Raw genomic sequence first — 144,179 nt, forward strand, 5'->3', positions numbered from 1 at the left:
TTTATAAACAACTAAACTTTATTTTGAAATGTTAAGAACTATACAAAAAAAAAAAAAATCAAACCCAGATGCTACTTGGGCATAGTTTGCTAACCCCTGGATTAAATAATCAACAAAACAGTAAACAAAGGCCTGAATTGTAATGTTTGCTGATTTCCAAGGTGTAAGTAAATGGTCACTATGGAAATGAAATATTTCTCAAAAGTCTGTTAGAGCTGGATCCAGTACACTCCTGAGTTTCCGTACCAGGGAATTGAATTCCTTGGAAATACAATCTCTTGTCCAAGGTCACACAGGGAGAGAACAGAACTGTGACTCTGGTCAGGGATTCTGATTCTCAGAGGTTCAGAGTTCTTTTGACTATACCATATTGCATTCCCTAAGTGGTTCTGGGTAAAATATTTATATGCCTGAGTGAAGAGTAAGATTTTAGAGATGTATTTTACCAACAAGGACTTCTCAACACTTTGATATTTTCAGAACTATGGCTAGAAATGCCACTACAAGAGAATCTCCTAATCAATAGGAATCATTCATTCATTCATGCAGCAAATATTTATTGATCTCCTACATTGTGAAAACCACTGTTAATTGCTTAAGGGGATCTAAATATGAGTAACACTGAGCTCCTGCTCTCTGAGAACTTATACTCTAGTAGAGGAAATAAGGCAGTTACACAGTAAATGGGTATAATACAAAGCAAAATATATTGCTTATTTTAAGGAAGTACAAAAAAGTGATAATAGGCATTCAGAGGAGAGAGAGAGAAGTAATATGGTATAGCAAAAATGCCATTGTGGGCACTGACTTGCACTGTGACTATGAACAAATCATATAACTTTCCTGTAGCTACATTTCATAATCTACAAAATAGGAAGAAAGAATAAGCAACAAAAGGAATTTGGCAAAGCAAGGTTGATCCCTTCTTTAAAAAATGATTTCAGAATCTAATTTCCATCTGGTTGACCACTTTGTGTACTGGATAACAGCAATAAACAACAACAATAGTCAGCATTTATATAAGACCCACTATGTGCCAACCACTGTACTTAAGTACTTTATAAATATTGTCATTTAATGTGAGATGATGAGATAAAACAACGTGGTCACCTTATCCACTCTATCAGACTGGTGCCTGGTTTGATTATTTTTTTTCATTTGATTAGACTTGACCAAAGTTAAAATTCTATTTAGAATTGTGTGCCTAGCATATAGTAAATGCTTAGTGGCACAGTTGATAGAGTGCTTGACCTGAAGTCAGAAAATTCCTCTTTCTAAGTTCAAATCTGACCTCAGACATTTACTAGCTGTGTGACCCTGGGCAAGTCACTTAGCCTTATTTGCCTAAATTTTCTCATCTGTAAAATGAACTGGAGAAGGAATTGGCAAACCATTCCAATATCTTTTCTCAAGTAGGGCAGTTAGGTGGTACAGTGGATAGAGTTCTGGCCCTTGAGTCAGGAAGACCTGAGTTCTAATTTGGCCTCAGACACTCACTAGTTGTGTGACCCTAGGCAAATCACTTAAACCTGTTTGCCTTAGTTTTCTCATCTTTAAAATGAGCTGGAGAAGGAAATGAAAAATAACTCTAGTATCTTTGCCAAGAAAACCCCAAATGGGATTAAAGCATGCTTGTAGATTGATTATTAATCTCAATGGAAATGCTACTTTATTTTGAGGGTACAAGAATATTTTTCTGTAAGGCTAAATTAGGTTTATTCAGTAATATATCTACCAATTTCTGATTTCAAAATATTCATGCAAATAATTGGTTCTTAGTAAAAGTCTTTTGAATTAAATAGTAATATTTCTTATACTTATAAAACTGTGAGCAAATCTGCTTTATGGCAAATATTTACTTTTCTTTTTATTAAATATTTTTTAAAAATATTCTTAAATATCTAGCTTATTAAAAACTCAAACTTTAGATTTTTTATTACTGAAGCTTTATTTAAAATAAACTATTTGCATAACTTGTATAATAATATATAATTAGTTTCAGTAATTCCATTTGGTGGTCTATGAAAAGGAGGAATATTAATACATATGAACCTGAAATTTAATTCTAATGACAGTTTACAAGATTTCTACAATGAAACTCTGCTAGCGAAATGGTTATAGAATATTCTGGATTCCATTCTTTTTTTTTTTTTTTTTTGGTAGTCTGTAAGATGTTCACCTTTGGACATGTGATTTCTTTAGTGTGGGAAACTCGCACTGGAGTAGAATTCAGAATGTTCTATAACCATTTTGATGGAAGAGGTTCAGTGTAGGTGTCTATAGACTAGGTGTTTAACCAGCATTAGAATTAACAAGGAGGCTTGGATTGAATGGCCTCTGATGTTCCTTCCATCTTTAGAGTCATGATTCTAAATTACAACCTCTCTGGACCTCTGTTTCCTCCTCTGTAATTGAGGAGGTTGAACTTTGAGGGATTCTTAACCATTTTTTGTGTCACAGTTCCCTTTTGAAGTCTCTTTAAGTCTGTGGACCCTTTCTTACAATAATGTTTTTAAATACATACAGTAAAATACATAGGATTACAAAGGAAACCAATTATATAAAAATACATGTATTTTTAAAAAAAAGCTCAGACCTCAGGTTAAGAACCCCTATAGTAGATGATCTCTGAGTTGTCTTGCATCTCTAAATTTGTGATCCTATGTCTGTAAACTATGTTCTTGTGAATTTCTTAAGCTGTGTAGAGGTTAAACCCCAGAGTACACAACTACAAAGTGTCAGAAATAAAATCTGAACTCAGGTCTTCTTGACCCTATACTTCCCTGTCTTTCTTACCTACCTGCATGAATGATTTCACTATAATATTACAGTGATCCCTGGGGATACACATAGAAAAAAATACTTTCAATAAGGAAGAGAGGGACAATATATAAAGAGGCATTCAGCTACAGAGGGAATGGAAGGGCGCATGGCTGAAAATATCAGACCCAGCAAAGTTAAGCATAATACCGAATGAAAAATAAATGGATACTTAATGAATTGTCAGACTTTCAGGATTTTGTTGCAAAAAGACCTGAAATTGATAGAAAATCTGACATAAAAGATCCAAGAGAAATTTAAGGTAGACATCAAAGACTAATTGTAAGGAACTCAGTAAGGACAGATTGTTAACTTTTTATATGAGGAAATGTAAATTTTATGTGTAAGATTGTTATTGTTATTAGTAATTGGGTAATTTGGAAGAAAGATTGGGGTAGAACATAGCATGATGTGACACCAAAAAGTAAACCATCTAGGAAAAGGTAAAAAGCAGAATTATCTTACACAAATGAGGTGCTTGAGGGAGCGCTGACACAGAGGAATTAGATGGGGAAGAAGGACTGATAGTTCTAGAACCCTCTGTGTGTGTGTGTGTGTGTGTGTGTGTTCATCCTTCATTGCCAAAGAAGACCATGCCATCAGAGAAATAATGACATGACTTGCACTTGACTTTGTTTTGAGTGAGGGTGGGCTGTGCAGGTCACCAGCCTCACTTCTCCTTCAGAGCCATCTGAATCCAGTGACCAGATATTCATCAGGATGACTGGAGATGACCCAGGATGAGGCAATGGGGGTTAAGTGACTTGCCCAAGGTCACACAGTTAGTGAGTCAAGTGTCTGAGGTGAGATTTGAACTCAGGTCCTCCTGACTCCTGCACTGGTGCTCTATCCACTATACCACCTAGCTGACCTCTGGAGCCCTATTCCCACTGAGAACGGGGTAAAGAGGGAACACTACACATATATTTAGAAGGGCTTAAAAGTCTTCTAAACTCAGAAAGAAATGAAAGGCTAAGGGGATAGGGAGGGGGAAAAGGATAGGTGAGGGATTAGGGGGGCCTAGATTAAGTAATAAGAAGGCAAGTAGAGGGAAGTGAGGTAGAGGAGTCAGGAGGAATAGGGAATATGAGATACACACAAACATAAAATAAGAATCAGGAGTAGAATTTATTAGGGAGAAAAGCAGGGGTATTAATCATAGTCTCAGACAAAGTTAAAGCTAAAATAGATTTCATCAGAAGAGGAAAATAGGGAAACTACATTAAATGTCAGTCATAACAATAAATTAATTTTAATATTTAAATTTTAATACTTAAGATATCTAGAAAGTAAGGTTAGAATATTGCTTATGGCATGGGAAATGATGAGTTGGTGGACCTAGAAAAATATGGAAAGACTTGGACCCACAAAGGAAGAAACAGGACAAACTAGGATAGTATGGTCTTACTTAGATGCATTTGAATGTAAATATATGAGCATGATTATAGATATGTAAGTATATGTATGTGTATGTAAGTGTATGCATGTGCATGTGATGTGTATATATGTTTGTGCGTATGTATACGTGCATGCATGTATGGATGTGTATGCACACACATACATGTTACATACACACATACATGTACATATATACACATGCATGCATACACACAAATGCTTAATTGTAGCTTTCTTGCAAGAGGGTGGGAGGAAGGGAGAAAAAAGAACAATGTAAAAAGTACACAGAAGAGGACAAAAGAAAACTTACAAAAGGGCAAAGGAAAGGTGGACAGTTGTAAAGAAAATGTATAGTATCTATTCTATAGGTTTTCTTGAAATGGAAATTTATTGCTGTATATTTTGACTCCTCTCTTATGTTCTGCTGTGCACATGTCCATGCTTTTTTTCTTTTCTTATTTTTTTAATTTAAGTTTTAGCATTTCAGTTTATAATGTTCCTTTTCCTTTTGTAATACATATTTAAGTTTTAATAGTTAAGTTTAAAATAAATTAAGAAAAGACAGGCCAAGGCTTCTTAAGTATGTCTGCCCTTCAAGAAAAGGCTTTTTCAATGGAGGAGAAGACAGGGAAGGTGAGAGAGAAAGAGTGAACCTTATTCTCATCACATTTTGTGTAAGGAGGGAATAACATGCACACTCATTTGGTATGAAAATCTATCTTACACTACAGGAAAGTGGAGAGGAAGGGATAAGTGGGAGGGATGATAGAAGGGAGGGCAAATGGGAGGAGGGGGTAATTAGAAGTAAACACTTTTGGGGAGGGACAAGGTCAAAAGAGAGAATAGAAGAAATGCGGGGCAGGATTGGATGGAGGGAAATGTAGTCTTTCACAGCATGACTGTTATGGAGGTATTTTGCATGACTACACATGTATAACCTATATGGAACTGCTTGCCTTATCAATGGGGATAGGTAGCGAGGGAGGAAGGGAGAGAAATTGGAACTCAAAGTTTTAAAAATGAATGTTAAAAAGTGTTTTTACATGCAACTGAGAAATAAGACATACAGGCCATGGTGTATAGAAATCTATCTTTCCCTACAAGAAAATAGAGGAGAAGGAGATAAGAGAAGGGAGGGGTGTGATAGAAGGGAGGGCAGATTGGGGGAAGTGGTAATCAGAATGCATGCTGTCTCAAGGTGGGTGGAGGGGAGAGATGGGGAGAAAATTTGGAACTCAAAATCTTGTGGAAGTGAGTGTTGAAAACTAAAAATTAATAAATAATTTTTTTAAAAAAAGTATGTCTGCCTTTAAGGGCTAGGAGCCAGGAGGGGACTGGTCTACAGTCACTGAGAAGGGGGAGTGTGCCTAAGGGGCCCCACTTGGTGCCAGGGAGGTGAACTTTTCATATTCAGTTCTAAATCTTCCCTATAAAAACCTCCATTATCTTAGATCCTAGCTATTGTTTATGCCTCAGAAGATTTTACAGTTTTATTAATCTAAAAAGCTTACTAAAAATGGGTTAAGCACAAAAGTGCTCCTATAAAGAGAAGAGTAATAAACAGGTTTTAAATAACATAGACAGGAGACCCACCTATTTGGCTTCTGTCATTACAAAAGAGAAGATGAATGCATTGCTCAGTGAGAAGTTCAAGTGTGTAAAATTAAACCACATAACTATTATCCATCTCCATTGATAGGCATCCAACTTACAGAACTCAACAATACATAAAAAATACATGATGTTATTAGGTGGGAGAAGCTGGCAGTATATTGTCCATAACTTATTTATATAAGGCTGCCCTGAAAGGTATTGTTTAACTCTGCTGGTGAAACAAGACATAAGCTGTGACCTGAGTTGTTATTTACTGACTTCTAAAAAAGTGAAAAAAATAAATCCTCCCTTTCAGAAGTAGAAAACTTAGACTATTCTTCCATCTGCTTTGTTGTTTTCTGGATCTGTTCTGAGCTTCTTCCCAACGTGGGCTGAACCCGTAAAAGAATGCAATTCTCGTTGATTTCACATGAAGCCCTTGTCTGAGATCTTCTCACTAGTGGATTGTAAGAACTAGTTGATAAAGGTGAAAACTGCAAATTGACCCCTAGATTAAAAAAAAAAAAACAACAAAAAACAACAGAGCCAAGTGAAAGAGAGTGAGACATCCATTCTTCCAGCTCATAAACTCACCTATCACATTTAGAACTTGCAAAATTACGATTCTCTGAAAGGATGAGGGCAATCAGATGAGATAGTGGCTAGAGCGCCAGGTCTGGAGTCAGTAAGATCTGAATTATAATTCAGTCTCAGTTACTTTGTAGCTGTGTGACCCTGGGCAAGTCATTTAAGCCTGTTTGCCTCAGTTCCTGATCTGTAAAGTGAGCTGGAGGAGGAAATGGCAAACCTCTCCAGCATCTTTGCCAAGAAAACCCCAAAAGGGATCACAAAGAGTCAGATAAGACTGAAAACGACTAAACAACAAAACAACGAAAGGATGAGAATTAAATGTATAGTGAGGGATCCGAGTAGAAACCTGCATGTAGTATTTCCTTGTTTTGGGGGTTAACAAGGTTTTTATTTTGGGGGGGATGTGAAGAAGCTATCAGATCCTCCTGTCCACTTTCCCCACCATTTTGTAGCAAATGATTTCTACATGGGTGATCTTGTGGTGAACTGGAGGATGCATCAGAGAAGTGAAAGGCATCCAATAAAAAACTTGTGTTTCTAGCTGACTTTACTGAAAGAAATCTGTAGTCACAAATGACTGAGCCAAGGATTATTAGGTTAAGATTGTTTGCTGCTGGTCTCTCAGTTTGGATAAAATGTAGTCTTATCTGATTAGCAGAGTTTCCAAGTCTTATGCCAGGTGGGGAGATACAGCTACTATGAAGCATAGTATGTGGGCCCAGTTCGTTGGATGACAGTGGCAAAATGGTTTCTTATATTTCCCATTTTACATTGAGACACTTCCATCTCTGATACAGCTTGGTGATTCTTTATCAGTTTTGTTTATTTCACAGACATCTTAGACAAATGAATAGTGGGGGAACAAGGGTTAGCTGGTGCCTTAGTTTATGCTTTGGGAACTTCAAGCACTATATTGACTGAGGGCAAAGAGCAGAGAAAAGGAAGGTGAAGGTGTCTGACTCACCCCATGGCTGACCTTGCAAATTTATTCTTCCCTTCTTAGACTTGGAGACCTTTTCTTATGGCCTTGGTGGGCGTGGGGTTTGTGAGACGGTTCTAATCTATACAATCCCATAACTGAGGGTAACATACAGTGACAGAGAAGAACAAAGACACCATTGTTTGTCTATTACTTGATTTTCTGCGTGTTTAACTATGAACTCTCCTGAACCATTTCTAAACTTGATAGCATGCAATTTGCATATATGTAGAGGAAAGGTTGACATTGATGCAGGACTTGTTCAGGACTTCATATGCTGGTGCATCATGCATCTATGAGAAAGATTAGTAGGCAACTAAAATGTAAAAAAGAATACAGCAATGAAACTTAAAAGAAAAAAAATAAATTACTTTTCCCATAGCCAGGATCTCACACAACAGCAAGGATGAAACAAGGAATACAGGAAGGAAAATCCTGACATACAAAGCTGTTGTAAGCTTCTTGGAATCCAACCTGACTGTTTGAGCCTAGACTTTCCTATGGCTAGCACTGTGAATCATACAAAAGATGTTCTGGTTCAATACTGGTACCTAAGAAATGAAAGTAGTACAAAATAAGATTAAAAACTTTCTCTTTCCCTAAACCAACTCCTGAAAGTCATCTCTAGTACACATCCCAATAATGTTTTTCAGATTCTATGCTAGTGATAATATTTTTAAAAATGTTAAGAAATAATCCCTGCTCTTAAGTATATTGCAAATTAGAGGAGCAAGACATGAGCTGTACACAAATAACTATAATACAAAAAAGACCGTGATAAACACAAAGGGGAAATCCAAGCAGAAATGTTACAAGAAGTTCAAGTAAGATGATATCCTTCCAATTTTAAAATCTTAGGATTCCAAGAAACACATGTAAAGATATCTGTAATATGGCCATGTTGCTTTGCACACAGTGGGGCCTCAATTCATGCTATTGAATAAATGCCTGAATTTCTTCTTGGAAATGGTAGATATAAATGCCAAGCATTATGATGATTATAGGAGAAAACTTCTTCCAAACAAATTCAATTTTATTTTTATCACAGTGAATGTACAAAATGTATATTTTCTTCTACTGCTACATTAAAACATTTTAATTGACCACTTCAACAACTGCAAATATCTTGTCTAGAGAATCCTGTCAGAAAGGATCCAAGATGCATGAACTAATTCAATTTGCAAATAATACATGCTGTATCCTATGTGAGCACCATGTGAAAAATCTAGCCCCATTTACAGTAACTATTTAAATGCAGCAGTGTACTCTGTGGGGTTTATTGGACTATTAATTAAAGTGATCTTTTTTACATTGATGAATGAAGATGAATTTTTATAGAGCTGCTTGAATTAGCTGCAGTAACACTATGCTTTGATAACATTAGCATTCGTCATGTGATTGGAGAAGAGTCCAGAGACATTGAATGGTGAAGGAAATAGATCCTTGATAGCTTTGGTCTTTTTTTTTTTCCATAGTGGCTTAGAGTCATTTCTTCCAGAGTTTTGTGAAGTTAAAAAGCACATTGTATTTTCAGATTACTCTAAAGTCAAGCATCTGTTTTCTGATGAATTTTAAAAAATTCTATATTTTGTGTGGTCTTGGTCTCCGTTGATGGAAATGTATTGTTCAGAAAAATAGGAAACTATAGAACCATGGATCAGACTACTTATGAAAGACATCGATAAGCTACAGTGTTTTCTAGGAGAGGGTGATGAGGTTAGAGACAGAACTCTAAACCATTTCATTACATATCACTTGAAGAAAATGGAGGCATTATTTCTGGATAAGAGAAGAATTAAATGAGATACAATTGCTATTTAAAACTATTTGAAGATTGGTCACATGGATTGGGATTAGGATTTGTTCTACATATTTCTAGAAGATAGAACTAAGATTAATGACAAGATGGAAGAAGATTTTAGTTTATCAATGGTATCTTTTACTCTTTCTAATCCTTTACCCTACATATTCAATCAAAATTGCTTTTCCTTATTTCTACTGCTATAACACCTTTCCCAATTGGGCTTCCCTCTTCTTTGCTCCGAATGCAACCCTGCTAGTTCAAGACCTCATCTCTTTTTACTTTGACTCCTGTAGCAAGCTGACTTTCTATTTCTAGTTTATTCCCCCCAAACAACATCTCCCACACTTTTGTGTGAGTATGCTTTTTAATACACCACTATGATCATGTTACTATTGCCTTACTCAACAATCTTATAGTTCAATGGCTATCCAGCCTAGCTCTCTAGCCTTATCTCCTTAAATACTCTATGTTTTTACACAACTGGACTGTTCTGTTTCTTCTTTTTATCCTGTTCTCTTCTATCCTCTGCCTTTGCTTACATTGTCTCAGTGACTGAATTGGACTCTCTTGTCATCTTTGGCTACTAGAATGAGCTTATTCCTTCAAGGCACAACCCTTTCCTCCTATGTGAGATTTATTATTGTCTGATGACAATTATTTTTCCCTCATCCAATATTTCATGAATTTTATATTACCCTAATATGTTCTAGCATCTTTCATACTTATTGGTTTGTATATTATATCCTTTCTATTGACTGTAACCTCCATGAGGGCAGCATTATTTTTTTTATAAAAATCTTCATATCTCTAGTCCCCAAGTTATAGTGCCTTACACATAGAAGGAACTTAATAAATATCTATTTAGTTGAATTGAATAATTGACCCTATCCCAAAATGAAATGAGCTTCTTGCGAGGTATTGTTGAGTGATTTCTGATTCTTCATGACTGCATTTGGGATTTTCTTAGCAAAGATACTAGAGCGATTTGCCATTTCCTCCTCCAGCTCATTTTACAGATGAAGAAACTGAGGCAAACAAGGTTAAGTGACTTGCTTGGGATCACACAGCTAGTATGTGTCTGATGCCAAATTTGAGCTCAGGTCCTCTCTGCTCCAGGGCTGGCGCTCTATCCATTGTGTCACTTAGTTGTCTTTTCCCATGAGGCAGCAAGGTACTGAGTTTCTTGTCACTGGAGGTATTCAAAGGCTGGATATTTATTCATCAAGAATATTATGCACTGCCTCAGAGGGTAGTTAGATGACTTCTAAGCTCCATTCCAAGTCTGAAATGCTGTGATTCTGTGATTTAATAAAATAATCAACTCAAACAAAACCTCTCTTTAATCATAAATACAGTAATTTAATTTTTTGCCAGCCAGTAAGTGATTGTACATAAAGTGAAGGTGCATTTTAATAAGAGACATACTGAAAGATGCAACAGGTCAACCAATCTATGAACCTCTGGAGGGTAACAAGACACTAAACTTGACATTGCCTAGTATTTGACATACTGTGGTATTTGACGTACAGTGAATCATTATTTACATTTTATCCAAAAACATTTACCTGAGAAAAGGTCATGACGTTAAATTTGGAGACATTTACAGCAATTGCCAAATGTTTACTATCTCCATGAATGTCATGCTTCTCAGTCAAAAGCAGCTTGATGTGCTAAATGTCAATTATTGCAGCTTGTTTGATGGTAGTGCAGATTGCCAAGCAACATAAAAAGAGGTTTAATAAATATTATATACACTGCTAACCATTAATCTTACCCAGCAGAAGCTGGAGTTTTACATATAGAGGATTTATGACAAACAACAGCACAGGACATTAAAACTCCATTATGGCTGTCCTGGATGGCAGCATCATCATTAGCTTCTCGAAAGCTGCACCTTGTTTCTTCTCCTGCTGCTGTCACTTTGGGGAAGCCATCTGGGAGAACAGAATTGTTTCAGGAAATAACACTTGGATGTTTCTTTTGTATTTTTCAGTCCTTTTATAAATTAGCAGCAAAAGAGGATTAGTCCAAGTTGTATTTGCAGAAAATTGAATTGTTGTTGGTTTCAATGATTACAGTGTTCCCTGAGATTCTACAAACTCCCAGGTTTTTAAAAGAGGAAAGGTCCATTTGGGGCAGAAGGAGACAAGAGAGAATCTGAGAGAGGCAATGATGAATGAGGTATAAAATGATTTCAAACACTCCCTTCACTAGAAAGTTGATGACATCATTAGATAGGAAAGCAACATGGCAGGCGTTATTATTCTCATTAAAAAAAACACACAGAAGCAACTATTAGAATTATTACAACTTTTAGAACTATGAGAATTAACCAATTGATCAATAATCAACAAGCATTTATTAAATGCTTGCTACATACCAGAAACTTGCTAGGTACTGGAAATATATAGGCAAAAAAATGAAAGTGCTAGAGGGAAAGAACACACTCAGAGATAAATATACACAAATATATACAAAGGTAGGGAGAAATAGCTCATAGGTATATTTCACTTCAAGTTTTGACCTTTACATCTCATTTGATGTCAACTTCTATTCTCTCTCTCTCTCTCCCTCCCATTCTCCTCTCTCTCTCCTCCTTTCTCTATCTCTTTCTCTCTGTCTCTGTCTCTCACTCCCTAAAGTAGATATGTTAGACATTATTATTCTGATTTTAAAGATTCAGTTCAATTCACCAAACATTTAAGTACAAACTATGCATGTCACTGTGCTCTTGGAAATATAAAACAACAATAACAACAACAAAAAAACAGTCCATGCCCTCAAGGAAGATTATATTCTGGGGCAATGAGGAAACTGACACTCAAATGATTTATCCATGGTCACACATTTAGGGAGTGTAGCAGTAAGCACTCCAACATACACAGGGGTGCCTGCCATCACAGATACTTAGATCTGTATTCATAAAGGGAAAGGCAACTTTTGGGGAAAGGCAACTTTAATTAGTCACATATATCATTCACCTAATTCAGGGCAGTCAGCACCCTGAACTTCAAAGAGAATATAGAGAAATCAAAAAGTCAACAGAAATGGCTTCCTCTGCCTCAATTTAACAGACAATTGGACCCCAACTGTCTGACCATAGTTACCAGCAATGGAAGCATGACACCTGGGTTCTCAAAGGTGGGGGGGGGGCGAGCACCCCTTAGCCAATCCCCAGAGCCCTCATCTGGCCAAACAAACACTTCCAGTCAGTAAGTCCCAAAGTAATCAACAGATATGGCTTCCTCTGCCTGACCATAATTCAATAGACAGGTACAGCTATCTGACCATCATTACCAGAGAGAGAAGCACAACATCTGGGTTCTCAAAGCCTAGGGGCTCCTTAGTGGCTTCCCAAAGTTCTTATCTGTCACTCAAACCTTACAAAAATTAAGCCCCAAAGTAAAACTTCAACTCAGAGTATTTATACATTTTTAGAGACAGAGGGCATCACAACCCTTTGACCTAGTGCCTATAGAAAAAAACAAAAAGTACTTGGGATCCTCCTACAAAACAACCCCCCTAATTAATATTCCCACAATGGGCAGGCCCATCAATGGGCGGGAAAGATCTTTAATCAAATTAAATAATTAACAAAATGAATATACACTGTTTCTAGTTAAAGAAACTCTTGTTTCTGTACTTTATTCCTTGTAAACTCTCTTGATTCAAGGCAAGATTCAAGCAGAGGCACTTGATTATACTAAAACAAAAAAAGCAAAAGATACTATTTTGATTGCCATTACAGGGCATGAGAAGAAGCACCACGTTGTAGTGTAGGGTGCTGGACTTAGAGTCAGAAAAACTTGGTTTTGACTCACCTTAGATATTTATTACCTATTAGGCAAGTCATTTAAGCTTTCTGGGCCTCAGTTCCCTCATTTATAAAAGGAGTGGTCCGGATTTGATGACCACTAATGTCCTTTCTAGTTTTCAAAGCCCTAAAAGTGTTGGAACTGGAATTCAAACCTGTTTCTTTTCTGATCATGTCTCCTGTTCTTTGCCCTACATGATGCTATCTGAAAGGAATCCTTAGTTCATGACCTGAGGTAAATGACGTGAGAAGCTGGTTGCTCGTATAATTCGATAATTCATATGCTCTGTCTCTCTTTTTAAAATTCCTTTTGGATTTCTTTTCATGGCTATTTATGAGCATACAAATATATATCCTATTTGATATCTAAAGTCCCTTACAATCTGATCCCAAAATACCTTTCCATCCTGATTACACAGTGATCCCCTTCTTGTCCTTTATGGTCCAGTTAGATTGCTCTTCTCACCGTTCTTCATGTATGGTCCTGTCTTGTCTTTGCACTGGCCATCTTTTATAATCCCTAGTTTCTGTCAGGACAGTTCAAATATCACTTTCTACATAAAGATTTTCCTAATTTCTGTATATTAGAACCCTCCCGTACCCCAGTCATCTATTTCTTTTAAACATATTTTGTATATATCTATATTTGTATATGTTTCTTCCTACAGGAAATATTTCATTTTTTTTCTTTGTAGACCCAAAGGTTAGCACAGTACATGGCATGTGGAGAGCTTAAGAAATGCCTTTTGATTGATTCTGATGAATGATTATTTTCTTGCTTTATTGATACTTATAAGAGCAAAAAAAAAAAAAAAAAAAAAGAGCCCCAACAAGGCAGAGACTGTTGTGGTAAGGGGAAGATAATCCAAGCGTTGTTTTGTAGGTAATAATGGGGAGTTGTGGATACTCCAAGTTCTTGTTTTTTCGGGAACACAATCAGAATAGATTATGATAAGTTAGTAATGGCTCAAGTAATTTCCTCAGTGGATACAAAGACACAATGACTTTCAATCCATAAGTTTTTATGATTTTTGGAGATCAATGTGATTGGACAGCAAAGAATTTTTTCAAATTATGTGTGTGAATAATTTCAGAAGGATTCTTTTGAGAAAATTCATATGTATCAGATACGAAGCTGAATTGAATTGAATATAAATGTTGAGTCATATCCAAATATGTTCTTACCCTTTGATGGTCCCTATTAAATTATTAAGAAACAATGTTGGCTTGAAACTAGATAAATATAACCACAAAAGAAACAAGAAAAAAGTTAAAGAGGTGAGTAGAATTTTAGAAAAGTGAGATATGGTAGACCTAAGGAGAAAATTGAATAGGGATAGAAAGGAATACACCTTTTTCTCAACAGTTTATGGCACCTACACAAAAATTGGTCATGTATTAGGGCATAAAAAACTCACAATAATGTGGAAAGGCAGAAATATTAAATTCATCCTTTTCAGATAGTGATGCAATAAAAATTACATGTAGTAAAGGGCTATGGAAAGATAGACTGAAAATTAATTGGAAACTAAATAACCTAATCCCAAAAAATGAGTGGGTCAAGTAGCAAATTATAGAAACAATCAATAATTTAATCCAAGAGGATGACAATGAGACAATGTACCAAAATTTATGGGATGCAGCGAAAGCAGTTTTATATCTGTCAATGCTTACATGAATAAGATAGAGAAGAAAATCAATTAATTGGGCATGCAACTAAAAAAGACAGAAAAAGAACAAATTAAAAATCACCAACTAAATACAAGATTAGAAATTCTGAAAATGAAAGGAGAGATTAATAAAATTTAAATTAAGAAAACTATTGAACTAATAAATAAAATTAAGAACTGGTTTTTAAAGAGCTATTTTCTTCAGTGAGCTTCTGAATCTCCTTTTCCATTTCACTGTTTCTGCTTTTTAGGGCATTCTTCTCTTCATTGGCTTTTTGGACCTCTTTTGCCATTTGGGTTGGCCTATTTTTAAAGGTATTATTTTCTTCAGCATTTTTTTGGCAAGCTGTTGACTCACTTTTCATGATTTTCTTGCATCACTCTCATTTCTCCTCCCAATTTTTCCTCCACCTCTCTTACTTGATTTTCAAAATTCTTTTTGAGCTCTTCCATGACCTGAGAACACTGCATATTATTTTTGGAGATTTTGGATGCAGAAGCCTTGACTTTTATGTCTTCCTCTGGTGGTATGCTTTGTTCTTCCTCATCTGAAAGGATGGAAGAAAATATCTGTTCTCCAAAAAAGTAACCTTCTATAGTCTTATTTTCCCCCTTTTTTGGGGGCAGTTTCCCAGCCAGTTATTTGACGTTTGAGTCCTTTGTCAAGTGGAGGGTATACTTTAGGGACCTGTAAGTTCTCAGTCCCTCCAAGGTGGCACAATCAAAGGAGAGAAGTTTACTCCTCTCCTGTCCTGCACTCTGGTCTGGGAGCAATCGCAAGCTTTTCTGCCCAGGATCTGTGAGTACAGTTCCTTCTCCAGAACCTCCACCAGCTCTACCATGTCTGTGCTCCTCCTCACCCTACAACCACTACTCAGAACTGAGATGCATATTGGTAGCTAGATTCCCCCAGGATCTTTAGGCCAAAGGTTCCAAAAATGGACACTGTTGTGTCATTGACTGCTGCCGCCCTGGGGCCAAGGCTAGTGCTGGACCCTGCTCCCTTTTCACCCAGGTGAAAGAGCTTTCTCACTGACCTTTGAAGCTGTCTTTGGCATTTGTGGGTTGAGAAATCTGGAAATGGCAGCTGCTACCCGTGATTCCACACCCTGAAGTGTGCTCCAGTCCTGTCTGTGCCATGGCACACAGCCAAGGCTGGACTATGCTCTTTTCTGAGTTCAGTGTGATAAACCTTTCCTGTTGGCCTTCCAGGCTGTGTTAGGTTGGAAATCTCTTTCACTCTGTCATTTTGTGGCTTATGCTACTCTAGAATTTGTTTAGAGTCATTTTGTACAGGTATTTTATGGGCTATGGGGGTAAAGCTACAGCAAATTAGTGTTTCTACTCAGCCATCTTGGCTCTACTCCCCAAGAGCTGGTTTAAAAAAAAACAACAACAAAACAACAAAATAGATAAACCTTTGGTTAATTTTATTAAAAAAAGAAAGAAGAAAATCAAATTGTTAGTATCAAAAATGAAAAGGATGAATTCATCAGCAATGAAAAGGAAATTAAAACAATAACTAGGAGCTATTTTGCCCAACTGCATGTCAATAAATTTGACAATCTCAGTGAAATGGATGAATATTTAAAAAAATATAATTTTCTCAGATTAACAGAAGAGGAAATAAAATGCTTAAATAACCCTATCTCAGAAAAAGAAATTCAACAAGGCTTCAATGAACTCCCTTAGAAAAAATCTCCAGGACCAGATGGATTTACAAGTGAATTCTAGCAAACATTTAAAGAACAATTAATTCCAATACTATATAAACTATTTGGGAAAATAGATGGAGTCTTATCAAATCTTATGATACAAATACGGTGCTGATACCTCAACTCGAAAAAGCCAAAATGGAGAAAGAAAATTATAGACAAATTTCCCTAATGAATATAGACGCAAGAATTTTAAATAAAATATTGGAAAGGAGATTACAGCAACTTATCATGAGGATAATACATTTTGACCAGGTAGGATTTATAACAGGAATGCAGGCAGGACTGGTTCAATATTAGGAAAACTATCAGCACAATTGACCATATCAACATCAAAACTAACAGAAAGCATATAGTTATCTCAATAGATGCAGAAAAAGCTTTTGACAAAATACAGTACCTATTCCTATTAAAAAAACACTAGAGAGCATAGAAATAAATGTAATTTCCCTTAAATGGATAAGTAGCATCTTTTAAAAACCATCAACAAGCAACATATGTAATGGGGACAAGCTAGAAAATTCCAATAGGATTGGAAGTGAAACAAGGATGTCCATTGTCACCACTATTATTCAATATTGTACTAGAAATGTTAACTTCAGCAATAAGAAAAGATAAAGAAATCAAAGGAATTAGAATAGGAAAAGAAGAAATAAAGTTATCACTCTTTGCAGATGATATGATGGTATACTTAGAGAATTCTAGAGAATCAAGTAAAAAACTACTAGAAATCATAAACAACTTTAGCAAAGTTGCAGGATATAAAATAAACCCACATAAATCACTGACATTTCTATATAGCAACAACAGCAAGACCAACAGCAAGAGAGAGAAACAGAAATTCCATTTAAGGTTACTGCAAACATTATAAATATTTGGGAGTCTACCTGTTAAGACAAACCCGGGAACTATATGAACACAATTACAAAAAAAGCTTTTCACACAGATAAAGTCAGAACTAAATAATTGGAAAAACATCAGTTGTTCATAGGTAGGCTGAGTTAATATGATAAAAATGATGATTCTACCTAAATTAATTTACGTATTCAGTGCCATACCAATCAAACTACCAAAATTAATTTATAGAGCTAGAAAAAATAATAAAATTCATATGGAAGAACAAAAACTCAAGGATACCAAGAGCATTAATGAAAAGAAAAAAGAAGATAAAAATCTTATACCCTATATCAAGATAAAGTCAAAATGGGCACATGATTTAAATATAAAAGTTGATATTATAAGCAAACTTATAAAGGACACCAAAGAATAGTTTACCTATCAGACTTATGGAGAATAGAAGAATTTATGAAGTGTAAAATGGATAATTTTGATTACATCAAATTGAAAAGTTTTTGCACAAAGGCAATACAACTGAAATTAGAAGGGAAACAGAAAGCCGAAAACCATTTTTCCAACCAGTGTCTCTGATAAAGGGCTCATTTCTAAAATATAGAGAGAGCCAAGTCAAATTTGTAAGAATACAAGATATTTTCAGGGCTGATAAATTGTCAAAAGACATGAACAGACAATTTTCAGAAGAAGAAATTGAAGCTATCTATAGTCATGAAAAGGTCTAAATCACTATTGATTAGAGAAATGCAAATCTAAACAACTCCGAGGTTTCACATCACACCTATCAGATTGGATAACATGACAAAACTGGAAAATGATAAATGTTGGTGAACAGGAGGGAAAATTAGAATACCAATGCATTGTTGGTGAAATTGTGAACTGATCCAACTATTCTGGAGAATAATTTGTTACTGTACCTAAAGGGCTATAAAACTATGAATACCCCTTGATCCAGCAATACCACTTCTATATCTGTATCCCAAAGAGATCATACAAATGGAGAAAGGACCCACATGTATGAAAATATTTATAGCAGTTTTTTTTGCAAGGCAAAAATTGGAAATTGAGGGGATGCTCAATGGATGCTGGAGGAATGGCTGAACAAGTTGGGGTATATGAACGTAATGGAATACTACTGTTCCATAAGAATTGATGAATAGGAAGACTTCAGGAAAACCTGGCAATACTTACATGAACTGATGCTAAGTGAAATGGGCAAAACCAGGAGAATGTTGTATACAGTAACAGCCACATTGTGTGATGACTATCTTTGATAGACACCTCTTCTTAGCAATGCAAGGATCTAAGACAACTCCAAAAGACTCAACTGCAAAAGACGTCCGCATTCAGAAAAATAATCATGAAGTGTGAATGCAGATTGAAGCATACTATTTGTTTTCATTTTTGTTTGTTTCTTCTTTCTCGTGGCTCCTCCCATTCATTCTACTTCTTTTTTACAGCATTACTAATGTGAAAATATGTTTTATATACATATATATGTAGAACCTATATCAAATTGCATGCTGTCTTAGGGTGGGAAGAGGGAAGGGAGGGAGAGAAAATTTGGAACTCAAAATCTTATGGAAGTGAATGTTGAAAACTAAATTTAATATATTTTTTTTAAAAAATAGAAATAATCCTGTAAGGATAGCAGATTAAACTTGTATCATCTGCTAAAATCTTAACTCATTAGTTTGTTAGAGTAGATACTCAGTCACCTAGCAAAAGTTGAACCAGGGGCATATTGGAGCCAGTTTAAACTGGCTCTGCTGGATTGCTAAATTTTCTGATAGAGCCTTTACAATTTGGAAATCAGCACCATTTTATTGATTATGTAGATTTAAGAAAGTGATGGAAGGTGTAAATAATGCAGATTAAACTTAAAGGTGTGTCATGTACATTTTTTCCCCCTAGAGATCTGCTTGTTAAAGATTTATCAGCACACCACAGCTAAGTACATCAAGATAAACTGATCACCTGTAATCTCATCATGGAGATTAATTCATCTTTAATACTCATCATCTCCTCAGCCTTCTCAGCTGACTCTCTCCTCTGAAGAAGGGCTGAAAGGGCTGGAGGGAAAAGCAATAAACTATTCCCAAAGCTCAAAGTCTCTGTTACAGAGGGTTCAGAATTTTCTAGATGAATTTCATTTGTCATTAGCTGCTTTGCATGGTGTTAGCTTCATTGACATCATGCCCCTACTAGGTACCTTCTGGTCTCTGCCCCACCCCCTTCAATTTTCTTTCGTATGTTGTCTTTTCCTTATAAATTGTAAGTTTGTTGAGGGCAAGATCTGTTTCTTTTTCTTATTTCTTTCTCCAGCATTTAGCACAATGCCTAGAACCTAGTAAATACTCAATAAATGTTTATTACCATTATTATTGACTATGTTTTAAGGTAATGGAACATGGAGCAGGTGAGTTTCCACAAAAACAAACAATTTCAGAGTTGTAAAAAAATCTCAATGCTTAACACAAACTTGAACAAGAATCCTTTTTAAGATGTATGTGACAAATAGTCTTCTAGTCATTACTTGGAAGATCCAGTAAGAGAAAACCTCTCTCTCGAGGCAGCCAATCCCAAATTTAAGTAGTTCCAATTTTTTTGTAATAATTTTTCTTACATCTTGCTTTCTTGTACCTTCTAAGCCTTTTATTCTCCAGGCTAAGTATCTCTAGGTTTTTCAGCCGATACCCGTTGTGGCATGGTCTTAAGACCATTCTTTGGATGGTCTCCAGTTTATCAGTATTCTTTCTAAAATATGGTACTTATTAATGAACATAATACTGTTCAATGTTCATATGACATACCATATAACAAGCACTTCAAAAACTCTAGGTGATACAGTAAATAGAGTACTGGCCAGGAGTCAGGAAGACTTTTTTTCATGAGAATAAGCCTCCAAATCTGAAGTTTTACAAAGAAATTTATTAGTTTGGTCTTAGAGGGAGATCAGGGAAAGGAGGTATGTGTCCCTCTCATCCAGACTCTGGAAGGTTTGCATTGTATAGAATTTAGCTAAACATATCCACAATGGAACCACACAAACAATTTTGCCAAGATGACAATTTGAAAGCAGGATCCAGATAGACAGGAGTAAATATAAACATTTAATAAAATTTTTGGGAAGCTGAAACAGAAGCCAAAACCAAAGCGTGGGTGGACCCAAAATAATACCTGGGTGTAGAGACTCAAAACAAGAATGTTTTAGATGGATGCAGGACCTGGGAGAACCCAAAATTCCTATTAGCCATCTCTGGTTTTCTGGCAGAGTTTTAAGGTCAAGATGATATTCTGGTACAAACAATCTTTAGTCAAATAAAGTTAGGTTCAAACAATATTAATAAATGATAAATAATAATCCTTGATACTTGCTAGCTGTAACTAACTTACTAGCTGAGACCCTGGGTAATTCATTTGATAGCAGCCTGCTTTGGTTATAAAATGAAGATAATAATAGCTCCTACCTCATAGAGTTGTTGTGAGGATCGATTGTGAAAATATTTGTAAAACTTTTTGTACAGTGCCTAGCAGGAGCTATTTAAATCCTATTCCCTTCCTTTCCCCATAATTGACTGCAGTAGAATGTCATGTGAAAATGTACAGACCTGGAATTATACCAAATGAACTCGGTTTTATAATTTAATTTCCCTGGGTCTCAGTTTCTTCATCTGTAAAATGAAAGGGTGTAGAGAGCCTCTGAAATCTCTTCTGCTCCAGAGGTATGGTCCTAAGAAATATGAGCAGCACTAGGCACAGTGGCTAGAGCAGTGAGCCTGGAGTCAAAGATCTGAGTTCAAATGTGACTTTCGATGCTTTTTTAGCTGTGTGACCCTGGGAAAGTCTCTTAACCTCTCTTTACCTCAGTTTCTTTATCTGTAAAGTGGAAAGAATAATTGTGTCTACCTCCCAGAGTTGTGAAGATCAAATATTTCTAAAGCTCTTAGCATAGTGTCTGGCACATTGTAGGTACTACATAAATGTTAGTTATTTTTATCCATAAAGCAAGGTAGGATCATGGCAGGAAGTCTAGGTAATGTGGAGGAGAGAATAAAGATGAGAGGGGACTAGAAAGAAGGTGAAAATAACCTTCATCTATTTCATTTTTTTCCTTGTATATGCCCTATTACCAGGTGGAGCTTTGAAGACATTTAAGCCAGAAAAGTGGGGGGAGATGTTGGGAACACAGAAATGATTCACTCTAAGGACTAAAGTCTAGAGGACCTGGCTAAAATAACTAAATATTCTCAATAAGTCTTGACTCAGTGATGAATTGGGGAAGATGTAATAACCCTTTATAGCCATCTGAAGGGTAAGAGGGAGGGCAGGGTTATATATAGCTTCACAAGGGAGTATAACTAGAAATAATACCATGAAATTTACTAAAGGAAACTTAGGCTCTGTATTAGAAACATTTTTCAAATTCGAGTACTGAGATCTAATATACTCTAGCACTGTCTCCCACAGGTAGCCTTAGCAGCCCCTTTGCTAAAGTCATTTAGATAAAGGTTGCATGAAACCTTTCAAAGTATCCTTTTAGAAAACTCTTTTGTTTTAGAAAAGAAGGGGAGATGGTGAAAGTTTGAAAAGTCTCCCATAATTAAATTCTCTGATTTAAGAAATATCCCTTGTATTTATAAAACCTCCATAAACCATTTGTTTGGTGTGTTTGGGGATTGATTTTTGGTGATAAGAGATTGCGCTCCTTCCCTGAAGAAAACACATTCCCAAAGTCATATGGCACAGGAGCTCTTTTAAAATTTTAAGTTGGAAGGATCTTTGAGATCGATGGCAAGTTTGTTGATCCCTAGCCTCATGAGAATGTTTTCTCTGTCTGTCTAGGGGTTTGGTCAGCTTGTGTGAATATCCAAAGGAATATGTTCTTCTGTGGTCCTTGTAGACCAGAGGTTCCCAAACTTATTTGGTCTACTGCCTCTTTTCAAAAAAAAAAAAAATAATACTCAGTAACCTCTGGAAATCTACTTTCTTTAACCTTTAACAATTAAAAATAATTTCCATCATTTCAAAAAATACATACATATTTTAAAATGCATTTTAAATTTAATAATTTATTGTAAATTTGTGGGTTTTTCCTGCACTGGAATTTTGATGACTGAATATTGCAGCATGTAACTATATAGTATCATCAACAAGTCATTACACGCACATATTCCTGCCAATGCATGCTGGACTTCTTGCACCACAGGCTTGCCTGTCAATACTTGTTTGTTAAGACATGTTAGTGGACTTGACCACTGATTGGTTATAAACTTGCATTTTGTGTATTTATTTGGAAAATAATGCAATGACTGTGACTTTACCTCTGTTACACAGCAGATAAAACATGTATGAATGATTTTTCAAAATTTTCTTCTCTTCTTTCCTTATGCTTCCACCACCCTCTTATTTTTATTCAATGTCCCTCAATTGCACATGAGTTTCCGACTGCCCCTCCACCCTAATTGTTCCAGTACCTCCAGAGGGTGCTCTTGCCCACTTTGGAAACCTATGTTAGACAATAGTTGCTTGAGGCAGCTGCTGGTGATTTCCATCCAGGGCTGTAAAGTGACTTCTTGTGTGGAAATCTCCCTAATATAGAAGTACCTCAATGAGGTGAATCCCCATCCTTTAGGGCAGTAGCTATTGAAAAGTCCCTAGGGCCCAGTGGTTCACTCATTCATTCATTCAACAAATAATTGCATTTATTTATTTATTCATTTATTTCTTCATTACCCACCGTATTTACAACACTGACCTGAATTCTGAAGACAGGGGTGGTGGAGAGAAGTGCAAAAAGAAACAGGGATTTAAAAAGCAGAGCTCGTGCTTTAAACTAGTTTATAATCTAATGCTACAGATTGCCGAAACAGATGGAAGAAATTGATTATAAATTCTAAACACAGCTCACAAAATTGGCATGGAAGAGAGGCTTAGCTATAATGAGGACTTCAACTATCTGGACAGCTCATAGAGATTAGTCTCTGCTAAAAGCAGAGCATTTGATAAATTCTTGCAACACCTTTCTCAAAACTAAATATATTAGAAGGTAAAGGGTGTAATGGAGGGAATTGCTATTTTAACCAATAAAACGAAACAGGTTGCTGCAGTTGTAAAACACCAACCTTGAGAATATTAACAGGGATTGCTCAGGTTCTTCCAGATATCCCTACAATTTCTCATGTAGACTTCTCCAATTCCCCTGTATCAGTCAGCATCTAAACCCTGGGGTCTTGATGATGACTAGACCAGGGAGCCATTGCAAGCCAGGATGGGTTCAGCAGAGAGATATATGACTAAAAAAGACAATGAACCAGTCCTGTGATGAGAACAAAAGGATAACTCATGGATAGTTTACTTCCTCCATTGGTATGCTCACAATGGCAAGAGATCAAGAGCAAAGCCTGAGGTATCTTGGGTGTTTTTGTCCTTTACTCTTGAAGAGGATCAATGACATCAAGAGGGTGATGTCTTGACTTGCCAGTGAATTGGATTTAAGTGAGGCAGGGTGGTGCAATGTCATCAGACTCACTCTCTCCTCCAGAGTCATCTGAGTCCACTAGCAAGATATAGGTCAGGATGACTGAAGATAACCCCAGGTGTAGTAGAAAACCTAGTAGATTTTTTAAACTAAGGTCTTTCCCACTTTGTGTGGAGTATTTATATAGGGAAGATAATAGAGCCCCAAGCCTGGAGTCAGGAAGACCTGAGTTCAAATCCAGAAGACATGTACTCCCTGTGAGACTCTAGATGAGTCATCTAATTGCTCTTAGTCTCAGTTTCCTCATCTGTAAAATGGGGATAATAGCACTTACACCACAGAGTTTTTGTGAAAATCAAGTGAAATAATAATGTAAAGTATTTTGGAAACCTTATGTAAATATTGATTATTATTGTTATTTTCAAGGAACATGGATAAAGTCTTTACAGGAAGACAGTGGATGAGTGGTAACTTTCACTAATGGAGGGAATATTTTCATAAGTGAGGATCACAGATTCATTGAAGTATCTACATTCTGGATTGGGGGCCAGGGGAATGTCATACATGAAGGATACCTGGATTTCAGCAAGAAATTTGAGAGACTCTCAGTATCAAAATAGGTAAAATGGAGAGCTATGGACTGGGAGATAGTATTGCTAGGTGCTCTTGCTGCTGTTCATTCTTTGTTCTCAAAGATGACTGATGACATCATGAGATTGATAACTTTTGCATGAATTGGTTGTAAGTGACACAAGATTGAGGTCCAGATACCTTAAGAGTTAGTTGTTAACATCAATCTATTGGGAAGTTTAATGGATTGTTTCAGAGCTCTGTCTTGTCCTGTTCAGCACTTTTTTTAAATCAATGACCCACACAAAAGCTTAAGTGGCATATTTGATCAAATTTACAAATGACCAGATCATGGAATGACTGAAATGGGATTCAAAAAGATCTCTATAAACGAGTACATGAGGCCAGTGTAATCAGCTGAAATTCAGTCTGGATAAATGTAACATTGTGCACAGAATCAGAGAATTTCAGAGCTATGATGGACCTACGAGACCATCTAGTTCAATAGATACCTCTAGCATCACCAATGTAAATGTGGACCACAGTACTCTTAGGCAGTGTGTCCCACTTTGGATAACCTCTAACTGACCCAGCAGATCAAATGTAGTCCCTCTTCAAATCATTTTGGAACTTATATTTGGTGTGCCTATGGGACACTCAGTTAAAAATGCCCAGTGGTTATTTACTAATCTATGACTCTACCTCAGAAAGAAAACTAGGCCTTGAGATAGAGATCTGAAGGTTATTTGCACTGAGATGATTAAACCCAAGGGGACCAATAAGGTCAGGAGAAGAGACAGAGAGAGAATAAGACAGACAGACAGACAGAGAGACAGAGAGAGATATAGAGAGACAGAGACACACACCAAAGAGAGAGAGAGAGAGAGAGAGAGAGAGAGAGAGAGAGAGAGAGAGAGAGAGAGAGAGAGAGAGAGTGAGAGAGGGAGAGAGAGAGAGAGAGAGAGAGAGAGAGAAAGAGGCAGAGACAGAAAGAGACAGAGAGAGAGACAGAGAGAGACAGGGAGAGAAGCAGACAGACATACAGCAGATAGAAACAACAGAGACAGACAAAAAGACAGAGATAGTAGGAAATCAATGATGATTGATGGGAACAATTCAGATGTTTAGAATGCATATGAGAAGACTTAGGAGAAACATGATTGCTATATTCAAATATTTGAAGGGTTATCATATGGAAGATGTATTATGCTTACTTTTCTTGGTCCTAGAAAGCAGAATCAGGAAAATCAGGAAAAAGGGAAGGTAGTTTCAGCGAGGGAGATTTTGCTATAATATTGGGGAAAACTTCTTTACAATTATAACTGTTCAAAAGTTGCCTGAATTGCCTTGTTAGGTAATGAGATCCCCATCATTGGAAGGCTTTAAGGGGAGTTTGATGACCTCCTGTTGGAGGTTGTGCAGAGGATATTCCTGCTTAGGATTAGCTAACTTCTGAGGTCTCATTTTACTCTTAAGAGTCTATGATCCATAGACTATCACCTCAGTAAATATACCCACAAATCTTTTTGAAAAGAAGGGATATATTTATCAAATACACAGAAGACTAAGATTCATCTTGACTACAGGGAAATTTTAGCTCAAAAACCAATATGTAAATCTAAAAAAAAACAACCCACTTTTATGCTTGGGAAATCTGTCTGCAATCCTAAATCTAAAAATTCTTTCATACAAAGTACACACAAAAAAGTGTTATGTCTGGCATCTTGAAAGGCCTGTAGGGTGATGGGGCAGTCTCAAAACAATCAGAAATGGAGCCAGAGTTGCCTCTGAATGTCCTTATCATAGACTTGCCTGTAACAGAATGCTGATATTCTCACATTAGGAATGGCACCAAGGGCTGCTATAGCACACAAGATGACTGGAGAGAAGGGAAGCAAAGATAGCTCATAGCTTTCCTGGCTGCTTTTCTGCCTATTTATGCACCAAGAGAGACACACAGAGACATATCCATGTCAAAGATGCTTCCTGGGACCCCCAGGTAATACAGTTGCATTTTTTAGAACCTTGGAAACCTGAGTCTGAACCTCACTCTGCAAACAACAAAAATTTGTGACTAATCTAATTGTTCACTGAGAGCCAGCGAATCTTTTTGTCTCCATGAAATCTCAGCCCCCACTGCTTTGACAACCCCCCACAAAGGTGGCTCTATTACTTGAAATGCTTTTTTAAAAAAAAAACTGATTCCCACATCTCTGTGGGTCTTCTCTAATTATGGTGGGAAGAGGATGGAAGTATTATGTTTTTCTTCCACTCCTGGTGGATTTAGAGAGCAGAGAAGATGAAGAAAAGTGAAGTGAGAAAGATACATATAAGTCTTTTATTTTTTTTTCTATGTACCCAGATCAAGCCAAATCTATATTCCAGATTAAGTCGTGTTTGGCACTGCATCAAAGACCCTTCCTTGACTAAGACTTATTGCTGTTCATCTCCTTTAGGTATAGAGTGCTTCATCACTTCCCAGCATCCCATGCAAAAACTAGTGTTCTGATGAATACTATCCAATGATTTGCAATAAACGTTAAGCACCTATTATGTGTCAGGCACTATGCCAAGCTCTAGAGATACAATTAACAACAAGAAAGACAATCCCTGATCTCAAGGAGCTTACAGTCTAAAAAGAGGAGACAACACATAAAAGAAATCAGGAAGGGGGGCAAAGGAAGGAAATCAGGTGTTATCTGAAATGGGAGCATCTTGCTCTGTAGAGTTGAAACCATACAGGGCAGCAGATGCAAAGTCAAGTGAGCTGAGTCTAGTTTCTGTCTTCTATAAAGGAAGACATTGGAAGGAATTTGATACTAAGTCAGTTGGAATGAGACAAGATCTTCTCCATTCCAATGAGAAAGTCATAATTCCGGTCTAATGCCCACTAATTGGAGTAAACCCCTCTTGAAAATTTTTACTCTGGCTCAGACCGTCTCTTTAAAGATTTGTTAAATTTTTTGAAAGCAGTGAGTCCAGCCCCTTCTAGTCCCATAGTCAGAAACCGGCTGGGAGGTCAATTAAAAAAAAAACAAAACTGCAGATTTTGGGAAAGTAACTTGTTTATCACCATAGGAACCATGAACCTGTTTGATCTGGCTCTTGGCTCAACCCAGGCACCGAACTGTCTGGCAGGGGAATGATTGGGAAGAGGTAGGACACACAGAATTTGCAAATTAGGCATCAGCAACATGCCTTCATGGCAGGGCAGAGTGTCTGACTTCCACGGGGGAAAGAAGAAATGTCAAGATCCCCCACATCCCCAGCAGGACACACAGGACTTGTGTGTTACTGGCATTCTAATCACTTTCCCTACCCACTGGGAGTATATGCACTCAGAGTTCAAATTCTCTGGGCAGTAACCATCTGGGCTAAAAGCGCAAGAGAACTATCCAGAAGCAGCAGAGTCTAGGCAAGGTATGGAAAAGTACCTCTCTGCTTTGTCTACATTTCCCTTCTTTGCCCTTATCAGTCAATAAACATTTTTAGGTGCTTATAGCTAGGCTCTATGCTAAGCATTAGAGATACAAAAAGGACTAAAATGTGGTATCTTCCTGCAAGAAACACTCTAATGAACAAGGGAACATGTGAATAATTATGTACACATAAGACATACACAGTATAAATCTCAGATGTAATCTCAGAAGGGAGGGAGCCAGAGGAGTTGGGAAAGGCCTCTTATAGAAAGTAGGATTGAAACTCAGTCTAAAAGGAAAACAGGGAAGAAAAGGGTAGAGATGAGGAGAGTGAGTATTTGAGGCATGAGGGATAGCCAGTGAAAAGGCAGAGTCAGGAGTCTGGAGAAAAGAACCTAGTAAGTGAGACAAAGCAAGAAGGCTCTGTGTGGCTGGATTGTTGACTGCATGGTAGGGACTTAAGTGTAAAAATGCTAGCAGGTAAGAGGGGGCTAACTTGTGAAAGGTTTTAAATATCAAACAGATGGGTTTTTTTTGGCAAGGCAGTCAGGGTTAAATGATGTGCCCAGGGTCACACAGCTGGTGTCACCTGATTTGAACTCAGGCTCTTCTGATTCCAGGGCCAGTGCTTTATCTACTGTGCCTTCTAGCTGCCCCTAAACAGATGATTTTATATTTGATCCTGGTTGTTAGAGGGAGAGACTGGAGTTTACTGAGTAGGGTGTGGTCACTGGCCCTTTGGGATAATCACTTTGGCAGCTGAGTTGAATTGGGATTGGAGTGGGGAGAGTCTTGAGGCAGAAAGGCAATTTAGAAGGCTGTTGCAATAGTCTTGAAGTGATGAGGTCTTGAAGCAGGGTAGCAGCTGAGTGACTAAGAGGAAAGAACCTTGTACTGGAGAAGTTAGGAAGGTAGAAATAAGATTGGGGATGTGGGGGTGAGTGTGAGCAAGGAGTCCAGGATGACACCAAGGCTGTAAGGCTGCGTAACTGGGAGGACGGTGAGATCCTGGATCATCATAGTAAAGTTGGAGGAAGGGTGGATCTCGGGGAGAAACAAGGAGCTCTGTTTGGGGCATGCTAAGTTCATGCCTATGGGATGTGAGTTCTAGAGATCCAAAAGGTGGTTGGTGACACAACCTGGGGCTCAGAAGAGAGGTTAGGTCTGGGAATCAGATACATAGAAATGACAACTGAATCCATGGGAAGTGATAACATGTAGAGAGGGAAAAGAAAGGAAGGTCCGGGGATAACAAACAGGTGTGACCAGGATAAAAATCCAGCCAAAAAAATAAAAAAGACTCATGTAAGCAAACAGGTAAGCTTCTTCTATCTCTGATTGTACTTATTTGTATTCAAGTCTTATCTTTTCATTAGAATTAAGCTTATTGAGGGTAGGATCTCTGTTGATCTTCAGATCTCTAGGTGTAGTGCCTTGTACAATGACAAAATTGGCAGGTGATGAATATTTAAGTTAATGAAAGGGGAAGGTATGAAAAAAATTGTCCCTTATTCCTGTGATTTCTATGAATTAGCAGGCAAGCTGCTAATCAGAGAAAATGAAAGCATTATTTCATAGTTTGTTACAAAGAAACGAATTCAGAATTTGTCTTACATATACTCTGAACTTTAGGAAAGTGAATTTCAAAGACTTCAGAGGAAAAATAGTTTAAGGCAGCTAAGTAGCGTCATGGACAGAGTGCTGGAATTGGAACCAAGAAATCTTGAGTTCAAATTCAGTCTCAGACACTTACTAGCTGTGTAATCTGGGACAAATCACTAACTTTTCCTGTGCTTCTGTTTTCTCATCTGTAGTATAAAGATAATAATAGTACCTGTCTCCCAGGATTGTTGTAAGAAGCAAACAGAATAATATTTTGTCTTGGCTGGTAGTACTAATTTCTTTGGTACTTCCTTCTTCTGGACAATGTGATAATATTATTATAATATTATAATATAATATAATATATATTATTATATATAATATAATAATATTAGGAGAAGGTTTGGAGAACTATGCTGACACTGCAAGAATTAAAAAACAGAGATGTATATGAAAAAGAGAGAAGTGAATTTGGTTTCAATATGAGAAGGCAATTTAAGTGAACTGTTAACTATCGAGAATGCTGAGGCAGTAAAGTGCAGTAAATACTGGACTGAGAAGTCAGAAGATTTGGATTCTAGACCCCATTTTTCTGCCAATAACTAGTTTGGTGACCTTGGCAGGTTACTTAACTATATAACTTTCACCATCACAAAGTTAGTTAGATAGAGCAGTGGAAAGAGTGTAGGTCTTCAAGTCAGGAAAGTGTGAGTTCAAATCCTTCATCAGACACTTGCCAGCTATGTAACCCTGGGCAAGTCCCTTAACTTTATTGTACCTCAGCTTCCTCATCTGTAAAAAAGTGGATCAATAATATCACTGATTACACCTGGTTTTTGAGAGCAGCAAATGAATTAACATATGCAAAGTGCTTTGTAAATCTTAAGGTGCTAGGTAAATGTTAGGTGTTATTATTAAGTTGAATTTTATGATATTTAAGATTGGTTGAAGTTTCTGGTGATGCGTAGCCCAGAGAAATAATATTTGGGATGGAAGAGCATTTTTAAAAAGCTGTTTTGAAGCATGTGAAGGATTATCATATGAAAAAGGGATTAGAGCTCTTATATTTGGCCCCAGAAGTTACAAGTAGGAGTACTGGATGGAAATTTGTCCAGATCTATGATTTGATTGGTGTGAACTTCTGGTGTTGAATTTCCTTCAATTAAAGCAAATTAACTACTCAGCTGCAACTTGTACTTTTAAAAAATTGCCTGGGCACTGAGAGATTAAATGATTCAACCATGGTCAGGGTGTGTCAGAGGAAAGATCCAGTAAAATAAAAACTCAGTACTCCACATTTTCATCAAAAAACTGTCAGACAAAATTTAGTAATTATCCAAGCATTGATGTAGTAAGTCCAAATGGTAAAATTTCCCCTACCAATTGCAGTGGAGTGCATCCCAGTGATGTCAGCTTACAATTTTAGAGTAACCAGGAAAAAGAAATGAAAAAACTTCCACAGAAAGAGAAGACATGGGCACAAAATTTAGTTTTAGGATCATTGCTTAGCAAAATTTGCAGAGTTTATGAGACTGGTACTTACTAGCTGTGTGACTTTGGGCAAGTCACTTAACCCGGTTTACCTCAGTTTCCTCACCTATAAAATAAGTTGAAGAAGAAAATGGCAAACCACTGCAGTATCTTTGTCAAGAAAACCTCAAATGGGGTCACAAAGAATCAGACAGAATTAAACAACACATCTTAGAGTGGTGGGGCGTAGGGGAAGTGAAACCAAAAGGAAGAAGAAACCTATATTTTACTCACTCTCCTCCAACTGGTAAGTTTGAGGAGCTACTCTCTCAAATCACACCTCTCTCCATCAGCAGACCACCTCAGAGGTCTGCGTCATACCCAAGATTACAATGAAATAGACTCTAGGTTTATTTTTATATCCAGGAGTAGGAAATCCTTTCAGTCCCTTTTAAAATTCTCTTCCTACCAAGGGATTCATTGGATTATTGATAAACAGAAAAAAAAATCAGTGTTCACTCAAACTGCCCCCAGATGGCTTCTAAACCATCAAGCTGGACAGGGAGCCTTCCAACATGTATACTCTGAGAGAGAACACATCAGCCATCCGTCTTGTCTTTGTACACTTGGCAGGAGAACTAGAACATATAAAAACAACCAAGATTAATTTCTTTATCTAGAAAAATCAAGCTTACCGATACTATTGAAACTACAAGAAAGCAGGGAAAGTGAAAATATAAAATGTTGGTTTTAAATATTTATCAAAAAAGGATGTAGGAGGAGAAGGGAGGTGATGAATGACCTTCCTTGGATACATGGGTTCATTGTGCCCTTCCTCCAGCTCCCAACAGCTATGCTGCTACTCAGGAGGGGAGGTAGATAATATTGCCTCTCTCCATCTGCCCTGCTCTCCTAGCTCCATCATTTCCCAGTTCTAAACTTTACATGGGTTTGTATGTATCCAAATCCCACACAAACCAGTCCAAATCTCTTGATCTTTTATAGGCTGGGATGATAGCAAAAATTCCAACTCCCAGAATTCTTGTTAAGAGTCCAGGCCAAGTATTCACTAAATGCTTACTATGTGTTAGGAACTGTGCTAAGTACTGTACAAATATCATCTCATTTAATCCTCACAAAACCCCTTGAAGGTAAGGGATATTATTATCCTCATTTTATAGCTGAGGAAATTGAGACAGAAGATAAGTGACTTGCCCAAGATTATGTAGCTAATAAGTGTCTGAGGCTGGATTTGAACTTATGTTCCTAACTACAGATCCAGCATTTTGAGCATACTAGTTGGTCTATCCTTGGGAAATTGGCTTCATGACTGTGTCTATATAGACAATATTTTTGAAGTTTGAGTTAAAAAATTTAAGCATTAAATAACCTTAGCGGCACCTTTATTCTTTGTTGTTGTTGTTTATTTGCATCATCAGCTCTAGAAATGTATAGGTAATAATGTCTCACATGCTACATACCAAGCCCTTGAAATAAGGTCATCAACTCTATGCTATCAATAATACATTTGAAAGATCAGCAGTGGTTTGGCCCAGATTTACTTGTCTCCATTTCCTTCTTCTTTTGCCTCCTTGACCTGTTGACATTACTCAAAGAATCCATTTCATATGAATTCATCCATTTATCTTCCCCAAAATCATAAAGAGGCCATTCTGTGCCTCATTTCCTATAAAGCCTTAATCATTCAATGGGCATTGCTTCAGTCAAACTGAGACCTATTAAAGATCTTAGCTTGAAAAGGCCAAAGTCCCCATTGCATCCTGTGTGATCTCCTGTTCCCCTGATCTGTATCTTGCCACTGGACCCAGATGACTCCAGAGGAGAAAGTGAGGCTGGAGACTTTGCACAACCCTCCCTCACTTAAGTACAATTCATTTGCATGCCAGGAAATCACCTCCCTGATGCCATGGTCCTCTTTGAGAATGAAGGCAAACAACAACCCTAGAATCATTGAGAAGTGAAGAAAGTGGCAGAGCATCACCAACTTCCATCAGAGATCAAACTTATTCTAAATATAATGGGAAAACTGGAAGCCGCCTTAATGCTACTGTATTTTATGTAATCTGAGAATGCTAACACCTTTATGGCGCAGAATTGATTCACAGCCTGGACAAAGAGACGTACTTTCTTCTAAAAGTATCTGAAATAACTTGTCTTCATTTCTTGATTTTTAAATCCAAGACATGATCCCTGTAACTTCTAAATATCCTTCATAAACTTTTTTAGGTTGCATAAGTTTTATGCTTTCATTTAGAAAGCATTCACTGATAAATAGTGGGAAAAATGACTTAAGAGAGTAATCAACTTTTCTTCCCACAAAAGTCCCTATGCACTCTCAAAACAATTGAGTTAGCTATTTAATCTTCCAAGAACCTTAATTTCTTCATCTGTGAAGTGGAGATAAAAGTACTCATACTGCCTACATTGCAAGGTTGTTGGGAGGAAAGTGCTCTGTTAACCTCAAGGTACTAGAGAAAAGCAAATTATTTTTAATCACACTAATATCAACCTTGTAATCCATATCATATTTTAAGTGAGGGAGAGTGAGACCTAGGTCTTTTTTGTCTCTTCCAATGAATAAATTCTTTTAGATGAGGTAAACAATCTTAAAAGGCATCTCTGGTATGCTTGCTTTGTTTAATTACAAATGAATAAAAACAGGGAAAAACATTGGTTCTTGAAATTTAAAAAAATTACAGGGAATTTGTTTTTATTAGCTATTGTAGCTTAATATTAAATGACTGTTTTTGTGTACTCAGAGAATGTGGAAAAGAGATGTGAACAATTAAGACTTTGTTAATGATCATGGAAAACACTTAGTCCTCCAGGGGACTGGCTCAGAGCTAACAAATAACTAAAAGTGATTGTTCCATGTCATTCGCTGGGCCCTAGAGAAACCTTCCCTCTCTTTGTGATTCTTAAGTACCGCTCTTGTACTTTGCTAATAAAGATAATCCTATTGTGATTTCACTAGATGATCTGTTATATTATCAGCTACGCTGAAACTCAGATTATGAAACTCAATACCCGATGTTTACACATGCCAAAGTCTTTTCATCCTCAAATAAATATTTGATTTCTTGGTTCAAAAGTGGTAACTTAGAAATACTTTTAAAACCGGTCAGGTTAGAATAAATCATCTTCATCTAGATGCAAATATTAACCTACATCTCTACTGACCCATTAGGACCTTTTGCCAGATAAGGGAAAGACCAATTCAAAGGAAGCATCTCAATCTTCACTCTCAATTGCCCTAGCACTGACATAATGGTCAGAGTGTAAGAGTTAAACAAATTCATGAAAGCAATATTTATTTAAGCTTTCTGACAATGATATTGTTACTTTTGTTTGTTATTGAATAATTAAAAAGGTATAAAATAGCAAAGTTTCAATTATTCATTAAGTTATTTCACTTACCAGATAAAATCTGTAGGCAAATAAGTGACACTTGAATTAAAAACTGGCTGCCTCTCCATAGGGCTTACTTATCGGGTCATCGGTTTTAATCCTCAAATATTAAAGTGATTCAGAACTGTCCATCAATGGCTTCAGAAAAGACTTAGCACTGAGCAGTAAGATAGGCAACTTTCATATTTGAAAGTCCTGGAAATTCATCCTCTAAGACAAGCAGGCTAAACAGCAGAAAAGTGCCATCTGTTAGGTGCTGAACATAAAAACAGTACAACTTCATTTTAACAATCCCCTCCTGCCTTCCCAAACTGTGCAGATGCCTGACTTTTCTGGGCTGTTTTTCTATGTCAGCTTCTACAAGGGTACATCAAAAGAATTAGAGCTAGAAAGTGCCATAATCATCTCTATGTAAATGATCCCCAAATCTACCTATCCTGTCTTCCTTCATTGAACTCAAGTCCCAAATCACCAACTACCTGTGGTACATCTCCACCTCTATTTCTAACAGCTATCTTAAAATCAATATGAATAAAATAATTTATTATCCAGCACTATCCCTCCCTCCAGTCTGCTTGTCCTTTCGAAAACCTTATCTATATAGAGAACTACCTTGGTTTACAATCTATGAGTCATCCTCAACTCTTCATTCCTACTTACCTTAGATTGAATAAGATGCCAAATATTTTAACATTTTCCTTCAAAACATCTTTTATGTTTTGTCTTCTTTCCATTCACATAACCACAAACCTTGTTTGGACCGTTGTCACCTTTCATCTGCACTATTTCGATAATTTCCTAATTGGGCTTCTGGTCTCCAGTGCCTTCCCTCTCTAATTCATCCTTCACAGAGCCAGCAAACTGATGTTACTAAAACACAGGTCTCAACATGGCACTGCTCATCTCAAGAAGGTTCAGTGGGTCCCTATTGCCTCCAGGATAAATGTTTAAGTGATAAATCTTCTGTTTGTCACTGAAATATCTCCACAATCCATTTCTAACCCACCGATCTTCAGTGATCATGCATTACTCCTCATGCACTTGACAATCCAATCAAACTAGCTAAGTTGGTTAGCTCAGTAATAAGTCCATATACATGAAGTTACATTTCTGAATTTTGTGACTTGATACAAACTGTCTCCTTTGCCTAGAAAAAAAAAAACAAACCTCCTTCCTCATCTCACGCTCTTATTATGTTCAGTTTCCTCCAAGGCTCAATTCAGAGTCTGCCTCCTAAAGGATTGTTTTCCTGATTTTCCCTACCTATTAGTTTCTTCCTTGTCTCCCCACCCCCTCGATTTCTATATATTCGTTTAAAATATAGTCTATTGTTGCCTGCCCATGTGCATATTATTTTTGAAAGGACAGTGGAATGTAAGCACTTTGAGAACAGGTACAGTTTAATTTTTGTATTTATATTCTCAGGGTCTACCACAATGTCCATTATAGAGCAGGTGTTTAGAATTGCTTGTTAACATAAACTGAATAGGGGTCACCTAGTCTAATACTCTTTTTTTTCTATTGGGGTAAGTGAGACTGAGAGAGATAGTTACTCTCCTAAAGTCACAAAGATATCAATAGGAGAGCAAGGATACCAGCTCTCAGATCTTCTAATTTCTATTCCAGGCCTCTCAATTCAAGTCTAACCAAGAATGTGAGACATTGAGTCATTGACAGTACAGGCAGTTGGCTTGGATGTGCCTGTAGGAATACCTGTAAGGCAAAAGGCTTTAATCTAGTCTTTCTGTGTTCTTTTGTTGATGCTCTTGGGCTCTGATATGAAAATATCAGGGGAATGATGGAAGCTCAAAGAAACTGACTCACTTCAACTTACCTATCAATAAGGCCTCAAGGGATTGCCTGCTGAGGGGGAGCGAAGATGTTGGAATAGAAATATCTTAACCTGAGGGGCTCCTTTTTTTTCCTTTGTTGAATACAGTTGTAGACTTGACTACAAAGAAATCAAAATATGCTGATTAGCTATAGGCATGAACAGTCTCACAAAAGAGCAGTAACCTTTATATATATATGTATGTATACATATATACACATATACGCACAAAGTGTGCATGTATATGTGTATCCATGTGTGTATATGTATACATATGTGTATATGTCTAAATATTCAAACATATTCTTTAAACACTTAAACTGGGAACATTGTGCTAGGTTCTGGGGGAGGTACAGGATTTAAACTTAATCCTTTCCCTCATGGAGTTTATAATCTAGTAGAGAGATATGAAAAATACATAGATAAATAAAATGTGGGTATGATAAGATAAATGTATTAGGGAGGTCCAAAACAAAGAGCTGGGTGAGATCGAGTTGACAAGGGGAGGTCATTACTTTCAGGAGGAACTGAGTTGGAGAAAGCAGTATTAGAACTGGGTCTTAAAGGTTAGATAGGAATTCAAACAAGGTAAACATAAGGGAAAGCCTTTTTTATCAGTCATGTTTAAGGCTTACTTTTGACCTGATCTTTGTTCTAATGGGTGTAATTCAGAGAGTGAGGAGTCATCCTTCCTCAAGTGATGATGGGATATAGATCAACCTAAAGGGACTAATCTAATTGGTTATGAACTGCATGTCAATGGGAACAAACATTGACCCCTGAAACGGACTATATCTACCTATTACCTTTGGAATTTCCTTGAACATGCCCTGTGATTTTCTGTCCTCGGGCCTATCTTTATGATGTTTCCTCCACCTGGAATGCCCTTGGTGCCGATTTTAATTTATGCAAATTTCAGTGGTTGAAAAACATCCAATAGCTTGAAAGGAAGACTGATTGCAGATCAGATCATTGTAACACCTTGCACTAAGCAGCAGTAAAACAGTCAGTCCTTGCAGTGAATCTTTTAGGTTATACACCTGTAGTATTCAGAGAGGTTTTGGAAATGGCACTTTTGAAAATAAATACTTTTGCCTGAGCAAACTAGTCTTCCTAATGGTTTCCATTTAGGAAATCTTTGGGATCCAAGGTCTTTTATGCTGCATAGGAATGAGAGAAATGCTCAACTTCTCATTTCTTCTGGATAACAAACTGTTTTAATTTCAACAAATCTTTGGGATTTATATGAAAAGTATCTTTACATTTAGATGGATAAATCTAGGATAACTTTTCATGTGATTTCAAAAATTTTCCCTTGGGTCAAATGGGGATTGACTCAACAAATTGGTCCTGTTACTCAGAATAGCTTAGGCATTTACATTTACTCTTCAGACAACATTGGTGTTACTGTATACAACGTTCTCTTGGTTCTGCCCATTTCACTTTGCATTATTTTATGCATTTCCAGGATTTTCTAAAACCAATCTGCTTGTCATTTCTGAGAGCACAGTGGCATTCAATCACAATAATATACTGCAATTTATTCAGTCATTCTCCAGTTGATAGGCATCCCCTCATTTTCCAGTTCTTTTCCCAACACAAGAAGTACTGCTATAAATATTTTAGAACATATAGGTTCTTCTCCTTTTTCCCTCATCACCTTAGGAAATACACCTAATAGTGGCATTGCTGAGTCAAAGAATATACACAGTTTTATGAGTCTTTGGAAAAACTTCCAAATTGTTCTCCAAAATGGTTGGATCAGTTCACAATTCCACCAAAAGTGTATTAGTGATTTTTCCACATTTTCCCCACATTTCCACATTCCCATCATTTGTCACTTTCCCTTTTTATTATTTTAGCCAATCTGATAGGTGTGAGATGGTTATCTCAGAGTTGTTTTCATTTGCTTTTTTCTAATCAATAATGATCCAGAGCATTTTTATATGGCTATATATTGTCATGTACATCCGGACAGAGAGGGAATGCACTATAGAATGCAACATACCATGTGGGACATGACCTATGTGGAAATTTGTTTTTCTTGACTTGATTAGGTTTATTTGTCCCAAGAACTTTGTTTTTCTTTATGATCAATGAGGGGGAGGATGGGATAGAGAAAAAATGTTTTTTAGTTTAAAAAAGTAAAATTTAATTACAAAATAAAATGCACTTTCCTCACTTCTTTACAAAACTAGGATACTGTAGGAGTCTGACAATACATACAATGTCATACTCAGTTGACATGTTTGTTGAACTGCTTTTTCCCCCTCTTTTTTATTCTTAGTTACAAGGGAGGACTTGCTGGGTAGGGACAGGGAGGGATAGATTCTGAAATGAAGGTGACCTAAAATCAAAAGACATTGATAAAAAATTAGTTTTAAAAACCTTTAGTGTTTTGGGTTCCCTGACACAGGGGAAACTAGGAAGTCTTTTGAACCTTGTCATTATGCTGCCAAGAAACTCAAATGAAAATTATATTCTGGGAGCTCTCTTGTCTGATTTTAAAGCCTACAAAAACTCTGTGCATTTATCCACTGTGGCAGATAGTCCCCCAATCTCACAGGTCATGAGGAAGCCACTAACATCTCCAAAGGACAATCCCCTTCCCTCCTTCCTTCCAAAGCAGCTGTATGAACGTGGTTATGTTCCGTAGACAATGTACTCAGAGGCAGCAATTAGAAGGGACATACTTATGGTGCAATATTGTTCACTGTAGTACTGCAGAATAACTTGTCAACAACCCAGATTCATAGGATTTTGATTTGGAAGGAGTGATAGCGGCTTGGACTCTGAAAAGAATCCCTGTTTTGACTTACTTGATTATTAGTTGTGCAACCTTTGCTTCAAGATTTCTCGTTAGGTGAAACTTTTTGCTAACTTCACATTTAATTTTGGACAGCTCTAACTGTCCGGAAGGTTTGTTGTTGTTGTTTCATTCGGACATTAAGCCTAAATTTGCCCCTTGTCAACTTATACCCATTTGTCCTGGTTCTGCTTTTTGGAATCAAACTCAGTGGTTTGACATGACAATCCTTCAAATATTTGAAGAGAGGTATCATATTTTCCTTAAGTCTTCTCTTCTTTTCTCCAGGCTAAACATCTCTAGTTCTTTAAACTAACCATCATGTGACATGCAACCAAGACTGTTCATCATCCTGGCTGCTCTTTTGAACATTCTCAAGTTTGTCTATCAATCAATAAACCAGCATTTATTAAATGCCTACTGTTCTAGCTTATCAACATCTTTCTTAAATTTTGTCATTTAGAAGTAAAGAAAATACTTCAAATTTCATTCTGACTGAGGTAAAGTATAGATTTTATAAGTATACGTATCATATATATATATATATATATATATATATATATATATATATATATAGTATGCTCTGTATATAGAGTTGTATACATATAGTATATATGTATATATAGTACAGATATTCTTCTTATTTCCAGATGTCTCAATGGTAATCTAGCTCCAAATTGCAATATCTTTTTTTTTTTACTGTCACATCACACTGCTGATTCATATTCAACTTGCAGTCCACTGAAATCCCTAGATCTTTTTTTTTATTCTTCAGAACAACTTCTGTTTAAATATGCCTCTGCTATCCTGTACTTGGGAGGTTAACTTTTTGAAACTAAGACTTTGCTTTTATCCCTTTGGAATTTATGATTAAATTCAACCCAATGCTCAAGTGTATCAAGATCATTTTTAATCCTGACTCTATTATCCACTGTGTGACTTGGGGTTGTAGGTACATTAGGAGCATCAATTGGGGTTAGAGGATTGAGGAAGTTATAAAAAGGGGTGACATTTTTACTACAGTCTTCTTTTGAAGTTATTAAATGACTACGCTACAGGAACAGATCAGTAGCTTTCTTAATATATCTTTTAATCACTTTTGTTTAGACTTTGCTTTTTTTTAAAAAAAAATCAATATGATTTCCTTTTGGTCCCCAGACTATAGGATAGGGTAGTTTTTATGGCTAATTATAGATGGATGAATGAATGAATAAGTAGATTAAAAAAACCCATGGATTTAATGCTTACTCTGTAACATGAAAGTGCTAAGGCAGGTATTAGGGATACAGATATAAAAGCAAGACATTCCCTGACCTCAAAGAATCCTCATTCCAATAGAGGGATATGGATGTAATACATATAGGGGAGTGGTGATTATGAAGCAATATTTTGATTTGGAAAGATAACAGGATAGAAAGTAGAGTCATTGGGAAGTAGGTTGAAACCTTTTCCAGGAACAATGTCTATGTTGACTTGATTATGATTTCAGAAGTGGAAAGTTGGGGTGAAGGGAAGAAAGGGAGTATGAAGAGAACCCACCCTAGAAGCCAGGAGGCTGGTAAGAAGATGGCCAAGGAGTAAGAGGAGTAAAGGGAAGGATGGCTGGAGGTGGACTAGCTATGCCCTTGTGTGGGAGTTCCTGAGTGGAAAGGATTAATAACATGTTGTCTTTGATCTGAAAGGCAAGGTAGCTTGTAAGAAGATGGTTTGGGAGTGTGATTAAGCATGACCAGAGCCATGTTTAGTAGAACCCATGAGGCACTTTACCAATAAGGACAACAGAGCTTAGGCATGGTTAGTAAAATATTAGGTAGTAATTCTGTACAGAGAAGATTGTACTCTAAAGGACTGAAAACTCTTGACCTTATTTTGTGTTATAGACTACTTTGACAAACTGCCTGTTTTGTCCCTTTCTCCAAATATCTCATAAAATAAAATATATATGCTGATAAAGAAGCCAAATATACTGAAAGACAATCTTAATTTAAAAAAACCCCAACAATAACCAAATTCACAGACCTTGGGCTAAGACGTTCTTCTAAAATGCTTCATTTAAGGAACAGTTTTTGTGTCTAATAATTGTAAAAACAAAGCTGATATTAATATTGAGGTTTACATGTATCATCTCATTTAAATCTCAAAAACTTGTGAGAAAGATAACAATTAGGCATTCAACAGATGAGGAAGCTTAAAGATGTTAAGAACTTTCCTGTGGTCAAACAGCTGGTAAGTGACTGAATCTAGATTCAAACTCAAGTCTTCATGACTCCAAGACCAGTGCCACAACACCAGGCTACCTCTTACATCTAATAATCTGAATGTCTACTGAAATGCAGTTTAAATCAGTAGTTTGTCCTCTCAGATTTAGACTTATTTCCTAAAAAATGCACCTAGTTAGTAGGAAACAATCATTTTAAAAACATGGGTTTGACATATTCCAATAGATATTTTTTTTTCCCTTCTTTTCACATCCCCTGTAGAATAGTATCACAGGAAGCTAATGCGTCCTTAGAATGGTCACTTAGAATTGCCCATGAGTTAATGCACTTTGTAGAAAACTGTTGTACTGCTCAGGCTGACTTTGGTTTATGGAACCTGACTCTAAATACTAGTACCTAATCTGTCTTGCCCTGAAGTTTATAACAACAAGATGGTGGGCCTTAGCTAGGTATGCGAAATGGCTTGCATAGGTGGTGTTACAGTTCTATCCTAAATAAAGCAATCAATCAATACTTCTTTCCTGCTTACATTCCAATCTTCAGAACTGCTTGTTACGCTAGCTAGATGGATTTACTTAGAGCAGTGAAAGACATTCAGCAAGTCCATCCAATTTCTTGATTTATTTGCTATTGATGCATAAAATAGGCTTGTCTGTGAAACAGGCAGGTTCAAATTGCTGTTCTCAGGCATTTTCATTGTTATTATTTGGCTAGACTGACTCTTGAGGGTCAAATTAAAACTCATTCATCCAGAGCTAGGTTAGTGACAAGAGAGAGCCTCCTATTAGCTTCTTCAGCTAAAATCTGTAACAAGTCCAGTTTGTATAACACCACTGAGACTAAGATAAGACCTGTGGCTGCAAGATGATCTAGAAGTGAGGATGACCTTCGGTAAGCTAACCTTTTGACGGATCAGTTTCCTTATCTGTAAAATGAAGTTGGTGCCCTTCCAGCTCCTAAGTGCCCTTCAAGCTCCAAATCTATAGTCCTAAAATCTAAGTGAATTTTTTCAGTTTAGAAGCCAGTTTGTTATGGAGTAGAACTAGTTAAATATTTATTGGAAAGAGAAAGCTATATGATCACAGGATTGTAGATTTAGAGTGAAGATGAATTTAGATGTTATTGAATCCAACTCCTTCATTTTACAGCAAGGAAAAGGAGTTTCAGAGAGTCTGAGGCACTTGCCCTAGGTCTGTGACTCTGGCTAGTAGTCTTGCCTATATTTGCCTCAGGCAATTGCCTAGGACTTAGCTATGAAGTCATAGATGGACTGTGATCTATGTTGGTTTCCCACCAGAAACCTGTTGTGCTGACAAAGTCAACCATCCTTCACCTATTTGCATATTATCAATAAAATACTTCAGTATTTTTAGTGTCCCATGATTATATCAGTGCAGGTATTCCCTCCAATTATGCAAATAAAAATCCATCCTTATCTTAGGAGACCAATGAGTCTCCATGTCCCATCACCCCAATGACCACTTAATGCAGGGGTCCTTAAACTTTTTGTTGTCATGGGCCCATTTGACAGCCTGATTAAAAAAACCCAACATCTATAGATTCTTTCTCAGAATATTGCTTTAAGTACACAAAATAAAATACAATGGATTAAAAAAGGAAGAAATTATATTGAACTATAATTATCATGATAGTGAGTTGAAAGACTTGAGTTCTGGTTCCAGGTTGTCACTTAACTAGTTGTGTAAGCTGGAAAAATCAGCCAAGCTTGTAAGATTTAGAGATGTAAAGGATCTTGGAAGTCATCTAGTCCAGTTTGTAACTGAGGAAACTGAGGTAGGATTAGAACACTGGGCCTCAGACTTAGCATCCAGTGTCCTCTGACTGTATTGCTCTATCTCCCCTTTTTCCTGATTCTGCTTCTGCATCTGTAAAAAACAAGAGCTTAAATATGATGATCTTTTAGATCCCATCCAATAAGAAGAGTACTGGTAGATGTTTAACAATTAGTTCTTTGGGGGGTAGGGGGGTGGGCGGACCCTCAAGACACATTTTAAAACTTAATCTTCATTATTCATATTTTCTTTATCACTTTATAAAGTCTGATTTTTGATATGATTGTTCAGTTGTTTCTGACTTTTCCTGACCCCATTTTGGGTTTTCTTGGCAAAAACTACTGGAATGCCATTTTATTTTGCCATTTTCTTCTCCAGTTCATTTTATAGATGAGGCAATCCAGACAAGATTAAGTGACTGGTCCAAGGTCACACAGCTAGCAAGTGTTTGAGGCCAGATTTGAATTTGTGAAGATAAGTCTTCCTGACAGTGTCTGCAGATTTTGAAAGACTTTTGAAAACTCACATTGAAAATTTAACAATCAAATTTTTGAAGCTAATTTTAACTAACTCTAGCACAGCCATGTTTCCATTTCTAAAACTCTTAGGAAAGAAAAGAAATCACAGTCATATCCTATTTCTTCAGATAATATTTTATCTTTTCTTCTATCTAAAGCAAAATAGACTTTGTAAAACATCAAATAATGTGACCTTTTACAAAGACAAGCAAAAAGTTGATGGGATTCATTATCTAAAATTAAAAAAATTTTAAAGCATCCATCAATTATTAATATTTTACCATATACATAATTTTAATTGTAATATAATTTTATAGCTTAGAAAAATGTATTTCAATGCACGTATTTTTTTTTCAGATGAGGATATTAAGGGCCTAAAATGTAAATGACTTGGTCAGGGTCACTGAGCTAGCTAGTGACATGGCACAATGGAAAGAGGGGTGGATTTGGGATATAGAGGAAGTAGACTTCAATCCCAACTCTAAGATTCCTGTGTGATATTGAATAATTCACCTAACTTTTGGGGGCTTAATTTCCATTACGGGGCTGGACTAAATGACCTCTACATCTAACTCCTTGCTCTAAATCTATGAATTACTTCTCTTAACTTCCACTCCAATGCTTTTTTCACTGCCCTTTACTGATTCATTAATTCATTATCACATTTACCAATTGGGATTTTGTAAGCAGAAGACATCCCATGGAAGCAAAAACTCCTGGTTCCAAATAGCCATCTAGATTGATGATTGCCTCATCTCACTTATGCGCCAGCTCTTTTTTCTTCCTCTGTTGATACCAAAGTCACAGACTAATACATGTGACCTAGAAGATTCAGCTGAACAGGAGGCATTGCTCTGACAAAGTAATGGTCCTTCTCTAGGCTGATTTTTCTTTCATTTCAATTAATTGCTGACTAAATAAATCACACTGTTATGTAACTATAAAATTCCATTTAATTAAATTATGAGTTTAGTCAATCTAATTACAAAAGCTGGAATTGTTCAAATATATATTTTTAAAATTTTTGCTGGCTGATTAATTTAAAATTTACTTTCTATAAAATCTCAGTCAATCTTTATAAAATTTCATCAAAGTAGAAAAATAAACCTATAAATATGATGTTCCCCATTGAACTGTTGAGAATGGTTTTCTTTATTAATGGTAGAATATTGAAAAATGGTTTTCCCCCAGAAAAATACAATTAATAAGCATTTACATAGTGATTTCATGTCATATAATTTTAATTCATTACTTTATTACTGATTCTGAAATTTCTTTACTTCAATGCATTAATGGACCTATATTTCACTGGTAGGGGCACTCCTTTTACTGGTAAAGATTGTCATTCTGTCGATCCAGTGTGATTCTGGCTCATGTCAGCCTATAAATCCTCCATAGAAATACGTTCAATGTGCCCAAAGCTTTCCTCTAGTTTCTTTCTTTTTTTTTTTTAAGCATTTCATTGTATGCCAGTGCAGTGGTAGGACTATTTCTCTGTTATCCTTCATTCTTATTATATGACTTTTCTAATCATCCAAATCCTTAACATTTTTTAATATCACATCTTTTTTTTTTGAAGTAATTATTTGTATGCTGCAGCCTGACTATACCTGCTATGTGTCTTTCTATTGTCCTCTGTATAGTCTCTAATTTTGACTCTTTTGGTGTTATATTGTTCTATCATTTTCAGGCCAATGGCATCATTGGGAGAGAATTTCTATCAAATGATGGACATTGGTGGCAACCAGCAATTTCTGAGCTGAAGTGGGAGAGTAGATAGAATATTAGACTTATAATCAGGAAGACCTAAATTTGAATATTAACTCTGAAATTTACTCTCTATACTTGACCTCATTTGTAAAATGGAAGGTAATAATTCTTGTGGTACCTACCTTACCTTCCACAAAGTCATCTTCCAATGCTTCTTTGGGGCACAAAGGTGAGCCTGGATTTTCAAAGTCTATGGCAGCATAACACAAACTATAGAACATTTTTCCGCATTGGAAAGGCTAACTCTAATTCCAATGATCAATCTAGCTAAAGACCCACACTCAGTAAGCTGGCCACTTACTATGGATTGTTTTTGACCATGAAAATCTATAAAATAAAATAAAGTACAAAGTGACCTTCAGTCTTATGTAGGGCCTTTCTGCCTCTGAAATGAAAGAGGAAGAATGGTGGGAAATGGGTCAAAGGTTTCTAAGATTCATATAGTTTTAGAGATTTTATAAGCTTTAAATGGGCTATTGGTATGTGGTAAATGTGAAATTTTTATTCAGTGATCACTGAGTGGGCATTCTACTGGAGGAAATGAATCATATTAATCTTGACAAGTTCACTATAAACAAAATCAGAAGATAGGAGAAAGTTGCTGCTAAATGGAAAGATGACTTACAGGTTCTCCCAGGAGAGGTAAGTAAAAGAGTTAGCAGAGTTGCTTTTATTCTGCAACAAAAGGAGATAAGAAACAGTTCACAAGATACTTGGTTTTGTCATATTGAAGGGCTCATGATAAGTATTTGCAAAAAAGATGACCTTGGAAATAATTGAAGCTTATGTACTAGCATCTGTTGCAAAAAGATGAGAAAGACAAATTCTTTAGAGAATTCAATAAGAATTTCCAAATTAAATCAGCACATACCATAATAAACTAAATAGTTTCAATGCAAAGAATAATAGAGGAGAATAAGTGAAGATGGCAAAAGTTATATTAGAAAACATGACTCAGGGAATATGGAATGAAAAAACTAAAAATCTGTAGAGTACAAAGAGATCTCATTCATGTATCATGAATATTTCCTTTGAGAAAAGAATCAGAAGAGTCCGCACACAGGAAATGTAGCATAAGGTTATAAGCAATGAAATTGATGATGTTTTCAGTGATAGAACATGACTCATGTCTGATCTGAGTCATTCTTGTATAAGGATGAAGGTTGATTGAGCCAACTGATCAATTACCACCTCCCTACCCAAGTAAGTGATAAGATACTGCACCCTGATACCTTAAGCCGAGTTCAGAACTCAGAATTTAGACAACATGAGAATTAAGTGAAAACTTTCCATTTAAGCCTCTGAGAAGAAATCCATTGGAAAGGAAAGAAGAGCTATGGCCTTGGCCTTGATTTCTTTTCCTCCTTTCTTATCCAGAGGATACCTGGTTAGCTTCATAGGACCAGAAGATCCATACTTTGTCAGAGTGGACATGACAGTGCCTCCTGCACAGTAGTAGATAACATCAGAAAATATATCAGTTGCTGAGGATAGACTGGACGTGATGAAGAAAGGCAGATTCAAAGTTCTAGCCTAAAAGGAGCACAGTACAAAACTTCACCATATCTCAAAGGGGTATCTTAAGGAATTCATTCAGCAAAAAGATTTCTAGGAGCTGAGTTACCTCTTTGACATATTTGCTATCTAAGCTACTTATCCTTGACCTCTGTATGTACTTGTGGGAGAGTATGTCATAGAGTTTTGGGAAACTAGCCATACCATAAATAGATGTTTCTAAAAGCAAATTTTCTATTTGGCTAATTGATATCAACGCATAATCATCGGGGCAAGTACAGTGATTGAGACTTGTGAGCAGTAGCATTGGATAAATGCTTCTCAGCCACTTAGGGCTACTGATAAAATCCTGAGAGGGAGATACAGCTGTTGTCTTTTGGGAATTCACCCTGCTGTATGGAGGTGGGACAGGGTGGAAGAGGGTTAGGAATAGAGCTTCGTAGTATGTGACACACCAAAAACCAGCTATTTCTGCTTAGTCAGATCATCAAATTATCAGAGCAAAGATTAAATTAAGTAAAAGCTTTAAAAAAAAAGAATAGCAAAAAAGACATGTTGTGGAATTCAAAGAACCCTAGCTTTGTCATTTTTTGTTGAAAAATTGGATGAGTGAATGAAATGACATAGGAACCAATTGCAATGATTTTAAGAAGTTTAACCAATGTAAATGAATTGGCAAAAAAAAAAAAAAAATAAGCCTAAAAATGCCTGTGTTGGCAAACACTTGACTTACTTGCCAAACAGAGAGATATGGAAGCCAACAGGAGTACTGGTTTAGAATGTAAACTTCTTTGAAAATCTAACAGAAGAGTGACAGAAGTTTGTGAACATTAAACAAAGAAAACAATCAGTGAATAAAACCAGTTTAAAGAAAGCTTGATGAGAGATCCAACTAAGAAAAAACAGCCCAAAGACATTTTAAAGAATGGCTCTAAAAATATAGGAAAAGTATGTGGATTAGAGTCTAGTCATTAGGCCAAGATGATACAAAGGAGATCAGTGTTTGAGGTGACATCACTGTGAGGCTATGGAGAAAAAGAATTGAGGTATCTGGAGAAAAGGAAGCTACGTTGGAAAAAATCTTAGACTTTATTTATAACAACAACATCAACAACAATTAAAACCACAAAGACACCCAGGAAAACAGCTATTGACATATATATGCTCATTTTTCTATCTATGTAAAATTTCTGTGGAGATATAGTACATACATAGCATGCAATCTATTACGATCTCTTCCTACTCAGTTTTAGTTCTAGATTTTTTTCTATCTTCATTACTCGTCCAAGATTATATATAAATGAGCTAACTAAATAGAGATTGTTTCTCTTTATCCAGGAATCCTGAGGGTCTTCCCCTTCCAGTTTGATTTTTTTTTTTTTTTTTGATTAAAGGGGTCATCCCTTGAGTAACTGCTTAAAGAGCATATTCATTGAATGGCTGTATCTCATTCAAAGTGACAATGTGGTAAGACCTCAGCCTGAAAGGGTCAGAGTCTCCCACTGCATCCTGGGCCATCTTCAGTCATCCTGATGAGTATCAGGCTATTGGACCCACATGGCTCAGGAGGAGAAAATGAGGTTGGTGACCTTGTACAGCCTTCCCTCACTCAAATCAAAGTCAACTGCAAGTCATGTCATCATCTTGACGTCATGGTCCTCTTTGAGAGCGAAGGAATGATGATAAGAAGCAAAGGTACACTTGATAAGAATATTAGTAAGAAATAAGGAAGCTTCCAAAAATGGTGTTTTACAGTAGATCCCTCTCTACTATTATGCAGTTGACCAAAATATAATATCCCATGGTATTTCTCTCTCTCTCTCTCTCAGATAACTACTGGATAGCCTGTTTTCATTGGTTTTCTTTTGCCAAGAGAATGCCGAGAAAACACCCATCATTAAGTGGATCCATTGCGGTGAACTTATGTAAAAATATTGACAGCACTCACACAGTATGGGCAGACATGGCATATGTGACAGGAAGAAGTATTTGCATTACTGAGATTACATCCTTTGAATATTTGAGTTACCTACATTCTTATAAGGTTGTAGTGAAGTTCAAATGAGATAACATGTATTGTAGAGTTATGCAGCCAGTCAAAAAAAAAAAAAACAAAAACAGTTCCTACCCTCAAGGAGTTCACCATCTAATGAGGGAGACAATATGCAAACAACCATGTCTAAACAGGACATATATAATGTAAATTGGAGATAATATTAGTAAGTAGAAGGGGTTAGCTCTGGTGCTTTTTGTAGAAGATGGGATTCTAGCTGATACTTAAAGGAAGCCATGAGGAGATGAGAGGAGAGAAATGAGGAGAGAGAGAATTCCAGATATGGGGGACATCCAGTGAAAATACACAGGTAGGATATTTTGTGAGAGCAACAGCAAAGAGACCACTTTCACTACATTGCAGGGTATTTGGAGAGAAATAAGATCTAAGAAGACTACAAAGGTAGGAGGAAGCTAGGTTATAAAAGACTTTAAAAGCAAAAAAAAAAAAAAAGATTTGTTATTTGAGCCTAGTGGTAATAGGAACCATTGGAGTTTATTGACTAGGTGGTGACATGGTCAGACCTGTGTTTTAGGAGGATGAGCTTGACAACTGAATAGAGGATGCACTGGAGTTAGGAGAAGCTTGAGGCAGGGAGAACAACCAGAGGGCTCTTTTATGTTCAGGCATGAAGTGATGAAGGTCTCCATCAGATGGTGGCAGTGTCAGAGGAGAAAAGAAAGGCTACAAATGTGAGAGATATTATAGAATCGACAAGTCTTGGCAACTGAATTCTTCATGAATCTTAAAGCATTATATAAATGCCAGGTATTGATATAACTGCTGCTAATGGCAGTGTGGTATAGTAGATAGAAAACAGGCCTTGAAGTCCAGAGATGCTAAAATTTGTCCAATCTCCTCATCCTATGCAATTCTGGGACTAGATTGTAGTTCTTTTATAGCACAATGACCCACAGCTTGGAAGGGGTAACTGAGTCAGGAGGACGCATGCCAGGTTCTACCTAGTAGTATCATGACTAATCGAAGTTAGGGCACATAATCCACATATAGATATAGATACACACATGTGTGTCTATATGTATATGTGTGTTTATGTGCATGTACATATATACATACACACATGTGTGTGTATTTTTAAATTTAGACCTAAGTTTTCGAAAAGTAGCTTAAGTGAGTCTGAGTATCAATACCCCAACAGTCCCTGAATTTTAGCCTACAAATCTCCATCAAATGACCTCAGCTCTCATTTCCTCAGTGACAACTGAAAAACCAATTCACCCCCTTTTCTGAATTCCTTAGATCTTACAGTTTTGCAGAACCTCCAGAAAACTGCCAAATATGCCTTAATGATGATACCTGCTTTTCTCTTGATTTGATCCTTACCTCTGCTGCCCTGGGTGAGGATTACCCTCCTTGCATATAAATTCTCTTTTTGATTGTATATATGAGCCTTGCTCCTGATGGGGCATATTGTTATTATCCAATTATACAGAAGGCTTTCAGTTGAGAAGCATATCAAGGTTTTTGTAAGCTGTGAGCCTTTCAGAAGGGCTTCTACAGACCACAGTGTTACAACAGCGATGGGTTCTGATTCCAAGACCTAGACACACTAAAAGATTGTTCAGACCCTGAAGACTTCACATTTCTGGTCTGCGGAGTGCCTAGAACTACCTGGCCTGGCCCCCAATAGCAATTGTAGTGCTCTGGCCTGTGTAAGTTGTTTTTTTTTTTTTTGATTTCCTCTGCAATGAATTCCCCACTAGGAACTAAGGTGGCTTTTGTGTTGTCCCACCTGGTAAATCTGATTGCCTCTGGTACCAACCCTTCACAGAACATTTTCCCTGTGAGAATAGCATAAAAGATTTCTTTGCCCAGGAACATAGAGAAATTTTTGACATCTATTTAGAACTGACCGTGCTAACTAGCTGATTAAGCAACTCCTGAAGAAGAGCAGGACGGACTGTAACATTCCTTTCTGCATTTTGTCAAGTGCTCCTCAATTGTTGTAGTGTTTGACTGTCCCAACCTAGAACAAACTAGTCTAGGAACACATATTTAATGACCTACTCTATTAACTGCCCTAGTTTTGCTTTCCTTCCAATTCAGTCTCTTTCTGTCCCATGTGAGAATTTTCTTTCCCCTTCCCAATTATTTTACATAGTAGTATTGTCCCAGGAGGAGTATAACAGGTAGCACCTGTCCAACACATATTTGCCAAGGTACTAACCCAACAGACATAATCTGTTTATGTGCATTATTTATCCACTTTGTTTTATGATAGTGGATAGATAGGCTTATCTGTTAGTGATTTGGGATCTCAGTGCAAAGTATTGTATTAGTAAGAGCTTCATACAGTTGACACAATGTCATTTCTAAATAAGAGTATATGAAAAACCATTCCATTAATATGGAATAATCTTCCCATTTGTTCCTTGTCTAGATTATCTTCTATGACATTGGCATGGATGGCTTTTTTCTTACATCTCCTTTTATATTTTCTTTTAAAAATATTTCATTTTTTCTAATTACATGTAAAAACTTTGAACATATAAAACATTTTTTTGAGTTCCATATTCCTAACTTTCCTCCTAGTTTAGAAGCCAAACAATTTAGTGTAGGTTATATATGTTCAGTTATGCAAAACATATTTCCATATTAGTCATGTTGTCAAAGAAAATACAGACCAAAAAAAAAAACCCTCTAAGAAAAATGAAGTTAAATAAAAAGGATGCTTCGATCTGTATTGACTCCTTAAGTTCCTTTTTTGGAGGTGAATAACGTTTTTGTTATGAGTCCTTCAGAACTGCATTTGCTTAAGCTGTGTTGCTGAGAATAGTTAAATCATTCACAGAAGATCATCATTCTCTATTGCTGTTACCTTGTACAAGGTTTTTCTCACTTCCCTTTACATCAGTTTTTGTCTTTCCAGTTTTCTGAAAGCATCTTGCTCTTCATTTCTTAAAGCACAGTAGTCAATCATACACCAAAACTTATTTAGTCATTCCTCAATGATGAGCATCCCCTCAATTAACAATTCTTTGCTATTATAGAAAGAGCTGCTGTACATATAAGTCCTTTTTTTCTATTTTCTTTTCTTGATCTCTTTGGGATACAGACCTAGTAGTGTTATTGCTGGATCAAAGAATGTGCATAATTTTGTAAACTTTTGGGAATGTTTCCAAATTGCTCTCCAGAATGGTTAGATCAGTTCACAACTATACCAACAAATAATTAGTGTACCAGTTTTCCAACATTCCCTCCAACATTTGCCAACATTCCCTCCAACATTTGCCATTTTCCTATTCTGTAATATTAGCCAGTCTTAGTAGTATGAGGTAGCAAAAGCTATTTTAATCTGCATTTCTGTAATCAATGATGATTTAGAGCATATAAAAAAATATGACTATAGATAGCTTTGATTTTTTTGTCTGAAAATTGCCTGTCCATTTATCAATTTGGGAATGAAATGACTTGTAATTTTATAAATTTGACTCAGTACTCTATATATTTACAAAATGAGACCTTTATCAGAGAAAAATTTGCTGCAAAAAATATTTCCCCCAGTTTTCTGCTTTCCTTCTAATTTTGATTGCCTTGGTTAATTTTTTATAATTTTAATTTTATATAATTAAAATTATCCATTTTATATTTCACAATGCCATCTAGATCTTATTTGGTTCTAAATTCTTTCCTTAGTGGGGTGGAGCAAAGATTTCAGAGTAGAAGGATGGACTTGTAGAAGCTCTCCCCCCACAGCCAATAAAATACCTGTAAAAATGACTCTAAACAAATTCTAAAGCAGCAGAAGCCACAAAACGACAGAGTGAAAGAGATTTCCAGCCCAAGACAGTATGGACAGCTGACAGGAAAGGTCTATTGCACCAGTCTCCGAAAGGAGCACAGCCCAACCTTGGCTGCGTGGTGTGGCACAGACAGGACCAAAGCAGGCTTCAGGGAGTGGAATCACCCAGATTTCTCACCCCACAAACACCAAAGACAGCTTCAAAAGTCAGTGAGAAAGCTCTTTCATCTGGGTGAAAAGGGAATTAGGTCTGGCCCCGGCCCCAGGGTGGCAGCATCCATTTTGGACTCCTTGGGCTAAAGACCCTGGGGGAATTGAGCCACTGATCTGTGTCTCAGCCCTGAGTGATGGTCCTGGGGTGAGGAGGAGCACTGGCTGGTGTGGCAGAGCTGGTGGAGGCTCTGGAGAGGGAATTCTGCTTGTAGATCCTGGGCAGAAAAACTTGTGGTTGCTCCCAGACCAGAGCACAGGCCAAGAGAGGAGTAAATTCCTCTCCCTTTATTGTGCCACCTTGGAGGAACTGAGAATTTACAGGTCCCTAGAAGATACCCTCCTCTTGACAAAGGACTCAAAAGGCTGGGAAAATGCCCAAAAAAGGGAAAAAAAATAAGACTATAGAAGGTTACTTTCTTGGTGAACAGGAATTTTCTTCCACCCTTCCAGATGAGGAAGAACAATACATCAGAACATCAATACAATACAATACAATACAAGAACATCAGAGGAAGACATAAAAATCAAGGCTTCTGCATCCAAAACCTCCAAATAAATATACAATGGTCTCAGGCCAGAGAAGAGCTCAAAAAGAATTTTGAAAATCAAGTGAGAGAAGTGGAAGAAAAGTTGGGAAGAGAAATGAGAGCGATGCAAGGAAATCATGAAAAGCAAGTCAACAACTTGCTAAAGGAGACTCCCAAAAATGCTGAAGAAAATCACATCTTTAAAAATAGATGAACCCAAATGGCAAAAAGAGTTCTAAAAAGTCAATGAGGAGAAGAATGCTTTAAAAAGCAGAATTAGCCAAATGGAAAAGGAGGTTCAAAAGCTCACTGAAGAAAATTGTTCTTTAAAAATGACAATGGAGCAGATGGAAGCTAATGACTTTATGAGAAACCAAGAAATTACAAAACAAATCCAAAAGAAGTAAAAAATAGAAGACAATGTGAAATATCTCATTGGAAAAACAACTGACCTGAAAAATAGATCCAGGAGAGAAAATTTAAAAATTTTACCTGAAAGTCATGATCAAAAAAAGAACCTAGATATCATCTTTCATGAAATTATCAAGGGAAACTACCCTGATACTCTAGAATCAGAAGGCAAAATAAATATTGAAAGAATCTACCAATCACCTCCTGAAAGAGATCCGAAAAGAAAAACTCCTAGGAATGTTATGGCCAAATTCCAGAGTTCCCAGGTCAAGGAGAAAATATTGCAAGCAGTTAGAAACAATTCAAGGATTGTGGAAATACAGTCAGGATAACACAAGATCTAGCAGCTTCTACATTAAAGGATTGAAGGACTTGGAATTTGATATCCCAGAAGTCAAAGGAACTAGGATTAAAACCAAGAATCACCTATCCAGCAAAACTGAATATAATACTTCAGGAGAAATAATAGTCATTCAATGAAATAGAGGACTTTCAAACACTCTTGATGAAAAGATCAGAGCTGAATAGAAAATCTGACTTGCAAACACAAGAATCAAGAGAAGCATGGAAAGGTAAACAGGAAAGAGAAATCATAAGGGATTTACTAAAGTTGAACTGTTTACATTCTTACATGGAAAGATAATATTTATAACTCTTGAGACTTTCTCAGTATTTGGGTAGTTGGAGGGATTATACACACACACACATGCACACACATACATAAATACATATAGACAGAGAGAAAAAGAGCATAGGGGGTGAGTTGAATAGAAAGGGATGGTATCTAAAAAACTAAAATTAAGGGATGAAAGAGGATTTTATTGGGAGGAGAAAGGGGGAAATGGAACGGGACAAATTATCTCTCATAAAAGAGGCAAGAAAAAACTTTTTCAATGGAGAGGAAAAGGAGGGAGGTGAGGGGGATAAAGTGAAGTTTCTTCTCATCACAATTGGCTTAAGGAGGGAATAACATGCACACTCAATTTGGTATGAAAATCTATCTTACACTACAGGAAAATAGGGGAGAAGGGGATAAGTGGGGTGGGGGATGATAGAAGGGAGGGCAAATGGGAGGAGGGAGTAACTAGAAGTAAACATTTTAGGAGAAGGACAAGGTCAAAAGAGAGACTAGAATAAATGGGGGGGGGCAAGATAGGATGGAGGGGAATATAGTTAATCTTTCACAACATGACTATTATGCAAGTCTTTTGCAAAATTACAGATATATAGCCTATATTGAATTGTTTTCCTTCTCAGTGGGGATGGGTGGGGTGGGGGAAAGGGAGAGAAGTTGGAACTCAAAATTTTAGCAACAAATGTTGAGAATTGTTTTTGCATGCAGCTGGGAAATAAGAAATACAGGTAATGGCGTATAGAAATCTATCTTACCCTACAAGAAAAGAGAGAAGGTTGGGCTAAGGGAAGGGAGGGCTGTGATAGAAGGGAGGGCAGGTTGGGGGAAGGGGTAATCAGAATGCATGGTATTTTGGGGTGGACTGAGGGGACAGATGGGGAGAAAATTTGGGACTCAAAATCTTGTGGAAATGAATGTTGAAAACTAAAAATAAATAAATAGAGTAAAAAAAAAATTAATTCTTTCCTTACCTGAGAATCTGACTGTTAACTATTCCATGTGATCCTAATTTGCTTATGGTATCACCCTTTATGTCTAAGTCTTGTACCCAATATCTCCTTATCTTGCTATAAGGTGTGAGGTGTTGATCTATGCCTAGTTTCTGCCAAAACTGCTTTCCAGTTTTTGTCACATAGTAAGTTCTTGTCTTAAAAGCTTGGATCTTTGGGGTTTTTTTAACATTAGACTACTATGATAATTTACTACTGTGTGTTATGTAACTAATGTATTATACTGATCTATCATTCTATTTATTAGCCAGTACCAGATTGCTTGGATGATTATTGATTTGAAATACATTTTGAGATCTGTTATGGCTAAGCCACCTTCCTTCACATTTTTTTTTCCCATTGAGTCTCTTGATATCCTTGACCTTTTGTTCTTCCTTTTGAATTTTCTTATTTATTGTAGTTCTATAAAATAATTTTTGGTTTATTATGGCACTGAATAAGTAAAGAAATTGAGATAAGATTGACAATTTTATTATATTTTCTCAGTCTACTCATTAGTAATTAATATTTTCCCAATTGCTTAGATCTGACTTTATTTGTATGACAAGTGTTTTATAGTTGTGTTCATATAATTCCTGTGTTTATTTAGGCAGGTAGATTTCCATGTATTTTATTTTATATTGTCTACATTTATTTTCAGTGGGATTTCTCTTTCTATCTAGTTGCTTGATTTTGTTAGTAATATATAGAAATGCTCATGATTTATATGCTTGTTTTATATCTTGCAACTTTTCTAAAGTTAATTATTTCAACTAGTTTTTTAGTTGATTCTCTGGGTGTAACAACAAGGACCACAACATACACAGGAGGGCTTGCCTTACAAGTTCTTAGATCTGCTTTTCTAAAAGGAAAGCAGTTTTTGAGGGGTCAACAATCACTTTAATCAAACTCATATATCATTCACTTAGTTCAAGGGAAAAAGTCAGCATCCTGAACTTCAGAGAAAATACAAGCAGAGAAAAAAGGACCCACAGGGCTTCCAACTGTCTGACCATAAGAAATACATATATCACAGATCAACAGAGAGATCCAAGTGTTCGACAATGACATACATGCATATTTACCAGAGAGAGCAGCACTGACATCTGAGTTTTTAAAGGTGGTGAGGGGTTCCTTAGTGGCTACCCAGAGTCTCATCTGGAGAAACAAACACTCCCAATGAGTAAGTCCCAAAACAAAACCTCATGTCAGAGTGTATATACATTTTTCAGAGCCAGAAGACATTACAACCCTTGAGGACCAGCGCCTCATTATAAATTAACAAAAGGCATGGGCTTTCCTACCAAGCAAATCTCCCCTAATCAAGCTTCCTTCAATGGTCAGGTCTTTTAGTAGATGGGGAAGATCTTTCACTCTAATTAACATAATTAACATTACACTAGAATTCTCTAAGTATATCATCATATCATCTGCAAGGAATTGTAATTTTGTTTCTGTATTGCTTATTCTAATTCCTTTGATTTCTTTTTCTTCTTTTATTCTATAGCTATCATTTCTAGTACAATATTAAATAATAGTGATGATAGTGGGTATCCTACCTTTGCCCCTGATCTAATTGGAAAGGCTTCTAACTTATTTCTGTTACAGATAATGCTTGCTCATGGTTTAGATGCTACTTATCATTTTAAGGAAAGCACCATTTATTCCTGTGCTTTCCTGGGATTTTAATAGGAATGAATGTATTTTTTCAAAAGCTATTGCTGCATGTATTTACATAATCATATGGTTTCTCTTCATTTTATTATTGATATAGTCAATTATGCTAATAGTTTTCCTACTATTGAAGCAGACTTACATTCCTGGAATAATTTTCACCTGGTCGTAGTGTATGACCTTTGTGATATATTGCTGCAATCTCCTTCCTAGTATTTTATTTACATTTTTTCTGTCAATATTCATTAGGGAAATTGGTCTATAGTTTTCTTTCTCTAGTTTTGCTCTTCCTGGCTTAGGTATCAGCACAGTATTTGTGTCACAGAAGGAATTTGGTAGGAGTCTTTCTTTGCCTATTTTCCCCCAAATAGTTTATATAGTATTGGAATTAATTGTTCTTTGGTAGAATTCACTTGTGAATCCATCTGCTCCTGGGGATCTGTTTTCTTAAGGAGTTCATTGACAGCTTGTACAACTTCTTTTTCTAAGAGAGGGTTATTTAAGCACTACATTCCTTCTGTTACATTGGGCAGCTTATATTTTTAAAATATTCATCCATTTTGCTTACATTGTCAGATTTATTGAAATATAATTGGGAAACATAACCCTTAATAAGTGCTTTAATTTCATCTTCACTGGTGGTGAATTAACCTTTCTCATATTCAATACTGCTAATTTGTTTTTTTAAATCAAAATAACTAATGTTATATCTATTTCTCCTATAGTTTTATTTATTAGTTCAATGTTTTTCTTACTTTCAATTTTATTAATCTCTCCTTTGATTTTCAGGATTCCCAATTAGGTTTTAACTATGGATTTTTAATTTGTTCTTTTAAAAATTTTTTTTATTTGCATGCCCAATTCATTGATATATTCTTTATTTTATTGATATGAGCATTTATTGATTAAAAACTTTCCCCTAAGTACTACTTTGGCTGTATCCCTCAAATTTTCATATGTTGTCTCGTTGTCATTCACTTTAATGAAATCATTTTTTCTATGAGCTGTTCTTTGACCCACTCATTCTTTAGGATTAGGCTATTTCATTTCCAATTAATTTTTAATCTGTCTCCATGGCTTTTAAAATTGAATTTCATATTTATTGCCTTATGATCTGAAAAGGAAGTTTTTGATATTTCTAATTTTGTGCATTGTACTGTGAGGTTTTATGTCCCAATACATGCTTGTGTGTGTGTGTGTGTGTGTGTGTGTGTGTGTGTGTGTCTGAAGATGTCATGTACTTATGAGAAAAAAGTATATTCCTTTTTATTTCTATTCAGTTTTCTTCAGTGGTCTATCATATCTAATTTTTCTAAAATTGTATTCATCTCCTTAGTGTGTTTCTTGTTTGTTTGTTTGTTAAGTTAGATTTATCTAGTTCTGAGAGGGGAAAGTTGAGGTCTCCCACTAATATAGTTTTACTGTCTATTTTCTCATATAACTCATTCAACTTCTCCTTTAATAATTTGGATGCTATACCATGTGGTGTATATATGTTTAATATTGATATTACTCCATTGGCTATGGTACTTTTCAGCAAAATGTAGTTTCTTTGCTTATCTCCTTATTTATCCTATATATCTGCTTTTGCTTTGTCTGAGATCATGATTGCTATCTCTGCTTTTTAAAATTTTACTGAAGCCCAGTGGATTCTGCTCCAGTCCCTCACCTTTACTCTGTGTGTGTGTCTCTGCTTCAAATGTGTTTCCTATAAACAACATATTGTAGGATTCTGGTTTTTAATCCACTCTGCTATGTACTTCTGTTTTATAGGTATGTTCATCCCATTCACATGCATTATTATGATTGCTTTTCCTCTCTACTTCTCTCTCTCTCTCTCTCTCTCTCTCTCTCTCTCTCTCTCTCTCTATTTCCCTCTTCCTCCCATTTGTCTTCCTATTTGATAGCTTGATGGCAGTTAGTATTCAGTATGTTATTGAATAAAATTATTTTAGGGTTGTAGTTAGAGTTGTATCTGCCAATTGATTAATGAATCTTAATATACATATGAGAGATACCCTTTGAGAAGAATTTGAGATTTTTGAGATTTCATTTAGTTTTGCTAAAGTCAATTAAATTTATTCAACAAATAATATACAGAAGAATTTTGGTTTTTCTATATCTGTCAGTCAATGGACTGTGATGGTGTGATGTAATGTGGAAAATAATTTGAGAAGACTGTTTTCTTCTCACACTTCTATTAAATATAGCCATCCTGCACTAAAATTGTTTTTATACAGATTTTATAGAGCTGAAGAAGTAGATATACAGGACAGTAGTCACTGCTCTTGTCTTGACCATATTGTTTTTTTGGAAATTGTGGTGTGTAAGATCTTAAAAAAAACTATTGGGTAGAATTTTCCCCTCTTTCAGGCATGTTGAAAATCAGTTTCTTTAAACTTGTGTCACCTCCAATTACAGATTTCTTCTTTATTTAAGTTCTAGATTCTCTTTTCAAATTTATCTTAAGTGACATTAGCACTTCTTCCCATGGCATTAAGGTAGTAGAATCCACATGCAGTGATTTCACTTTTATTCTTGTAGCTGGTGAAAGTAGAATGCCAACAAAATATGAAAAGATTGATTCTCTTACATGTCTATTTGCTATCTTCCAATTTCTTCCATATTTATTTGTTCTCAGGATGATCTGGCTTAACTGGTATCCTGCCAATCTATCTGCCATTTATTTTCCTGTTAAATGATTTTCATTTCTTTTTCTTAACTGATACTGTTTATAATCTTCTATGCTCTTTTTCCAAGATGGCTTTTAAATGAGCTTATATTCTAGACTGATAATTGCCCTTAACTGCCATTCTTCTCTGTTTCTCAGGAAGATAATGTGTCTGCTTACTGAGGCAGTAGCTAATATCCTCTGCCTCCTTCTAGTGTCCATTGTTTTGCATTGGTTAAACATCTCTAAAAATTCACAATCAATGTCATTTTGTTCATTTCCTATTATTCAGAGTTGACAGCTAACATATATAATTTAGGTTGGAGCTACTATGATTACGTGCAGTCTTCTCATCTTTATCATTCCTTCTAATTAAATTTCCATATGGTAGGTGGTACTTGAGCTGAGTATTAAGGAAAACCAAGTGTTTCAAGATGCAAGATGAAGGAGAAAGTGTATTCCAGTTATATGGTACAGTCAGTACAAAGGCATGGAGACAGGAGATGGAATATCATGTGAAAACAACAAGTAGGCCAGTATGACTTTCAGAGGGCAAGAAGGAATAATGTATAAGAAGACTGGCAAGACTGGATAAAGTTATCGTGAAAATATTTAAATGTCAACCAAAAGAGTTTATGTGTAATCTTACTCCTAACCAATATGGGTGGGGCTTAGGCAGTCCTGAGATGCATGCTGCTGCTTGTGCAATATGATTATGGATTAATAGAGATAATGCTGCTGCATGATGAGAGAAGAGAAAGAGTTTGTGTGAATGCTTAGCAGAGGAGAAACATTCATGATTGCTAGGTCAAGAGAATAGTGAATAACTCCAAATGCTCTTGGAGACAAACTCTACATACAAAGAAAGAGAGAAACAGGCAGACATATAGAGGATGTTGTGTCTTTGATATATCCTGATTGCCTCCCTACAGACTTCAGGGAATTTCTCCCTGGATAAGATCAAGAGCTCTCTTTCTTTCTCCTATCTAAAGACCTCCTTCCCTCCTGTGGATTTTCTGGGATATTCAAATAGGTGTAACTCTTGTTATTTTTCTTTGCTATGCATATGGATAAATTGATTTCCTTTTTGGTTACAATTTTTGATGCTCTTTTGTATGTCTAGCATTTGGTGAAAAGGAGTTAAGCTTGTAGGTTTAAGCTTAGGATAATCCCTCTCTCTTAAGAAATCATAGCCAAAGAAGTGTCCTTTTTTTGTCTTGAATCCAAATCATGCCTCTAGACAGGCAATGTTTAGGGTCAAGGCAAATAGGTATAATTCTAGTCCAGTCCCCTCAGAGGACAGAGCAGTTATGCTCATGGTCCCTTTTCTTGTTTACCTAAAGTCAAGAATTATGTCTCCATTAATAAGAAATGGCAAGATTTCAAAATTATATATCCATCTTTCCCCTCAAGTTACATGCCTTTATGCTTAGATATCCCATGTGGACATGTACGTCTTACATAGGCAGCCCACGATTCACATATATTTTATCCTAGAGGCAACAGGGACCCACTGGAGTTTATTGAGTGAGGGAATGAGTTGGTCATGCCTGCACTGTAGTAAAATCATTTTGGAATCTCTATAGAGGAAGAATTAGAGTGGAGAGAATCTTGAGGACAAGAGACCAAAGAAGAAGCTTTGTAATAGTACAAGAATCAGATGATGATGATTGAATCAATCAAGTGACAGTGTGAGTGAAGAGAAATGGATACATGTTATGGATCAGGATTTAACAACTAATTTGATATATGAAATGAGTGAGGATAAATTAATGATGACACTAAAGTTGTAAACTTGAATGAATGTAAGTATGATGGTATCCTCAAAAATAATAGGAAAGATAGGAAGAGGGGTGGATTTTAGAGGAAATATTATGAGGTTTTTTCAAAGATACATAATATATTTATTTTTCACTTTCCAACATTCACTTCCACAAGAATTTGAATTCAAAATTTTCTCCCCACCTCTCACCCAAGGAAAGCATATATCCCTTCTTCCAGGTTGTCTTCCCATCTATTACCCCTCCCCTTTATTACATGCTCCTCTCCTCTATATTCTGTAGGGCAAAATAAATTTCTATACCCCATTGCCTGCGCGTCTTATTTCCCAGTTGCATGCAAAAACAATTTTTAACATTCATTATTAAAGCTTTGAGTTCCATATTCTCTCCCTTTATCCCTCTGCACCCACCCTCATTGAGAAAGCAAGCAATTCAATATAGGTCATAAATGTGTAGCCATGCAAAACACTTCCATAACATTATGTTGTGAAGGACTAACCACATTTTTCTGTGTCCTATCTTGCCCTCCATTAATTCCATTTTCTCCCTTGACATGTCCTCCCACAGTAGTGCTTACTTCTAATTATCCTTTCCCCAATTTGTTGTCCCTCCTATTATCTTCCCTCTCCTATCCCATTCCCCTCCTCCTTCCTACAGGGTAAAATAGGTTTCCATATCCAATTGAGTGTGTGTTATTCCCTTCGTAAGTCAAATCCCATGAGAGTAAGGTCCTCTTATTCACTTTCATCTCCCTGCTCTTCCCATCCATTTTAGAAGCTCTTTCTTCCCTCCTTTATGTGAGATAATTTGCTGCATTCTACTTCTCCCTTTCTCTTACTCCTAGTACATTTCATTCAACAGTGAATTTTATTTTTTATGTGTTCTCACTTCATATTCACTTACCCCGTGCCCTCTATACATATAGAGGGCACGGGGTAAGTGAATATATATATATATACCCACACACATACACACACACACACTACACTCATGTACATTTACATACCTACATATATATGATATACACATACATACATACCCATACACATCTACACAAACACATACACACACACATATTCCTTCTACCCTAATACTGAAAAAGGTCTCATGAGTTAAAAATATCATCTTTTCATGTAGGAATAGAAACAGTTCAAGCTTAATAAGTCCCTTATGGCTTCTCTTTCTTGTTTACCTTTCCATGCTTCTCTTGATTCTTGTATTTGAAGGTCAAATTTTCTATTCAGTACTGATCTTTTCAACAAGAATGCTTAGAAGTCCTCTATTTCATTGAAATTCCATTTCTCCCCTGAAGGATTACACTCAGTTTTGCTGGGTAGGTGATTCTTGATTTTAATCCTATTTCCTTTCACCTCTGGAATATCATATTCCTAGCACTTCAGTCCCTTAGTGTGGAAGCTGCTAAGTCCTGTGTTATCCTGATTGTATTTCCACAATATTAAATTGTTTCTTTCTGGCTGCTTGTAATATTTTCTCCTTGACCTAGGAACTCTGGAATTTGGCTATCATATTCCTAGGAGTTTTCCTTTTGGGGTCTCTTTCACAAAGTAGTCAGTGAATTCATTCCATTTCTATTTCACCCTCTGGTTCTAGAATATCAGGGCACTTTTTCTTCATAATTTCTTGGAAGATGATGTCTAGGATCTTTTTTTTTGATCATGGTTTCCAGGTAGGCCAATAATTTTTAATATCTCTCCTGGATATATTTTTCATGTTAGTTGTTTGTCCAATGATATATTTCACATAGTCTATTTTTTCCAGTCTTTTGGTTTTGTTTTTATAATTTTTTGATTTCTCATAAAGTATGCTCCATTCTGATTTTTAAAGAACTATGTTTTTCAGTGAGCTTTTGGACTTCCTTTTCCATTTGGCCAGTTCTGCTTCCTAAGGCATTTTTCTCTTCAGTGACTTTTCTGAATCTTTTTTGTCATTTGGGTGAGTCTATTTTTAAAGGTACTATTTTCTTCAGTTTTTTTTAGGTCTCTTTTAGCAAGCTATTGACTCATTTTGCATTGCTGTCATTTCTCTTCCCAATTTTTCCTCCACCTCTCTTACTTGATTTTCAAAATTCTTTTTGAGCTCTTCCATGGCCTGAAACCATTGTTTACAATTTTTTTGGAGGCTTTGGATGTTGAAGCCTTGACACTGCTGTATTGCTACAGTTGTATGATTTGGTCTTCTTCTGATTGTATGCTTTGCTCTTCCTCATCCACAAGGATGGAAGAAAATACCTTTTTACCAAAAAGTAACCTTCTATAGTCTTATTTTTCTCCCTTTTTGGGCATTTTCCCAGCCAATTATTGAGTCTTTTGTCAAGTACAGGCTACACTACCCCAGGCTTTGGAGGTTTTGTGCTGCTGTTTTCCAAGATATCTCTAGGGACCTGTAAGTTTTCAGTTCCTCCAAAGTAGCATAGTCAAGGGAGGGAGGGATGTTTACTCCTCTCCTGACTCATGTTCTGGTTTACGATCAACCAAAAGCACTCTTTTCTACCCTGGAACTGTGAGTAGGATTCCCTCTCCTCAGCTGCCACCAGCTCCACCACGCCAGTCTCCTCCTCACTCCAGGACCACCTCTCAGGACTGAGACCCAGATCAGCTGCTAGATTCCCCCAAGGTCTTTAGGCTGAGAGCTCCAGAAATAGATATTACTGCCACAGTGGCTACAGCTACCCTGGGACTGGGGTTGGGGCCCAACCATGCTCCCCTCTCACCCAGATGAAAGAGCTTTCTCATTGACCTTTGAAGCTGTCTTTGGTGTTGTGGGTTAAGAAATCTGGAAACTGCAGCAGCTGCCCATGATTCTGTGCCCTGGAGCCTGCTCCATTCTTATCTGTTCCAGTGTAGCCCACACTGGACTGGGCTCCACTCAGCTCCAAGCCCAGGGTGATAGACCCTTCCTGTCGGTCTTCCATGCTATCTTGGGCTGGAAATCTGTTTCACTCTGTCATTTTGTGGCTTCTGCTGCTCTAGAATTTGTTTAGAGTCATTTTTAGGGGCTTTGGGGGGAGAGCTCAAGAAGGTATGTGCTTCTACTCCACCATCTTGGTTCCTGTTTTTTTTGGGGGGTGGAGTGCAGGGACACATTGAGTTTAATATACTTCTAAGATATTTAGTTCAAAGCATTCAGTATGTATGTGGTATTGTGATACCAGAGTTCAGGGGAAAGAATAGGACTATATATACAGATCTGGTAGTCATTTGCATAAAGAAGGTAACTGGACCCATGGAAAGTTCATGAAGTGAAAGGAGGGGGGAAGAATGGAGGAGGAGCAAGACAGAGAGAGAGAGACAGACAGACAGAGAAAGAATGAGAGTGAGAATGAGAATGAAAATGAATGGAGTAGGGAAAAAAGACCAGAAGAGAGTCCTTGGGGTTTACTATTGCTCATGGATATGATATTTATGATGAACTAGGAAAGGAGACATAGAAAGTATTGTCAGATAGGTAGCAGAACCAAGTGAAAACAATGTCCTGAAAACCTATAGAGGATAAAATATCCAGGAGGAGAGGTTATTCAACAGCATTACATGCTGCAGAGAAGTCAAAGAGTGAGAACTGAGAAGAGGCTGTTTGATTTGACAATTAAGAGATCATTAGAAACTTTGGATAAAGCAGTTTTAATTCAATGATAAAATTGGAAGCAAAATTGTAGAGGGTTTCAAAAGAGAGGGCCAGGAGAAATGGAGGCATTGAGTGTAGGGAGCTTTTCCTAGGAGTATGGATTAGAGAATAGAAATGTAGGATTAAGGGAGGGGGTTGAGATCTACTGATGACTTCTTAAAGATGGCTGATAACTGAGCAATTTTGTCAACTGTAAAGTGACGATAGTAAGAATTGCAATATATACTCTAATGTTTGTGAAAAAAATGTTTTGTAAACCACAAAACACTAGATAAATTCAAGTTGCCACCATTGTGATAAATAAAAAGCTTAAGGGATTTTAAGTATTAGCAATAATAACTAACATTTATATATGGCTCTAGAATTCACAAAATCCTTTACAAGTATCTCATTTTATCTTCAGGACAACTTTAGGAAGTAGATGTTATTGTTATTTCCATTTTACAGATGAAGAAACTGAGACTGGGAGAGATTAAGTGACTTGTCCACCAGGGTCACATAACTAATAAGTTTCTGAGGTTGGATTTGAATTCTGGTCTTCCTGACTCCAAGTACAAAGTTCTATCCAGTGTCACCTAACTGCCTATTTTTAAATAACTGTGGTAACACCTTTTGTAGAATTAGCAGGCTCTTAAGCAGAGATTGAACTCTAAAGGTGCTTTCATTCTCTCAGTCACTTCCCTGGCTATTATATAAACAATATAATTTTGTCCAGGTAATATCATGGAAGTATTGAATTTCAAAATAGAAATGTTTCACATAAACAGAAAACATTAAAATTCTTCTATGGGAATCCATGTGATATTGGAGAGTATTCAGTTTATCCCAGTTGGAGTAACATAATCTCCCAAACTAGATAAAAACCCATTTTTGAATGTTTTCTATGATGATTTAAGAATTTTATCAATGGACTAAGAAGCGTTTTATTGTTGTAAGGGAATTATACCATATTCTGAAAGGGCACGTTGAAAAATGGTATCTTACTTTGTACTTTCTGTGATTTGATTAGAGAAGATTGTTCTTTGTGAAAAACAAAACCAAACTAAACTATGGGCATCCAAAGAAGCAGTGGAAGTTTAAAATTTACCACTTGTAAATTTGTTTTGTTCTATTTCTGTGATTTGACACATATAAGGAAGTGCCCTGTTCTATACTTTTATCTAGGTGAATGAATTTGTGATTTGGCACATAAGAAATCCATTTAATCCATATATATGGTCTAACTGAATAATTCATTGTCTACAGTTTCCTCCATTTTGACTCAGTCAACAAGAATTTATTAAACATTTACTATAAGCCAGGCTTAGTGCTGGGATGCAAAGAAAGGCAAGCATGTGGTTCCTGTCTTCAAAGAGCTAACATTCTACAAATATCTATGCAAAGAATCTGTAGATGGAGTGTTGTGTATGTACAAGTTGGCTGGGTCTTAGTGGATCTTAGAGTTTGAGGAATGGAGTCATTAGGCTTTAAGTTCTTTAAGGGCAGGGACTATCTTCTGCCTCTTTTTGTATCCCCAGCACTTAGCATTGTGCCTGGCACTTAGTAGGTTCTTAATAAATGTTTACTGCTTGACTGAATAAAGTTGAAGAAGACTGGAAAGGTAGGAAGGAGTCATGTTGTGAAGGACTTTAAAAGCCAAACAGAGAATTTTATATTTGATCCTGAGGGTAATAGGGAGCTGCTGAAGTTTATCAAGTCCGACCTGAGCTTTAGGAAGTCACTTTGGCACCTGAGAGAAGGTCCAGAATTATCCTTGTCAAAGAATCCAAAGCATTTCACTTAATAGGATGTTGAAATTACTTCAATGTGAAATTGAAGGCATTAATCTCTTAATTTCTCCTTGTCTTTTTATATCCCCTCAATAACAGAAGATAGCAAAGGAACCCTCAAATGGATTTGCTCCTACTTGTTTTACCCTGTTATGCTCCTTGACTTTGATGCAAGTTTTTCTCCAGTTTCACAGCATCATCACCAGCTCATTCCTAAGAATGCCTTCTCTCTTCAGCTTATTTTTTTAACTAGAAAATCACTTTCTTTTTATGTGAAGTTTTGAGTAGGAACATTTAACATTCTACATCTTTTCTTTTACCTCTGGCAATAGTCTGAAGTGAGAGAACTGAGTCACCTACTGCATATACATTTTTCACTGGAACATCCTGTGTAACACACTTTACAAATTAAATGTCGACTTTTTTAGGCATTCCTATAAATAACGAATGGAGAGAATCATTTAGTCACATGTATATGGGAAGCTCTGAGTCATTTGTCTCAGATACTTGCACCATTATTGATGCAGAGCACATGCAATTTGTCTTTAAAAGTTGAGATTTTAGGACATAACCCCCTTCATTGTTCAATAAAGTGCCCATATCTAGCAAAAACTTTTGTTGTTGTTTAAAATAACCATGTGGGTAAAAACCATCATTATCATCATTGCTAATAATACTTCTGTCATATTTCATGAGATCTATGATTTCATCTCTACGAATGCTTCCTCAATAGATGTAGATTGACTCTTCCCTGATTTCCTAAGTATTACTGTGGCTGGAAAAAATCCCCCACAAAACTATTACCTGGTAGTCATCTTTCTGGAGTTGCCAAATTTAGCTAAACTGGCTTTAAGAGAACAGATGCTGGGGCTATCCTTGAAATTGGTTGCTCCTAAAAAGACTAATACTCCATTGCTGTAACTTTCAAGAAACCAAAGTCATCTTTACGCTCTGATGAGACTTCAGACCATAAAAGGCTACTTATATCTGTATTTTTGATAGTAACAATTTGTTAACAAGAGTAGCCATAAGGTTAATCTAAAATTAAAAAGGCAGAACTTTTCTCTTAGTTTAATTTTTGGTTACAAAGAAGTCATCTGTCATTCTGCATAGAGATCTGGCTATGGAATCAGAATCTCATGGGTTCAAGTACTACCTTTGACATATCACCATCACTGGTCTATCTTTGCCTTACCCATCCTTTGTGTGAAGGACATAGCAGAGATGGTGAGAGTTGAACTTGTGAGAATGGTAGAGGAGAGAGCTGAAATTTTTCTAGCTTTTAGCTTTGAAAGAGAAGATGGCCATTTCAACCTCTCTTCAGGTCGTTGAAAGGAGAGAAAGACTCTGAGAAGAAACTGACATGAAAGGAGATAGAAATCTCTATCATGTCCCCTATCCCTAGCTTGCTACACTAGACTATTCTTCTAAATCTGTTTCTTGTTCTGACTTCCCTGTCTCTTCCTATAGCTCCGCCATTAATCCAATTTCTTAGGTTTATGACCTTGAAGATTATCTTTAACTCTCTTCTTTCCCTCTCCTCTCATTTCCAGTTTCCATTTTTTACTAATACATCTCAACAAAACTCTCAAATCCCCCTTTATTCTGTTCATTACTCTTGTTATCTTCATTATTGTAGCAACCTTCTTATAAACCTTTCATTCTTTTTGTTCATCAACTTATTCTTCATACTATTGCCAGAATAATCTTTCTTTTTTAAATTTTTAAAAATTATATTATTTGTTTTAAGTTTTCTAAAATCACTTCCATATATCTTAGATTTTATCCCCTTCCCTCCACTTCCTTTTCCCCTCTCCTCTCCTTCTCTGAGATCGCATACAATCTTATATGGGTTCTACACGTACATTCTTATTAAATACATTTTCACCTTAGTCATGTTGCATAGAAGAGTTAAAATGAATGGAAGAAACCATAAAACAACAACAAAAAAACATAACACAAAAGAAAATGGTCTGTTTCATTCTGCAATCCAGTTCCATAGTTCTTTCTCTGCATGTGGAAGGTATTTTGTCTCCAAAGTCAATTGGGAATTTTTTAGGTCCTTGCATTGCTGTGAAGGACCAAGTCTACCAGAAAAATTCCTCACACACTATGGTTTTTGCGGTGTACAAAGTTCTCCTAATTCTGCTCCTTTCACTTAGCATCAGTTCATATAAGTCCTTCCAGATCTCTCTGAATCTTCCTGTTCATCTTTTCTTACAGCACAATTGTTCATCCATTCTCCAATTGGTGGGCATCCCCTTGATTTCCAGTTTTTGACCAACACAAAGAGAGCTGCTATAAATATTTTTGTACATGGGGGACCCTTTCCCATTTCTATGATCTCTTTGGGATACAGCCCTAGAAATGATATTGCTGGGTCAAAGGATATGCACATTTTCTTCAGCATCTTTTTGGGTTTCTTTAGTAAGCAATTGACTCATTTTTCATGATTTTCTTGCATCACTCTCATTTCTCTTCCCAATTTTTGCTCTACTTCTCTTACTTGATTTTCAAAATGCTTTTTGAGCTCTTCCATGGTCTGAGACCAATTCACATTTTTCTTGTAGGCTTTTAATGGAGGAGCTTTAACTTTGTTTTCTTCCATTTGCATGCTTTGGTCCTCTTTGTTACCAAAATAAGATTCTATAGTCTGATTCTTTTTCTGGTTTTTTCTCATTTTCCCAGCCATTTACTTGACTTTTGAGCTCTTTGTCAATCAGTTCTCTGCTTCCAGTGGGGCTGGGAGAAGCTGTCAGAAGATGGATCCCCCCACAATCTGTGGGTCTAAAGCTCCAGAAACAGTAGCTGCAGGTGCCCCTGCAGCTGCTGTGGCTGCTGCAGGTTCCTCCACCCCTCCCCACTCTGCTGGCCTGGGGCTGGGGCCAGACCACTCCACTCTCCTGCACTGGTCCCACAGGCTTTTTTCAACTGACCTTCCAATTTGTCCTCGGTGTTTTGGGGTCCTGAAGTTTGGAAACTGCCACACTGTGAGAGATTCAGTCTCCCCACAGCCTGCTCAGGTCCTGTCTGTGCTGGCGTGGCCCACACTGGACTGTGCCCTACCCCCACCATGGCACTTCCTAGAACCTTTCAGGCTGTCTTGGGCTGGAGATTTGCTTCACTCCATCATTCTGTGGGTTCTGCAGCTCCAGAATTTGTTTAGAGCCATTTTTTTTTACAGGTGTTTGGCTGGGCTTGGCGAGAGTATTCTAGAAAGTGCATGCTGTTACTCTGACATCTTGGCTCCCAGCGAGTATGCACATTTTTGTAGTCCTTTGGGCATAGTTCCAAATTGCTTTCCAGAATGCTTGTATCAGCTCACAGCTCCACTATCAATGAGTTAGTATACCAACTCTCCCACATCTTCTCCAACATTTATCATCTTCCTGTTTTGTCATGTTAACCAATCTGATAGGTGTGATGTGGTACCTGAGAGTTGTTTTGATTTGCATCTCTAATCAATAGTGATTTAGAGCATTTTTTCATATGACTATAGATAGCTATAATTTATTCCTCTGAAAACTGCCTGTTCATATCCTTTGACCATTTATCAACTGGGGAATGATTTGTATTCTTGTAAATTTGACTCACGTCTCTATATTTATCACAGATACTAGCTGCAAAATTCTTTCCCAGTTTTCTACTTCCTTCCTAATCTTGGTTGCATTGGGTTTGTTTGTGCAAAACTTTTCAATTTAATGTAATCAAAATTATCCATTTTGTATGTTCTCTATCTCTTGTTTTGTCAAAAATTTCTCCATTCTCTATAAATCTGACAAATACACTATCCTTGCTCCTCTACTTTGTTTATAGTATCAGTCTTTATACCTAGATCATGTATCCATTTGGATTTTATTCTTGTGTATGGTGTCAGGCATTGATCTTTGCCCAGTTACCACCACACTGTTATCCAGTTTTCCCAGCAATTTTTGTCAAACAGTGAGTTCTTATCTCAGAAGCTGGGTTTATCAAACAGTAGATTGCTATATTTATTGATTACTGTATCTTGAATACCTAACCTATTCCACTGGTCTATCCTTCTATTTCTTAGTCAGTACCAAGTGGTTTTGATGATTGCTGCTTTATGATACAATTTGAGATCTGGAAGGGCTAGGCCACCTTCCCTAGCATTTCTTTTCATTAGTTCCCTTGGTATTCAGAATAACCATTCTTATGCATAGATCTGACATATTATTTCTCTGCCCAAAAGTCTTCAGTGACTCCTATTGTCTCCAAAGTAAAGTTCATACTTCTTAGTCTAGTTTTCAAGGTCTGCCACACACTACCTTAACAGCCTCATCTTACTCAATTCCATTCACTCTATATTCTAGCAAAACTCTTCACTTTGCTGTTCTTCATAACTAGAATAACCTCCCTTCTCCTCTCCACCTATTGAGCTTCCACCTGTCCTTTAAAATCCAGCTCTAAATTCTAACTCTTCCAGGACACCTTTCTTGATCTCTCTCATTGATAATGTTCTTCCACCTCAGATCTAATGCCAAACTTTGTTTTTAACCTTCTAAGGCATGTGTCATGTAGTCGTGTATATTTCAGTTATCTGTCTTGGTGTTTTTTACACTTTCCAGACACAAAGTTGCGTAAAGCAATGACTGTATCTTTTGTGAACACTGAATATCTCAGCATTTTTTGAAGTACCCTCTATACTGTAGGTAAATAATAATTATGTTTATTATTGTAATAATAAGAGCAAGGATTGTGAGGCTGAGTGTGTGAATTTCTAGTAGAAAGATCATTGAACTTGCAATCAGAAGGACTAGACTTGAATTAGTGTGTCCCATTGACTAGCTTTGCATCCTACACAGAATGAGATAAACAAACCCATAGAACCTTAGTTTCCTCATCTCTACAACAGGGCTAATGTATCTGGTACTACTTGCCTCATAGTGTTATTTCACCAAAGTGATTTTGTTTAAATTGTTATTGTGTTTGGCTTCTAAAAGGTTAATGAAACCATAGTTTACCAAGTTATCAATCTACCATTGGGAGCACTGGACATTTATTGATGACTTACTTTGTGCTAAGGACTTTTATGAAATGAAGACATGTACAGTATAGCTCCTATCCTTGGGCAACTTTCTATTTACTTATCCACAATTTGCAGATGAAAAATATTGAGGCACAGAGTGGTTTAATGATGTGCCTAGGCTTATACACCTCCAGCATCTAGTACATGCTGGAGAAGGGCTGTGAATTAAAAACCATCTAATTCTGAGATCAGCACTCTTCCTACTACAGCAAACTGCCATGATTCATTCATCTTTATGACCTTAGCCCTCACCTTTTGGATGACTTGTATATCCATATGTCCAGTCTTGACCTTGGCAGTTATTGAATAAATGACAAAGTCCTTTCTACAACTTAATTTCAACCTCAATGTCACGAAAATGTTACAACGATGCTAGAAAAATCCATGACCTTCTTAAAATAATGTCTTAAACTCTGCCTAAAAATTACAGGTCACCTTCTAAGTTGAGTGAAGCTGATTTATGTCGCCCAAATGAAAACTCTAAGATCTTCTCTCTGCTTGGAGGAAAAGGTGGTAAACTTGTTCATACTGCCACTATTAAACAACTCTTTCAACTTTCCAGTTACAGTTTGGGAAAGTGGCTCTGACTTTGGCTTATTCTTTATTGCTACACAGCTTCTCATGTCAGGAGTCTGGAACAGAGGTACAAAATTAAGTTTATTTTTATCTTAGTGACTTTAGAGAAAAAAGTGAATAAGTTTAAAAATTGTGCTGGATTAGAAAAGGCAGGCTAAAAATTCAATAATTCACTGTGATTTTTTTTGGTCTTTCCACCCCTTTACCTTTCTCATAACCATTCCTTCTTTTTCATTCAAACATACTGCTAGATGTGGCAGGGGGTCATGTGATATTCCTAATGGAATCATGTGGTTTCTACCTTTGATGCTTAGAGGAGAAGGTAAGGTCTAGAATTATCTAACAATAGACTTGTGGCTCAAAGTGGCCTTGATCTCTCATCATTCTATATGTCTGACACAATCACATCTCAGAAAGCTTCATGTCTTTCTCTGGCATCAGAAGACTCAACTGTACATGAAGGCTGACTAGGCAAACGTTATCCAGGAATGACAAGACTCTGACTATACTTTCACATATATGTGGTCTTCAGCTTCTCATCCATTTATCCCAATCATTCTGGAACACTGAGAGCTGGTCTACACAGTTTGACCATCCTCAGATTACTCCCTATTTCTTAGTCGTAGAGATAGTTGGTGTATTTGCAACTAGAAGGGACCTTAGAGATCATCTCTTATTTTATGTTTATGAAAGTCAGTTCTGGAGAGGCAAAGTGACTCTTCCAGGCGTAGAAATTCTTTGTGTGGCTTGAGGGAAGAAAGACCATCTAAGCTGGTGGAATTCCAATGATGGTGGAGTGCTTAGAGTAATAAATGTTAGTGTGGGGCCAAATCAAGTACAATATTAAAAAAAGATCAATTATTCATAATATGGCTAAGTCAAATGGAGGCATCATGGAGGAGAGGCATTTTGAGTTGTCTTTAAAGTATGGGTAGAAAAAAATAAGCAGAAGGAATAAATAAGAACCTTTTAGGCAAAGAAAGTAAGGTTAAAAAAGGAAGTATTGAAGAAGTACAGGACTTATCTAAAGGAGAGCAAATAGTCTTATCTGGTGGGAGCTCAGAGTAAATAATGTGAGGCAAGATTGAGACAATAGGTTATGGCAGGCCTTTAATATAGGAAAGAGTGATGCACCTGGATTCAGGAAGACCTGAGTTCAAATCCAGTCTCAAACACTAGTCTGGGTAAGTCACTTAACTTCTGTTTGCTTTAGCTTCCTCATCTGTAAAATGGGAGATAATAGCACCTCCCTTCCAGGGCTGTTGTGGGGATTAAATGAGAAAATAATTGTAAAGCTCTTAGTACAATGCCTGGTACATAAAAAGCACTATAGAAATGCTAGCTGTTACTGTTCTTATTCTTATATGATGAGACCAATGCAGATTTTAAGCAGAGGAAGGACATAATGAAACCCATGCATAAAGAAACAATGGAAGCAATATGAAAGGTAGATTAGAAGGAAAAGCTAGAGAAGACAAGAAAATCTATTAAGAAGTGACTATAATAGCCCAAGAAGATGGTAATGCAGTAAAAGGTTTTGGGAAATTAGGAATGCAAGTGGCATTGTGAAGGGAGCATAATAGGATTTGGTAAATCATTAAGTGTGAGAAGTGAGTGGAGAGGGAAGTATCAAAACACCACCAAGGTTCTGAGCACATCTGTCTGGGTGAATCAAAATATCATTCATAGAAATACTGATTTAGTTTTAGGAGAAAAGAGGACAATCTTAATTTTAGGCATAATAAGTTTGATTGTCACCCGTGATATAGATATCCTTCTCAGAGGAGAGGTCAGGGCTGTGGATAAAGATCTGAAAATCATCCACATAGAGATGGTTCTAAAAGTTCCAGGAGCAGGCGAGATAGTTAAAGGAGAGCTAGAAAGAGAGAGAAGGGGAAAGATCAAGGGAAATAGAAACTTGAAAAACAGTTACCTAAAGAGGTTGAGGAATTAATAAAGTGAAAAGGGGCAGAGTAGCTGAGGGGTGGGAGGGGTAACCAGAAGAGGATGGGATCCCTGAAGACAAATAATGAGGGAGAATATCCAGAATGAGAGGGTTATTTAAAAAATCAAATAGTGCAGAGAAGACCATGATGATGGTGCAGATTTATGTGGTGCTTCATAGTTTACAAAGCATAGACCACAATTTTAGAAGACAGTTGTTTTTTTCCCTTGTTAGAGGTTTCAAACAAATGCTGAATGGTCAGTCAAGTTTAACTAGTATTTAAGTATCTTTTCAGTGCCAGGGGATTCTTGCTCAGGTACAAGTTTAGGTGCTAGATGTTCTCTGATGTCCCCACCAAGTTTGTAATTCTGTGAGATATTTGGCACTCTCTTGGTGACTTCATACACTCATATGGGTTTGGTAATCACTTTCACACAAAGAACTTCCACATCTATATTTTCAACCCCAGTCTCTCTCTTGAATTCCAGTCTCATATTACCAACTGCCTACTAGACTTTTTGACCAGTGTCCTATTTTGTTGTTGTCTGACTCTTTGTGACCCCATTTAGGGTTTTCCTGGCAAAGATAATGGATTGGTTCACCATTTCCTTCTCCAGCTCATTTTATAGATAAGGAAACTGAGGCAAACAGGATTAAGTCTAGGGTCACATAGCTAGTAAGTGTCGGAGGTCAGATTTGAACACAGGAAGATGTGTTTTCCTGATTCCAAGCCCAATCTCTACCTACTGTGCCACCTAGCTGCACTGAGAGAGCTATAGATGTTTCAAACTCAAAACATCACAAACCAAACTTATTATAATTCCCCCCAAGCCAACTTCTCTTCTGGATTTCATTATTGATAATGAGAGCACTACCATGCCTGTGTGCCTTGTTTCAAGTCCCACTTCTGACACAGACTGGCTATGTAACTCTGGACAGGTCACATAATTTCTCAGTCCATTAGGCAAGATCTCTAGGGATCTTCGTTGCAGAGAATGGGCTGATCTGTACCAGTAGAGAACATTTCTTTAGTCAGGAATTTCTTAAATAAGTGAAATCTCAGGGCTACTTCCTAACCCTATTCCCCACACAGTAACTTAGTAGCAGAGCTAGGATAGAAATCCTAAATCTGACTTCTGGTTCAGTGCCTTCCCACTATATCATATTACCCTCTTATCTGGCTCATGTGTCCTCAGCAGAAGCAGCCTTGATGTCATACCAAAAGCTTAGTGGACTCCAATATTACCATTGTAGGCTGCCAATATCTGCTGATTGTCTTTAAGGTATATATCTTTTGCAGGCCAATTATTTGTATTATGTAGTTTCTAAAACTTTTACATAAGTCACAGATGTTCTTAAAAAGCACACATTCTTATTTCAGTTCCCATCATCCTTACATTTCTATCAGACAAGAATTCTTGGAGGGAAAGATATACTAAGGAGGATCACACTTGTGTATTTCACAGCCTCCTCCCTCAACTGCTCTCCCTCATATTTGTGGCCTGAAGAAGTATAAAAGAGTAGAGAGGAAAGAGTGGAATGCTACACCTGGACTTAGGGAAGCCTGGGTTCAAATCCTGCCTCAGACGCATTATCTCTGACTGTGCAAGACACTTAAACTCTCTGGTTTTCAGTTCTTTTCATCTGTAAAATGAGGAGTTGAATTAAGTAAAGTCCCTTTTGGCTCTAAATCTACTATCCTATGTCTTGCATGTAGGAGCTTGGGTGATTGATGATCAGGATACATGTAGAGGGTAAAGGTTATAGATGAGTACTTTTATTTTATTTAAAATATTTCTAGAGATACCAAATTCATCATTGTTAATCCTATAAAGAAACCTTTCAAGAGTGGGGAAATCTTTCCTTCTCTGTAAGAAAGAAGAAAACTTGGTGACAGTCTTAAAATTTAACTATTTGATTTTTTTTAAAGAAGTGAACACTATTGCCATCTTGTGGATTGAAGAGGCTGCAACATATTCAAGTTTTTACATTGCATTTTCATTGACATGTTATAAAGTTGAAGCAGTATGTTCATAATGGTCTTTCAATTGCATATTTTTGAACAAGTTACTATGAATTATAGTGATATGGCAATAAAGAGTGTTCACATGCCAAGATCAGTTTTAGAAACAACAAATAACCTTTTAGCCTTGAAAGACTGATAAAACATAGCCAGCTATCAGAATTCAGTACAGATGGGCTCTTGAATGAAATTATAGTTGATTCCCATTTTGCTAAATTTCCACAACAGTAAATCATGATTACAAAATTACCACGTGTACTCTGGTAATGCTTGCAAAAATAACAAGTCTGTGAAAAGAAGAAATACTCATCCATTTACTATAAGAAATGGGAAGTTTTGTAGGTTATTGAGTTTAAACAAAGATGTAATTTGTTGACGTAAATATGGTAAATTCTGTCAAATTGAGCTGATTTTAAATGATTTTTTTCTACTTCAGAACTTTTTAAAAAACTTAAAGTAATGAATGCCATGCAGAGCTAGGGGCTAATAAGGAATATATATAGGTATGTACTCTCACAATATATTCTACACTTAAAAAAAAATCATCCCATTGAAAAGATGTTTGGTTTTCAAACATCCTCAATGTGTTCAGATTTTGAATTTCACAATCTCCCCCTAAAGATTGAGATTCTGCATAAGAATTTTGCTTTCAAAGAGGAGACTTAGAACCTACCTAGGGGACAGGTGAGTCATGATCTCTTTGAACATATGGATCATGTGTATATTTTTTAGAAAATAAGGATCCTGTTGTTTGTACTAAGGATAGGGGCTTTGGGTGGGAAGAGGGAAGAAATGAGCATTTATTATCTACTATGTGCCAGGCACTGTGATAAGCACTTGATAAATATTATTTCATTTTAACCTTGCGACAATCCTGGGAGATAGGTGCTATTATTATTCTTGTTTCATAGTTGAGGCAACAGAGACAAACAGGATTAAGTGGCTTACGTAGAGACATATAGCTAGTAAGTGTCTGAGGCCAATATGAATTCAGTTCCTTCTGACTCTAGTTCCAGTTCTCTATTGTGTCATCTAGTTCCTATAGAAGACAGAGGTAGTATGACATAGGACATAAAGAGCTGAACTGGCTTTAAATCCTGACTCTGAAACCTACTGATTATGTGACCCTGAGTAAGTTATGTAACTATTCAAGTTCCAGGCAATTCTCTATAACTATAATTTGCAGATCAGGGGCTGATATACACTGACAGAGGGGATTCCCTCATTAGGAATCTCCGACACCAATAAAATAATATCTCTTGTTAAAAAAAAGATTCTAAAACAATTGTTTTAGTACTCCAATACTTACTACTTGTCTAATTTTCTTTTCATACATTTCCTTTCTTTCCTGCTTCCTTATTTTTTCCCCCCACATACTTTGCTTGATCTTTTTCTGTCTTCTTTATTTTGTTATTATTATTTTTAGAACCTGATACATGAAGCATAAAAGCAAAAAATGTAGCTAGCCACAGTGGCCTGAGTGTTGCGACTGGATTCAGGAAGATCTGAGTTCAGATTGGCCTCAGATAGTTCCTAGATGTGTGACTCTGGACAAGTCTGTCCCAGTTTACTTAACATGAAGTGAGAATAACAGTAGCACCTACTTCTCAAGGGGTGTTCTGTGGATCAAATGACATAATATTTATAAAATGCTTAGCATAGTGTACGGCAGATGGTAGGCACTTAAACATTTATTTCCTTCTTTCCGAAACAAGAAGGAAAACTCAACCTAATATTGGGAAATTGTATTTTACAACACAATGGTGACTATCAAATAGAAGTATTAAAGAATATACATATTTAAAATAGAGTAGCTTTGAAAAAAATGTTGAGATACTAAAGCATAAATGTAGTTTAAAATATTGAAAATATTCTTATATAGCACAATGTAATAGATATTTTAAGCAATAACAGGTATATTAATTTAATCCAAGCAAGGATTCATTAAGTGCCTAGTATGTATATGTATAAAGATATGCTAGGCACACAAACACAGAAATTAACCAGTTCTTGTCAACAAATTAGACTTACATTGTGGTATATGAATGTAATGGAATACTATTGTGCTAGAAGAAATGATGAACAGTGAGACTTCAGAGAGGCCTGGAAGGACTTCTATGAACTGGTGCTGAGTGAAAGGAGCAGAACCAGGAGATCATTGTACATAGTGACAACCACAGTGTGCATGGAAATTTTCTGGTAGACTTTGCCCTTCACAGCAATGCAAGCACCTAAAATATTCCCAAAGGACTCTTGAGGAAAAATGCCCTCCACATCCAGAGAAAGAACTATGGAATTGGAACACAGAATAAAGCAGAATATTGTATTATGTGCTATGTTTTTTTTTTCTCATGATTTCTCCCATTCATTTTAATTCTTCTATGCAACATGACTAATGTGAAAGCGTGCTTAATAAGAATGTGGTGTAGAACCCATATAAGATTGCATGCCATCTCAGCCAACAAGGGGGGAGGGAGGAGGAGACAATCTAAGACTTATGGAAGTGATTGTAGAAAACTGTAACCAAATAAATTAATAGCAAAAAATAAATTTAGAGACACAACAAACAGTGCTGAAACTTTTAAATAGCCATTGACTACTTTCAAACCTTTATCCCCCGAATTCTTCCTTTTCAACAAAAATAGTTATCATTATGCAGTAAAAATAACAACAACACTTACAAAGGAGGCTTACAATTTACTTGGAAGAAATAGTATACACAAAAAATAAGATTTATGTTTAATATAAGTTATTTGTATATATAAATACATGTTCATATAGATTTTTAGACAACGAAAACAACCAGATCAGTTACAAAGAAAATGTTAATTATCCCAATTAAACCTAAAAGTTTGTCTTGTGTATATTTTTTCCAGAGAGCTTGTTGTGAAACATTTACCAGGAGACCCTTGGAAATTAAGAAAAACTATGAGGACATTGAGGACAAGAGTCATCTTTCTACCTTTGTATCTTCTCTAGGGCTTCACACAGTGCATTAACCTTATTAAACTTAATGGATGTTGATGAGATAAAATTTAGAGCTGGAAGGGGTATTAGGGATTATGTCATCCCAAACCCTCATTTTTCTGAACTCTAAAGATTTTAAGTGACTTGGCTAATGGCAGTAAATCAACTATCATTTTTTAAACACCTATGATGTGCCAGGTACTGGGCTGAGTTCTTGAGATACAGAGAAAGGCAAAAGATAGTGTCTCTTGGAGTCACAGTCTAATGGGGAAGCAAGTAAATGTAAGCAAGTAAATACAAGTATGACATATACAGAATAAACTGACCATAATAAGCAGATGGAAGGAATTAACATTAAAGGGAATTGGGAAAAGTTCCTTGTAGAAGGTGAAATTTTACCTGGGATTTGAAGAAAGCCAGGTAGTAGGAGATGTAGATAAGGTGAAAGTAGCAAAGAGGCCAGTGTCACTGAATCACAGTGACACTGAATCACATAAAGAAGAATACAGTGTAGGAAGACTGAAAAGCAGAGTGGTTGGGGGCAGGTTATGAAAGGCTTTAAATTCTAAACAAAGAATTTTATGTTTGATCCTGGAGGCAATAGGGAGCCACTGGAGTTTATTGAAAAGTAGTAGGGAGGGGGTGACCTATTCAGATCTATGCTTTAGGAAGATTAACAGGTGAGTAGAGGTTGGATTGGAGTTGGGAGAGACATGAGTCAGGGAGACCAATCAGTTCTTGCAATAGTCCAGGAAGAAGGTGATGAGGGATTGCACTACGGTGGTGGCAGTGACAGCGGTCATGTAAGTAGAATGACTTTGGGCTTGGGAGTTTATGATTGTTTATCGTCTGCAGCCTTTGATAGTAGCGCAAAATTTAATTCGAAGTCTAAGTTTTGAAGGTAAGATATCTTTGTCACATTGAAGCTGAGCCAGTAGAAGGATAGCCAACTAGAATGCATAGCACGCTGCAGTCTGGGAATAGAGAGGAGATGAAAATGGAGAAACATACTAGACTGGCAGTATTAGATAAATGATACTAGAAGGATGAATGAGTTTTTTGAGGCAGATGATCAGAGATATATATGCAGTTTGACCAAGTTAGAATGGGATAGGCAAGAAGAGCCTCCTAAAGGAATCCAGAAGAAATATATTTTTTTTAAGACTGGAATTATTCCAATGCTATCCTCAGAGAGTGAATGTTACAGCAATGTCAAATGCTTTGTGGTTAAGTTTAGGAGGATCAATATAAGCATCTTTTTTTTTTTTTTTAACAAACTGTATAACAAGTAGTATTAATAAAGGATGAAATATGATAGCAAGATAATATCAGATGAATTTTTAGTCTTATAATGATTCTCTTGCCTGGAATACAATTTTGGTTACTAGGTTTGGCAAATCTTACCATTTTTCTCTCTGCATTTTTCACATGTATCTCCTTTTCTCTGTTCACACAGATACCACGCTAGTTCAAGCCGTTCTCACCTATCACTTGGACTATATCACCGAATGTCCCATACAATGTTCTATAATATACACTTGTGTGTGTGTGTGTGTGTGTGTGTGTGTGTATATATATATATTATATATATAAAATCCTATATAATGTCACCTTACCTGAAAAACTCTCCCTTTCGACTTCTGAGTCCAAGATTCCTGGTTTCTTTTAAGACTCAAGTCAAATGCTACCTCCCTTGGATCTTTCCTGTTCTCAACGATATTTATAAATACCCCTATAAAGCTATTTCCATCTGCTGTGCATTTTTCTTGTATGCACTAATTATAGGAACTATTTCTTCCATTAGCATTTAAGTTTCTTTAAGGCAGAAACTGATTTTTGATTTTGATTTGTATCCCCGACGCTAAGCACAGTGTAATATGTGTGCACTGCACACATATGTATTTGTCGTTTGATTATATCAACAGTAGAACTGGGAGGAACATTTTGTTTTCTTGAATATTTGGGGAAAGACAGTGCATCTGAGCCAACATTCTTAAAGTCCATAAGCAATTGATGCACCCTTTTATTTATCCAATTGAACTAGAGGTAAAAACGTCAAATGAATGCGAGGAAAATCTTTTATGTTACAAAAACTTACATGTAACAAAAAAGTTCCTATTGGGATCAATATTTCAGTCCTCAGATGGTACACTTCTAGGGATCTCTAGAAAATTTTTACTGGTGTATGAAACATATAGCACTAATGTTCCTAACTCCTTTTAAAATTTGTATCTTCCGTTTTCACATCACCTACATGTGCCATTTTATCCCTTCCCCAGCCCCCTTACAGAAAGTCATTCCTTATTAAAAAAGATAACTATGAGAAAAATGAAAGCAAAACAGCATTTCTAGACTTCAAATTATTTCATAAGGCAGTATAATCAAAACCATTTGGTACGAAAAAGAAAAACAGAAAGATATGGCAACGGAAGAGACGAAAGCTGAGGTAATATCTTTACATATTCTTTAATTGGTTATCGTATTTACTTACTTTTCTTGTGTTTCTATTGACTAGGGTTGTTTGCAAGTCAAATATTCTGTTCGTAACTGTTTTTCTTTTTCTTTTTTACAATAATGTCTAAAATTCATTCTCTTGTTAAAGGTTCATCTTTTTTCATTGATGATTAGGCTAAATTTTGAAAGATTGCAGCTTGAGTTCCTTTGTCTTTTGAAATACATTTTTCCATTCAGTTTCTAGTGAATGCAGAATAGTCTTGGGTTATTCAGATGTCCTTTCCTTTATATTCCTTTATATCTAAAGATATTTCTCTTGGCCAAGTACAGAATTTGTCTTTTTATCAAGCTCTTAAATTTGTTTTTTTTAAACCCTATTGTCTTAGAGTTTTATAGCACAAGTTCCCCATTTCCCCCCAAATCTGGAGTTCAGATGTGTATTCTTTTAACTGGTGCTTTTTTTCTGTTCAGGTCTTGGAAGTTTTCTTATATTTTTTTCTACCTTGCAGTATTCACGACATTTTTATTTGTCATAGTCTTTGTTCATCTTGTCTTTGAGGTCAATAGTTTTTCTTGCAAAGATATCCTATGTTCTTTAAATGTTCTTTTCTTTTGTGTTTCTCCTAGATTTCCTTCCAGCTCAGCATTCTTTTTTTCTATTCTGAATATTTTAAACATTTTTGTTTCTTTGGAAAACTTCTCTCCCTAATTTCTCAATTGAATTTTTAATTTTTGCTTTGAGAGCTATCATTTCTGACAAAAGCACCCTTAATGTCTCCTCTTATGAATTATATTTAAACCATTTTATAATTTCTCGTTTTTCTGTGCTCTCTGGGAAGTCTATGTTTTATCAGATATTTGTTGACTTCCCTTTTCCTTAGAATAGTTAGTAGTTTTGTAATGTCTTTGGAAGTTTAGTTCTCATCATTCCTTCTAGCTTTAAGATTCTTTCTAACTGCTTGTTCACTGGTTTTTATGAATTTCCCTCTTTTTAAAATCTTTAATATTTTAACCATTTCCACCTGAAACTTACTTTCTGACTTCTTTCAATTTGATGGTGGGTCAGCTCCAGGGCTGAATTGCAAAAATGTCTCAGTCTCCTCAGATGTCAGAGTATTTAGATTTCACAAGTCTCCCTCTGCTCTAAGTAGCTCCTGGTGGAGCCAGACTGGCCCCATCTTTATTCCAGTTCCCTTTTCTTCAGTCTAAGGACAGCTATGCACACTGGGTCACACTGGGTCCTTGCCTGTGTTCTTTCTTTGCCTCACTTCATTTCCTTCTCTGGTTGGGCTGAATCAGTATCTTCCACTTTTTGAATGGTTGGAGTATTCAAGGCAGAATCTTTGCAGCCTTGGGTTCCCTAACATATAACTTGCCCATGTAGATGAAAGCTTGTTTCTCCCTCTCCACATTGATGTGACTGGATAGAACCCTTAACTGTTACTTGTTGCCAAGTGAGGGAGCAGCCAAAGAGGGGATACAATGTGCTGGCAAAGTCTGAAGCAGCAGGTGATCCTAATAAGGATCCCAGGAAAAATCCCTACATGGTTTCTTTGTGTCCTGTTGGAAGCATGAAGCTGTATCAAAGAGGAATGCTGTTCATTCTCCAGGATTCTCTTTTTTTGTCTTGTGGACTTAGCTATATAATTTTTCTACATACAATTCTGGCATACAATTCCTCTTGAAGGGGACTTTTGAAGATTAATAGAAACTTTAGAAAAATGTCTGGTACACCTGCCACTTTCTTGGTCCTGTAACCCAAAAGTCCTCCATTCTTATAAATATAAACTTGAAGAAAAAAAGAAAACATACTTCTTATTCCTTCTATCTTCTGCCTTCCTTTGTCCTCTGTTTCTAAGTTCTCAACACTTCAGCCACTTAGATACCCTGCACTGAGGCTATGGAAGATACAGTTGTCCATAGAAGGTGGGATGGCCTCTAACAGAGAACTCAATTTATCTGAGGAGTAAAATTTGGGTTAGGAAATGCTTGTCTAATGGCAAGATTAATATATTTTGAACATATAACTTCATTATATTCCTGTGTCTAAGAAGTAAACCTTTTTGGGATACCTTAGATAGCTCATGATCAAACAAATTTCTATTTCAGGCCATGAAATATGGACAAGTAAATGGGACAAATATAACACATAGGCCTGATGGAGTTACCTACAGGATGTGGGCATGATGGGCTTTTGAAAAGACTTCTATCTTGCTTTCCCTCTTTCTGCTTGGTAGACTGATAGTGGTCCCACCCCAAACTCTTCCCCATTTGTCAATCAGTAATACTTGAAATTCTACAAGTATGAATTCATTCCTTTGTATTAGACACTACTTTTTCTTTGGATTCCTTTATTAAAATGTAAATATTAAGAAAAGTTATAAATCAGTCACTGCCACCTTTCTGTGAATTAGCTTATCAAATTAAGGCAACTAGACAACCCCCTGGACATCTTCAGGGTAAGGTTTGAACTGAAGAGGGAAGAACTCCAAATTTGTCCTTCATAATTATGCTTAGGGCTAGTATTAATTATGAGAATAAAAAGATCATACCTGTACTTTTACATTCCTAACAAACCTTGCCCTTGTCTTTAAAGAGCAAGTTCAGAATTGTCACTACACTTTTTAAAGTAGCAGCACCATGGACTCCATCTAATGGATATGAACCTCACAACAAAAGGAAGAATTGTTCATAAAGTAAGGACACATGAAGATATAGACTTCCCTACTAGCAGGGCTTCAAGGTCTACGTCATGGCATGGCTTGAAAGCAAGGGAAAACCTAGTCACTGAATGGCATCCACCTTCAAACAAAAATATTAGATTGAAGGATGATCCCTAAAGAGATTTTTTCTTCTCTCTAATTGTTTGAAGTGTAGGCCAGATTCCTGGCAAAAGGAACATGAAAGAGAAAATGCTGAATAACACACAGAGTATGCATATTTATAACACTTCCAAATATATACACTCATTGGCGATTCTAACATATCAGCATTCAGGACCTCCTTTTAATGTTTATTGCTTGGAACAAATGTGCTACTAAATGGGTATTGATTTGGGTATGGTCTTATTGTCCACTGTGAATTACATATCAGAGAATCCAGCAGCCTTTGATTGTTCTCTAAAGAGATTCCTTCTTGCCCAGGTTTGATGAGGGCAGGTCTGGTTCCAGGGCTCAGTAGTCCTTGAGGACAGTGAGTGCCCTGACTCTTCTGTCAGGCCCCAGAGCTAGGAAATGATAGACAGTATCTGCATATGATCATCTATTTAAGAAAAAAGACATTACTGAAATGGCAGGTGAGGGAGGCATGGAAACAACCAGTTGAATTCCATAGGTTTTGTGGCATCAGTTCTCCTGTGATAAGCCCCTGCTTTTAAGAATTTAACAATCAAAAGGAGACAGAGAGCTCTTGCTCTGCCACATTTTCTCACAAAATGTAATTGAAGGCTTGACAGGAGGACCCAAAGTGAAGCCATCAATTAAAATTTCACAGACTTTCTTACAGTTAAACAATTTTTTTAATCTTGCACAAATTAATTGGAATGACAACAGATGGAGCTCAATCTAGGGTCAGCAGGAAGAGAGCTTTCTGCTGATTGATGAGATGGGAAGGAAATTTCCTTGTCTCTATATATTAAAGCAAAGAAAATTTGTGTATATCTCTGTAGATCTGGGGACCTCAGAACAGGAACAGGCAAGAGAGTCAAGGCTGACAGTCATTTGAACCCTTTGAATTATAGACAGAGCTGACATTTAAAGGAGAAAAGTGTTTCTCTTTCCCAAAAATTGGCCTCTAAGTGACAACACAATGGAGGGATTTTTGGCCTCAGTTCCTCTTTCAAGATGGCTGGTTAGTTATAAGACTTAAGGAAATACACTTCAGCTTCCTGAAGTAAAATTCTTGGAGTAGCATCTGAGAACCAGTTTCTTTAATAGGTGTTTAGGGGAAAAGACCCCCCACAAAAATACCAGCACAGACTACTTTATTCAGTAGACAAAGAGCCCATTTTTTGTCATTTTAATGAGCTACATTTGTATAAAGTTTTGTTAGAAACACTTTAAGGCAATCCAGACAGTTTCTCCTTAGAGGGGCAATCTTTTTAATAAGGCTTCAAAAAACCAATTTCACATGCTTTCTGACGACTGACAAGATAGAAAGCAGAGGCAACTGTCATCATCTATGGAGATATTTCTGGGAACATTTCAGTGGCATAGCTGCCCGATTTGCTGCCCACTGGTGACTTGCACTATTGGTTGCTGCTTCCAGTAGGGATTGAATATACATTTGTCATTGAAGGGACTAACAATCCCTAAAGTGTTACTGGCCTGGGTGTAATAAAACAGGCAGCTGAACTCAAACTGATTGAAATGCAGTCTAGCCTACAGCTACAGGCAAAGTTTAAAGATGTGGGCATGGCATTGCTTATAAATTGACTTAGCTCTTCACAGTGGTTCCATGAAGTGCCTGCCATCCTTGTGTGTGACTCGTTGGAGTAAAGGTTAAGTTTAGTGTGACATTCACCAGGGAAAAAAATTCAACAAAACATTTTCCCCAAAGTACTAAAGTAGTCTAAAGATGGAGGAAATTTTTCCCAGTGAGCTTAGTGGGTGACATTTTCTCTAGAATGCTTCTCTGATAAGGCAAAGTACTTGGTTAGTTGCTCCCTGCCCCTTCCTCTCTACTCATGAGATATAAATATGTCCTGGGCATTGCCAGAGGGAAAGTGAGGTAGATCCTGTGATAAATTATAGATTCCCCACAGGGTTGTTGAACTTGGGTTATTAGTACAGCCTTATTCATCCTGATCTCTGGAACGGGCTGTCCAGTTTTTCTATTTAAATACATTTCAATTCAATTTAATAAATATTTGTGATAACAATAGCTAATATTTATATAAGGCTTTAAGGTTTGTAAAATGCTTTCCATACATTTTTCATTTGATTCTTATAACTATGAAATTGGTGCTCTTGCCCTTAATTTATAGATGAGGAAACTGAGGCTCAGAGACATTTAGTGATTTGCGCTGGGTTACATCATCATCATCGCTAACATTTATATAGTGCTTACTATGTACAAGGTACTGTGCTAAGGGCTTTTTAATTATTTAATTATTATCTCATTTGGTCCTCATAACAACCCTGGGAGGTAGGTGCTATTATAATTTCCATTTTAAAGATGAGGAAACTGAGGCAAAGAGCTTACGTGACTTATCCAGGATCACACAGGTAATAATTATCTAAGACAGGTTTTGAACCCAGGTCTTCCTGACTCTAAGTCTACTGCTCTATCCACTATGCTACTTTATCACTTTGTGAAGCATCTCTTATCTACCGTACTAGATCTGAGGAGGCGAGATGACATTAGAAACAAAATTTGGCCTCAAGTCTTTTGTAGTTGATTAGGGGAAATATGGTATGTGCCAAAAATTATATTGAATAATATATACAAATATATACAAAAATACTTAAAGTACAAATGCAAATCAATGAAAAAGCATTCATTAAGTTCCTTCTTAGTGCTAGGTACTCTTGTCAATAGCTGGTAATACAAAGACAAAACCAAATAGTTTTTGCCTTCTTTTAAGAAGCATATATTACTTAGGAAACATGCATACATATAGGTGCACATATATACACACATACATGTATTTTGTCCCAAGAGGATTAATGTAGTTTTAACTTTAATTATTTTAGCAGTATAAAAGTGTATATAAAGGTATAAAAGCATTTAAAAGATTAATATCACAATTAAACATACCACTCTTGGATTATATAAATATGTGTGTGTGGATATATATATGCATATATATACACAAATATATCCACACATACATGTACACACATATATATATACAGATATACACACATACACACACACACATACACAAACATTTTTGCTCTACTCAATTTTCAAAATTGTAGAAAGTTTCATAGACTATTGCTCAGAGTCTGAAAGTGTTACATTTCTCATCCTAATCTTAATATCATCCAAAGAATAAGGTTTGCTATATAAACAGCTATTTTTATGTGCCCCCCCCAAAAAAAAGGTTAAAGGAGATAATTGGTCAAGCAAAGTTTCCTTACTGATCTAATAGTCTGAGAGTGTCACGAAGAAAGCATCATCCCTACAATGCCACTGTCTTGTTAAGATTTTAAATGTATTATTCAAAATTTATAAGACCAAGCAAATATGAGAAATTGCAGTAAATTTTCAAATTATATTTTTGTTAGTGGGCAACATTTATATTTTCAAATTGTTATATCTTAGAACTCAATAAGACTTTTGGAACACCTTTTACACCAAGTAGATCCTAGGTAATTTTAAGGTAGAGAGTCACAGGGAAGATGAAAGACTTTATATGGGAAGTGGCACTTTTCTGAGCTTTTATGGATGCTAGCAATTCTGAGAGGCAGTGGTGAAGAGGTTTTACATTGCAGGCATAGAAGGCAGCCTGTACAAAGACATGTAGATGACCTGGGAGGTGAAAGGCCATGGAATATGTGAGGAACAGTAAGTAGGTCAATTTGGTTGGAATGTAGAATGAATGAAGGGGTGCAAAGAGCTATGGCTAGAAAGGTAGAGTGGGGACAGGTGATAAAGGGCTTAAAATGTCAAAGAGGAGTTTGTATTTTTTGTTTCTACAGGAAAAAGTGAACCATTGGAGCTTTCTGGGCAGGGCATGACATGATTGTGTCTTCACTTTGGGAATTTCATTTTGACATCTGTGTAGAGGGTAGATTAAAGAGGGGATATAACTTTAGGTAAGAAGACTGATGAGAAGGCTATAACAACAGCATAAAGGAGAAAAAACAAGGAACTGAATTAGCCCAAACTAACAAGAACACAGAGGGGAGAGTGTCTAGAAAGAGAGTATTGTTGCATGTTGACCAGGTTAGGTTCATACAGAAGAACACAAACTCCATACAATGGTGTAGATAAACCTAAACCCCAAGTACTGGGATAAGTGATTATAATTTGGTGAAAATTGCTGGGAAAGTAGAAAACAATCGAGCCAAAATCACGTTTAGACTAATATCCTTATCATATATAGAGATTAGAGCTAAATGGATGCCCAATTTAGATATAATAACTTACATCATAAATATATTAGAGCAAAGACAAAAATATTTTTCATATCCATGGATAGGGAAAGAGTTCATGACCAAGAAAGGGACAGAGACAATCACAGAAAATAAAATGGATATTACTGATAAAATAAATTTATAAATGGTTTGCACAAACAAAAGCAATGCAACTAAGAATGGTATGGAAATAAGTAACTGAGGGGAAAAAATCCTTGCAAGTCTCTCTGGTAAAAGTCTCTTATCTAAGATATTTAAGGAACTGATTCAAATTTACAAGAACCAAGAGCCTTTCCCCAACTGATAAATAATCAAGGACATGAACAGGCAATTTTCAAAAAAAGAAATCCAAGCTACGAACAAACGTATATAAATGCTCCAATACATTAACAATTAAAGAATGCAAATTAAAGCAAATCTGGACTTAGTAACTTGTCATGGTTTTTGTTTTCAGTGATTCATTTGAAAAGGACAAAGGCCAAAAAAAAAGGGAAAAAAAAAAACAAAAGCAAAAAAAAAAAATCAGCTACCATGAATTATGGCTTGCATTTATTGCCTGGGCATTGATAAACTTTTTGTTTATAATTTGTCTTTTATACACTTTTCTTCTTCTCTTAACCTCTTTACACAAGTGCTAATACATCAGATTTCCACATTTCTCCTACTACTTATCATCTTAGGACTTTGGGGGTGTCTCTGAAAGATTTAGAGATTTTAACAATATATCTCACAAACCCCCATCTAGTGTGTTCTCCCAATATCATCTAATCAGTTAAGATTTCCCCAATATCAATTAACCAATTAATATCAATTAGATTTTACAAAACAATGCTTACTAAAAAAGTGTAACAAGGACTTCAGAACAATGATGTCTTTTGAAATGGGGGTGGGAGAATATACTTTCCCTTATAAAAACACACTCAGTCCCTAATGTACTTGCTACAATATACACTGCTCCAGCTCCCCCAAACTGCAGGAATATGTCTTGTTCCTATGAGTTCTTTCCTCCTTAAGTCCTTACAATTTCTCTTCTCATTTTCATGTAGCCAGTAGACAAATTGCTCCTTTGCTCTTAGGATCTGGTGTGGATGAGTTGTGTGCTTATCTATTTCATCTCATTTACCCAAAGTCTGGAAGCCATAAATAAACACAAAGACACAAAAGAAACAGTGCCTTGTTTTATGGACACTGATGCCTCTTTCCCACCCAGAGGCTAGCAGCAATTCTTGCCTCACTCACCATCAGAGGAGAAAGTTAGAGTTTATTCCCTTGAATCTTTTAGTTGAGAAGTCATATAGAAAGTTTTTGCTCACCACACAGAAAGCCAGAAGAAATTCCCAGGAGAAGGTTCACAAAACTTTCAAGTGAGTTTTATTAGGCAAAACATATTACACATGTGGGGCAGTTAGGTTGTGCATTGGATAAAGCACTGAGCTTGGAACCAGGCAGATTCATCTTCATGAGTTCAAATCCATTCTTAGATACTTCTTAGATATGTGACCCCTGGGCAAGTCACTTAACCCTGTTTGCCTCAGTTTCTCATCTATAAAATGAGCTGAGGAAGAATATTCCAAACCACTCTAGTACCTTTGCCAAGAAAACCCTGAAAATGGGGTCACAGCGAGTTGGACACTACTGAAAGGACTCAACAACAATATTGCATGTGCAATATAAACACTGAGGATGGTCCATTTCCCTTCATTATATTTAAATGGACTGAGTGCTCCCTCCAGCTCTTTTTTGTCAATTAAACAAACATTTATTAAGTTTTTATCATGTTTAAGGCTCTGTGCTAAGCACTGGAGGGAAAAAGACAAAAAATGAAACTGCCCCACCTATCCTTCAAGGAGGTTGCATTATAATAGGAATGTACAATATGTACTCAAGTGAGTAAATACAAAGTGGATACAAAAAATAATTGCAAGAAAGAGAAAACATTTACTGGGGAATCAGGAAAGCCCTCCTGTATTATATTATAGAATTTCACCAGGAATCATGGTCAATTTCACCACCCAATGACTGGAAAATTCTCCTCCCCATTTTTTTTTTAAACTCAACATATAATTACCTTGGTACATAGTAAATGCTTAAGGCTGTTTTTTTCTCATTCATTCATTTCCAGTCCCCTAGCATGTCTTCTATTTCTCTTGATTTTTTCCAAAGTCACAGACAGTGGCTCATCAGTTAGTTGTATCTGCTATTTCTTTCTATATCTGTAGAGATCATTTTTCTAGACTTGGTGAGTGAAACTACTGAGAATATCTAGGTAACTTTTTTTTTTTTAAATATCACTTATCCTGGTTTTAATCCTCGTTAATCATTTCTATTCTATCCTTCTTTATCTAAAGGTCATTCTGCTTGACAGAGGAAATGGAAGTAATGAAGTAAGAGTGAAGTAGTTTTCCCTTGTCTCTATCATCCACAATCATTGTTTCAAATGGTAAATTCTTGCTTATATCCATAGATCATACCACAGACTTAGAGCTGGAGGGGATTTGAGTTCTTATTACTTTACAGATAAGAAAACTGAACCCCAGAGAAGTGGAACTAAGTGGCCAAGTTCAAACAAACAGTAAGTGATCAAGCCAGAATTTCAACTCAAGTATTCTGACTTCAAATCCAACATTGTTTCTTTCCACAGTAGCATATATCTGCTCAGGTCCTTTATGGAGGATATATCTAGTATACTGATGGCCTTTTAGATTTTTCTCATATTCAGTCAGTTCCTTTGTAACACCCTGGTTGTCCACCTGATTTCTCTCACTCTCAACACATAACCTGGGCCAGCTGGAAAGAGCCAATTGTTAAATGTTCAGTGTGAGTATTTATACTTTGGAAATTGGAAAATATTACAAACCAGTTCTTGATTTATTATATTTTTGATTGCCTCCAGGGACAGGGAAGTGCTGCCCTTGGACTGAATCCAAACTTTTGTTCTGTGAAGTTTTGAGTTAGTCAACAGGCTGCACTTGAGGACCTAGAAGGGTATATGTGGCCTCTAGGCCACTGGTTCCCTACCTCTGGCCTACATTTAAAAAAAAACAATGCAGAAAACATTAATAGAGTAGTTTAAACTTAAAAGTATACCACGGGTACATTCTCCCTCCATGGTTACATTTAACAATGCACCATGGCCCATGTCCCACATGCTTTCGATATTGTCTTTAATATAACTTATTCCACAAAGGACATCATGGGAAATTTGATGTGTCATATGTGTCTTTCCTGCGGTCTTTGGGTTATTCACAGTATTGATGTTTCTGAATACTTTCAGGTTTTTTAAAATAGTAAAAATTGCAATTATGCTGTCCCCATAAACCAATGACCAAAAAAAGTCTTTCATCACATCACGCATCTTGATTTTTGGTTTATAAAATACTGTCAACACATCTATATTTTGAAGATGGAATATAGAGAATATTTCCTCATAAAGATATAGCCTCTTCTCATCTCCTTATGTCACAACTCCTAAGTAGTGAACGTTTTTCTCCTTACCTCTTCCTTAAGTCAAAAGGTGGGGGTGGAGGTATTGGGAGGAAGAGGAGAGGACTGGAGTTTTTCAGGGCACTAAGCTTTGTTTATTCCACAGTTACCTTTTTAATTACACATTAGCACAGTTTACATACAAATGCAATAAGTGTAAAGGTTGATGTGAGAATCTATTTGTTGTAGTCACTGCAAGTGACTGCAGCGAATGTCACTAAATTATTTATATTGTACTAGAAGGCAAAAAGTGAGTCAACGGCAGAGAAATAATTTTTAAAAATAGTTTCACACCTTCTGACATTTCTTCACATCATGAGTATGTAGGTTTTCCCCTTTAGGGCTTAATTGTTTTTGCTCTGGAGACAGTATTTAGATGGAATCTTTAAATTTTCTTAATTTACTGTAGAACCAAAGATATATACAATGCTTTTACAAATCTGCTTCTTTCACTCTTGTTAGAATAAGGAATGACTTTTCATGAGTGAGCCATTTTTTGGCACCTGGGTATATCACAAAGCATATTGATAGGACCATAGTTCTAGGACTGAAAGCTATCTTAGCAGTCATCTGCTTGCAAGTTGACAGGATCATAGATTTAGAGACATGAGAGGCCATCTAATTTAACCAGCTCAATTTACAGGTGAAAAAATTGAGGTTAAGTCACAAAGGTAGTAGCAAGTACCAGAACTAGGATTCTACCCTGGTTCTATGACTCTGAGTTCAACACATTTTCCTCTGTGCCACAAGGGCACAAGCAGATGTTTACTTTTTAATGTTAACCCAAATGAATCCCTAATGGAGGGCATTTCAGAAAATGCATGCAAGTGAATTGAAAGCATTTAGGCCATGTCAGGAAAAATATTTTAGGGAAGGGGTCAACCAGTATGGTAAGTGAATTGCCCCTGTGATTAGCTTTTCTAAAAATCGCCTTGCTTTTCATATATGGTTTTCCTCCACATCAAGTCAATTCAATTCTGTTAGGTACCTATTATTTTCCAGGATCTACGCTAGGTATATCTGAACCTACAAATTTCATAAATGTTTCCAATATATTTTTAAAGGTGTCTCCATGCATATGTGTGTATGAATTGTTTACAATTTAGGTGCCTCTCAATTGGACACTGCTTATATTTGCAAAAGTAAGAAATATTTCATGGACTAGCATGTGAAAACATGGTCTTTAGCATTATTTTATACTTTTTTGGCCTCCTAGATGTGATTTCAGTTTTGCTATTGCCAGGAAAGCAGCAAGATTCGGGAAGTTTATTGACAGCCTTTAATTTTGAGGATATAGTGTCTGTAATTTATAAAAGGTTCCAGGTAGCAAGTCACTTTTAGATAGACACCTTCTTCCTCCTCATCGACATCCTACCTTATCTGCAAAATGGTGTGATCAAAGAGTTTTCAATGAGTATTTAGTACGTATACAGCAAGGAAGGAACACCAACATCATGCCCTTCATCTCAAAGAATAAGTTTTCTGAGTACAGAAATAGAAATTGACTTTCCAGAGCTAGCAAGAGGCTTTGAGTATTTTAGAAAGCTAACAACCTTGAAAACTTAAAACAATCTTCAAGTTTTACAATTATAAATAGTCAACTGGCAAATCTAACTGTTTTCATTTCTGCTTCACAACTTTTATTTGACTACCCCTCACTTTAGATTTAAAGATGGGACTTGAATCTCAGGACATAGTATAGTACATTGTGAAGAATATTGACTCTAAAGGTAGAGCTCTTGGTTCAGCTGATACCTGTAATGTATGCTGGACTTGGAGTCAGGGAAAACTGAATTCAAATCCTGCCTTTGATATTTGTTAGCTGCATGACTCTGGACAAGTCACTTAAATGCTTTCTGCCTCAGTTCCTTCATCTGTAAATTAGCATCTAGCTTAAAGAGTTATCATGAGGATCCAATGAGCAAACATTTTATAAAGGCATTGCAAATCTCAAAGTCTTATATAAATGCTAGCAATTATCATTTCTACTTGTGAAGCCTCGGTCAATTCATTTCATCGTCCTCATCCAAATAATGGGGGAGATAGACTAGATGGTACCTTGTGGTACTTCCAACTCCTGATTTATGACTGTGATTGCGCTATATCATGCCTAACACTTAGATCTTTCAACTCTCCATCTATAATTGGTACAGGCAAATGCCTTGGCCAGACTAGAAATTCACCAGATTATGATAACTGCAATTTTCCAATCTCCAATCTTTCTTAGTTATTATTCTGTAAAGAAGAGCTTTATTTCTACTGTAAGTCTACCAGTTTGATTAGGTCACTTTGCTATGCCCATCCATCCCATGGCTTCCTATTGTGCTCTGGACAGATGCAAATTCAGGATAATACCTTGAAAAGTTGCTAATATTCTCAGCATTCTGGCCACCTCTCATTTAGTGGTACCTCAGGAGGCTAGGTAGCACAGTGTATAGAATGCCACACCTGAAGTCAGGAAGATTCATCTTCCTGAGTTCAAATCTGGCATCAGATACTCACTAGCTATGTGACCCTGAGCAAATCACTTAACTTGGTTTGCTTCATTTCCCTCATCTTTAAAGTGAGCTGGAGAAGGAAATGACAAACCACTCCACTATCCTTACCAAGAAAACTCCAAACGGGGGTCATGAAGACTTGGACATAACTGAATAACAACACTTGGTTCTTTCTCTTTTGCCTCTACATAAATCAATCAAACAACAAACATTTATTAAGGACTCACTTCTGTACTACTAACAAAATATTATGTTAGGTCCTGGGAAAACAAAGACAAAAATAAAAATCTTTTCAAGGAGCTTACAGACCACGGGGGAAGACAGATTCACTACAGGAAGTTTTGTACATATAGACACTGATACCTCTACTCAAGATAACCCAAGTCCTAGTGACCTAGAAATACGGCTTAGTTTCGACTTTTCATGCTCTAAGCCAAAGCTATCAAGCACTTGCCTCAACACCATCCCAAAATTAAGCCAGCAAGACTCTTCAGTGTTGCCAGAACAAGATTAAAATATAATTGAGAATTATTTGGCAAATAAATACAATGCAATGGAACATAGATAATGTTAACATGTGATTTTCTAAGTTAATATGTGGCCTCTCTGATACTATCAATTTATCCAATATTCTTCTTGGTTGTATATAGTTTGCATATTTTCTTCCCCCATTAGAGTGTGAGCTCCTTAATGGTAGGAACTTTTTGCTTCTCTTCTCTTTGTATTCCCAGCACTTAACATAGTACCTGTACTTGATAGGCACTTAATAAATATTTGTTGATTTCACTTAGTAGGGATAAGAATACAGACAGACCAATGACAGGCAACTGGTGGCACAGTGAATAGAAAGCTGGGCCTGGAGTCAGGAAGACCTGAGTTCAAATCTAGCCTCAGATTCTAACTAGCAATGTAACCTTAGGTAAGTCACTTTGACGTCTATTTGCCTCAGTTTTCTCAACTATAAAATGAGGAAAATGATAGCGCCTACTTCACAGTTTACTGTGAGGATCAAATAAGATGATACTTGTAAAAAAAAGTGCCTAGTGCAGTGCATAGGTCCTACATAAATACTAATTTCCTTTACCTTCCCTCTTCCCCCCTGTGATTTCATTGGTATAAGGTTTTCCCAGGTGAACAAACTCTTACTAATGCAGACTGGGAGCTTCTCCAAACTTTACATTCTTAGAAAGTTTTGTAGAGATTTAAGTGGATGTGTATAGAATGTTCAGGAGGACTAGCACCTCCAAAGTGAGGGCTTGACAAGGCCTTTTCAGGGCTACTCATCCACTTTTGGTGTCCACCTGATTCACTCAACTCTCACCTGGGACTTCAAGAAGCCATAGTATGTGCAGAGGTCTTATCCTAGTAAATCACTTTGGCAAATAGGCTAAACCAGGTTGAAGGTAACTAAAATGCCTCAAATCCATTAGTGAGTTAGGAGGATGTCTACCCTAGCATGTAAAGATTTTACCTGGCAGATTGGGCAGATGGGAAAAATTCGTATCAATGGCCCTGAAGGTGACTGAAGCAGGCTCTGTGGAGCCCTTGGAGCTTGTTCAAGCATTGAAGATGTCAAGGTCATCAACTGTATCCCAGGTCATTGCCAATCATCTTGTCTTTTGTCCTGCCATTGAACTTCAATGACTTGGGAAGAAAGAGAGTGAGGCTCATGATTTTGTGCAACTCTGCCTCCCTTAAGTCCAATTCATGCACAAGTCAAGATGTTATCTGTGGTGTGATTGGCCCTTTTCAAAAATGGTGAAGGAGCAGAGGTTAAATGACTTGACCTGGTCTTCTTGGCTCTAAAACTGCTTCTCACAAGGCAGATAGGAATGGAAAATGGCCCTGATTCCTATGTAGCTCCCTTCTGATTATTCATGGACTGACATAGTTGTAGAAAAGGAAGGAGAAAAAGTGTTAATAATCAATTTTGGATGATCCTTAACATTAATTTAACCCTTAGAATTCTGAATGTGAAATATTGCTCTAGTGACCAATACACTGATACACTGCTGGAGGAATTGAATCTCGTACGTATGAACATTCTTATATTCTTACTATGATAAAACCAGAAGATATAAAGAAAGCAAGACTAAACTGAGGAATGGCTCACAGGTATTCTTTGTGGGACTAAATAAGAAAGTGACTTCATTGCATATTAAAAACTGTTAACAAATACTTTATGAGATATTTGGTGATTTTACCTTACAACACTCATGGGCATGGCATAATGAAAAATGACAACCATAGAGATAATTTGTACCAATATATGTAAGAACTCTACCATCCATGTGCCAATATCTGTTGCAGATAATGGGTAAAGAAATTCTGCACATAGACCTTCCCAACCCAGAAAATATACACCTTAATTCTGGATGACTTTGATGCAAAAGTAATCCCAGGGAAGGATAGTGAAAAATTTACTGGAAAAGATAACTTATGATCTAGAAATGAAAACAGTTTAAGATATGTAGATGATTAAAAAAGCCTACCTATTACTTTTTCTGAAAGAGATTTGGAAAACAATGGACTTGATAAACACTATAAAGCAGAAAGAAATGAAATTGGTTGGGGATAAATGAGTGACTAGTTACTCATGTGAGTACCAATGTCAGAATCAGCTATGTGTAGACAGTCAGACCACCAGTCAGAGCAAAGATAAAAACTAATACCAAATCAGAAGAAAGGTGAAAGAAGATAGTATGCATTATGATGACTAACGCAAGGCTTTTAAACAGTCTATTTGCTCCATGAATGAGAACTGATTGAAAGTAAAGATGCTGACGATAACTATCTTTATGTCCCAAAGAAGTTTATCTGATGTAAAACAGTCACCAGAAGGACAAGGGCAAAAAAGCTCAGCCAACAAACCTCTGGTCTTCTTGACAGACTGAGAGATATGGCAGACAAAGGCCATGATCATTTAGAATGCATATTCATTTGTACCACTTAATGGAAGCAGAGCATGGAACATTATAAACCACATCACTTCACAAAACAGTGAGAAAAGTAAAAAGAGCATCGGAGCCAAGACGGTGGAGTAGAAAGACATGCATACTCTAGCTCTTTCCCCCAGTCCATAAAATACCTGTAAAGAAAGACTCTCAACAAATTCTAAAGCAACAGAAGCCACAGAACGATGGAATGCCGAGATTTCCAGCCCAGGGTGACCTGGAAGGCTGACGGGAAAGGTCTATTGCACTGGATATGGAGCACAGCCTGGTCTTGGCCACGTGGTGCCAGGAGGAACAGGGCTGGAGCAGGCCTTGGGGTAGAATCCCCAGCAGCAGTGGAAGTTCGCAGATCCCTCAACCCACAGGCACCAAAGGCAGCTTCAAAGGTCAGTGAGAGGGCTTTTCCACTAGGTGAGAAGGGAGCAGGGTCTACCCCTAGCCCCAGCCTCATGCAGCAGCAGCAGAGGTAGCAGCAGCAGCAGTGGCTGTGGCAGTGGTGGTGGCCACAGGCAGCAGTCAGCTTCCATTGTTAGAGTACTGAGCTTAAAGCCCCTGGGGGAAGAAGAGTTGATCTGAATCACAGCTGAGAGCCCCACCAGGGAGTAAACTCCTCTCCCTTGATTGTGCCACTTTGGAGGGACTGAGAACTTACAGGTCCCCAGAGTATACCCTACTCTTTTTTTTTTTTAAATTAATTTATTTAACTTTTAACATTCATTTTCACAAAATTTTGGGTTCCAAATTTTCTCCCCATTTCTCCCCTCTCCCCACCCCAAAATGCCGAGCATTCTAATTGCCCCTATCACCAATCTGCCCTCTCTTCTAATATCCCTCCCTTCCCTTGTCCCCATCTTCTCTTTTGTCCTGTAGGGCCAGATAACTTTCTATACCCCATTACCGGTATTTCTTATTTCCTAGTAGCAAGAACAGTACTTCACAGTTGTTCCTAAAACTTTGACTTCTAACTTCTCTTCATCCCTCCCTCCTCACCCATTCCCTTTGGGCAGCAAGCAATTCCATATAGGCCATATCTGTGTAATTTTGCAAATGACTTCCATAATAGTCATGTTGTATAAGACTAACTATATTTCCCTCCATCCTATCCTGCCCCCCATTGCTTCTGTTCTCTCTTTGGATCCTGTCCTTCCCCAAGAGTGTTGACCTCAGATTGCTCCCTCCTCCCACTGCCCTCCCTTCCATCATCCCCCCCACCCTGCTTATCTCCTTCTCCACACTTTCCTGTATTGTAAGATAGGTTTTCATACCAAAACAATTGTGCATTTTATTTCTTCCTTTAGTCGAATGTGATGAGAGTAAGCTTCATGTTTTTCTCTCACCTCCCCTCTTTTTCCCTCCACTAAAAATTCTTTTGCCTGCCTCTTTTATGAGAGATAATTTGCCCCATTCCATTTCTCCTTTTCTCCTCCCAATATATTTCTCTCTCACTGCTTAATTTCATTTTTTAAAGATATGATCCCATCCTATTCAACTCACTCTGTGCTGTGTGTGTGTGTGTGTGTGTGTGTGTGTGTGTGTAATCCCACCAACTACCCAGATACTGAACAAAGTTTCAAGAGTTACAAATATTGTCTTTGCATGTAGGAATGTAAACAGTTCAACTTTAGTAAGTCCCTTATGACTTCTCTTTACTGTTTACCTTTTCATGCTTCTCTTCATTCTTGTGTTTGAAGGTCAAATTTTCTTTTCAGCTCTGGTCTTTTAATCAAGAATGCTTGAAAGTCCTCTATTTCATTGAAAGACCATTTTCCCCCCTGAAGTATTATACTCAGTTTTGCTGGGTAGGTGATTCTTGGTTTTAGTCCTAGTTCCTTTGACTTCTGGAATATCCTATTCCACGCCATTCAATCCCTTAATGTAGAAGCTGCTAGATCTTGTGTTATCCTGATTGTATTTCCACAATACTTGAATTGTTTCTTTCTAGCTGCTTGCAATATTTTCTCCTTGACCTGGGAACTCTAGAATTTGGCCACAATGTTCCTAGGAGTTTCTCTTTTTGGACCTCTTTCAGGCGGTGATCACTGGCTTCCTTGAGTACTTATTTTGCCCTCTGGTTCTAGAATCTCAGGGCAGTTTTCCTTGATAATTTCATGAAAGATGATGTCTAGGCTCTTTTTTTGATCATGGCTTTCAGGTAGTCCCATAATTTTTAAATTGTCCCTCCTGGATCTATTTTCCAGGTCAGTTGTTTTTCCAATGAGATATTTCACATTATCTTCCATTTTTTCATTCTTTTGGTTTTGTTTTGTGATTTCTTGGTTTCTCATAAAGTCATTAGCCTCCATCTGTTCCATTCTAATTTTGAAAAAACTATTTTCTTCAGTGAGCTTTTGGACCTCCTTATCCATTTGGCTAATTCTCCTTTTTAAAGCACTCTTCTCCTCATTGGCTTTTTGAACCTCTTTTGCCAATTGAGTGAGCCTATTTTTCAAGGTGTTATTTTCTTCAACATTTTTTGGGGTCTCCTTTAGCAAGGTATTGACCTGCTTTTCATGCTTTTCTTGCATCTCTCTCATTTCTCTTCCCAATTTTTTCTCCACCTCTCTAACTTGATTTTCAAAATCCTTTTTGAGCTCTTCCATGGTCTGAGCCCATTGAATATTTATTTTGGATGTTTGGGATGCAGAAGCCTTGACTTCTATGTCTTTCCCTGATGGTAAGCATTGTTCTTCCTCATCCAAAAGGATGGGAGAAGATATCTGTTCACCAAGAAAGTAGCCTTCTATGGTCTTATTTTTTTCCCCCTTTTTGGGCATTTTCCCAAACAGTTACTTGACTTTTGGGTCCTTTGTCAAGAGTAGGGTATACTCTGGGAATCTGTGAGATCTCAGTTCCTCCAAGGTGGCATGATCAAATGTGTCCTGGTCTGGATGCAGAGAGGGATTTTTATGCCCAGAATCTTAGCATTTACCTCTCCACAGCTATCTGGCCTCCAGTTCCCAAGTCAGAACTGGGGGCTGGTTTTCAGATAAGCTGGATGGGCAGGGCTACCATTCAGTTTGAGACAAAGACCAGCTTGGCCAGGGCCTCCATCCAGGGCTGAGGTAAGACTCAGCTCTTAAATGCCCCCAGGGGTTTTTATGCTCCAACAACGAAGCTTCTGTGCCAGCTGCTGTGCAGGCTCTGTGGCTGCTGCCTGAGGTTGGAGCTATGGGAAGGCCTTTCTCCCTTCCTGGCCAGCTGATAAAACACCCTCACTGACCTTTGGAGCCTGTGGGCTGAGGGATCTGAGGACCCGGTACTGCAACTGGAGATTCTGCCCCCCGAGGTGTCTTCCACCCAGAGTCTCGTTGTGCTGCACTGCTAGGTCAAGGCAGAGTCTGCACTGGGCTCCACATCTGGAGCAACCAACGTTTCCGTGGGCCTTTCAGGTCACTGTGGGCTGGAAATCTCCTCCACTCTGCTGTTCTCCACTTCTGCTGCTCCAAAATTTGTTGAGAGTCCCTCTCTACAGGTATTTTATGGGCTGTGGGGAGGACCCTGCGTAAGTGTGTCTTTCCAGTCCACCATCTTGGCTCCCAGTATACCCTACTCTTGACAAAGGACCCCAAAAATCAAGTGACTGGTTGAGAAAATGCCCCAAAAAGGGGAAAAAAATAAGACTATAGAAGGTTACTTTCCTGGCAAACAGGTATTATCTCTCATCCTTTTGCATGAGGAAGAACAATGTTTACCATCAGGGGAAGACATAAAAGTCAAGGCATCTGCATCCAAAATGTTCAAAATAAATAGCCAATGGTCCCAGGCCAGGCAAGAGCTCAAAAAGAATTTTAAAAATCAAGTAAGAGAGGTGGAGAAAAAATTGGGAAGAGAAATGAGAACGATGTAAGAAAATCATGAAAAACAAGTCAACAGCTTGCTAAAGGAGACTCAAAAAAGTGCTGAAGACAATATCACCTTTAAAAATAGGCTAACTCAATCGGCAAAAGAGATCCAAAAAGCCAATGAGGAGAAGAATGTTTTTAAAAGTAGAATTAGCCAAATGGATAAGGAGGTTCAAAAGCTCACTGAAGAAAATAGTTCTTTAATAATTAGAAGGGAGCTGATGAAAGCTAGTGATTTTATGAGAAACCAAGAAATTACAAAACAAATCCAAAATAATGAAAAAATGAAAGATAATGTGAAATATCTCATTGGAAAAAGCAACTGACCTGGAAAAATAGATCCAGGAGAGACGATTTAAAAATTATGGGACTACCTGAAAGCCATGATCAAAAAAAGAGCCTAGACATCATCTTTCATGAAATCATCAAGGAAAATTGCCCTGATATTCTAGAACCAGAGAGCAAAATAAATATTGAAAGAATTAACCAATCTCCTCCTGAAAGAGATCCAAAAAGAGAAACTCCTAGGAATATTGTAGCCAAATTCCAGAGTTCTCAGGTCAAGGAGAAAATATTGCAAGCAGCTAGAAAGAAACAATTTAAGTATTGTGGAAATACAATCAGGATAACACAAGATCTAGCAGCTTCTACATTAAGGGATTGAAGGACTTAGAATTTGATATTCCAGAAGTCAAAGGAACTAGGATTTAAACCAAGAATCACTTATCCAGCAAAACTGAGTATAATATTTCAGGGGAAAAAATGGTCATTCAATGAAACAGAGAACTTTTAAGCATTCTTGATGAGAAGACCAGAGCTGAAAAGAAAATTTGACTTTCAAGCACAAGAATCAAGACAAGCATGAAAAGCTAAACAGTAAAGAGAAATCACATGGGACTTACTAAAGTTGAACTGTTTGCATTCCTACATGGAAAGACAATATTTGTAACTCCTGAAACTTTTCTCAGTATATGGGTAGTTGGAGGGAATTACACACACACACACACACAACACACACACACACACACACACACACACACACACACACGGATAGAGACAGAGAGCAAAGTGTGAGTTGAATAGGAAGGGATCGTATCTAAAAAAATAAAATTAAGGGGTGAGAGAGGAATATATTGGGAGGAGAAAAAGAGATATGGAATGGAGAAAACTATCTCTCATAAAAAAGGCAAGAAAAAGCTTTTCCAATGGAGGGGAAAAGCAGGAAGGTGAGAGGGAAAAAAATTCTCATTACATTTGGCTCAAGGAGGGAATAACAGGTGCACTCAGTTTGGTATATGAAAATGTATCTTACACTGCAGGAAAGTAGGGGAGAAGGGGATAAGCAGAGTGGGCAGATAATGGAAGGGAGGGCACATGGGAGGAGGGAGCAATTAGAAGTAAACACTCTTGGGGAGGGACAAGGTCAAAAGGGAGAATAGAAGAAATGAGGGGCAGGATAGGATGGAGAGAAATATAGTCTTACAGAACATGACCATTTTGGAAGTCATTTGCAAAAATTCACATATATAGCCTTTATTGAATTGCTTGCCTTCTCAGTGGGGTGGGTGGGGAGGGAGGAAGGAAGAGAAGTTATAACTCAAAGTTTTAGGAACAAATATTGAGAATTGTTTTTGTGTACAAGTGGGAAATAAGAAATACAGGTAATGGGGTATAGAAATTTATCTTGTCCTGCAGGACAAGAGAGAAGATGGGGATAAGGGAAGGGAGAGATGTTAGAAGGGAGGGCACATTGGTGGAAGGGGCAATCAGAATGTAAGGTGTTTTGGGGTGGGGGGAGGGGAGAGATGGGAAGAAAATTAGCAACTCAAAATTTTGTGAAAATGAATGTTGAAAACTTAAATTCATCATCATCATCATCACCATCATCATCATAAAAGAAAAAAGTACAACGAAAAATTAGCCTTCAGAAAGTTTGCAGTGAGATCCAAGGTGCCATCACTGGTGAAACTGAAATTAGACAGTGATAGAGATATTATTGCCTCTTGACTTATCATTGTTATTACACAGACTAGGTCAGTTAGATCTTATTGACTTAAAGATATATCTCCTGATACAATCATAATTATAGAAGTAATCCTTTAAATAAGAGAGATAGAAAGCAAACCAGACAATAACAATGATCTGATGATTATTATTATTATATTATTATTATCATCATTATTATTATAACAAAAGCAATAACTAACAATTACAAAATACATTAAGGTTTGAAGAGTGCTCTACGCATGTTATCTTATTTAATCCTCACAACCCTAGAAGGTAGATATTGTTATCATCATCACCATCATCATCATCATCATGTTACAGATAAAATACTGAGTCAGACAAAAGTTGACACTTGTCCTCCAAAAAGTATTTTAGTCCTCATGAATACGCTGTGAGGTAGGAACCATAAGTGATAAGTGAGGAACATAAGGCCCAGAGGCCTCTCTAGGGTAGTATAACTTACAAGCACTGGTTGCATGGCCTGAACCAAGGTCTTCCCTGAGTCTCAGATCCAATACTCCCTTGTTTTACATGACTGTTTCTTTAAATTATGTTTTCCCTCCTTCCTAATATTTTGCTACCTTGCTGAACATCAAAACATTTACCGTAGACTACAGGGCTCTGAGGCTAAGTTGTTTGGCAACTGGGAAACATCAAGCCCCCAAGGCCAATTTTGTCATTGTATGAACTGAAAATTCTTGAATTTTCTTTTTTTTTTTCTCTCTCTCAGCTTTGGTTTGACTGCTTTTTAAGAGACCCAATTAGAAATCAAAAGGGACTCTGTCAGAAAGCCAAATTTCATGTTATTTTTTTAATTTTAGGACTGCTCATTTTCTAATTTCAAAGTTATAACTTAAGCATGCCAAGTTTGTGGCATTTTTGAGATTGGACAAAGCAACAAATCAGAGCAGAAAGCATATCAAAAGAAAGAAAGAACATTCCTGAAGGCTGGTATCCCAATAACTTGAATTTTTGATTCTCAGTTTATCAATCAATATTGTCTCCCCTCAAAACTCAGTACAAGAAAAATATATGACCAAAGTCCAATTTCTCTCCCATTTTAATTTATAAAAAAGCCATGAAATTTATAATCAATAGTGAATTTCTGGAGCAAGAAATCTTATTTTCCTTTCTTGTTTTTGACTGGTAAGGTAGAAGAAGGAGAAGAAGAATGAAGAAGAAGAAAAAAAAAACCCAAACTATTCTACTCAGATCCAATTACAATCCTGATCAGAGTGCTTCTTCTTCCTCTACAGTCAGTTTTATAATTTTTCTCTCCCCCTCTGTCTAGGAAATAGGAGATGAGGGAAGGGGAGGAAAAGGCACTATTATTTCTAAATCTCCTTTTTGCACTCAGCACTAAACTGAGGGCTATTTGGGCCAATCTGTCCCTGCAATAGTTAACTTCCCTCATCCCCTTGAATTTCTCAGACTCAGGATTTGGATCTGGACTTTCCCCCTCCCCCCCTTTTATGGCTCCTGCCACAGCTTCTTTAATTTTTTCTCTTAAAGCTTGGCAATGACTTCCAAATCTTCATTTTGGGGGTCAGGCATACAATACTATTATTCTGCATGGAGACAGTTTGAACAAATTATTGGGAGTCACTTTATTCTGCCTAGATACTGGAACTCATATTTGAATATTTTCTTTTTGTTTTGTTTTGTTTTTGCTTCTTTCTCTGACCATTGGTGGATAGCAGCAGAAGATTTATGACTACTTTGATCATTCCAATAAACCCATTACCTTAGTCAATAAGGTGTGCTTTGATACCTATGCCCATTTTTTCCCACTAATTTCTCTTCTTCCCTTAGCATGCTTTTAAAAACTCTATGACAGACAGATGGAAATCTGACTTCTGAAAACAATTGTGTCAGTACCAGCTTCAAAGGATTCCCTTGGACTGACACAATGGAGCATGTTCAGAGTTATTTTGCTGGCATAGACTTTCTTGAATAATTCACTGAGAGAGAAGTTAAACAGTCTCTGCTGCTTCTAAGCAACAGTGCTAGTCCACATATTTCCCATGGCCCCAGAAATGTCTTGACCTTCAGAGATTCAATGACTGACACTGGAAGTTTGTTTTACACAGACAAGAACTTTTGTTAGAGCTTAAGAATCCACTCTATGGGAACTGGAGTTGTTGAGGGTGCCTAGGGAAGGGGTCATATGAGAAATGTACTTGGCTAGAGCTCAGCCTGAATGAGGTAGCATTTATACCACTGAGTATTTTCTCCATTCTTAGGTCAAGTACTGGGCATATTCTGAGGGCTCAAGAAATACGCTGAGATTTGAAAGAGAGCCTATTTTCAAAACTGAGCCTCTTTTTTTTTTTTTACATTTTTATGGGAATAAATGAACATCAATATCTTGTTTGCCTGATATTGTCAGGAGATTTAAGAGAAATCAGAGGAAACCTGAAAAACTTCTCAAGAGAACAAAACCAGGAAGATATTAAAGTTTCTAGGCTTTTCCAGGGTAGGTATGATCAGATTAAAATTTAATGATAAGCACCAATCCCCCCCCCAAAAAAAATTATATCTGAATTCTTGTGTCAGAAGAGACATCGAGAATAGAGTTACATAAAAATATGAGAAGGGGCACAGGCAGACTTTAGTCAAATTTTACACAGTTGCTTAACTATGATGTCTATGTAGTTGTTTCCCAGATCTATAGTCATCCTTGGTCTATGTCATGATCTCCACACAGTTCTATATTATCCATACCTACATGATATTTCCACCTGGATTTGTCATAGGAATCTCACATTCAATGTGATAGCCCAACTGCTGATCATTCCTCTTGACTTCCAAATTTCCATGTTTCTATCCAAGGTACTAACACCTTTCCACCTATTCAGTTTCATACCTCTTTCCTCTTCTTCACTTTCCCTATCTAGTCAGATGTCAAGTCTTGTCCATTTTGCTGGCAAAATATTTCTAACATGTTCACATCTGGCCTCAGGCACCTACTAGCTGTGTGATCTTTGGTGAGTCACTTTGCCTTTGTTTGCCTCAATTTCCTTACTTTTAACATGAGGGCAATCACAGCTCCTACCTTGCATGGTTTTTGTGAGGATCTAATGAGATAATATTTGTAAAGTACTTAGCATAGTGTCTGAAACATAGGAGGTACTATTTAAATGCTTATAACCTTCCTTCCTTTCTTGACATAAAAGCTCATCTTCTCAGATGTCCTATTTTCTGGTAATGGTCTTGAATGGTGAAACATAGAGCATCATCATCTCTATTAAAATAGCTTCAGACTTCATAGTAAGAAGGGGAAGAGATCTGAAGTGTGGAAGGGGAAGATGAATTGTTTTGGACACAGTGAGTCTGAGGTGTATAATGGACCTTAGTAGATTATGGCACGTGGAGAACAATATGCTGAAGTGTCATAGTTGACAATATCAAAGATGCAGATAATTTTTAAAAATATAGAGGGGTGGGATGGTCATATATTGAGAGTAAAAGACAGCAAGCAGATGAACAGAATAGTGTTGCTATTGTATCTACAAAACATTAACAGATGAAGATGAAGGCCTCTAGCTGGTTGTATAGATCCTCCTTAGAAAATTTATGGAAAGTCATGGAGCATATTCACACAGGAAGAGAAGGCATGTATAGTTTGTAATCCTTATTGTGGAGGGAATATTTACCACCACCACCACCATTGTCATCGTCGTCGTCGTCGTTGTCGTCGTCGTCATCATCATCATCATGATCATCATCATGATAGCTAACATTATATAGAACATCATCATCATCATGATAGCTAACATTATATAGAACATCATCATCATCATCATCATCATGATAGCTAACATTATATAGAACATCATCATCATCATGATAGCTAACATTATATAGAACATCATCATCATCATGATAGCTAACATTATATAGAACATCATCATCATCATCATCATGATAGCTAACATTATATAGAACATCATCATCATCATGATAGCTAACATTATATAGAACATCATCATCATCATGATAGCTAACATTATATAGAACATCATCATCATCATCATCATGATAGCTAACATTATATAGAACATCATCATCATCATGATAGCTAACATTATATAGAACATCATCATCATCATGATAGCTAACATTATATAGAACATCATCATCATCATCATCATGATAGCTAACATTATATAGAACATCATCATCATGATAGATAACATTATATAGAACATCATCATCATCATCATCATGATAGCTAACATTATATAGAACTTACTATGTGCCAGGCACTGTACTAAGCAGTTTATACAACAATGAGGTCTCTCATTATCCAGTCCCTGAAGAGACGATTCATTGTACATGTGCTATTGTTTGGACTCATAAGCTATTTGGGAGTAGGGTCTGTGTTTATATTTGTTTTATAGTTTCAAATTCTATGTGATCTTTATTTATTTTGTAGTTCCAAGTACTGAAAAATACCTTCTTTGCAGAGGTGCTTAATAAATATTTGTTGATTTGTTAACACAAGGACTTGTGGATGTTATAAATTTCAGGTAGGAAGAAATTAGAGGCAATTCACTTTACTTCTTTTTGACAAACATTATAAGGGACTGAAATACAAAAGAAGAGCTCAGAATTGTAGAACGTTAAAGCTGAAAGGGACCCTCATAACTTGAGCAAGACAGAGCCAGGAGTAAACATCTTAAGACATAGTGAAACTCTTAGAAGTACCCTCCCCCCCGGTTGTATAGAATGGAAATGGAGAGATATGTGAACATCACAAAAGCAGCAATGAATGATGGCTAAACCTGACCACTTCAAATCTCTGAAGATGCCTTGAAAAATCTGAAGTGGGAAGAGCTGTTTTGTTTCTTTCATCTTTGGTCACACCAATTCTGTAGACAGATACAGACTTTGAAAGGATAGCATTGAGGTCATGATAGTCTTTGAAAATTCTGTGCTATTTTGGGACAGTTCTGAACACTACTCAAAGAATAATCGGCCAACATTTTTTGCTTGTGATGTTTTTCTACAACTTAATTTTTTTTTTTAACACTTACACTTCTCCAGAATGTATTCGCTGACCAAAAATAAGTAACACAGTTGTTGAGGGACACTTCTCTCTAATAATGTAAACCACAATTGAGTTGTAGGTTTGCTGAATATTAGAGTTGGAAGAGATAGACAATTCCCTCACCTGTAAAACAGAAGCAAAATACCGACCCCACCTACCTGCCCTACAAAGTTGTTGTGAGAATCAAATAAGAAAGAAAATACAGAGTATGATATAGTTAGTTGTGAATTTGGGCACACTATCTTTATAAGTAGACACTCAACATATAATAAGTTAAGGGGACCTCAGTTTAAAAATGGTAGTTGTCAGCATATGTGCGTAAATAACCTTAAATAATAAATTTCCTAATAGAAACATTCACAAATAAGAGTGTTAGGGGGGCTGTGTGGCTGTTAGGAAATGTGTGCAAATTTCTGAAGTGGGCATGAAGAAAAGATTAGCCATGTGCATACATGAAGAGGGTTTATGAGGCATTGAATAGGATCCTGTGGTGGGTCCAAATAAAAACTAAATTATAAATGTGAGCTCCTTAGGGCATTTGATTCCTACTATTCTTTTTCTCTGTCTTCCCTCCATATTATTCTCCTGATTTGCTCCTTCTCCCCTCCTCATACAAACACAGAAAGATTCTCAGAATGCTAATCATATAGTTCAGTTATATAAGTGTTATCACTGTCATGAAGGCCGGGTGATTAGTGTGAGAAACAAGAAGGAGGAAGCAGTTGTGAATCACTCTGTTAGGGCTCCAGGCTCTCTTCTCCTCTGAGGCTGCTTACATCCACCCTACAAAAGCACAGCTAGCCAAGCCTTTGAGGCATTCATCCTACAGAACTGACAGAATATGTGGGCAGGGTGGGGAACAAGAAAGCTATGTAAGACTTTGGTTTTAGACCAGTGTGGAAATGGAAAATCTGGATTTTTGGTGTATATGTCTTCCATGGTGTTATGTATGTTCCCAAGGAGAATCTTATGGAAGGGGATATATGTATGTATATAAACACCAGCACATAAATGTACATATACATATATAGCACAAATGTACAAAAATATAGTTATATATTAGAAAGGGCCGTGGTATTAAAAATCAAAACCCCCAAGTTGGAGCACTGTACTAGCTCCAGCATGTCTTAATTTGTGAAGATCTGGGCAAATCATTTCACCCCTCTGATTATTATTTTTCCCATCCTTGAAGTACTAGTATCAATACTGGTCCTACCGATCTCAAAGGATTGTTGCAAGGACAACAATTTGTAAACTTTAAAAAACTCTATAAATATAAGTTGTTATCTGAGAAGAGATTTTATATAATGGAAACAGAACTACATCTGGAGTCAGGAAAGACCTGGATTAGAATCCTACCTCTGTTGTAGGGACATGGGCAAATCACTTAACCTTTTACAAATTTCCTCATTTGTAAAATGAGAATAAGAATAAAAAGATAATTTAATCTCAGGCTATAATAAGGGAGTCATAATAGAGATATGGAGGTAAAATTTCCACTATACTCTGAGGACCTTATTTGTTATATTTTTCAAAATTCATTTTGGTAAATATAATTTCTAAGTTTCTACTATAACTAAAGAATGAAATAATTCAAGAAGAGTTCTGATAATCATTTGAATTTTTAGCAATTAAATTTGGTTATCCTTTAATTTGTTATTGTCTATTTAAAAAAAACTTTTTTATTTATTTCGTTATATATTTCCCAACTACGTGCAAAATATTACAATCATTTTTTAAAAACTTTGAGTTTCAAATTCTTTCTCCCTCCTGGCCCTTCCCCCCCTTGAGAAAGCAAGCAAATTTGATTCTGATTATACATATGAGGTCATGCAAAACATATCTTCATATTAGCCATGTTGCAAAATAAAACACAACAAAATAAAGCATTGAAAATAAAGAAAGTAAGGAAAAAGTATACTTCAATCAGTCTTCAGAGTTCATCAGTTCTCTCTCAGAAGATGGATAGCATTTTTTATCATGGATCTTTTGGAATCATCTTCCACATGATCTCAATCAGAGTAGCAATTTTTTTTCACAGTCTGCCATTCTTGCAATATTGCTAATGTTGGTTACAGTGTTCTTTTGATTCTGCGCAAGTCATTTTGCATGGGTTCATATAAGTCTTCCAGGTTTTCCTGAAACCAGCCTGTTTGTTATTTCTTATAGCATAATAATATTCCATCAATATCATATACCACAACTTGTTTGGTCATTCCCCAATTGATTGGCATCCTCTCAATTTCTAATTCTTTGCTACCACAAAAAGAGAAGATATAAATATTTTTGTACAAAAATTCCCCTTTCCTTTGATTTTTTGTAATACAAACCTACTAGCAATATTGCTGGGTACAAAGGTATGTCAAATTTTATCATCCTTTGGATATGGTTCCAAATTGTTCCCCAGAATGGTTCAACTAGTTCACAACTCCACTAACAGTGTATTTTTTCACATGCCCTCCTGCATTGCAATTTTCCTTTTCTATCAAGTTAGACATTCTGATAGGTATGAGGGTGGTATCTCAGAGTTGTTTTAATTTGCATTTCTCTAATCAGTGGTGATTTAGGGCATTTTTTTTTCATATGACTGTGGATAGCTTTGATTTTTTCATCTGAAAACTGCCTTTTCATAGCCTTTGATCATTTACCAACTGGGGAACTGCTCTTAATTTGGTTCAGTTTTTCCACTTTCTTGTTATCTTCCTAATTTTGACTGTATTAGTTTTGTTTCTGTAAAGGCTTTTTAATTTAATGTAATCAAAATGATCAGTTTTATTTCCTATAATCCCTTGTATCTCTTGTTTGGTCATAAATCCTTCCCATAGCCATAGTTCTGACAGGTACATTTTCCCATGTCCCCTTAATTTACCTATAATATCACTCTTTATGTCCAAATAATTTATGCATTTTTACCTCATTGTGGTATATGATGAGAGATGTTGGTCTATGGCTAGTTTTTGCCCAATTGCTTTCCAATTTTCAAAAGCAATTTTTTAAATCGAATGTTGAATTCTTACCCCAAAAGCTTTGATCTTTGGGTTTTTCAAACAGTAGATTACTTTGCTAATTTATTACTATGTATTGTGTACCTAATCTATTCCAGTGATCCATTGTTCTATATCTTAGCCAGTCCCAAATTGTTTTGATGATTACTGCTTTGTAATATAGTGTGAAATCTGGAACTAGGTTACCTTCTTTAAATTTTTTTCCCCATTTGATTCCATTGATATTTTTGACCTTTTGTTTTTCTAGATGAATTTCAGTATGGTTTTTTTTCTAGCTCTATAAAACAATTTTTGATTGTTTGATGGGTATGGCACTGAATAAGTAAATTAAATTAGGTAGAATTGTCATTTTTATTATATTGGCTTGATCTACTCATGAGCAATGGATATTTCTCCAATATTTCTGATTTCATTTGTGTGAAAAGTGTTCAGGATTGTGTTCATGTAGTTCCTGAGTCTGTCTTGACGGGTAGATACACAAGTATTTTATATTATTTATGGTTATTTTAAATAAAATTTCTCTATCTCTTGCTGCTGGAATTTTTTGATAATATGTAGGAATGCTGATGATGTATGTAAGTTAATTTTATATCTTGTAGCTTTTCTAAATTTGTTAATTATTTCAACTAGTTTTTTAGTTGATTCTCTGGGATTCTCTAAGTATACTATTATATCATCTGCAAAGAGTGATAGTTTTATTTCCTTATTGTCTATTGTAATTCCTTCAATTTCTTTTCCCTCTTTTATTGCTATAGCTAGCATTTCTAGTAAAATATTGAATAATAGTATGCATCTGGGAAAAAGGCATATTCTTTTCTAGTTCCATTCAGTTTTCTCCAGAGATCTATCACATCTAACTTTTCTGTGATTTTATTTGCCTCTTTGACTTATTTATTTTATCATTAGATTTATCTAGCTCTGAGAGGGGAAGTTGAGGACCCTCACTAGTATAGTTTTACTGCCTATTTTCTTCTGTAATTAATTTAACTTTTCTCTTAAGATTTGGATGCTATGCCATTTGTTGCATGCATGTTCAGTATTGATTTTACTTCATTGTCTGTGAAGCCTTTTAGCAAGGTGTGGTTTTCCTGCTTATCCAACCTCCTATGGTGTCTTTGGCTGGAAAAACGTCTCACTCTGACTTTTTGTTGGCTCTGACACTCCAGAATTCAATCTGAGACATTATTTTAAAATTTCTTAGAAGGTAATGTTGGGAGAGTTTAGCTAAATGCTTTCTCTATTCTACTAGCCTGGCTCCACTGAATATTGGCGTTCTATTATATCTATTTTTTTTTACAAGTGAAATACCTTTTCACAATATATAAACACACAATCCATTTGAAAAGAAAATCCCCCTAGAAGATGAAACTAGTTCAAACAAACACAATATTAACAATTTCAGTACTGGAAATATGGAAATAAAAAGTAAAAAGCCAAAACCTAGACAATGCAATCCACTGCGTTTATCAAGTTCATAAGTTATGTTATTGATGGAGAGAAATGAAAGCTTTGTTTGCATAGTATGAATGCTTCAACAGTAGATAACATTTCAATTTGCTATTCTGAAAGTATGTGCAGAATTTGCTAGTTAGATAAATTTTCTGGAGAAAGTTAGATGCTTTTTATGAGAAAAAAATAAAACTTAAAAAAACCCTATCATATAAGGTTGTATACAGTGCAACAATCCTTATTCAATGGGGAGGATGTTAGTACCAATTATAGTTATTATTATGTTCAAAATGATATTTGGCACAGAAGATTTAAAAGGTTCCATTTGAAAATAATACACTAGGAAAGAGTATTGCTTATATTTGCGGACCTTTGCGATCAATTATTTGAAAAAAATTCTATTTTGCACCATAGGTGGATGATGCAACAGATGTAGTTAACAATGCTGTTTAATTACATACATACATTTGGTGTTGTCAATTTTAGGGAACATTCTACTTGATAGGGAAAATTTATTTTAGGGAACATTTGTGTCAAGATGAAATGTAGGTCTATAAGAACAAGGTAAAAATGTGGCCTTTGGTATAATTTAGACACATTGCACATTTCATAGACCATTATTGTTATTGAGAAATATGAGTAAAGAACTACATGTAATTTAGTAATTTGCTACTGTGGTAATACACTTCATTAAAGAACCTTCAAAAGGAACACTCTTAGAAAAATAAATACGGGGAGAGCATAGGTCACTTTTTGGTGATTGTGAAACATGCTGACTCTCATAGAAAAGTACTTTGAAGAGTTTTTTAATTAAAGGAAGAAACTGCCATTTTTCTTAGTATTGATAATAAAGATGAATCAAATTCATCTCACAATTAAAATTTCTTCTTGAAACTCAAGTAGTTATAGATGTTTTTGAAAAACTGAATACTTTAAATAGATTTAAAATTTTCAAGTTCAGACTTTGATCCTCAAATATAAAGTGATCATATCTACAAAAAATTTATATCTAACTCATGAAATTTCTCAGTTTAAAAAATAATCTTGTTCACATGAATTCCAAATATTCTTGTTGAGACATTGGCATCCTTATTTGATGATCTTTTCAGTGTCTCAATTGAGGCGTATCTTCTTGTTTAAAAATTTCCCTCCATCAATGCCAATTGAAACTTATCTACAACTTAGTAGATAGTTTCACAAACTCATCATCCCTCATGATCAAATTTCTGATAATTAATTCAAATTTTTAAGTTGGTTCTTGGGTGATGCGTCTTTACTAGGCCCATAATGAAAATGTTTCCATCTTTTTGGGATTTTCCATAAGGTTGTATTCTTTTTTGCTATAATAAATCACTTCCGTGCCACAATAAGACATCAGGCTAAATCTTCTGGGGTGCGATATTTTCATGGATGATTACCAAAACTCCTTGATTTTTGTCAATGTAAAGAATTGCTGGTATGAGAACCAACATCCAAGATCATAATGCATCTATAACTACTCTAAGTTCCAGGGAATTTCCAGAGGCACTAGTGATTTGGTTCAGTGATTCTCCCAGGGTCACATAACTATTAAGGTTCAGAGGCATGATTTAAGTCTACATATTCCTGACTCCAAGACCAACACTTCAATCTACTTTGCTACAGTGACTCTTAAAGCCAACTAAAGTATAAATGGCTAGAGAGGCTTATTGGAATGGAAGAGGAAAAGTGTAGTGACACACTTTCTATCTTTTCTTCTCTTTAGCTATAATAAGGATGGAGCATCAGAATGTGAAACTTCAGATAGGAGGTTAAGCAAAGACTAATTTTAGAGCCAAATTTCATCAAAAGTCAGTCAAGACAAGACTTTTGACTCGTTCCAACTTGTCACATACACATTCAGACCAGAAAGATTTCATAATGGAATTCTATTACCTAGGGACACGGAAGACTCACCAACTCTACACCAGAGTTAGCACCCCTGATTACTTAAAATCAGGAAGCATAAAACTCACAAGGCCTTCAATGTAGGCATCAACAAAGAGATATTTTATGGGTAACTTTTCCTAGATGATAAGATTCTGCTAAGACATACGCAAGATCAAATATTTTAGCATAATAAAGAAACTCCTTAGCATGCTGGGGTGAGGAGAGGGAGTTTAGGATAGCTGCTGGTAAACAGGTGTCTTGCGGTGTCTTACCAGGCAATGAACTGATCAGCCAACAAGCATTTATTAAACCATTACTATGAGTGAGGCACTGTGCTAAGCAAGAGATTTTAAAAAATTGAACATCCTATGCCCTCAAGGAGCTTAAATTCCATCAGAAGGAAACAGATCCACTTATATAAACCAATGGAAAATATGTTTTATTCCAGACACCAGCCAGTGTTGATGCTAAGATAGGTAGAACTACCATATTGATTAAGTTTCCACAGCAGCTAGGAAGCAAGCGCTATACTACTCTTGATTCTCAAAATACTTAGGAGCTAAATTAGGTCAGTTCCTTGGCTAGTGAGATCTGTACCATGGTTTGAGCAACTGAAGCAGCACAGTGATTCTTGACACTGTATATTTGGCCAACCTTCCTAATGTACACACTATAAAAATGTATTTTCCAAAAATTATCTAAAGATAGAGAATAACGAAGTTCTTTTACTGAACTCAAGCTTCATTCATTGAGTCTGGTATCTTCATAACATCAAGAGAAAGAAAAGATGATCCCTGTATTGAATTTATGAGAGTACATGGAGAGAAGCCTTCTGATAATTGGAAGACATGAATGAATTATAATTTCTATCACTGGAGGGTATAGTCGCATTGAGATCACAAACCCCTTTGAGAAAGTTATAGAAATGACTGTAAATTTAGCCCAATTTCTATAATTACCCCCTATAAAAAACATTTAGTTTAGTATTACATCATAAACAAAAATTATCAGAAAAAAATAGGACATGTCTTTCAACAAAAATATAGCATGGATGTAGACCACTTGCCCACTTCTACTTTTTGCAAGATTTTAATTATTAACTGAAATTTCCTTTTAATTTAATTCTCATTAACTGTTCCTATGCTGGCAAGCTGAGATTCCCCGGGGAGATGGCTGCTACATTTACTATTCTCAGGGTTTTAGGAGGAACCTTTACGAGTGATTCTTCCTACAAACATTGTAGCTCTATAATTCCCATAAGCAAATCATCTAACTCAATCAACTTAATTTGCTAATGGAATAGGGGCCTGGCACATGCATAGAGTCCCTGTGCTGCTGTTTTCCACATAGAAAAGACCAAGGACCCTGCGCTAGGAGAGTCATGATGATATTTAATGGAACAACCTAGGAGAGATTTTGTAACTGGATCCAATCTGCTAAGCATATGTCGAATGATACCTTTATTATTTGCATAGCTAGAACTGGGGCAATGTTTTCAAAGGACATTAAAAGACCAGAGCCAACATGTGGTTCCTTGAAAATGAGCCCTCATTCCTTTGCCTCATCATCTGTTCTTTTATTTTTGGCAAAGGTGATGAATCTGGAACCTTGATCTTCTGAGATTCCAAAAGCCAGAAGGGTGAACCTCCAGGAACTGAGTTCGTTGTGGAATTTTGCAGCCTGCTCAGCATCAATACTCAGAGGAATAAAGACCTTATGGATTTATCCCAGTAGTAACCGAGATGAGGCCTCATCACTTATCAATGCTGTATTTGGATGTGAGCTTGCTGGGACCAAGGATGTGTAGAAACTAGTTATGGTGAATAAATTAGATGGTTCAACCCCACTTTCACTTTGCTACTAGGCTGGGCTCATCTTCCACTCAACTGAACTTTCTTCTTGATGGGAGTAATAGTCCCTGAGATTCCTGGGTTTAGGACCAGCTCATGTCTTTAGTTGCGATAGTGTTATGTTCTTTTAGAAAGGGCAGAAAACATGAGCCTAGGATTGGTAAAAGACTGGGTACTGAGGTTCTTCTCTACCTAACAGGAAGGTGGCAGTATAGAAAAGTATAGCCGCTTATTTTTTTTAAATACAGTTCTGAAACATTAAAAAAAATTGGTCAACTCTTCATGTTTCAGAAATGAGTCCCCAACGTGAGAAACTTCATTCTAGCTCACGGGCAATAACTAAATCACCATCTTTGCGAGCTAAGCCATAACCAGGCAATGTGCAGTTGTCTGATAATCACAGAAAAGTTCTGGGGGGCATGTGATGATTCCACAGTTACTATTGTTAGTGTTCTCTAGTAAATTGTTTACAAATGAGCAACTAATATAGAACACAAAAGCAAATTTTGCCCTGACCAAACAGATTGTCTCAGTAGTTGCTTTTTAAAAAAAGATATTTTTCATGTGCAAGTTTCATATTATTTTTTGTATTTGCTCTTTTTAAATATTTAAAAAAATATGTAAATATCTTTTAAATTGTCAAAGTCTTATCCTCATCAAACAAAAAACCCCCAAATAAACAGTAATTTAAAGAAATCAAGTATGTCTTCCAAGCAAAAAAAAAAACCCCGAAATAAACGGTAATTTTAAAAAATCAAACATGCCTTGGAAGATTTTAATGGTAAAAATGTAAGTTACTTGTTTTAACCACTGTTAATAGACAAAACATTTAGATAAGGGACAAAACAGGGTCAGATGTCATTTTTATAAGAACTGAGGACTACTTGCTTTTAATACATTTACTTTACCAAAGTTAAATCATTTAAACTTAAACTGTCTGTGGTCACTAAAATACATGAAATGGTTCATTGAAAAAAATGATCTTGGATCCATGATTTGGAGAGGTCCTTCTGAAATCTAACCCAGAATCCTGGAATATGTTTCTATCTCTTAATACAATATTAATAGGTTTTTCTTAACATTGTAATATGATTTACTTTAAAAAATATGAAAAGAATCATTCCCAGACACATCCCCAAGAACCTTCTGCTTAAAGAAACACAAATGCAAGGAAGTGGTATGGATTTTTCCACTAAATGTGTTCAGACACAGTTTGGCTTCATCATAATCAATTTGATAATTAGAGGAACTCTCCATGGAGGACAATAGATTCAGTATTCATTAAAACAGTTCACAAGTAACTGTATACACATCTCCTTATGAATTCAGACAACGCTTTTAAGTTTGGCCCTTTTTTTTGTATTCTTTCAATGCCTGTGCCCTCTCATCACTTGTGAATTACAGTCAGGTCTCCTGAGGGTTTGAAGAAAATGTTGAAAAAGTATTCTGAATGAATTGTAGCCCCAATACCCAGGTGCACTCCTTGAGTACAACACCAAATTTAAACATCATGGATTTTTCTAAAATGCAAAGGAGCAAGACAGTGTTTTATGAATCTCAAATATCTTGAAATTGCCTCCTACTTCAGAACATTTTTTTCTATCATGCATATAGCATTATGTGAATGCTCTTTAATTTCTTTGGTGTGCATTTCTTCTAGAAAGTAATCAATTTTAGTAAAATGTTTGTTTTAGATTTCAAGGCTTTTGTTCTTTGTCCAAAAGAAAAAAATATCTAAAAAAAAATCCACTCCTGTTTATAAAATATTTCATTTTAAAACTTAACCATATAGTTGCCTTATGCATTTGCTTTAAAAATGATCTATTACAATTCTTAGAAGAAATAATCAAACTTGCAAGTGTCTGATATGAATGCAATTTGAACAAAACAATCTTTTTAATGAATAAGAAAAAATAAGGAGAGGCTCAGACAGGCATAGAAAGATTAAGACTGAACAATTTTGAGATTCCATTAGTGAGTCCTCTGTTTTTAAAATGAAAAAGTCAGTGTTGGAAGGGGAGACAAAGTCTTCATTTCGTGATAAGGAAACATTCATAATAGACCTTCAGACATCTTTAGCAGTTCTTTGCTCCCAAATAAAATGCTGTTCATTCATAATGCAGATTTCAGAGACATTTAAAAACCAGTTGCTCCTGCTAGAGATGACATATTTAGGCTAGTATCTTCATGCAAAGGGATTGAATGGTGGCTTGTGTTTTCAGAAAATAGAGAATAATCCAGTTTCACTAAAATATTAGATATTGGAGTTCAGGCTAGAAAGGTATTTTGGAATGATAGGACAGAGAGCCTTCAATGTGAGATTAAGGAATTTGGATTTGATATATCAAACAATGGAAAGCTATTTGAGCAGGGAAGTAAAATGATAAAAGATGATTTAAAGAATATTAATCTGATAACAACCCAGATTAGTGAGTAAGAACTGGATGTAGGAAGAGAGGTTAGGACATTTTTGCAGTAATATATGGGAGAAGTAATTGGGGTATAAAGGTAGTCAAAAAGGGAATAGAACATTTAAATAATTAGTTGCAACCAATAAATTTCAGAGCTCCATCTAAAGCCCAAATGTTCTGATAATCTCGTGACCATTCACTAGACCACACTGTTTTGCTAAATATGTAAATGTTGTAGTGTAAAGAATGCTTTTGCCTTGATTGAAGTCAGTTACTGCCTGTATCCAGTGGGTATGAAATCTTTGGTGGCTCCCTACTGCTTTTAAGATGAAATATGAGCTCCTCTTTTAGGCTTTTAAAAACTCTTTATTGTAAAACCTCATTATTCATGCTTCTTGCATGTGCACTATCACTTGGCCAAATTGGCCTTCTCTTTGTAGCCTATAAATGAAAAGGAAGGAAGGAAACAAGCAGTGTTTTTAAGTGCCTTGTATATGGTAGACACTGTGAGGAACACTTTGCGAATATTATCTCATTTGGTTCTCATAATAACCCTGGGTTGTAGGTGGTACTATGATCCTCATTTTGCAGTTGAAGAAACTGAGGGAGACAGGAATCATAGAGCTAGTAAGGCCAGATTTCAACTCAGAACTTCTTGACTACATGACCAGAGTTCTCCATCACCTAGTTGCTTTGACATTCTGTCTTCTTTCTCTGTGTCTTTACATTAGTTATGGCCTGTGACTAGAATGCAATCCCTCTTCTCCTCTCCCTCATGGAATTGCCCACTTCCTTCAAGACTTAGCCCAAGGGTGACTTTCTACATGAAGCCTTTCCTTGTTTTTCCAACTGCTTTCCCTTCCCCTTCCTAACTACCTTGTACTTAAAAAAATTTTTATTCTCTCTCTCTGTCTATTTCTATGTATATTTACGCATGTACATATTGTCTTCTCAAATAAAATGTAAGGTTTTTTTTTTTTTTTTTTTTTTTTTTTTTTATAGAATAAGGACTGTCACAATGCCTGGAATATAGTAGCCACTTAATAAATGCTTTTTGGTTGACTAATTATTTAGAGCCATAATTAGGAATTTTCACACCTCGACTAAGCTCCACAAACTGCATCTGGGACAAACATCATGAAACATCTCCTCAGTTTAACAGGAAGAATACCTGGTCATTTCCAGGGCCAAGATGGCAAAGTGAGGAAGGAACCATTTGAAGCCATCTCCAATTCCCCTCCAAACAATTAGAAAACTGCCTTAGAACTAGTCTAGGTGCATGGAAGCAGCTTACCAGCCCTACAGGAAAGGTCTGCCTCACTGATGTGGGCAGGGGGGGTAGGGGGTGGTGGAGTGGGGACCAAGTCCAGGAGCACCAGCGGCAGGAGGACAGCAGCAAGGCTGCAAGTCCACCAGTGAGGCCCCAACCTCTGGCAAACTAGGAGCCCCTTAGGCAAGTAAGCATTCTATACAGCTCATCAAGACCCCACCCCAGCAACTCAGAACAGGCTACCAGTCAGACATTGACCCCATTGCTGACCAGTGATGAAGTCAGGTCCCAGGGTTGGCCAACAGCAAGACCTTGCCCTTAAGCATACCAGCAGAGAGACCTGGGTTCCATAATAACCCAGTAGCAGGACCCCACCCCTGGGGCAGACCAGCAGGTAAACCCTACATCCGGGAGAGGCCAACAAGTAGGCCTCCTAAACCCCCCCAGGACAAGCAAGAAGGGAAGCCTACCTTCTAGAAAAAATAAGCAGCTAAGTCCTGAAGCCCAGTGAAAACCAGTAGAGCCCCAGCACAAAAATTTTGGGACAGGGCAGAACCAGAGCCCAACTCTCACATAAAAACACCAAGTCACAAAAAAAGGCAGGAAAAATGAGCATAAAAATAACAAAAAAGAACTGAGTTATAGAAAATTACTATGGTGATAGGGAGGATTAAGACATAAACTTAGAAGAGGATAATTGTGTCAAAACAGTTAAATGTGAAACCTCAAAGAAAAAAATTAATTTGGTGTCAGACCCAAAAAGAATTCCTGTAAGGACTTAAAAGGGATTTTAAAAGGCAAATTAGGGAAGTAGAAGAAACATTGGGGAAAGAAATGAGAGTAATACAGGAGAAACATGAAAAGAGTCAATAGCATGAGAAAAGATATACAAAAATTTACCAAGGAAACTAACTCTCTAAAAAATAAAATTGGTCAAATGGAAAACACAGTACAAAAGTTCACTGAAGAAAATAATTCCTTAAAATTAGAATTGAACAAGTAGGAACTAATGACTATGAGGCATCAAGATACAATAAAACAAAATCAAAAGGTAAAAAGAAAGAGAAAAGGTAAAATTTCTTATTGGAAAAACAATTGACCTAGAAAACACATCCATGAGAGATAATATGAGAATTATCGTATTACCAAAAGCAATGATAAAAAAATTCCTGGACATCACTCAAGAAGTTACATAAAAAACAAATAAACTGCCTTCATATATTAGAACCAAAAGCCAAAATAGAAATTGAAAGAATCCATCAATCACCAACTGAAAGAGATACTAAAATGAAAACTCCTAGGAACATCATAGTCAAATTTAGAGCCCACAGATCAAGGGGAAAGTACTGCAAATAGTCAACAAGAAACAATTCAGATATCATGGAGCTTCATTACACAGGATTACACAGGATTTGGCAGCTTCCATGGTAAAGCTCTGGAGGGCTTGGAATATGATATACCTGAAGGGAAAGGAGTTAGAATTACAACTGAGAATCACTTACCCCACAAAATTGAATATAATCTTTCAGAGAAAAAAAATTATGTATTTAATGAAATAGAGATCTTTCAAACATTTCTAATTATAAGACCAGATAGGAATTAAAAAAAATTAATCTCCAAATATAAGACTCAAGGGAAATATAAAAAGGTAAACAAGAAAAAAGAGAAAACAAGAAATTCAATAAGGTAAAAGTGTTTTTATTTCTATATGGTAAGAAAATATTTTTAACTCTTAACAACTTTATTACTATAAGAGCAATTAGATGGAGTACATGTAGATAGAAGGTGTGGATATAAGGAGACTTTGATGGTATGATACCCCCGAAAACAAAATAAAGAGGTGAGAAAGAAAATTGCACTGGAAGAAAGATGGGAGAAACTGAATGGGGTAAATTATCCCACATAAAAAAGACATGAAAAAGCTATTGTAATGGAGGAGAACAAGAGGAGTGGTCAGGCAAAGCTTAAACTTTATTCTCATCATAATTGGCTCAAAAAGGGAGTAACATACACTTTCAGTTGGATATAGAAATCTATCTTACCCTTTAAAGAAGTAAAAAGGATGGAGATAATAGGAGGGGGAGAGAGGGCTGCTAAAAGGGAGCATATATTGGGGAAGGCAGTGATCAGAAGCAAAACATTAGTGAGGAGGGAAAGAGTGGGGGGAGGGTAAGAGAGAGGGGAATAAGCAAATGAAAAATAGTATGGAGGGAAATAGTTAAATATATTAACTATACATGTGAATGAGATGAACTCACATATAAAATGGAAGCAGACAGTAGAATGCATTAAAAACTCAAATCCTACAATGTGTAGTTTACAAGAAACACATTGGAAAGAAAGAGATACACCGACGGTAAAGGTAAGGGACTGGAGCAAAATCTATTATGCATCAACTGAAGCAAAAAAAAAAAAAAAAAAGCAAGCAAAGAAATCATTATCTTGGACAAAGCAAGAGCAAAAAGAGATCTGAAAGGTACCATAGAAAATGAAATCATATCAATGCTAAACATATATACAACAAATGGCATAGCATCTAAATGTTTGAAAAAGTTGAATGAATTATAGAAAGAAACAGATAATGAAACTGTACTAGTAGGGGACCTCAACTTTTTCCTTTTAGAACTAGATAAATCTAACCAAAAAATAAATAAGAAAGAAGTTTAAGGAGGTGTATAAAATTCTGGAAAAGGTAGACATGATTGATCTTTGGAGAAAATTGAATGGGAATCAAAAGGAATATACATTTTTTCTCAACAGTATGTGGCACCTACAGAAAAATGGATCGTGTATTAGGACATAAAACCTCACAACCAAATGCTGAGAAGCAGAAATAGGAAAAGTATTCTTTTCAGATGATAATGCAATAAAAATTACATTCAATTGTGAACAATGGAAAGAGTGATGAAAAGTGAATCCGAAATTAATCTAATTCTAAAAAGCAAGTGGGTCAAAGAGCAAAACAGGCACATTTGATAATTTCATTAAAGAAAATGACTACAATGAGACAACATACCAAAACTTATGGGATGCAGTCAAAGTAGTACTAAGGGGAAAATTTATAGCTCTAATTGCTTACATCAATGAAAGAGAGAAAAATCAGATAAATGAATTGGACATTCAATTAAAAAAACTAAAAAAGGAACAAATTTAAAATTCCCAATTAAAAAGCAAATTGGAAATCCTGAAAATCAAAGAAGAGATTAATAAAACTGAAAGAAAATCATTGAACTAGAAGCTGGTTTTACAGAAAATACCAATAAAATAGATAAACTATTGATTAAATTGGTTTAGAAAAGAAAGGAATGAAGAAAACCAAATTGCTAGTATCAAAAATATAGGGGTGAAGTCACTACCAATAAAGAGAAAATTAAGAAAATTCTTAGGAACTATTTTGTCCAATTATATGCCGATAAATTTGACATTCTAAATGAAATGGATGAATATCTATAAAAATATAAATTACCCAGATTAACAGAAGAAGAAAAAAAATACTTAACTTAATCTTAGAAAAAGAAATTGAACAACCATTAATGAACTTCCTAAGAAAAATATCCAGGACCAGATGAATTCATAAGAAATTCTAATACACATTTAAAGAATAATCAATCTCAATATTATATAAACTATTTGGAAAAAAAGGCAAGGAAGGAGCCTTACCAAATTCCTTTTACAACACAAATATGTTAGTGATACCTAAACCAGGAAGAGCCAAAACAGAGAAAGAAAATTATAAACCAATTTACCTAATGAATATTGATGCAAAAATTTTGAATAAAATACTAGCAAAGAGATGACAGCAGTATATCACAAGGATCATACACTATGATCAGGTGAGATTTAAATGAGGAATGTAAGGTTTGTTCAAAATAAGGAAAACAATTAGCATAATTGGCCATATCAATAATAAAACCAACAGAAATCTTATGATTATCTCAATAAATGCAGAAAAAACCTTTGACAAAATACAGCACTCATTCCTATTAAAAGCACTAGAGAGCAGAGGAATAAATTGAGCTTACCTTAGTATGATAAGAAATATTTATCTCAAACCACCAGCAAGCATTTTCTATAATGGAGACAAGCTAGACTCTTTCCCAATACAATCAGGGTGAAGCAAAGATTATCATTATCACCTCTATTATTTAATATCGTACTAAAAAAGTTAGCTAAAGCAATAAGAAAAAGAAATTAAAAGAATTAGAATAGGCAATGAAGAAACAAAACTATCACTCTTTGCAGATGATATGATGTTATACTTAGAAAATCCTAGAGAATCAAGTAAAAAACTTCTTGAAATCATTAACAAATTTTAGCAAAGTTGAAGGATTCAAAATAAATCCATATAAATCACCAGCATTTCTGTATATTACCAAAAATTTTAAGCAACAAGTGATATAAAATGAAATTTCATTTAAAATGGCTCTAAACAATATAAAATACTTGGGAGTCTACCTGCCAAAACCAAACCCAGGAATTATATGAATAAAGCTACAAAATACTTTTAACATGAATAAAATAAGATTCTGAACCATTGGAAAAATGTTAATTGCTTATGACTAGAAAAAGCCAATATAATTAAAATTACAATTCTACTTAAATCTATCCAGTGCCATACCAACCAAGGTGTAAAGAAAATATATTTTACAGCTACAAATAATAATAAAATTCATCTGGAAGAACAAAAGCCCATGGATATCAAGGGAATCAATTTAAAAAATGAGAAAGAATGTGGGTTAGCCATGCCAGATCTCAAGGTGAGAATTAGCAAAATAATCTGGTATTGACTAAGATATACAGTGGTGGATCAGTGGAATAGATTAGGTACAAATCACATTATAGTAAGTGACTATAGTAATCTAGTATGTGATAAACCCAAAGATCCAAACTTTCAGAACAAAAAACTTATTATTTGACAAAAAACTCCTAGAAAAACTACAAAATTGGCAAAAAACCAGTGTAGACCAGTATAGACCAACATCTCACATTATACAACAAAATGAGGTCAAAATGGGTACATAATTTATGAATAAAGGGTGATACCATAAATTAAGAGAGCATGGAATAGTTTATCTGTCAGATTTATGGATAAGGGAAAAATTTAAGACCAAAGAAGATATAGAGAGCATTACAAAATTTAAAATAGACAATTTTTATTATATAAAACTTGGAAGTTTTTGCACAAACAAAACCAATGCAGCCAAAATTATAAAGGAAGCAGAAAATTTGTGGAAATTTTTGCAATAAATACCTCTGATAAAGGTTCTCAAATATTTAGAGAACTGAGTCTAATTTATAAAAACACAAGTCATTCCCCAATTGACAAATGGTCAAAGTATATGAACAGACAATTTTCAGACAAAGAAATCAAGGCTATCTGTAGACATATGAAAAAAGTGCTAAATTGCTATTGATCAGAGAAATGCAAGTTAAAACAACTCTGAGGTACTATTTCACACCTGTCAGAGTAGCTAACATGACAAAAAAAAAGAAATGTTAGATGTTGGAAGGGATGTGGGAGAACTAAAACACTAGTATACTGTTGGTGGAGTTGTGAACTGACCCAACTATTCTGGAGAGCAATTTGGAACTATGCCCATAGGAGTATAAAACTGTGTATAGGGAGAGAAGCCAAGATGGCAGAGTAGAAAGATACACATATACTAGCTCTGAACCCCCAGCCCATAAAATACCTTTAAAGAACTCCCAACAAATTCTGGAGCAGCAGAAGCCACAGAACAATGGAGTGGAGGAGATTTCTGTTCCAGAGAGACCTGAAAAACTGACCCAAAAGGTCCAGGAGCAGAGCCAAGCCCTGCCTTGGCCAAGCGGCACTGAGAGGAGCAGATCCGAGCAGGCTTCAGGGATAGAAACTCCAGCTGTGGCGCAGGTCCCTCCACCCACAGGCACCAAAGGTCGGTGAGAGGGTCTCTTTGGCAGGCCAGGATGGGAGCAGGGTGTCTCCATAACTCAGGCCCCCTCAGGAGGCAGCTGTGGAGGCAGCAGCAGACAAGGGCTCCAAAAGCAGGCAGGAGCTCGGATCCATTGTTGAAGGTCTCTGCATAAACCCCCTGAGAGAACCACGCCTTCTGAGGCTGCCCTGTCCCCACCTGAGCAGCTGAACTTAATCTCACACTGAATAGCAACCCCGCCCCCAATGAAGGCCCTAAGGCTGGGAAGCAGCATTTGAATCTCAGCCCCCAAGCACTAGCTGGGCAGATCTGGAGGCAAGGTGGGTGTGGAAAGGAAACTCAGAAGTCAAATAACTTGCTGGGAAAATGCACAGAAAAGGGGAAAAAAATAAGACCATAGAAAATTACTTTCTTGGTGAACAGGTGTCTCCTCCCTTCCTTTCTGATGAGGAAGAACAATGCTTACCATCAGGGAAAGACATAAAAGTCAAGGCTTCTGTATCCCAAACATCTAAAATAAATATTCAATGGGCTCAGGCCATGGAAGAGCTCAAAAAGGATTTTGAAAATCAAGTTACAGAGGTGGAGGAAAAACTGGGAAGAGAAATGACAGAGATGCAAGAAAAGCATGAAAAGCAGGTCAACACCTTGCTAAAGGAGACCCAAAAAAATGCTGAAGAAAATAACACCTTGAAAAATAGGCTCACTCAATTGGCAAAAGAGGTTCAAAAAGCCAATGAGGAGAAGAATGCTTTCAAAAGGAGAATTAGCCAAATGGAAAAGGAGGTCCAAAAGCTCACTGAAGAAAATAGTTCTTTCAAAATTAAAATGGAACAGATGGAGGCTAATGACTTTATGAGAAACCAAGGAATCACAAAACAAAACCAAAAGAATGAAAAAATGGAAGATAATGTGAAATATCTCATTGGAAAAACAACTGACCTAGAAAATAGATCCAGGAGAGACAATTTAAAAATTATGGGACTACCTGAAAGCCATGATCAAAAAAAAGAGCCTAGACATCATCTTTCATGAAATTATCAAAGAAAACTGCCCTGAGATTCTAGAACCAGAGGGCAAAATAAGTATTCAAGGAATCTGCAGATCACCACCTGAAAGAGATCCAAAAAGAGAAACTCTTAGGAACAATTGTGGCCAAATTCCAGAGTTCCCTGGCCAAAGAGAAAATATTGCAAGTAGCTAGAAAGAAACAATTCAAGTATTGTGGAAATACAATCAGGATAACACAAGATCTAGCAGCTTCTACATTAAGGGATTGAATGGCGTGGAATAGGATATTCCAGAAGTCAGAGGAACTAGGACTAAAACCAAGAATCACCTACCCAGCAAAACTGAGTATAATACTTCAGGGGAAAAAATGGTCTTTCAATGAAATAGAGGACTTTCAAGCATTCTTGGTGAAAAGACCAGAGCTGAAAAGAAAATTTGACTTTCAAACGCAAGAATGAAGAGAAGCATGAAAAGGTGAACAGCAAAGAGAAGTCATAAGGGACTTACTAAAGTTGAACTGTTTACATTCCTACATGCAAAGACAATATTTGTAACTCTTGAAACTTTTCAGTATCTGGGTATTTGGTGGGATTACACACACACACACACACACACAGAGCGCAGAGTGAATGGAATAGGATGGGATCATATCTTAAAAGAAATGAAATCAAGGGGTGAGAGAGAAATATATTGGGAGGAGAAAGGGAGAAATGGAATGCGGCAAATTATCTCTCATAAAAGAGGCAGGCAAAAGAATTTTTAGTGGAGGGAAAAAGAGGGAAGGTGAGAGAAAAACATGAAGTTTACTCTCATCACATTTGACTAAAGGAAGGAATAAAATGCACACTCATTTTGGTATGAAAACCTATCTTACAATACAGGAAAGTCAGGGAGAAGGGGATAGGCAGGGTGGGGGAGAGGATGGAAGGGAGGGCAATGGGAGGAGGGAGCAATTTGAAGTCAACACTCTTGGGGAGGGACAGGATCAAAAGAGAGAATAGAAGCAATGGGGGGCAGCATAGGATGGAGGGAAATATAGTTAGTCTTACACAACACAACTATCATGGAAGTCATCTGCAAAATTACACAGATATGGTCTATATTGAATTGCTTGCTTCCCAAAGGGAATGAGTGGGGAGGGAGGGATGAAGCGAAGTTGGAAGTCAAAGTTTTAGGAGCAACTGTCGAGTACTGTTCTTGCTACTAGGAAATAAGAAATACAGGTAATGGGGTATAGAAAGTTATCTGGCTCTACAGGACAAAAGAGAAGATGGGGACAAGGGAAGGGAGGGATGATAGAAGAGAGGGCAGATTGGTGATAGGGACATTCAGAATGCTCGATGTTTTGGGGTGGGGGAGAGGATAAATGGGGAGAAAATTTGGAACCAAAATTTTGTGAAAATGAATGTTAAAGATTAAAAAGAAAAAAAAGAAAAGACAACAATGCTAGCACTAGATTAGTCTTGAGGTAGGCAAGGCTCAAAAAGCTTCTTGGCTGGCTATGTTGACTGGGTATCCTTGGTTACCTAGGTTCATAAAAAGTCCCATCCTAAAGGGATTAGGACCTCTCCAACTAAAGTGTCTGACAACCAAGAGAATCACCACATCCCGCTCTGCTTATGAGGTTTATTTTCAGGTAACTTTGAGGAGAGTTAAGAGCTATTGTATTCTTGTTATGTATCCTTGATATAGAAGAGCTAAATAAACCTTTTGTTAACTGTTCAATAAAAACAAACAAACAAAAACAAAACAAAACAAAACAAAACTGTGTGTATTCTTTGATCCAGTAATGCCATTGCTAGGTCAATATCCCAAAGACATAAAAAAATAGGAAAAGGACCTATTTGTACAAAAAATTTTTTTTGGTGGCTAAGAATTGGACATCAAAAGGATGCCCATCAATTGAGGAATAGCTAAACAAGCTGTGACACATGATTGTAATGGAATATTATTGTGCTGTATGATATGACAAGCAGGTTGATTTCAGAAAAACCAGGAAAGACTTGCATGAACTGATGCATGGTGAAGTCAAAAGAAACAGAAGAATTTTGTGCACAGTATCAATAACTTAGTTATTTTCAGCAAAACAAAGATCCGAGAAAATCCCAAAGAACTAATGTTGCCTGTCTGCCTCCAGAGAGAGAACTGATATTTATTGAATACAGACTGAAGGATACTATTTTTTACTTTCTTTCAGTTTTCTTCTATTCAAGTCTTCTTATACAAAATGACTAAAATGGAAATATTTTACATAATTGCACATGTATAACCTACATTTTATTACTTTGCGTTTCAGAGAAGGAAAAGAGTAGAAAGAGAGGGAGGGATAGAATTTGAAACTCTAAACTTTAAATGAAAATGTTAAAAAATTACAAAAAACACCCTTAAGAAGAGTATCCTGTGGGACACTATTGTGAAACCATTACTTGGAGTAGTCAAACAGGGCAAGGGCAGAACCCTTTGCTATATCTTTGTTATCTAGTCATTTCAGTCTTATCTGATTGTGTGACTCCATTGGGGGTTTTCTTGGCAAAGATACTAGAGTAGTTTGCCATTTCATTCTCTAGCTCATTTTACAGATGAGGAAACTGAGGCAATCAGGATTAAGTGATTTGCCCAGAGTCACACTGCTCGTAAGTGTCTGAGACCACATTTGAACTCAAGTTTTCCTGACTCCAGGCCTTGCACTCCATCCACTGCCCTCTCTATATCGAGTTATTTCGTATTTTAAATATCCTCATTAAGTAAGGGCTAAGCACTTTTTTTCTCTATGCTACTAAAGAATTTCAAGTTTTGTCATTGCCCTCTACATCTGGTGCCCTGAGGCAAAGTCCTTGTCCTCATCACCTTGGGTTAGTTGTCATGCTTCTGATGTACTTCAGAAATCCATTCAGGTTCATTTTACTTTTTTCCCCTCATAATATACAATCTCATCTCTTGGACATATTCATTTATTTATAAAACATTTACAAAAACAAGTTCTTATTATTGAATCTATCCATGAAATGAACACTGTGGCAACTGATCCAATTTTCTGACTGCAGAAAAGTCCCAAGTACTACTTATCTTTAATTTAAATAGAAGAAGGGCTTGTGATTTTATTGGTATAGATAGGGCCAGGAATTTCTGAAAGAAGAAGCTCCTTCTACAAATTCAAGTTTGAACCTTCTTTGTGACTTAATATCTTAGTGATTGTGTTATGGAGAGGCTAAATGACTTATCCAGGGTCACACAACTACTTTGTGTCAGAGGCAATACCTGAATCCAGGTCTTTCTGTCCTGAAGCCAGCTCTATATTTCTCTCAGTCCCTCTCGCTGGTTTTTCTTTGTTCCCAAGGAGGAAACCACGCAATCTCTTATGCCTTTGTCTTCTAAAAATTTTAATCCATTCTAACTGTCAATGTGAAGACAAGAATTGTCCCATTTTCTCACTTTCCCTACAGTAAAGGGTCTGATTTCTTTATTTTTAAAAACATGTTTCTCATTGTGAGTGAAATTCTTTTTCCTTTCTCTTTGAGCCATTGATTCCTGTCTTTCCTTAAACTACCTTTTAAAAACTTAAAACCTTCCTTTTGGGCCTTCAGTGAATGGCCTTTGAAATAGTTTTGTAACTCTGTAGAGTAGAAAAAGATTTTTATTCTATTAAAATGACTTGCTGTTCTTTTATGGCACCTTTGCAAAAGTTATTATGCTTAGAATGCTACATGTCTGAGCAGTTGTGTGCCTAAGGCTTGAATTTCCTTTACTTGCTCTTTGCTAAAGTGAATGTGGAACCCGGAAGACTCTCAACCGTATCCTCTGGTTTTGGACTTTATAATGCTCACCAAATATTTCTCTGATACCCAACCCATTTTGAATTTTCATTATCTGTTAATATTTTGAAAAGCAGATGATTTTGTCTGTGTGTTTCTACCGTATGCTGACACTGATCATAACCTCTCCACAACTTTTAGATCATCTGTTAGAATTTTTGTGGCTAAAACTTTTGTAACCCTACATCCAACCCAATGTTGAGCATCTCTGAGCTTAGCTAGTCTGGTCCTCCAAAGGTAGACATGGTAAGTCACAAAGCCCTTATTCTAGGCCAGAGATGCTTAACTTTCCTTTATCTCATGGGCACCTTGGCATTCTGGTGAATCCCATAGTCTCATCCATTTTGATGCATACAAAAAAAATTACAGAATCACAAAAGAAACCAACCAATTATACTGAAAGGCAGTAATCAAAATATTTTAGAAAACCCAATTTCATGAAGCCCCAGAAATCTACCCATAAATCCCTTAGGATAGTCCTATGTACCGTCTGTATACCTTAGACTCAGAAAGCCAATTCTATGCTAAATGGTGAAATGAATGTGTATTTGAGCCTTAAATTTTCAAGCTGTCATTTTATTGATTTTGATAGAAGATGGTCAGTATATACGTCCATTTTGTTCACTTCTGCCTTAATTTCTTTTTTTTTAATTAGAAAGGCTTGATCAGAGGATATAATAGTTTTATTAAAAGAAATAAAACTGACTGTACTGGCTAATACCTACAGGGTGGAATAGGGGACAGAACGAGATTATCACAACCATCATTAAGGACAAACATTAACTGAGCTAATTCTGAATGGCTGGCTTTGAAATGACTCTTGTGGGGATAATAGTGGTTAGCACAGTGTTTGCTGATGTAGAGAAGCTTGCAGTCTAGCATGAAAGATAATATTGTCTTCTCCACCATGAAGAAAAATGTACGTCGGCCGTACCAAATTCATAACTTTGATGGATCTCCACTTTAACCAGTATGACAATGTATTCCTATGGTGTAACTCATAACACACCCAGGCATTCTCATCCTGCTTGATCTTTGTGCTTTCTAAAGAGAATCTAGTCAACACTCCAGAGGTCTTCCACTTCATGGGATCATAGATATATAGCTGAAAAGGAATTGTATAGGCAGGCTAATTAATCCAAGCCCCAAATTTGTCTGAATGACAGTGGTAATGTAACTAGCTCAAGATCTCACACACATAGTAAGCACAGGAAGAAGAGTTAGAATATCTTCTTCCTTAGTAGAGTGGGTTTAATTCCTTGGTGGAGAGGCTGTTTTCTTTAGGTATCTGCAGAGTAGTGGGCATGGAACCAGGAAAACCTGAGTTCAAATCCTACCTCATTCATTTATTACCATTCATGAATTACCATGGATAATTCACTTAACCAATTTGAGTCTCAGTTTTCTCATATTAAAATGAGAAATTGAACTTCATGGCCTTTAAGGTGACTTCTAATTCATGATCTGTGATACTATGAAACTGGATGTTTCGACCCCAGTTTTCTTTTCATCACTTCTTGATTTTAATATTTTGTGGATATAGCCTATTTATACTCATGTGTCCTAATTTTTCTATTGCTTTTCTGCATTTCCCACAAGTGTGTTTCTTCTGAGGTTTTGACATATGATTCATAACATTACTAAGAGAATATTGGACATGAAAGCATTGACTTCTGTGGCAGCAAGTAGCTTGGGATTATTATAATTGCTGTGCACTGTCCCCAAAGTGATTCAGCCTAATCTCTTCCTCCTATTTAACTGTGAACCCAGCTCACAGTCCGTATGCAATGTCTGTCTGAGCCAAACATATTGATGGACTAATGCAATTAGCTACCCATCCAACTATGTGCCAATATCTGAGTAATATGTATTTCTCATTTCATATCCACCAATACAAAAACTAAAATAGAGATGGCAAGACAGCAGCTGGTATGTGATTAATGGAGTTTTCCTGAATTTGGCATTAATGTAGAAAGGAAAGCGTAGATAAAATTTCTGAGATGATACAATGCCTGGATCTGAGTATTAGGTGCAAGTGGAAACTGGCCATGGAAGACATTTCCTGGGCAACAGGGATACCTTTTACTTCCTATCAGCTAATTCTTTTTTTTTTAGGTTAAGGTTCTTATGTACATATGGTTCTTTGGCATGATCATGTGATTATGGAAACATGCTAAAGATTAGCATATTTTATCATTCTAATGTTTGATTTCCATTCTATTGTTGCTAGGAGAAGCTTAGTTTTGAGCTAAGATAGCAAAATAGGACTTAGTGAGCTAGATTCTCCCCGTTTGACTTAGTAGTATTGGTTCCTCCAACACTTTAAAGTGAGAAGGGAAAAGAACTTTGGAAAGAAGGAAGAATATTTCCAGAGAAGCAATGGAGTGCTGGTAAATGTTTAACAAGTACTCACAACACACTTTTAAATTTCAAGTTTCATCTGTATTATTAATGGTTTCCCCATCATTTCATTTAGTCTTAACTATCAGTTGAACAATAAATTGAGCTCTGATTTGCAGCATTTGCCAATTTCAGAGGTATAAATGGTCACACCAAAAACTTAACAATCAGTTGATTAAATCAGTATGACCTGGTTCCAGCACATATCTCTGAAGAATTATCATCAGAAACTGCATTCCAGATAACCACAGCTTTCCCTTACAGAGGAGAAGCTTATCCTCTGTTTTTCAGTCATAGAAACTTAGTTCCTGAACAGAAGGACATTAGCTATCTCACTGCAGGTTTCTTACTGACCTTCCCTATGAGCCCTCAAAGCCCAAGTGGTATCCTATGATGGGTGCTTTGTGTCTATGTTGGTAAAGCACTTTGCAAAACTGCACGAGTGTCAGCTACTCCTACTATTACACATTCAACAGTGTTTGTGTGTATGTGACATAATAATGAAATGGTACTTCATCTCAAGGAAAATTACTGAAAATAATGCTGATTCTAGATACAAGAAGATTAACAAAGTGAGAAAAGAAAAAACAAATTTTATTTGGTAGTATAAAAGTGTACTAATCCAAAGTGTGGCGATATAGATACAGTGTTGGATCTAAAGTCAAGAAGGCCTAGGTTCAAATCTTGCCTTAGATATGTCCTAGTTGTGTGACTTTAGGTATTTAACATAAGCGACTTCAGTTTCTTCATTTATAAAAAAAATAAGCAAGTTAAACTCAATGATTCCCAAGGCTCCTTCATGTTCTAAATCTGTGGTTCTAGGTTCCTATGATCTTAATTAAAACTTTTAATGTAAACTTTCTTTTAAATTTATTTAAACTTGCTGAAAACCACAATAACCAATGTGTTTCATTAACTATGTATTGATTTTAATTTTGTTGTAAATTTTGAATACAATAGAAAATTCTGCCCTATATGTTCAATATTATAATTTGTTGCTTGTTTATGGTTCTTTCATGCCAAATTAAAAATAAAAATGGGAACATTGTGTATAACATCCTTAAAGAAACATGGGTGTCTAGGAGTGTCATTTTGGATATGAGTGGGCCCATTTTTTAAAGTTGCTTAAAAATCTAGACAATAAGCTTCTTGAAGAGACTTGTCTTCTACATACAAAGTCAGATCCTTATAGTAGAGGGCTTTGGCAGCATTGGTGAAGTGGAAAAGTCCTGAACAAAAGATGGAGGTTCTAATTCCAGTACCTAGTCCTCAGATCAATCCCAATAAATAATATGTAGCATTGAGCAAATTACTCCACCTCTATGGACTTTAATTTCTCTGTTGGTAAAATCAAGGAATTGGATTAGATGCTCTTTGCTCTCCTTTTAGCTCCAAAATGCTATACTTCTGAACACTGTAACCAAAATCATCTTGGGCAGATTCTTTCATGTTAAAGTTTTTAAAATTATGGGTAGTTATTGAACCTTAATTTTCTCATCTGTAAAATGAGAAGCTTGAATTAGATGTCTTCTGAAGTTCCTTTTACCTCTAGGTCTATGATTCCATGATCCTAAATCCCATCTCAAAGGTATGAAATAATAATAATTGGCATTTGTGTATCATCTTCTATGTGACAAATGTTGTGTTAAGCACTTTAAAAATGTTATTTCTTTTGATCCTCAGAACAAGTAAGTGCTATTTTATAGTATTTTACTTATAGTATTTACTTATAGTATTTTATAGTTGAGGAAATTGAAGCAAACAGAGGTGAAGTGTCTTGCCCAGGATTATAAACTAATAAGTGTCTGAGGTTGGATTTGAACTTGTCTTCCTGACTCTAGGCCCAGTAATCTATCCCCTGAGTCACATAGCTACACTAATGGTACCCGACTGGTACATCGTGACATTTATGCCACTGTGCCTATGGATCTAATTTTCCCTCCCTGCCAAATTGTCTTACCTAGCATCCTATTTTCCTATAAACCTGCAGCAGAACTTAGTGAATGTTTGGGAAATGGTGAGATTAACAAATGAACCAATTAATGTTAGACAGACTATGTTTGTATTGGACCTGGTCAATGTAAATGGTAGATATAAGTAGATGTAAGAAAGAAAATGAACATACTTAATTTTCTAATTCAATGTTCCAGTAATAATCTTTAGGATAATTATGATGCTCTCTATTTAAAACTCATTTTTCCTTTTATAAATGAATCAACTGGCACTTGTTTGTTATATCCCTTGTCATCCAGCTGCTTGCTAGTGCTTCTCCATGCTGAGTAAGCTGGTGGGCAGTGTGGCTGGACACTAGGGTAAGTGGTGGCCCAAGAAAGAGGTAATGGTAGGCTTGCCTATTTCTTTGGTTGGCAGTCCCAAAAGGTCACCCATGCAGCCAAAATTTGAGCTGAGCATAGGGCCCAAGTGGCTAAATTTAGGAATCCCATCTCTTTGATCCTTTTGGGAAGATAACTTCCAGTGGATAACCTATGACTTCCCACCAAACCTACATTGAGTTTAACCTCCCACCCTTTCAAGTGTATCTTGCTGATGTGTGAACAGACTCTCTCCTGGCTGAATAGTTCATTTTTATGTAGCCTGTTAGGGTGTACAAAGTGCTTTATTTTGAAACCATCTTTTTGGGTAATTCAAATGGAGGTAACATGAGTACATTTTCTAGGTTCCTATTGGTATTCATTATTATGAATTCCCCTGAAGTGCTTGATTTATTCAAATTCATACCGCGTATTTCCATTGGTCTAGAATCGATAACCATATTTTACATAATTATAGCTTTGAAAAGTGCTAATTTGAAAATATGTGACCATTTCAGGAGATTCATTGATTGCACTAATCAGGACCTTAGATCTAGTGTCCAAGGACCTAGGATTAAAATCTTCCTATGCTTCTTTGGACTTTGTCATGGGACTTCCCACCTTTGAAATTCATTCTTTCATCTTTACAATGATGAATCAGAATAAATCATTTCTGAATTTATGATCTTCTTATTAGTTTCTATTTATACATGAGGAAACTGAGAGTCTGAGAAGAAAAGTTATTTTTATAGACTTATCCAGCTAGCAAACACTAGAGGCAAGTTTCGAACTCAAGGGTTTGTGAATTCAAGACCTGTTGTGTTATTTATTCCTAATTTTCTTTTTGTCTTTATCTCTATAGCATCTACTTCCCGGAGGTAAAGATAAAAGATGATAATATTTGTAAAGTGCTTCTCAAACCTTAAACTGTTAGATAAATACTAGATATTATTATCTTCCCCAAACAATGACTTGGTATATGGTCATTTTCAATAACTTATGCCAAATGTTTTGACAGTTCTCTGGATTCTGTTACTCTGTGGTTACTGCCAGACTCCTGCCTCTCACCTAATATCCTTCCTCCCAATCAAGGCTGTGATGAACCATGGAGGGCTGGCAATCAGATTTCTTGATAGACAAAACAAATCAATAGAAAGGACTTCTTTAATTTAATCTAACTGGCCTCAGAATCGCTGATAATGGAAATAAGGAAATCTATTTTCCCTTTTCATGAGATCGTAAATTTATAGTTGTAAAGTTTTTTAGAGGTCCTCTAACCCAATCCCATCATTTTAGAGATAAAAAAAACTTGAGGCTAAGGTCACAAAGGTAGTAAGTGGCAGAGCTGCTGAAATTCAAACTCAGGTTCTCTGACCCCAAATACAACGCTTTTTCCCACTGCTCCATTTCTCTAGGATATGTAATTACTCCAGTGATTTGTGGTTTATTTGGTAAGAGTATTTTCTTTGGGGATTCAGATTGCAACCTCTCTATGATTTACAAGTTGTCCATCCAGAATTACTATGTTCCCCCTCCCCCTGCCAGATGACTCAGAAAAAGAAAGTGATGTTGGTGACACAGTTGGTGATACAGTGGTGGCACAGCCCTCCCTCATTCAAGTCAACTGCGAGTCATGTCATCATCTTGATGTCATGGTCCTCCTCGAGGATGAAGGACAAACACAATCCGTGAGTGAGTAGCAGCTCCTCTTCTGTCCTGTCCTGTCCTGTCCTATCCTGTCCTGAACTCTGGTGTTCTACCCAGAGGAAGGTATACTTCCATGGCCAAAAGCTGCCTTTTTTCCATTGGGTTTACTGGCTACATTTCTTGCTCAAGGATCAAGTCTTTTTTTTTCTCCATTGAATACATTTTCATTATAGTCATGCTATATAAAAGAACTAAAATAAATGGGAAAATCATATAACAAACCAAAACATAATACACACACACACACACACACACACACACACACACACACACACACACACACAAAATGATCTGCTACATTCTGTGATTGAATTCCATAGTTCTTTCTCTGAATATGGAAGGCATTTTGCCCTAGAAGACCATTGGGAATTTTTTTTTTTTTAATGTCCTTGCATTGCTATGAAGATCCAAGTCTGCCAGAAAAAACTCTCACACACTGTGGTCGCTGCTGTGCACAAAGTTCTCCTGATTCTGCTCCTTTTACTCAGCGTCAGTTCATATAAGTCTTTCCAGGCCTCTCTGAAGTTCAAAGATCAAGTCTTAAACCCAATTCACTTTGGAGATAATAGACTGGACAAGTCTCCACCCATCTAGCACAGAGTGAATGTAATTACTAAATAGTAATTGTTTCTCTTTTACCCAGGAACCCTGAGGGTCTTCCCCCCAGTTTGATTTTTTTTTTTTTATTAAAGGGGTCATCCCTTGAATAACTACTTAAAAAAGCGTATTCATTGAATGGGGGTATCTCATTCAAAGTGAGAATGTGATAAGACCTTATTCTGGAAGGGCCAGATTCTCACACTGCATCTTGGTCCATCTTCAGTCTTTTAGATGAATATCAGGCCACTGGACCCAGATGGCTCAGGAGAAGAAAGTGAGCTTGTTGACCTTGCACAGCCCTCCCTCCCTCAAATCAAAGTCAGCTGCAAGTCATGTCATCATCTTGTCATCACCTTGATGTCATGGTCCTCTTTGAGAGTGAAGGACAAACACAACAACAGTTTCCTCATTCTGAAGCTTGCCTAGTCCTGAGATGATCGCCCTGCAACCTTTTCCCTGGCCAGTACTCAAAGCTTGTCCATAGAACCACTAGTACTTATTCTCTACCAGCACAGCCTTCAAGAGCCCAGGATCATCCCTTTGCCAAAATGATGCTTTGGAAGAGGACACTAATGAAGGTTTTTCCAGGATGTTGCACTTTTGAATCATTTTTGTTTTGGTTGATCCTTGGCCTCTTTCTAGAGGAGCCCTATTCCCTTAATTGTTACCAGTTAATGTGGTACATAAATATATTAGTTTACAGTAGAAGGCACAACGCCACAGAAAAACAGCTAGGCATGTGCATCTGTGGTCAGAAAAAATTATCCTCCCCAAATCTAAAGGGAACTGGAACTCACCCATTTTCAACTCGCTTTATGGTGACATTTTAGTACCCACTGTAATTGACTAGTTGGAAACATAAAATAGATCATTTATTAGAACTGAAATATTGCTCACAGAATGTGAATAGGGAGCGGAATGTTTTCAATTTAATAAAATTAACATCTGCATGCTAAAAAAAAAAAGGCACCATTTTTGTCAAGAAATTATTTTTTCCAGTCAGAAAATGCTGCCAAGTGCTTTAGCTTTACTATGCTCTCACTGATGATTCTCTTGAAGAATGAGCCACTATTGCAATGTTCCTATTGGAAATATAAACCTGAATGGACCCTTGGAGTAAAAACAGAGCCAAAACTGGAAACCATTCACTCGTAATGAGTTAGCCATGTAGAATAGCTTTATTTTGTTTGCATAGCTGAAAGAAGTGTTTGTTTGGGTTATTTTTTCCCAGGCTCCTCAAAGCATGTCTTGATAACTGTATATTCCAATTAGTTGTTTCATGTTGATGTATGTTTTTGTTTTATTTTGATCTAGAACTATGATCTCATTAATGTTGGGGGAATCCTAGTGTGAAAATTTTCTCCACCAATGGTTTCCCATAACTCCTTGTAACTTATAGGGTTATAGAATTACTTGGAGAAATGATAGTTGAGGTGACTTGCTCAGGACCCTAGGGTGTGCTGGAAATAGCTTGAACCAGTTCCTCTATCCTAGAAATCAACAAATATTATAAATTAGGGCTTGATTTATTGATTTTCTGATTGTCTAGATTTAATGAAGTGATAGAGAAAATATTAGTAATTCAGATTAAACTTAGAAGTGTGCTGTATACATCTTTGTTTTCCAGAGAGCTAGTCATTAAGCCTTTCCCAACACACCTCTGCCAGGGCTACGCAGCCAATGACAAAGACAGGACTTGAACCTAGTTCTTCCCGGTTCTATGAATTCTACAGTACCCATTACTTTATGTTGTCTTTCTAATTTAAAATAAAGTATAATAATGTTTGAGGAGATTATTTTTCTTTAACTTAAACAATTTCATTGCAGCCACCATCAGTGACAACTCTTCAAAACTTTATTACAAAAAAGTAATATAAAAATATAGTGCAACAAACACCTAACTCAGGGAAGGAAGGTTTGAGTAGTGTTCTAGAGGGTGGGTTTTAAAAGGACAGAGAGTCAAGAATAGACTTGGCAGCTGGAAATATGGGGAGGTGGGAAGTGCACAGAAGGGGAAGTGGGAGGGCACCAAAGATAAATTTCTCCTACCACATCATTTTGCCCATGGTCAATTCTCCCTGAAAGTGACAGCCTTTGTCAGCTCTGTATAGTCTCCATGAATAAAGCATGTGGATAAAATGATAAAGGTTCCAAGGAGTAGGAAACTTAAAGGTTAAAAGACAACACACCCAAGGAAAAATGTAAAACAAGAGATCATTCAGCCTAAGGTGAGAAAAGAGAGTTGAGGTTTTAAAAAGAAGGATTGTTACACAGAACACTGTCATAAGTTATTTTCAGCCTACTTTGAAAAGAAGCAGGACAGCACTGACGGTGATATGAGGCATTTAAGTTAAGCATGAAGATAGACTCATAAGTAGCTAACACTGTGACTGGGCAAATCCATTGGCAGGGGAATATATAGCAGAGAACATGTCATTTCATTGAGGGGTGGGAGGAGGGAAAGTGGCATGATGCTAAAGGAGCATCCAGAGATTGGGCATGTTTGCAGTGACTTTGAAAACTAGGCTGGAGGATGGAGATTGGAAAAATGCCTTTCCAAGGAGGAAATGCAATCTCCCCCCACCCAAACACATGTGAGTGACCTGGGGCAAATCACTATTTACCTCTGCATTAGGAAAAATTTCCAGATAGTAAATATTATAAGTGCACTGAACTGCAATCTTTGAAAGTCTTTGAAGAGATGATAGAGCCTCATCTATCCAGGATGGATAAGCATTATAGCTCCTTAAGGGGAAGTATGGGGGAGGGTGAACTAAATGACCTCTCAATGTCCTTTCCAGCCCTATTATTCTATGGTTCTGTAATTCATTAGTGAAGAAGTGAACCAGCTAATTAATATCACAATTAAATCTGCCTGGGGTATGCTTATGGCATCCTTGGCAATTTTGAAAAAGTAATAAAAGTGTGTCCTAGTCCTTTTCTACTCCTCTATATTGAAGACTGGCCTTTCTACAATAGATAGGATATGTTATGGGTAGAGTACTATAGTCCTGCTGAGTTATCAAAGTATATTCTGCCCTGTAGCACCATCCCTGGACAATTCTGTTTATCACAGGACAGTGGGCAAAAGAAAATTAGCAATCAGATGCCGCAGCATGTTGAGATCAACTCCTTTGCTTTTGGCAAGAACTAATGATTTTTTTTTTCAAGAGTGTATAATGCTTTCTCTGGCCTTTCATTTCCCCCCATGAAACAAAAATAATTTGCATTCATACAAGAGTGTGCCAGAGAACTTTGGGAGGAAAATGAAAAAAAGAGGACTAGGAATTATGTAAAAACAGTGACTGAGGACAAGTAAAACAATTAGGTTGTAATCCCACACGGTAGTACTAGACTTGCCCCATTGTGCTGAAGCTTTCCTTAGGAAAACAAACAGTGGAAATAACAAACTGATATAATAAAATAAGACCACTGCATTTTCTTTTCATATTATATTTCCCATTGACATTGAGAGTTGTCTTTTTATATACAAAAAAAATTAATTTAATTTAAAGAAATGAAAGAAAACACACTGATATGATTGTCTATGAAAGATTGTTGAATTATGGGTTATCATTATTGTAATTATCAAAAACAAGCATTTATTTAGTGCTTACTATTTGCCAAAGTACTGCGATAAGTGTTGCAAATGCAAAGAAAGGTACAAGACAGTCCCTACCCTGGAGGAGCTCACAGTCTACGGGAAGACAATATGTAATCAGCTATGTAGATACAAGTTATATAAAGTGTAAATAGGATGCAATCTCAGAGGGGAATATCCCTTGTGGAAGGCAGTATTGAAGCTGAGATGGGATTTAGGATCATGGTGTCACAGATCTAGAAGCAGAAGGAACTTCTGAAGAAATCCAGTGCCACCTTCTCATTTTACAGATAAGAAAGTTAAAGTTCAATGACTTACTCATGATATTAAAAACTTTAGCATGAAAGAACCTGCCCAGGGTGATTTTAGGTAGGGTCTTCAGATTTACAGCATTTTGGAGCTAAAAGGAGAGCAAAGAGGCTCTAGTCAAATCCCTTGATTTTACCAACAGAGAAATTAAATCTCATAGATATCAAGTAATTTGCTCAATGCTACATATTAATTATTGAAATTGATTTAGGACCTGCATCTTTTGCCCTGTCCATAAGCCAGTGCTTTTCCACTTCACCAATGCTGCCAGATGATACTGGCCTCAATACTATAAGCATCTGATTTTGTATGTAAAAGGCAAGTCTCCTCAAGAAGCTTAGTGTCTATATCTTTAAGCAACTTTAAAAAAGAGGCCCACCAGTATCTAAAATGACACTCCTAGACACCTGTGTTTTGTAATTATAAGCAGTATTCCCATTTAAATTTTTAATTTGGCATCAAAGATACAAATTATGAAATTGAACATAGAGAGTTAGAATTTCCTATTGTAACCAAAATTTACACAAAAAATTAATAACTCCTTTTCATGTGAACTGCTCCATCTATGTGTGTGGATGCAAATGAGCTTTTAGTATAAACTTAGAACTTTATGTTTATCTTTGTTCAATGCTATCTAGGTTGTTGAGATTATTTTTAAAATTGTGCTAATAAGTTTGACTTTTATATATTCAAGTCATTGATAAAAATGTTGAAAAGGTATAGACCTAGTACTAAGTCTTATCACATGCAACTAGAGGCCTCCCTCTGTGTTGTTACTGGTATATTAGTTAGTTTTGGAAGGATGGTTTCTCAGCTAGATATAAATTCGTATACATATACCACATCTAGCCTGACCAGCATTAAAAAAAAAAAATCTTCTCTTTTCTAGAATTTCAAGAGACTTTGCTAAAATACAGGTTCACTGTATCTTTTACACTACCCTAATCTAGAAGTTTAATTAACATATCAAAAATGAAAGAGGTTTAGGATAATTTGCTCTGAGAGAATCTATGCTGGCTCCTGGTGATAGCCTTTTTATAAGGACTCACAATCTATTAAATGATCATTCCAGAATTTTGTTGCGGATCAATATCAAACTTGCTAGTCTACAACACCTATAGTACATCCTCCCCTCCTCCCCCTGCCTTTGTTTGGGATATTTGCTTGTCTCTAGCCTTCTGACATATTTCCTCTTCTCCATATCTCAGAGATTACCAGGAGTGGTTCTTCAATCATATCTGCTAGTAATTTCAGTGCCCTCAGATGTAATTAAATTTATCTGGACACAAACTCACTTATATAATTGGCATAATGGATAGAGCATAGGACTTGGAATCCAGATAGATCTAAGTTTGAAATCTGCCTCAGATACTCTTTGCTAGCTGTGTTGCCTTGGTAAATCTCTTAACATCACTGCATATGGCTCACTTTCTTCATCTGTAAAAGAGAAGGCAAGAGGCAGAGATGAGGAGATAGAGAGCTCTAGGCATAAGGAATAGTGTCGAGCAGGGCAGGTAAAAAGATACAAGTCAAATAGTGGTTGCCCTCAAGGAGCTTGTATTATAAATGTAATTTTACATAGAATGCCCCCCTCCCCCTACTCTCAAAATTCAACCTTCATGGCATGGTGAGAAATGTAGAATCATAGAAACTCTGAAGAGGAAGGGACTTCAAAAACTACGTAGATACTCGATCAGGGATTCTTACCATGTTTTTGTATGTCACAGGTCCTTTTTGGCAATCTAGTGAGATCTATGGACCCCTTCTCAGGATAATGTTTAAAATGAATAAAATAAAATTCGTAAAACTGAAAAGCAAGCCAATTGAAACAGATGCCTCTGTCTATCTATCTAATTTTAAAATTCACAAAACCTAGGTTAAGAACTTCTGTGTCTAGACTAG

The 144,179-nt window shown here is 36.5% G+C and overlaps 1 long non-coding RNA gene across 1 annotated transcript; it reads left to right on the top strand.

Annotated features, from left to right (window-relative positions):
- Positions 1-28,472: 28,472 nt before the first annotated feature.
- LOC140527095 (uncharacterized) lies at positions 28,473-117,628 on the top strand. The gene is made up of 2 exons (XR_011974676.1): positions 28,473-29,023; positions 116,674-117,628. It is a non-coding gene; the product is annotated as an uncharacterized lncRNA (long non-coding RNA).
- Positions 117,629-144,179: the final 26,551 nt, after the last annotated feature.

Source organism: Notamacropus eugenii, chromosome 2 (assembly GCF_028372415.1).
Source record: "Notamacropus eugenii isolate mMacEug1 chromosome 2, mMacEug1.pri_v2, whole genome shotgun sequence".
Classification (NCBI taxonomy): Eukaryota; Metazoa; Chordata; class Mammalia; order Diprotodontia; family Macropodidae; genus Notamacropus; species Notamacropus eugenii.